Source organism: Gossypium hirsutum, chromosome D02, assembly GCF_007990345.1.
Source record: "Gossypium hirsutum isolate 1008001.06 chromosome D02, Gossypium_hirsutum_v2.1, whole genome shotgun sequence".
In the NCBI taxonomy this organism is placed as follows: domain Eukaryota; kingdom Viridiplantae; phylum Streptophyta; class Magnoliopsida; order Malvales; family Malvaceae; genus Gossypium; species Gossypium hirsutum.
Genome location: NC_053438.1, coordinates 65,295,492 through 65,417,649, shown reverse-complemented (window position 1 = coordinate 65,417,649; position 122,158 = coordinate 65,295,492). Strand labels below are relative to the sequence as shown.

At 33.3% G+C, this 122,158-nt stretch overlaps 11 protein-coding genes, 1 long non-coding RNA gene and 1 pseudogene across 16 annotated transcripts; 6 read left to right on the top strand and 7 right to left on the bottom strand.

Annotated features, from left to right (window-relative positions):
- The first annotated feature begins 4,032 nt into the window (after positions 1–4,032).
- LOC107909290 (two pore calcium channel protein 1-like) lies at positions 4,033–27,927 on the top strand (annotated as a pseudogene).
- Positions 7,146–10,955, bottom strand: LOC121214788 (renalase). Its single transcript, XM_041089018.1, has 7 exons — positions 10,289–10,955; positions 9,438–9,707; positions 9,100–9,226; positions 8,409–8,470; positions 8,107–8,331; positions 7,832–7,953; positions 7,146–7,617 (listed from the first exon to the last, which is right to left on the bottom strand). The coding sequence occupies exons 1-7, from the start codon at positions 10,631–10,633 to the stop codon at positions 7,578–7,580; spliced, it is 1,191 nt and encodes a 396-aa protein (XP_040944952.1). The 5' UTR covers positions 10,634–10,955; the 3' UTR covers positions 7,146–7,577.
- A 50-nt stretch (positions 27,928–27,977) lies between the features above and the next one.
- LOC107909291 (putative ubiquitin-conjugating enzyme E2 38) lies at positions 27,978–32,679 on the bottom strand. Of its 2 annotated transcripts, none has more exons than XM_016836764.2 (7): positions 32,434–32,679; positions 30,758–30,895; positions 30,075–30,650; positions 29,930–29,993; positions 29,439–29,578; positions 29,001–29,312; positions 27,978–28,697 (listed from the first exon to the last, which is right to left on the bottom strand). In XM_016836764.2, exons 1-7 carry the CDS (start codon positions 32,485–32,487, stop codon positions 28,443–28,445), a joined length of 1,539 nt encoding a protein of 512 aa, XP_016692253.2. In that variant the 5' UTR covers positions 32,488–32,679; the 3' UTR covers positions 27,978–28,442. The 2 variants fall into 2 exon arrangements, with proteins under 2 accessions (XP_016692253.2, XP_016692254.2); XM_016836765.2 differs by lacking the exon at positions 32,434–32,679 and adding an exon at positions 32,229–32,378.
- A 16,231-nt stretch (positions 32,680–48,910) lies between these two features.
- On the top strand, positions 48,911–49,606 carry LOC107909289 (uncharacterized). Its single transcript, XM_016836763.2, has one exon. It carries the CDS (start codon positions 48,911–48,913, stop codon positions 49,604–49,606), a length of 696 nt encoding a protein of 231 aa, XP_016692252.1.
- A 389-nt stretch (positions 49,607–49,995) lies between these two features.
- Positions 49,996–54,359, bottom strand: LOC107909288 (mannan endo-1,4-beta-mannosidase 2). Of its 2 annotated transcripts, none has more exons than XM_016836761.2 (6): positions 53,796–54,359; positions 53,283–53,667; positions 52,578–52,775; positions 51,469–51,591; positions 50,780–50,991; positions 49,996–50,655 (listed from the first exon to the last, which is right to left on the bottom strand). In XM_016836761.2, exons 1-6 carry the CDS (start codon positions 53,828–53,830, stop codon positions 50,250–50,252), a joined length of 1,359 nt encoding a protein of 452 aa, XP_016692250.1. In that variant the 5' UTR covers positions 53,831–54,359; the 3' UTR covers positions 49,996–50,249. The 2 variants fall into 2 exon arrangements, with proteins under 2 accessions (XP_016692250.1, XP_016692251.1); XM_016836762.2 differs by having other exon boundaries at positions 53,283–53,649; positions 53,796–54,314.
- Positions 54,360–70,161: 15,802 nt separating this feature from the next.
- On the bottom strand, positions 70,162–71,264 carry LOC107909286 (uncharacterized). The gene has a single exon (XM_016836760.2). The coding sequence runs from the start codon at positions 70,920–70,922 to the stop codon at positions 70,407–70,409; it is 516 nt and encodes a 171-aa protein (XP_016692249.2). The 5' UTR covers positions 70,923–71,264; the 3' UTR covers positions 70,162–70,406.
- A 1,313-nt stretch (positions 71,265–72,577) lies between these two features.
- On the bottom strand, positions 72,578–73,730 carry LOC107909285 (uncharacterized). The gene has a single exon (XM_016836759.2). The coding sequence runs from the start codon at positions 73,171–73,173 to the stop codon at positions 72,739–72,741; it is 435 nt and encodes a 144-aa protein (XP_016692248.1). The 5' UTR covers positions 73,174–73,730; the 3' UTR covers positions 72,578–72,738.
- A 2,500-nt stretch (positions 73,731–76,230) lies between these two features.
- Positions 76,231–76,890, bottom strand: LOC121214787 (uncharacterized). The gene has a single exon (XM_041089016.1). It carries the CDS (start codon positions 76,888–76,890, stop codon positions 76,294–76,296), a length of 597 nt encoding a protein of 198 aa, XP_040944950.1. The 3' UTR covers positions 76,231–76,293.
- A 2,467-nt stretch (positions 76,891–79,357) lies between these two features.
- On the bottom strand, positions 79,358–80,278 carry LOC107907780 (uncharacterized). The gene has a single exon (XM_016835097.1). The coding sequence runs from the start codon at positions 80,276–80,278 to the stop codon at positions 79,358–79,360; it is 921 nt and encodes a 306-aa protein (XP_016690586.1).
- A 5,572-nt stretch (positions 80,279–85,850) lies between these two features.
- LOC121214785 (DNA-directed RNA polymerase subunit alpha-like) lies at positions 85,851–86,525 on the top strand. Its single transcript, XM_041089015.1, has one exon. The coding sequence runs from the start codon at positions 85,890–85,892 to the stop codon at positions 86,508–86,510; it is 621 nt and encodes a 206-aa protein (XP_040944949.1). The 5' UTR covers positions 85,851–85,889; the 3' UTR covers positions 86,511–86,525.
- A 3,563-nt stretch (positions 86,526–90,088) lies between these two features.
- Positions 90,089–90,584, top strand: LOC121214786 (uncharacterized). Its single transcript, XR_005910535.1, has 3 exons — positions 90,089–90,277; positions 90,360–90,413; positions 90,515–90,584. It is a non-coding gene; the product is annotated as an uncharacterized lncRNA (long non-coding RNA).
- A 6,279-nt stretch (positions 90,585–96,863) lies between these two features.
- On the top strand, positions 96,864–102,872 carry LOC107909284 (probable serine/threonine-protein kinase At1g54610). Its single transcript, XM_016836758.2, has 8 exons — positions 96,864–98,419; positions 99,000–99,284; positions 99,480–99,797; positions 100,489–100,716; positions 101,008–101,108; positions 101,395–101,509; positions 101,819–102,277; positions 102,469–102,872. The coding sequence occupies exons 1-8, from the start codon at positions 97,967–97,969 to the stop codon at positions 102,616–102,618; spliced, it is 2,109 nt and encodes a 702-aa protein (XP_016692247.2). The 5' UTR covers positions 96,864–97,966; the 3' UTR covers positions 102,619–102,872.
- A 12,795-nt stretch (positions 102,873–115,667) lies between these two features.
- On the top strand, positions 115,668–119,873 carry LOC107909283 (putative RNA polymerase II subunit B1 CTD phosphatase RPAP2 homolog). Of its 3 annotated transcripts, none has more exons than XM_016836757.2 (7): positions 115,668–116,368; positions 116,458–117,249; positions 117,359–117,564; positions 117,656–117,919; positions 118,168–118,326; positions 118,906–119,049; positions 119,464–119,873. In XM_016836757.2, the coding sequence occupies exons 1-6, from the start codon at positions 115,768–115,770 to the stop codon at positions 119,008–119,010; spliced, it is 2,127 nt and encodes a 708-aa protein (XP_016692246.2). In that variant the 5' UTR covers positions 115,668–115,767; the 3' UTR covers positions 119,011–119,049; positions 119,464–119,873. The 3 variants fall into 3 exon arrangements, 1 of the variants encoding a protein (XP_016692246.2); XR_001687208.2 differs by having other exon boundaries at positions 115,679–116,368; positions 118,906–119,268; XR_001687209.2 differs by having other exon boundaries at positions 115,687–116,368; positions 118,906–119,276.
- The last annotated feature ends 2,285 nt before the right edge of the window (positions 119,874–122,158 follow it).

The window sequence follows — 122,158 nt, the reverse complement described above, 5'->3', positions numbered from 1 at the left end:
AGATCAACACTGATGGTGCTCATGACCAAGATCACTACGGTTAATGATGCGGAATGGTGGGGGTGCTCATCATAGGCTCCATTTCGCTTGATCACTTGGTATACAACATGTTATTCTCGAAATGGATAGCTTCATGACTATTAGTATCTTATGCAATAAATAGGATGGTCTGTCGCCCAGTTCTATGGTCTGATCAATTTAGGAAATGCTCCAAAGAGGATGAAAAGTACGTATTTTGCTTACGCGTATCGAGAAGGGAATAGATATGCTGCTCTACTGGCGGCTAGTTTACCCAAATAACCTAAATTATGTAAATAATTTGGATTAAAAAATAATTAGCTAAACAACTTAAAATGAACAGTGGACTTATTGATTGTGTCAAGTGGTTAAAAAATAATTTTTTAGGTGCTGGGAGTAGATGACTGACACCCTTATATTTTTTTGACTCATTATCATACTTGTATAGGTTTATACCAGTATTTTAAAAAAAATTTTGGGGTGCTGACACAGCAATGGCTGACACCCTTGTATCAAATTAAAAAAAAATTCTTTTGGGTGTTGGGACATTGATGGCCGATACTTTTGCATTAGATTAAAAAAATTTTGGCGTGCTGGGACATTGATGACTAGCACCCAAGTACCAAATTTAAAAAAAAAATTGGGTGCCAGGACACTAATGGCCGGCACCCTTGTACTAGATTTAAAAAATTAATTTTTGGGTGCTAGTGTCACGGGCCGCAGTTCAAAGCCCGTGACCATCGCACCAAATGCATCTAATAGAGGTCTATTGATCAGATGGGGATCATTTGGCCCACGAGAACTGGCCCGATTCAAAGAGCTATTGGAGAAGCCTGGTTGGCCCGATAATGAAGAGATGGCAACTTAGGTTGATATGGTATCTAATCTTAGAAGATAGAGGGAATCATATCTTGTAAAGATTAGATTAGATTTGATATGGCATATCTTATAAATCCTTAAAATAAAGGGATATAACTAATCTCGTCCGTCAATGTAAATGTATCTTGATCGTCGGTTTTGGGAGAGCTCAACTATAAATAGAGAGCCTCCCCCTCATTTGTACTCATTCCATTCATTGTTTCATTATTCTTTGTGAATAAGAGAATAGAGAGCATTTACTCAAACACTTTGCAAGCGTTCTTTCTGTTGTTCTTTGTTGTTCTTCTTTTGGCATAAATCGCTTCCGCTCTTCAATTTGGTGCCTTAGACGAGTTCTTAAGGAATCGTCACTTGAGTTAAGGCTGACTTAGGCAAATTTGGATGAACAGATCGCCTAAGGCCGCACGGATCACAAGAGAAAACTCTAGCCTCGTGACACTAGGACACTGATGGCCGGCACCCCGGTACCATATTAAAAAAAATTGGATTTTGGAACAATGATGCCTGACACCCTTGTACCAGATTAAAAAAAACATTTTGGGTGCTGGGACACTAATGGCCGACACCCATTTATCAAATTTAAAAAAAAATTAGGGTGTTGGGACACTGATGGCCGGCACCCTAGTACCAGATTTTTTTAAAAAAATTGGGTGTTAAGACACTGATGACCAACACCCTTGTACCAAATTTTTTAAAAAAAATTGGGTGCTGGGACACTGATAGCCGACACCCCCTTAGTCTATATATATAGAAGCTCTTTGAGTTGTGGTATTATAATTGGATGAGAAAAAAAATGTTGAGATTACCATCAAATAAGAGTTGTACAAGCCCAATTTCGCACGGCCCAAATTAAACAAAGTCCACAGTCCATTAAAAAAATTTAAACACAAATCAGCAAGCCCAAAATCCCCATGGACCAACAACCCAATTACCCAAACCCATTTCTAGCAGCCCAAAACAAACAAAAAAGAAAGAAAGAAAAAACCTTAGCCTCTATCGCATCTAACCCTAGACTGCCGCCGCACCTAGCCTCTGCCGAAGTCGGCCACTTGCTCTGCCACTGTCGCCTGCTCTCTGCCAATTTGCACCGTCAATCGCCTGCAAAAAGCAAAGAAGAAGAGACAACAAATAAAATAGAAAAATTATAAAATGGCTTTATATATAAAGCCATTCAAACCGAAAAAGGGGGGCTTTTGGTTTTTTGATTTTCGGTATAAAAAACCGATTATAAACAGATTATAAATGGGGGATTTTTGGAGAAAATAATAAAAAACAAAAAAATTTTAAAGGTGATTTTCGTTTTATTTTGTTTAATCATTTTTTGTTTGTTTTGTTTGTTTCGAAATATCGCATAAAAAAAGAAGAAGCCTTTTTACCTTTTTGGTTGCCGCCTGAGTGTTTAAAGGCTGAAGGTTTGCATCAGAGAGAAAAGGGAGAAACTTTTGGTCTCCCTGCCGCCGTGCACGGCGTCGGCGGTCGGTACGGTGGCTCTTGGCCGGACCCTTGCCGATTTCTGGGGAGAAAGGGGGAGTTGAGTGAGTGTTTGAAGTTTTTTTTTTTATGAAAGAAAGGAAAATGAAATTTTTTGAAATTTTTTTGAAATTTATAGGGGTACAAAACAGCGCCGTTTTGGCCTAGCCCCAGAACGCCCAAAACGACGCCGTTAGGAGGCCGACCCGAGACCCAACCCGCTCTGCCAAGGATCCGAGTGTTTTGTGCGAAAGGGCAATTTGCGCTTTTAGCCCTTCCGCTTTTTAATGGTTTTATAATCAAGTCTTTTTATTGTTTTTAATTTTGCCTCGTATTTTTTTTTGCGTTTTCAATTTAGTCCTTACTCGAACTACGTCGTTTTAAAGGAGAAGGATAATTTGCTTTGTTAGTCTCTCCATGTTACATGCGTGTTCAAAGTAGTCCCTCCCCTTTTGTTTATTTCTTTTTGAGCCTCGATCTTGTTTTAATGTTTAATCTAATCCTTTTTTTATTTTGTTTATTTTCTTAATAAATTTCATATTATTATTGTTATTATTAATTATTGTTATTGTTTTTTTTTTGAAACTTTCCAGATTGGGCTTTATTAATAGAAAAAAGAAATACAGCAGTCCGTATAAAACCTAAGAACAAAGAAAGTGGCCCAAAAACTATAAATTCAGAATTAGAAATTAAACTAAGAAGTCGGCCCAAACAGATGGCCATGCTAAAGTAAAAAATATCTAGATATTTAAATGGAAAATTCTAGAACCAGCACTAAATGCGCCGCTTCATCGCCCAATCAGAATTGCTGAAATTTGTCATCGTTGCTTTCTGTCAATTCATTTCCTTCTGACGATTTCACTTTCAAAAAGCCTATCCTTGTGTATCTTTTCATTTTCTTAGTGGCTGAAAAACTCTCTCTCTTACCATTTCGTCTTCTGAGACTTCTAGTTTGGCTCCCTCATCCTATTTTGCCTTCTCAACTCATATTTACTGTTCATTTTAAGTTATTTAAATAATTATTTTTGAACAGAGGTTATTTCCGTAATTAAATTTTTTGGGTGATTTGGGTAAAATAACCTCTAATGACTATTGACTAATCCCACCGTTTCCAAAAGAATTGGGGTTTCATTCGTTCAATGTTCCACCGAGACAAGTGCAGCAGATAGTCCATGAAGATTTGTTCTGGTGTCACTAGTTTATTTTCTCCTCCACTACAGAAAAAATAAGTTAAAATCTATCATAAGTTATTATACTCTACAAATTTTGAATTTAATCCCTATACATTTATTTGCACAAATGTAGTAGTCTATTTTTCAGATTTAAAAATTTAGTTTTGATTGTTGAAAATGTTAAAATTTTTTTAAATAAAAAAATATTTACTTAATAGCCATGTAACTAAAAAAATAATGTTATAATAAATTTAAATTTAATAAAATAATCGTAACAATGCAACAATTAAATTTAAATTTTTAAATTTAAGAAATAAAATAACTAAATTTAAATATATTAATGATAAATTTTAAATTACAATATTGAGTACACGGATAGATGATGACATGTCGGCAAAATTTGGATCTCTTTTGTGCAAAAAAGTCAAAATATTAATTAAGATAAAATCAAAGAAATAAAAGAACGGACAGATCGGTCGGGCCACCTCCTGCCAACCTCCTCCTGTCAACATTGATGTGCAAATGGACTAATGCGCAGGCTACAGCTACATCTCATGATAATGCATCATCCATTTACACCTTTAAGGATAAAAGCCATAGGGAAAGTAGATATTGACAGTCTACTTGTCTGCATCTTCGAACCCTTGAGTTAAAAGAAAAAAGAAATCAAAGATACAAATGGTATCGACGTATATCCAAAGGCCACGTTCCTTCCACTATAACGAACGTTCTCCTTGCCGACAACATTGTTTTTTTTTTTTTAATTTCAACTCCTCAAAGTCCAAAAGAGAAGAGATCCAATCTCTCTCTGTTCATAATCAAAGCTTCTTCTCCATTCTCTGTGATTGAAGGAAAATAAAATGGATAAGCCTTTGCTGTTTGGAGAAACTAGCAATGGCGGTGGAAGGCGAGATCGTTTATATCGTCGCTCTGAAGCTATTACGTATGGCTCTCATTACCAAAGAGCAGCTGCCCTCGTCGATCTGGTCACCTTCTATTTTCCTTTTTTATTCTCAATTTAACTTTTCTATCTGCTGTTCCGAGATTTGTCTTTCTTTTTTCTTAAGCTTGTTTAAAAATGATTGATTATTCTTCCTTTTAACAAATTTTGTTTTCTTTTTCTAGTTATGTTTCTAGATTTAGTAGCTTCAGGATAATGTCTTTGAAAATTATTTATTTATCTATAGCATGCAGAGATCTCTTTAGTATATGTGAAATATGAATAGAAGTGCTCCGAAAAGAAAATTGAATAGTAATAGTTTAGTTTCAGATGTTACTTATTTGAGATTTTAAGATTTCTTTTTTTTCCCAGTTTGTAATCAAATGCAGCAATACTATAGGTATCGATTCATCACTTACTGAAAATTTGGCATTTTGATTTAGCATTCGAAATCATTGAATCTCAGTTCTTTTTTGGTAAAATAGTATGATAGGATTTTATTAATTTGCTCTTTTTATCTGTATTTATTTATCATTCCGCCGTTTCAACGTTATAGTTATCCTATCCTCTCTTTGACGAATATTTAAAAGTTAAACAGTACCTGAAATAGGTAACTCTTAACACAATACCACTACAATTAGTAACAAAATTCTAGATTTACCCTTTTATTCAAATAATTGACAAAAAAAAAAAGAAAAAAGAGAGAACTTATTTGGTTGACGTGATTTTTGCAGGCTGAGGATGGTGTTGGTCTGCCCGAACAAATTCTTGATAAATCAAGCTTTGGAAGTGCTGCAAAGTTCTACTTCATGTTCATTAAATTTGATATTATTTGGACCCTTAATTATTTTGCATTGGTTGTCCTAAACTTTCTTGAGGTTTGCTTAACTTTTTTTTTTTGCTATCATTTACATTAAATTTCAATGAGGTGGTGCAAGGTCTTTTGGTAAATCAGGATGGAAAGAAAAAAAACCATGGAAGGACAAAAAGAAATGCTCTAGAAATTTTATGAAGATGATTATCTAATTCTGAACTTGATTGACTCTTTGCAGAAGCCGCTGTGGTGTTTGAGTAGTTCATATTCTTGCAGTGATAGGGACTACTTTTTTCTTGGGCAGTTGCCTTATTTGAATGCTACAGGGTCTCTTATATATGAGGTAAGGTAATATAGGTAGATATAATTTCTGTGAAATTCTCCAGTTTATCACGCCACACAAAAAAAGTGGCTGTTATGCTTGTGCGATCTTATCCATCTGATCACTCTGAGTTGTGATATATAGCTCAATACAAACATCTTGTACCTAAAAGAAGGGAGTAAGACAAAGCAGTGAAAATTTGCTGAGTTTTGACTGTATGCATGGTTATAAGTTAATTGCAAGTTAGTTTGCTTTTGTGGGGATATATTTATATAATGCATATCTTTGGTGGCTTTGGTCTTGTGTAAGAGTACCCTGAGAGCATGTGCTTTCTATAGGGTTATACTCAAGTGACTGAACCGCTGTTTGCTATATGCTATTTGCTATCTGGTGTAAAAGAGTAGTGGCTTCCAGGAATTATCAATTTAATGCGTGTTCAATCATATTAAAATCCACTAATAACCCTTTGGTTTTCCATTGTTATGCAGGTCGTGACTCTCGTTCTCCTCGCTATACATACTATTTTCCCAATTTCCTATGAAGGGTCCAGTATCTATTGGAAGCGTCCTCTTAATCAGATAAAGGTACTTGCATTTTATTCTATTTTGGATAACTACATATCCCTAATCTCTCTCTCGTACTGTATTCAGATAGAATTCTCTTATGGATGGATTTCTTGAATGTAAGGAAAAAAAAAGTTAGGAGACAAAGAATGACAAGAATGCCATTCCAAAACTATACTCTTCAATGTACGTTTTATACCCATGTTAGACCTGTTTGGGACTTCTCAAATGCACTTGCATATTCTGGGATGATACTCTATATGGTGTTAGACATGTATACTGTCTGAAATTGCCCAAATCCAAAATGGTGTTTATGCTTTGTGCAACAGTCACCTATTTCCGTAGGCAATCATAGTATATACATTAGTAGCCTTTCAAGCTAAACTCGAGTTCGAGATTCAATTATATATGAGAAAAGTATTAACAACCTCACAATAACTTAATACATGTTTTAAAATTTTGAACCCAGTATTTAAATATGATCCCGTAAAATTTAAGAATGCATGAAATTTATTAATTAAGTGAATTTGATTTTGGAAATAAACAAAATACTCAATTTAATTTTATTATATTTTTTAAAATTTACTCACATTATAACATTAAGAACAACAAATGAGAGCGTATCCAGTAATTTTGGCAACAATCTCTTTAATTTTTGTAATGCTAAAATATTACCTTATTTTTTTTAAATTAAATCGATGAAAAGAAATTCATAGGTGCATTTTCATATAAATAATTGAATTATTCAAAATTACATGCATTTAGAGATAAATATTTTACCCAGCACTACGCTTGTTCGACTCGTAAAAGGCAAAAATTAGGATTCAAAATTAAATTATAATTTTTATGATAATAAAAATTACTTAGGACATCATGTTCTCAAAAACTCAAACCTTTATCAACATAGAATTGAATCGAATATCGTTTCATCTTCCCAAGTTTCTATACATAAACTATGAACACGGAATTAAACAATACAAAAATGGTATTCTTCTTCCATTGACATTTGATATCAGCTTCAGAAAAGGCAAAAGACAAGAATAAAGAGATAAAACAAAAGATTAAATCAATCCTATATCCTTGACTGACATAATTTACCTTAAAAACTCTATACTTTAACCAATCCCACTTATATGATTTTCTGTTTTCCTATACATAACTTAAAGCTTACTTGGAACCAAGTCATTGTATTGTATTTCATGTAATTTTTTGAAGCAGATCCTCATCTCCTCCATCTGCATTGAAGGAATAGATGTCGACCGGGGCCACCGTGCAACCCATGGCATTCTGCTTGGTTCTTTTATTACAAAAGGAGCCTCGGTGTTTGTCTAAATAGATTACAATCACGGTGATATCGTCGTGAAAATGGCGCCTTATCCCCTTTTTTATTTTCTTGATGTCACTGTATCTCATCTCCCTTTTCTTTGCAACTTCCTCGACTCCAACATTATGATCAGTTGACAACCAGTGGGAGAAATTAATTCAAAAAATTGCAAGGCAAATCTCTGTTTCAAATACTAACTAATATTTCAAGCATGTTAGCCCTTCTTTATTTGATCATTAACAACAGGCAATTCCGGAATCCAAGCAGGTTATATCGATCATAATTGAAAAAACAATAATTTATGCACAAGTTCAGACAAAGTATGTTACCATAGCTGAACTCTACTGTAAATAGGTCTCGGAAGTGATCCTTTTGGTAGTCCAAGTGCCGCTTCAACACCCTCAAGCATGCTTGTTTTCACCTTTTCCGCTGTTTGACTTGGTATATTTTCCTGGTAATGCAATTCGAAAAACTTATACATATCTGACAAAACCCCCAAACTACTATAGTTTCAAACACAATATAACAGTAATATCACCAAGGTTCAACATAGAGCGGGATAGTCCACGAGAATCACAAAGCTTTTCATCGGTCCAAAACTAACCTGAGGAACCTTGTTTTGTTTTCCATAGGCTGCGGTGCTGAAAAAAGTCCAACAGTGAGGACCATTACTCTGAGAACCCAAAAGCTTCAGTGAATTGTTTGCCATCCAAGATACGGAATCAACTCCCTTAACAAAAGCTCCTTGAAATGTCACTTTACCATCTCCCATAGGAAAGGGATGCTCGAATGCTGCAAGAAGTGCCCATATTGAACTCAAATCTAGCCTCTACAAAAAAAAAAAAAAGTTGAGAACATATGGCTGCAGCAAAAATGAGAATATATCCAATAACAAGAACAATATACCTTCATTTGTCTAGCAAGTAGAGGTAATCCTGATGAAGCAAGCAAGCGATTTGCACATTTTCCTGTGAAATGCAAGAAGCCATGTCACACGGACTTGGTTGTGATTGTTGGATATGGGTATGAGTCAAAAACAGGTATGTTCGAAAATGTATTTTGAGGGTCATATCCCTGTACCCATGTCCGAAAATGTCTAGCAATCATTGAATTGCATGTATGTTTAAAAAGATCATACAAATTATGCATCAAAAATATATGTTATGATAAAGAATCATACCCTTCATCCTTCGTACCCGAATATCAGTGGCAAGATCTCGAGTACTGTCCTATAACCTAAATGGTTGGCTTATTTAGCTTTTAAGCCATCCTTTGTATGCATACACTTTTTGTATTCCTACAAAAACAGCTTGTTTCTAACCTCCAAGCATACCTTGATTTGCCCCCAAACAAATACCGAAATATGTCATAACGTGAAATTGTTACCTATTATCTAGAACTTTATCTGCATGGTCAGCCCTATCTAGATCTTGACTGTAACAACAATAGTAAAATGACATTCACAGCTCATTCAGTGCATGCATAAAATTAAATCCTAACCCTATTACCATAAAATCATAAAATAACACTCCTAAGCAAATTTGAATTGAAAAAATGGGACAGAAGAAAAAACATAAGTATTGAGGCACAAAATTACCATTATGAGCAATAACAATTGCATCAAATTCCCCACGAGGTTTTCCATTCTCGCTCAAGTGCCACATCCCGTTAAATGGCTCGAGCTTACTTATCCAACAAGGTCTCACTACATTGACCATAGAAGTCTGCACCAAGCATCTAACTTACTCAGATATAACCACTGTTAAAATGTCAACCCAATTAAGCACTTGAGACAATAGGGTCCAATAATGAAAGGCACCACTCTAGACAATTAGTAATTTATTTGTTTCACAAAGTATAACCTTTCCATTCGACTAATAATAAAGCTTTAAAAAGATCAGAATAAGCAGCAAGAACGAAAATGAAGGTGATCACCTCAGAAAGCAAAGAGTCGGCTAAAGGGCGCATCCCATTGACACCTATAAACCTTGGTGGTGATGAAGGAAGAGGAACAAACCGGCCACCTAATTCAAGCTGACCAACTAAACCTTGCCATTCTCGAACCAAGCCTTTCTCCAACCAATAATCAACTAGCTTGGAAAACCGAGAATCACTGACAGTAAAAAACTGAGCAGCATGGTCAAATATAAGTTGTTGAGGATCAATGACTCTAGTTCCCATTCTTCCTCCCAAACCATGCATTCCCTTTTACGGCAAAAGACAACAAGAAACCACATCACTTGCAATTATCCAAACTACATTATGCAATGTTAATGCAAATGGTTGAACTTCTAAACTTGTCCTCCCATAACTAAACTATTGAGCATTAAAAAGAAGAACGGTACCGGAAAATCACATGAAAGGGTTGAATTATATAGCTTAGGCATGCCAAATTCACAATTTAATTTCATTGAAGACTGGAGTTTCTCTTAACAGAAGAAGAATATTTGAGTGCAATGAATACACAAACAAAAAGAGGCCTTCTCTTCTTCTGTCATATGACAAGAAATTTAGAGACAACTATTCATCACAGAGATTAATTGAGCAACTCCAAAGTTAAATTTATGCATGAGTTCTAAAACATACTAACAAAATGAATTTCTTTCTATAAATTAAATGCATTGTTTTTATTCAAAAAAAAAAAATCCAATTGTCATATACTCATGTAGGGAAAAGAAAAACATTATTACAAGAAAAGAAACATTTTTAATTCATTGATCAAAACACCCTAAAGAACAACAATAACCCAAATTAAAGCAGCACGAAAGGTAACCAAAGGAACCAACCGTGTCAAAAACAGTGGACTTAACACCTCTTTTCTCCAAGCTCAAAGCACAAAGAAGACCAGCCATTCCTCCACCAATAATCCCCACGTGAGGGTCAGCTGAAACACCAGCAGTGAACTTGACCTGCTCCTGAGTGAAGGTTTTCTTGAGAATTGACCTCCTAGAAGTCCCATATGGTGTTCTTTTCCTGTTCCTTGAAGTGGGTCTTTGTGGGTTTTTGGAGGGTTTTTTGGGTTCTTGTGAACTGCAAATTATAGTTAGAGGTTTTGGGGGTTTAAAGGATTTCTGGGTTTTGAGAGGAAACAGAAATGAAGAAGAAAAACTGGGCAGAGCCGAAGGTGCCATTGTTTCTTTTTCTTTTTGGAGGGAGCGACAACTAGCAACAATCTGGGCAAAGAAATAAGGAAGGAAATCGGATGAAGGAACAGAAGAGAAACAAGGGGATGGGGGGAGGGCAAATCAGGGAGGTGATGCTCAATCAGTAGCTAATCTGGGCAAAGAGGGGGAATAGAAATCGGTGGTTTTCACCGATTAAGAAGGTAATGGATTAGATGCGTATTACCAATACATCAAACCAAACGACGTGTTAGAGAGGTATTAGGTGGGGCCCACCGCCAATACACCCAACCAAACAAGCTGTTATTGTTTCAATAAAAGATGGACTTTGTGGTCTTCTATTTTTTTTACCTCCATAAACCACCAACGTGCAAGGAACAGTGGTTAAAAAAAAGGTGCAAGGAACTGCTTCTTGTAGATGATGTTTGTCATTGATCATTACTTATGATTTGATATTGGCTTTTGCATGTTGTATTTTGATTTTTTATTATTGTCTTTCAGAGGGGTTAAAATTGCATCTTTTGCTTATGGAATCCTATGAATAGAATTAACTATCTTGATTCCCCCCTGATGCTATCCACATGGTTCTCTTCAGAATTTAGTTTTGCTTTGCCCTTCTGTAATTTTTATGATGTAGCCTAACAACGCATGTTTTGGTTCTACTTCCAGGTCATCTGCCTCTTAATTTTGGTTGCAGATTTACTGGTTTATACTCTCTATTTGTCTCCAGTGGCAGTGAATTCTCTTCCGTTCAGGGTTGCACCTTATGTCAGAGTTATTCTTTTCATCCTAAGCATTAGGTAGTGACTGACAAAATCTTCACTTTCTGTTTCTGTAGAAAATTTTTGTGTGTATATGTTTGTATTTTATATGTTCGACAGGAATCTATCTGTTGATGTGCATGTCCAGAATTAAGCTTTAAGTCTGCCGAAAATGTATGCTTGTGGTTTGTAGATGTACGTGTGAAATTATGCATCACAAAAGATAACTTGGAACTACTGAGCATATTTTTCCATTCATTACTTGACCTGATCTGAGTATCATATAGATCTATAAGATTATCATAGAGAGAGCTCAGGGATAATTAAGCTAAGGTTCACAACAAATAAAAATGTAACTAGTTTTAGACGAGTAGTTGATCTCCTTTTACCTAACCTCATTGGTTTTTGGGCTAAGGCTAATTTGGTCTGCTTTGGGGTGCACAAATTGACCGTTTATAGATTGTTATGCCCGTAATTTAACTTGATTCTTCAATATTTTCAGAGTTTTTTAGCTTTTTGACAACCTATTTAACTTTGGTCTCTAAATCTTGATTGCAAATCACGTTTTCGTTGTAAAGGTTGCATATTCTACCGACCATTTTTTAATATCCATGTTTGAAGGAAGTTGTACTCTTTTATTCTCCATGATTTCAGTTGATGTTCATTTAATCTTTTCCCCTGCTTTGTTTGCTTAGGGAACTACGAAATAGCATCGTCATTTTGGCTGGAATGATTGGAACGTACTTGAATGTCTTGGTTTGTATACTCTCTTAGCACCATACCAGCCTGCTGTATTTTAGTTTTAAACAATATGTATTTGCCTTCTGATCTGGCCCAAATTATTGGTCATAAGTAAATATTGCTTACGTTTTCTCTGAGAACATAATCACTGTCTCATCTGCTTCCATTGCAGGCTCTGTGGCTGTTATTTCTTCTGTTTGCTAGTTGGGTAGCATATGTTATGTTTGAAGATACACAACAGGGCAAATTGGTATTTACCTCATATGGTACCACGTTGTATCAGATGTTTGTTTTATTCACCACATCCAACAACCCAGATGTATGGATACCTGCCTATAAGTAAGTTTAGAGTTAAATGGTGATTTTTATTGAATGATTGTAATATATTTGGTTGGAGTTATTTTTCTTTAATGTAAACAAATTGGTTGGATGGTGTTTCTTCCCCCCATAGAGACAAATTTTTACATTTATAAACATTTCAAGAAACATTGCAATCTTATATATTTCTTAAGTGCCTGCTTGTTCCACTCGTTTGTTTTGCAGTGTATAAAATGTTAGTTGCTTTTTTTCCTCTGTAATGATCATTTTATGCCATGTCCTATCATTTTTCTTTCACTGGTGATTACAGTAAACTCATCCAGAGTTCAGCTTTATTTATACTCTTTTTTTTTGGATTTATAATAAGTAAAATCTGCATTTCTTAAGAAAGTCAGGGTTATCTTCTGTTGTATGCTTGGATCATGTTACAGCCTAAATTCTTTTTGATAATTCCTTTGATTTTTTTTCTATCTTTCAATCTTTTGGCTACAGGGCCTCACGTTGGTACTGCCTCTTTTTTGTTCTATTTGTCCTGATTGGGGTCTACTTTGTCACAAATTTGATCCTTGCTGTTGTATATGATAGCTTCAAAAGCGAGGTTGGTTGCAAATTCTCTTTACTTTTACTCTGATGAAGACTGGAGAAAGATGCCAATTTAATCTGCAATATTCCTTTTATTCTTTTGTTGTTGTATGATCAGTTATTATTTGAATATTGCCAATGATGACTGTCACTTAATAGAAAAAAAAGATTGAACAGATGTGCTTAAATCTTCTTTTCTTGTAGCTTGCAAAACAAGTCTCTGAGATGGACCGAAATAGGAGAAGTATATTGTGTAAAGCCTTCGACCTTATTGATGATTATGTAAGTACTTTATTCACTTATTGGCCAAATATCCCTTTTACATTCTAAATTGCTCTGTGTGAATACTGCTGTCTTTATTTACAATATATGGTTGCTAGAAACCTTTGTATGTCAAAGTCGTGCAGAACTTCATCTCTGCAGTCTTTTCACATTGTGATCTGGATGTGGAGATTTTGCAATGTCAAGTATATGATCTGGATGTGGAGATTTTGCAATGTCAAGTATATAGGATTCGTTCACTATATCTTTTTTCAAAAGTCCTTCTATAGTACCTAATTAGAAATGTATCAGAAAGATAAGATGAATAAAGAGACTTATGATATTGTCTATACGTCTAATTAGAAAGAGAATGGATGGATAAAGTAAGACCAGGAAAGATAGCTTGGGGACACTTCTGGTAATTGAGCATCTCAAAGATATAATTAGATTACTACCATCAATCTATCATGGTTTCAGATGTTTGAATTATTATGTAAAGTTGATAAAGAGAGAATTTTTATGTCCTCGAGTTTGGTGGTTGGATTATTTGTTTCATGTTTATATGTTTGACTTGATTTATTAATAATCTATTCAACTTCAAATATTTTATTTATGAATAGGTCGACTTATCCATGAATTGGAAGATCCCACCATTCGATTTATCCTATAAATTTTGCCACATTAGGTGGATAAAAAGTAGGGACAAAAAAGTTTGACAAGTAGCATTACTCCTTCACAATACAATTTTTTTTATTCGAGTTGTGAAAGGAGTATTATTATCCTTCCTTTTATGCAGCCGCAGTCAACTTATATTTAACTTGTTTGTCTGTCATCATGATTTTTGAAAAAAAAAATTATTGCTACTTTATCGATGTAGCCAACCCTACATTTCAGGAAAAGGCTAGTATGTGGTTATGTTTTTGTTTAAGTTTTCTGAATGTTATATCAGGGCTCCTATTCTAAATGCAGAATGTTGGGTTCCTAAACAAAGAGCAATGCATTCATCTGTTTGAAGAACTGAATAAGTACAGGTATTAATTACGTCACCATATTTAATGTGTTTGTTGAAGTCAAATTCCTTCTTATCTCTTGCATTGTGTTACGTGATGGAATTTCGAATAGAAAATGAAGAAGAAACTTGTAGAAGAGAAGAAAGGTTGAGAGAATTCAGAAATAAGAAAATTTCCTTGTATTTTTTGCATAACCGATTTGCATGCAATGCATGCATTATAAAGAAATAAACGACCCACATGACGTGGAGTTTTCTGTTATAACAAAAATGCAAAACGCCCCGTATGACTGAAAACCCCAAAACTCTCCGTTTTAATTAAAATTTCCCACGTGCTTCTTGCTCACTTTATCAGCTCATAACAATACTCCCTACCCGCACAACAGCCTTGTCCTCAAGGCTGGAAATGAGGAAATTTGGTTTGGATTGTAGACAAAGATTCCCACGTCGCATCCTCTGGAAAGGAATTAGCCCATTCGACCAGCACTTCGGTTACCGCTTGGTTCCCTTTCTTGACCATCCTTCTGTCGATAATGCGAGCAGGCTCTTTTGGTAAGGCACCATGAGCATCTACCACAGGCAACTGAGTTTGTGTTGGAGCAGAACCCACATGTTTCTTCAATTGTGAGACATGGAATGTAGGATGTATACGTGAATGTTGGGGAAGTTGCAAAGTATACGCTACTGCCCCTACTTTTCGGATTACTGGAAAAGGGCCAAAATACTTTGGGGATAACTTTTGGTTGGAGACCTTCCGAATCGACTGCTGCCTGTAGGGTTGCAACCTCAAATAGACCAAGTCACCCTCCTGAAAACATCTCTCCGAGCGACGTTTATCTGCCAATTGCTTCATACGGGCCTGAGCTCTCTTAAGACAGAACACAAGTAACTTCCTAGCAGCCTCCCGACTTTGCAAACTTCGGTCCACAACTGCCACAGGAGAGGCCCCCGCCAAATAGGGCATGTGAGTGGGAGGAGGCTGACCATACGGCGCCTCATATGGTGTAAGCTGGATAGAAGAGTGGTAAGAGGAATTATACCACCATTCTGCTAAGGACAACCATTGAGACCAATGTGCAGGTGTCTCCCCCGTCATGCAACGCAAATAATTCTCAAGACACCGGTTTAAAACCTCGATCTAGTCATCCGTCTGAGGGTGGTAAGCTGTCGAAAGTAAGAGCTTAGTGCCTGACTTCTGAAAAAGCTCTTGCCAAAAATTGCTAACAAATATTCGATCCCTATCCGATATGATAGAATCGGGCATACCATGAAGTTTATAGACCTGATTAAGATACTCCCAAGCCACATGCTTAGCCGTATACGGGTGCGTCAATGCCAAGAAGTGGCCATACTTAGTAAGATGGTCCACCACGACAAGAATGGAATTTTTCTTATTTGAATTGGGCAGCCCTTCAATGAAGTCCATGCTGATCACCGACCAAGCTCTATTAGATGCGGGTAAGGGCTGAAGAAGGCCAGGAGAAGCCACTGACTCACTTTTGCATCGCTGACACGTGATACACTCCCGAATCCACCTTTTGACATCCGTAGTAAGGCCCTTCCAGTATAGCTGGCTCGAAAGTCGTTTCCTTGTAACAGTCACCCTTGAGAGGCCCCCCGATTGCACTAGCATGAAAGTGAAGGAATAAGTCGTGTCTTAGTTGTGGAACTCGCCCCACCACTATCTTCCCTTTCCTGAACAAGAACCTCCCATCCCATGAATATTTTTGGTCCGAATTCTGATGCTGCTGAGTGTGTCTAATAATCTTTTGTAGTCGATCATCTTGAGTGTAAGACTGTTGGACCTGTACCAAAAGACCCGAAATAACAGAACTCGTAGTAAGTTGATAATACTGACCCTGTGCAAGCTGCGGTTGACGAGAAAGAGCATCCGCAACCTTGTTGTTGATTTCTTTCCTGTATGAAACTTCGAAATCGTATCCTAGCATCTTAGCTACCCAACGTTGCTGGAAGGGAGTAACGGCTACCTGATCAGACAAAAACCGCAGACTCTGGTGGTCTGTACGGATTTTAAAATGGCGACCCACCAAATACGCGTGCCACTTGCGCACTGCCAATAAAACCGCCAACATTTCTTTTTCATATATTGATAGTGCTTGATGGCGCACCCCAAGAGCCTTGCTAAAGAAAGCTATAGGACTCCCTTGTTGCTGCAAAACCGCACCGACTCCAAACCCACTTGCGTCCGTATCTACAGTAAATTCCAACTGGAGATTGGGAAGTACCAATACGGGGGCTGAACTCACAGCTTGCTTGAGAGCTTGGAAAGCTTCAATGGCTTGGTCATTCCATCCCCAACAATCTTTCTTTAATAAACCAGTCAATGGCCGAGCAATTACTCCATAATTCCTTATAAAGCGTCTGTAGCATCCCATAAGTCCCAGGAAGCTACGCAACTCTTTCACTGAACTAGGGGTAGGCCAGGACGTTATACAATCAACTTTAGCATTGTCCATATAAACGGTCCCCTTAAACAACACGTGTCCCAAGTATTGCACTTGGAGGGAACCAAAACAGCACTTTGACCGATTAGCATACAATTGCTGTTCCCTTAGAATAAGGACTAATCGCAAATGTTGCATGTGCTCAGACCACGATGTAGAGTAGACGAGTATGTCATCAAAAAATACTAACACAGACTTCCACAATAGTGGCTTAAAAATAGAATTCATGAGGGCTTGAAAACTGGAAGGAGCGTTGGTGAGGCCAAATGGCATCACGAGGAATTCATAATGTCCTTCGTGTGTTCGAAACGCGGTTTTATGCACATCCGGTTCCCACATGCGAATCTGATGATAGCCGGACCTTAAATCCAATTTAGAAAATACTCTGGCTTCCCTCAACTCATCCAATAACTCTTCAATTACAGGGATGGGAAATTTATCCTTAACTGTATGCTGGTTGAGTTGCCTGTAGTCCACACACAATCGCCAACTACCATCCTTCTTCTTGACCATGACAATAGGAGAGGCGAATGAACTGGTGCTGTCACGAATGATTCCAGCTTGGAGCATTTCCTGAATGAGTTTCTCAATCTCCGTTTTCTGGCAAGCTGGATATCTATAGGGCCTCATTTTAATTACTGTGCCTTCATCAACTAGAGGAATTTTATGGTCGTGTCTTCTACTTGGAGGCAACTTTTTCGGTATTTGAAATATATCATCAAACTCCATCAGTAGCTTCTGAAGTTGATTTCCCTGATTCGTGTCCTCCGTGGTGCAAAGTGTCACTTGTGCAGGTGAGCTTAATATGGCAGTATATGGTCCCAATGATTTCCCCATAACAACAAAACATCTCGGACTGGATTCTTTACTTCCTGTTGCTAACGAACCAGGAACTATGCCTTGAAGAACACAAGGTTTCCCCCCTATGTTAAACTGCATAGTCAAAGAACTAAATTTCCAAACAATGTCGCCCAATGACAACAGCCACTCAACCCCAAGTACCATATCGCAGCCTTTCAAAGATAAAACCATGAAGTCAGTTTGGAAGCAGTGGTTCTGCACCTCCTACTTAACCCCTTGGCATAAACCCCTAGTTAACAAACAGCTTCCTTGGCCACCAAGACCTTCAATTGTTCCTGGCACACCACCGATAAGGACACTCTATTGACCAACTTACTGTCAATAAAGTTGTGTGTACTCCCCGAATCCACTAAGATAATAGCCCGAGCTGATCCCACTTGAGCCGCCACCCTCATGGTATCATGCCCTTGTAAGCCAGTGAGAGCATGTAATGAAATCGTGGGAGACTTAGAACCCCCCTCCTCACTCCCCATTTCCTCCAAGTTGTCAGAACACTCCTGGAATTCCTCAACTTCACCCTCGGCCATGGGTTCCAATAAGAATTGATACAATTGCGATTTCACACATTTGTGCCCTGCATGGTACTTAGCTCCACACCAAAAACACAGTCCCTTCTGTTTCCTTTCCGCCATCAATGCAGGAGATATGGTTTTGGATCCCGAGTTATTTGTCGATCCCCTAGTAGCTGACTGTGAGTTAGCAAATTTCATGGGAGAAGAAGGGTACCTTACCGTAGGTGAAGAGCTGGTTACCATTCTTTGTGAGCCGACTCCCAGCGTCGGAGATCCCTTTCCTGTAACAGAGATGAGTACCTCGATCTTTCTAGCTAACTGGAAAGCGTCCACCAATGTCGAAGGTGCGAATAAGTCCAAATAGTGGCCTATTTCAGCCTTCAAATTCCCCAGGAATATACTAAGAGCATATGACTCTGGTAGATGTAGTTGATTAAGCAGTTCTACGAATAAATCCTGAAATTGCTCAACGATACCTTGTTGTTTCAGGTTGACGAGCTCCCTCATCGGATCCCCAAATGATCCGCAACCAAAACGATCTCGAAGGCTCCTAATGTACGCCGGCCATGACAATATTTGCAACCCCCCATTTCTCTGCGAGTAGAAGTGATGCCATTCCAGTGCTCTGCCTTCTAAGTTGAGCATCACCATACGAACCTTACTCCCTTCAGGTATGCCCTCAGCTTCAAAAAACTGTTCCAATTTGGTCCACCAACCCCGAAAATCATTCCCATCGAACTTAGGACACTCCAATTGGCTGGTTTTCGTCGAGTCTCCTACCACAAAAGAAGAGTCCCTCACACGTACACTACCAACCTCCCGAACCAGGGGTTCCGACTGTCCTGGAGGTAAATCGGCAGTTTTGGGAAAAACCCAGGAGGAGCTCCCAGCACCCCCTTCCCTTTGTCAGCTGCAGCATGTAACCCAGTTGGTGGGGGCCTGAAATACTGCCCCAACAACGACTGTAGATCAGCTCGAATCTCCGTTTTGAACTCCTGACAGCGAGAGTCCAACTTAGCCTCCAAATGCGCAAACTCCTCTTGGATTTTGGAAAATTCCTGCTGCAAATTGCTCACCTCTTTCTGCAACCTTGTCGACACACCATCACCTGCCATTAGGAGGATCGTGATAGCTCTGATACCTTTGTTACGTGATGGAATTTCGAATAGAAAATGAAGAAGAAACTTGTAGAAGAGAAGAAAGGTTGAGAGAATTCAGAAATAAGAAAATTTCCTTGTATTTTCTGCATAACCGATTTGCATGCAATGCATGCATTATACAGAAATAAACGACCCACATGACGTGGAGTTTTCTGTTATAACAAAAATGCAAAATGCCCTGTATGACTTAAAACCCCAAAACTCTCCGTTTTAATTAAAATTTCCCACGTGCTTCTTGCTCACTTTATCAGCTCATAACACATTGATACATATTTCTCCAGTTTCTAGTAGGATTTATGGAAATTGTGCAGGTTCTGTTGAGTTTAAGTCATTTAAGGTTCGCATTTTTGGGGTAAAAGAAAGTGAATTATGTTAAAAAAGAATGAAGAAAAGATGCAGGGAGGATTTTCTTTTTTAAAATTTTAAGATGCAGGAATGATTTACTGTCTCAAATAAGGGGATATATGTGTAAGCATTATTAACAAGTTGTCTCTCTTGTTAAGTCTGTTTAGTGCATTGTTAAATCTTAATTAGGATCAAAGCATTTTGAACCAGAAGGAATTCAATCTCTTGTTTGACTGTCAAAGATTAGCTAGTTTTCTCTTTGTATCTTTTATCTTAAATCTTAAAAGATTTTATTTAATTAGTGAAAGCAAATTTATGTAGATGCATTTAATTCATCAGGTTGTAGTTCATATTTCTTGAGTTTGTTGTAAGTCGCTTAATGTATGAAGGTTCCTGATTTTATTGGCTTCTCAACCTCTTTTCTTTTTTTAGTTCTTCTGATATTGTGCATGCTAAAGTATGCTGTGAAAAATCCTATTCAGGTCTTTGCCAAAAATATCAAGGGAAGAATTTGAGTTAATATTTGATGAGCTGGATGATAGTCATGACTTCAAGGTATACTTATTACTTCACCATTTTGGTTTTATTTAAATTGGGCATTTTTTTCCTTTTTGTATATCAGTCAGTATATGCTGAGTTTTAACTTCAACGATACACGAGAAGAGATTGTAGTTGTTGAGATCAAATACCAGCATAACCAAAATTTTCTAATCTCTAATGAGAAAAGTGGGGGCAAAAAAGTTTGATGTTTTCTAATTTGAGAAAATAGATCGGTTTGGTTACTGTTTCTTTTATTGAAAAAATAGAATTTATTTTCCATCTTTGGCAGGATAACCTTACGGAGAAATCTGGAAGTTTGTGTCGTACTGTCGTTAACCAGTTGTAAAATTTCTACATGTTAATAAGGAATGAATAGTTTTCTTTAGAAGGGTATAAAAAGAGCCTTGTGTAAGTCATACATAAGAGGTCACTAGAATGGGAGAGAATGAGCTAATATTCTCTCTAGGTTTGGTGCTCTCTTTTTTTTGTTGGTCAGAAGCCAACTTCAGTTTTACTCGGTGTAGGAGTTCTATCAGGATGCGCATCAAATTGCCTGAGTTTGTGGGACTGAATCTGTACAGGGCAATAAACTATATGCTGGGGTTCATCTATAAATAAATGTGAAACCTTCTGCACAGATGGAAAGAGAAATGTCTTAGGATGTGAACATGGGTACTGCTGTTTATGTTAAGTGAAGGTGGTTCTTTTGGAAGGAAAAGAGCCTGACATATGGTTGATGGCTAACAAAGATAATATCTGGATAGGTTCATCATTACCATCTCACACTTTCCAGAGCCCTTTCAAATATTCGTAAGAATCTAGTTCTAATCTGGATTTGTAAACTAAAGCTGCATCTTGAAGCCTAGGAAAATGCAAGTTAGTTGCGGCATCGAAGGATCCTGAAGGACCAGCTGTAATATTCAATTGTTGTTTATTACAAGGCTTTGATTCCTTTCAGATGAATGAAACCGATTGTATGGGAAACTTTGGAGGAGCTTTCAATATATTTCTTCAGATCATTAAGCAACGGAGACTATAATGCTATTTTATTGTTTTAAACATTACTTGTTCTTTTCCATATCTTCTTGTATGCGAGCTCTGTCTTATATATCTTTTCTGCTCAGTGGATTGCCTGTTTGTACAATATCATTACTCTTTATTCTTCATTTAATGTAATTGTTTCTGAGTTTGATCTTTTTTCCACCTGTAGATCAACTTGGATGAATTTACTGATCTTTGCAATGCCATTGGTCTAAGATTTCAAAAGGAGGATGTTGTAAGTCCAATTTTCTATTAACCTTCTCAAAAACATGTTCATACGGATAAGATATTTATGACAGCAGAATCTTTTTATGATGTGCAGCCATCTTTGTTTGAAAGATTTCAAATCTATCGTTCACCTTTCTCTGAAAATTTGAAAGCCTTTGTTCGGGGTCCCTAATTTGGATACATAATATCCTTCATTCTCATACTGAATCTGTTTGCAGTTATCATTGAGACAACGGTATGCCTCTTAATGCATTTCATCTAATGAATATATTATATGTAATTTTCTTTAGCAATTAAGGTGCTTTTATTTCCTTGTTTCGTGCAACTAGTTTTACAATTTGATAGAACAAACAACTTGCATTTATCTGATGGTGATGTTGTCAGTTGTCCACTTTCATAAAAGGGACTCACACATTGGAGTAAAACTCTTTTTTGTCTCAATTTTAAGAGTTTGGAAACTACTTAGAACTCTGCCTCTGGCGTGTGCTGATTTCCATCTTGCCTTATATCATGTCCACAGTTGGGGGCTCTGATGAATTGTTTTGAAGCACATAATAAGATAGGGTTATAAATCAAAAAATATCTCAATCAGTACCCCATGAGTAATTGCTTAAAGTTTTCTGTTTTCTTTCTATATGATTAAATCTTGTCCCTTAAGTATTCCATTTTTCAAGAGGCACGCCATCCATTTGATACAAACTTCTTGGTTTTCTAGACATGCATCTAAATTACATGTAATTTCCCTTATATGTATATTCTAATTTGCTGACTGAATTAATTCAAAAAAAATAATTTGCTGACCGAAGAAAAATATGGCAATTTAATTCCGAGAATGTTGTGAATGCATCAAATTCACAGACTAACAAAGTGAAATATGAATGACCTGCAGAAGCTTTCTATTGCTTTACTACTACCATAGCTAGAGTCCAGCAATGTGATTCCCAACTTTAACACAGTTTCTTGCTCTTTTCAACATGGGATCATGTTTGCCACCTAAACCTGATTTGGAACTAAAATTATAAGATAGCTTAAAATTAAACAAGAAGCTTTTCAAGCTTATGCAATGGTCTGAAGATCTGACGCCTATGGAGGGGGGTACGGAAGTGGCACTACTGACACTGAGGAACAGGAGAGAAAAATGCTTATGCATTATTGACTAATAAATCAACAGAAGACCTTCCTGATCTGCTTTTACCATTATTTTTTCATTGTTGGATTGATTGCTGAACGAAGTGAACCCATTTTCCTTATTTTTGCTTCAGATCATTTGATTTCTAGGATACATATCGCCAAATTTAATTTCTGGGTTACAGACTAATTTCCCTGATATAAATCGGCCCGCAGCTTGATATTGCAAACAACTCTGGTCAGAAGGTGTGGCAGGAGGTTGAGTTTGTCTTTGGTACGTACCTTTCTAGTGCATGTCAAGATTTTTGAGCTTGTTGATTAACTCCCTGATTTTACTTAATTTTAAATTCATAAATTTGCATGATTCATTTAATGCTTGTTGTATGTTATTACTTACTATCTCATGGTGCTTAATGCATTGCTTATTATTTGACAGGCTGGATATATGTACTGGAAATGGCACTGAAAGTATATTCATTTGGCTTTGAAAATTATTGGAGGGATGGTCAGAATCGCTTTGATTTTCTTATCACATGGATAATAGGTAATTAATCAAGTTAAATCTTTGGTATTTTACTTAGATCTACTAAAGCAATCAATTTTATTTTCAATTTTTTTTGAAATTCTAATAATAATACTAATAATACAAATCAAATAGCACAATGAGCTTTCAAAAGGAAAATTTCAGAAATTATTTTGTTTCATGATCTAATATTGGATGACACCTTAATTTAGTTACTGATTAAACCAAATGTGAAAACTTGGTTGTCATTTGTGTCAACTGCCAATACTTGTAGAAATTAAACAGAATGCATTAATTAAATCCTTTAATTTTTCCTATTCTAGAGTTTCCTAGGTGACTGATAATAGAGGAGGGCATGGTTGGGAAATGACTTTTGTTGATGTTATTCCAATTTTTAAATGTCGACTGTTATAAAATTTTTAGGTAACCTGTAAAAATTGGAGATATGAAATGATTTTATTATGATCAAAATATTATTGAACATGCTGCTGCGTTATGTGGTTTTCCTCTGAAGTGAACTGCTGTATACATTTACAAACAGATAGGTACAAGTTGGGGAATAACCATGCTGTTAGGAGACTATCAAGCAATAATGCGCAAAGCTTATTATTATTATTTTGGAAATGTTTGCACATTAGGATAGAGCAAATGGCATGTGCACTTCTGCATGTTTTACATAAGCAATATTTGTCCATTCAATTTTGAAACATAAGCTTTTATTTTCTCTTTGGGTTAATACGTCTCTTTTATGTGTAAAAGAAAATGCTTCATTTGTCAATAAGCTGCTGAATTTCATTTTATTTAATTTGTGCTTGCAGTTATAGGAGAAACTGTAACTTTTGCATCTCCTGATGAATTTTACTTTTTCTCAAATGGAGAATGGTAAGGACAAAATATTCAAAGTTTGCGTATTAGATGCATCATTTTCTTTTCCTCTTATCATTCATCATTTATCCTTAAACATATGCTTTCTGCTTGTTATAAATAAATTCTAGTTAATATTGTTAGTTTTGGATGTCCCCTTTTCCTCCTTTAGTAGCTTTTACATATCCCATTTGCTCCCATTCTTGTCTACAGGATTCGCTACCTTCTTCTTGCCAGACTGCTAAGATTGATAAGGCTTCTCATGCATGTCCGAAGTTACAGAGCTTTCGTTGCCACATTCTTAACCCTAATACCAAGTTTAATGCCATATCTTGGAACCATATTTTGTGTCCTATGCATCTATTGCTCAATTGGTGTACAGGTACTATGGATATTTTACTTCCATCTTCATCTGCCTGCCTACCTGGATTTTCAGATGCAACATTCTATTGAAGTTACCTCAATATATCAAAATCTGGAGTAGTCATGAATTTTTTATCCTAAAAGAAAATGGTTTCGGATTCCTAGATATCTAGATTTCATAGTGGATTACTATTCAGTCTAATCAATGTTCTGATTATGTTACTAATGGAAATTATCACCATTTTTCTAGATCTTTGGTGGGATCGTCAATGCTGGGAATCCTGCTCTAGAAGCAACAGAACTCACTGATGATGAGTATCCTTTTTTATCATTTCTGTATACCCTTCTTATCTTCCCTTAGTATATTTTTTAAACAAACATAATGCATTGACAATCATGGCAATTTACAGAATTCGTAAATTTTGCATTTGGTTTTAGAGGTATATTAAGTTTTAACAGCAATTGAATTGTTAAACTGTATTAACATTCAGCGACTTTCCTTGACTATATCAGCTATTTGCTCTTCAATTTTAATGATTATCCAAATGGAATGGTAACACTTTTTAACTTGCTGGTGATGGGAAATTGGCAAGTGTGGATGCAGGTATTGCTTTTTTGCAAGAATTTCTTCATTTTGTTGTTTCTTTCAACGTGTTTTACAGTGTAGGACATTTAGAGGGACATCCTTGTTATATATGATCTTGATGTATGCTTCATTGGTCAATTACAATAGAATTATGCTATTTCACTTCTGGATATATTTCTCACTTCTTCTTACTGCCTCTACTCACTCGCAGAATAAAAGAATATTTTCTAAATTAGAGATGGCAATGGGTTAGTTTAAAAGTTATGGGAACCTATTCAAATTATAGCAAATTTATTTCTTTGAACTTCTAAGCATCTAAGTAAATTTGAAAGCAGGTGTACCACCTTTTATTATTCAGGATATTGTTTGATTGATAAGCTATGTTCACATTAACATAAAATGAGGCACAGATTCAATATGCATGGTCCATGCTGATGTGGGCAGTTCTAAAAATAGATGCATACAAAGCTAGGTCACAGAGACTTATTTTGTATTTTATTTTTTTGTTCTCTTTGTAACAGTAAACAAAAACCTTTTGCACCAATTCTTACACCAAAAAATTGTATATGCAGTTTTACACTTACAAAAGAAAGTGTAATTCTAACAAAAGGAGATAACTGTATAGAGGATCGCATAATAAATGCTTTTCACTTTTTGTTTGCTCTTAAAATGCTCTACTTATATTGAGTAAATAAATATACTTGAGGGAAATTACAAATCAGCACATTTTTTTTTCTCCAGAGAAGAGACTGAGGGATAAATTGTCTGGACTTTGTGTGGATTGGTTTGTTGCGTCTGACTTGAATACTCTTTCTCAGCAAATATCGCTTAAACTCTATGTAGTATATTTCAAGTTTTTGCTTCCCTCTATTACATTGAGGAATGATGTACTTTCTGGTCAAAAGTAAAAATGACCTTTAGCTTGGTCATTTGTAGCCATTCTTTTATGCAGGTTCTATAGAATTTTGCTTGCTCATGCATGTTCTTTTCTTTTTTTCTCCTCTTGCTCTACTCAAATGGTGTAACCATTCCCGGAGGCATTGATTTTTCATTCTCCTTCTGAATTGCTGTTACAGAGCTACAAAGAATTAACTGGAACTTCTTGGAGCCTTGTATATTTTATCAGCTTCTACCTAGTTACTGTTCTGTTACTTCTGAATTTGGTAAGTTACGAAATATTTGATCTTCTCACTGCCTTTTAACATTGTAGACATATTACTTCTGTATACTTCAATGCATTCGGGACTATTTTTAATTGTCATGCTGTCATCCAAGATGCATTGCATGTATGTTTATATGATGTTTATTTGTTTGTATTGACATGTACAAAAGCAATTGGATGCTTCTCACTCACATATGGTCTCTATATATTTGCAGTTTAATCTTTTTTCTTGCATTTTGTGACTTGGCAGTTTTAAAACTGATTCGACATAAAGGACTAATAGGAAAGAGAAAAGAGTGAAGAAGGGAGTAAGAAGAGCAAGTTGATTGGCCCTGAGTAGTTTAATAGTTCCACAAGTTAAATATAGCATCCCTAAATATAGTTCTTATTTAGATTAATTTATTTGAACATACCCAACAAGGAATATTAATTTAGTAATAAGATTAATTTAAGAGTCTGTTCATTAATCATCAATCTTTAGTTTTCTCCCTTAATAATAGATACTATATATTAAGTTTCAGTGTGACTACCCTGAATATGTCTATTTGCTTGATCACCATTCATCTAAATTTGAGTTAGATTTACTGATATATGATTGTTTCCTTGTTCTCTAGATCATGCCTTTATAATTCATGTTTTCAAGGTACGTTCAAGACGTTTATAAAAAGAACAAGAAAAAACTTATTTTTCTTCCTTTTGTAAATTCAGGTCGTAGCTTTTGTCTTGGAGGCATTCTTTGCTGAAATGGATCTTGAGGCATCAGGGAATAGTGAAGAAGATGACAAGGTTGGTACATTTTATAAACTCGTCATTAAATCTATACAAATTTATTGCAGAAGTTGGGAGTCTTCCAGGGGAGTTTTCAGGTTGGGATTGTAGCAACTTTTGCATTTTTGTTATTCATGAGTCTTCTTCAGCGTCATAAAGTTTTGAGGTTAGCATTAGTGTCCGCTTAACCATGGTTTATTAAGTCAAGTTAATCTATTTAGAAGAGTAAAAGGTCACTTCTAAGTAACAATGTATGCCTATGGGCAAATTGTCATTCCCATTTTCATGGCCGTTATCCAACAAATTAGTGTTAACATATCCATCTAAATGATGTAAATCTGATTGCTGATTTCATATTCCCAGGATGCCGGATCAGGAAAAGGTCGAAAAAGACTTGCTGGGTTTGTATTTTCTGTCCCGATATTTCTATAATTTTTTTTTCACTTTCACTCCATTTGTTTGATGTTGAAGTTGCTTTATCCTGGTATGATGCACAGCACAAAGACTCGTAGTCAAAGAGTTGATATCCTTCTACATCACATGTTGAGTGCGGAGCTGGATAGAAGCCACTCCTCAGCCTCCTCCGATGCCTAACTTGATTCCATTTCTTCTTCTGGTAAGCAAATTCCTTCTAAACAATAAGCTCTTGATTGAAGTTCATGAAGCCATATTCATTTGGGCTTGTTGAACTTTTAGGTGCATCACTTGTTTCAAGTGTTCAACTTCGTCGATGTACACCCAAGTCTGCTTGCAAAGATTTATCTTTTAGATCGAAACCAAGGTTGTGTACTAAGCTCCGAGATTGTGATAGTGATATAAATATTATTATATGATTGATAAATAAACTTGTTCCTTCTTCCCTAGCTTTAGAGATTATTCTCCCCATAAGAATTAAAGAGGTCATTTTGAAAGAGTATTTATTTATTTGTGCGCGCGCTAGCAAGCTAATGGAGGGGTAGTAGACTAGTGCAAAAGCCAAAAGCAACGCAATGATGTCAAGATGATTCGTCCATGTCTGTATGTAAGGTGGTGTTTAATGGTTGTATCTAACATCTATATATGATAGTGGTATTCAAGTTTTAACATCCCTGATGGTAATGATATTCAAATTGTAACATCCATAATAAAACAGAGATAAAACAAACAGTGACAAAACATACCAATAGTCACGTGATGATAGATTTAACAATATCTGCTTCTGCTACGCTTCATTACAGTTTGACCCTTAAAATCTATCAAATGCCATCCTTTAAAAGTACACATATGAACAGAATAAATTAAGTACAATAGATCCAACCGAAGTATGCTAGAGTTTAGCAGCACGTGTTGACTGAAATGATAAAATAATTACAGTAAAGGCTAAAATTGAACCACTGTGGGCGTTCTTTCAGTCAACCAGAGCCGTTCCACTATATATATATGATTAAATCTACCGGGGAATCCCGAGATTATATATACCGTAAGTAGTAATAATGTAATCAAGTTCACCAAAATTGCGTTCACCAAATCATTCATACTAAACGGCACTACATTAGCTTCTATAATGGCTTAACACATCCCATCCTACACTTTAGATCTAACCAACTCTTCTTAACCGTAATCAGCTTCTGCAACTCTGAAACTGCTCACAGTTCGTTGACCCGTTTTTCACAAATTCTTTAGCCACCGCATTGATCATCTTTGGAATCGTTCCTTTAAATTCCTCAGAGCTACCCTTTACAATTTTGTTAGCATCTGGAACACCTTCTTTAACCGCAACAGAGCCTACTATAGCACCCTCTTTATATGCTTGACATGCCACAAGGATGTCTTGTGCACGGTTGCGAAAATGACCAGTAACAAAGTCCTCAAAATGCTGTATACAGAAAACATGACTGATTCGTAAAATTTACAGAATACTGAGCATAGACGACAAGAACTAAAAGAACAGTAAAATGATCCTATTTAACAAGCATGCCTGACCAAACGCCGAGGCCGTATACAACAGGTCAACTATTTAGTAATGAAAGATTATAGGAAAAGGGAGGGTATTCAGACTTGTCAATGCATGTATAAAAACTCCAGGAAAAAGAATTACATAATAACAGATGGACACAAAAAGCTTCATAAAAAGGAAGACAGAAGAAAATTCACGGATATACTAGATAAGTAAGGATACCTTTGGCGGTCTTCTTAGTGTGTAAATCATTGTCTTTAATGATAGAATAAATACTTCCTCATTGTACTTCCTGGACCTCCTGTCACCTTCAGCCCCAACATACGAAGTTTCATACCCAGGTTCATTAAAGAAAGGTCTAGCATTCAGAATAAGAGCTTGTATGGAAACCAATACTTGTAGCATGGTCGATTGCCCCGGAACCCACATCTCATTCTGATGCCCATGCCAGGTGCCCAAAAGGCTTAGACACACTTTACCGCAGTTGTATAAATTTGGATTTAACCGGAGGCCACCAGAATAATAATAAACCATCTGCCAAGAAATTATCATATATCCATTAAGCTCCATAAAAATAAGTTCTAATACAACATACAGTCCAATATGAGAATTTTTTGGGGAAGCACGCAGATATGCATACCCACTGAAGACTGAACATACCGGTGGCTCTTTGGGATATTTTGGAGGGAAGAAACAATCAAAAACAAAAAGGCCATCATGGTATGGAGTACCAGTAGGTCCTATAATAACAGCCCTTAAAAGATCCATCCTTGCTTCATAAACTCTCACATATATAGTTTCTGTGCAAGAACAGAGAGAGAGAGAGAGAGAGAGAACATGAGTCATTCAAACAAAATCATGCCAGGGGATGAGAAGGAAAAAAAACGTAGTGATATTCATATTTTAGAAGTCATGGGATGCATTTAGAAGGGAACCGGAAAAAAAGAAGCTATAAAATTTAGAAAAAACTGCACCTGTCCTTTAAAGTTTGAAATGCATGACTCTAAAGATGTTATTCAGCTTGCGAAAGTTGCAGAATTCAGTCAGGGGAGTTAACGCTTGGTAAAAGTAATTTAATATGTCATAATTCCTTACGGTTAGCATGACAATGACACCATACTTCAGAAAACATATTCATAAATCAAACTCACCTGGTAAGTCCTTTTCCAGAATCTTCCACTCCTCTTGTATTTGCTTTGCCCACTCCTTTGGTTGCTATTAATAGAAAGTGCAAATTTCATATTTATATAAATACTTACAAATTTACCACGACAGGCAAACAAGATGTATACTCACCTCTCCTGATGAATTCAAATTGCTGTAATGATGATCTGAGAAATCATCCACAATATCAAAATGTTTGAAACTGAGAGAATTTTGCACGACTCCATTTTCTTCATTTCCTTCTTTCCGATCAGACCCTGACTCTCTTAAGACCATTGAAGTATTGGTAGAAACCGACTTCAGTTCGCTATCAGCCAAATTTGATGTTGTCGCTTTCTTGCTTTCAGCCAGACATGGGGTTGTTGAGAGTGAGACACCCACGGCAGGAGGTAGATTTCCAAGTGGAGCAGAGCCTTTCAGCCAAGGAATTGAAGCCTCTACCCCAGGAGGAAGATCCACATTATCAAAATGGGATTGCATAATTGCATAATCATCTTCATATAAAAAATCATCATTGTCACCATAATCAGAAACATCATCAGCATAGTCATCACAATCCTCATCATCATCAGGATATGACAAATCAGAGTTAGAACTATTGATATTATTCGAATTGATTGATGCAGAAGTAGAACTCTTGAAGGGATTGTCACTATCCTCAGACCCTGCTATACTGACAGAAATACCCTGATCACTGGCTGAAGCATCCTGGAAAAAAAAAGGAAAGTTAATTAAAAGCCATTGGTGATAAAATAAAAAAAAAAAGATGTGCCACGGAAACATGCAGTTTCGATTTAAAAATATAATGAATATACCTTCACATGGTCTTCCCACTTCTTGTCACAGCATATTTTAGTCTTCCCCTTGGTGCCCATACCAGCTTTCTCAGAATCAATCAAAACGGTTGTTGGATCTTCAACTTGTTCAATATCCATTGCATCAGAAAGAAGAATCTAAACAACAAGATTGCTTCTTCAACATATAGTTCAAGCAAAATAATTAAGTGAAAACTTAAAAAAGTTGCATATCAGAAAGCTCCAAAGACAATGATAAAAAATTGGGAAAATTGACAGTGACAGGAATATGCTATTCATACATGCATTGAAGTTTCAAGATGCTCTAGTTTTTTATGTTTGTAGCTGCAAATTGAATATTAGGGCGAAGTGTATTATGTTAACAGGTTACGGATCAAGTCACCAGGCAATTCACGAGAAAACCTGATTTGATAGATAAGGCCTTACCTTGTTGCGATTCCTGTCTCGTGGAAAACCAATGATTAATAATAGGTATGGAACTCGTTTAGGGGAGCTCCCAACCTCGGGACTTGTGGAAGGGAGCTACTAATCTTAGACTGATTAGGAGAGAGAGTCTTAACCCTCTAATTTGAATGAAATTCTGTCTTATTTTATTACCAAGAATCGTCCCCTAGAATAGAAGTTACATAGGGAATTAAGAAAATATAATTAAGGACTTTTATTGTAATAAACTAGTTGCTAAATGCAATTATTATGATTAGGAATATTTCTAAAATAAAGTTGTTTGCCTGTCTTCTTTCCATCACGCCTTTGATTTCTTGTCTTGCCCACAAAGGCATCCATAGCAGGGTTCCAAACAGACTAATACTTGAGAGTAATATTAAGATTCAATTGACAGATAGGTACTCATAACAGTGAACCAAACATTCACTCAAAGTATTCAACTGATCAATGAGGCAAAGGTTAAACAGGAAAAAAAAGCTATGCTACTTAAAGCATAATCTACAAAACTGTTTTTAAGTCAAATTACTTAAATTTGTACCAAGAAGGCAAGAAAACGTTAATATTCCAAGAAACCAAATTAGGGTATCCGACTAATTCTTCAAAAAGGTTCACTTCAAACTATTATGGGCTAATTTTTTTTCTAAGTCAGAAGTCCTAAACTTCCATTAAAAAGGGAAAATCCTCCAATCCCATCATTAAAAAATAATAATAGCATAAATAATACTTGCATGCAAGCCAAAAATATTACATGGATGCTTTGGACCAAAGACAACACGCTAAACAAATTGGCGAATCGAAACAAACCAAAATTAACCTAAGGCTGTGCTTGGCCACAGAGAAACATAGGGGGAAAGCCAAAGAACAATATAAACCCTTTTGGTGATACTTATAGTTTGTTTTAACTTCTCTCTCTGAAACAGGCAGTAAGACCTCGACTTTCTCCGTGGACAGAATTTTCCAAGCAACCAAACATAGAACTTAAGAAGAAAATTTATATTATAAAAAAAATAGTCAAAGAATTACATACAAAGCTCATTTAGTAAACGAGATCGAGAGAGAGGGGGGAGGGAACAGAATTCCGATCAAATACCGTAAATCAAATCAAAAGATCATTCGTCAAGAAACAACAAAAACCAAATTCCATCCACTTCTACAGTTAATCAAAGGATAAAGCACGCACATAATTCGGTTTAATGGAAAAGACATATATATATTGAAGAAAAAAGAAAAACCTGGGTTGGTTTGAGTCGCTTGGAGATCGAAGCGTCGTCTACACGAAGATCCATAAAAAAGACGGATTTTTCCACCAACTCATAAAAAGGAAGCCTAATTTTCTACAGAGAGAAAAACCTAATTAAAAGGTAGAGTGAGAACCGTGCGTGATTCCATTTAGAATGATACCATTTCTTCCCTTTTAAATATTAGTAAACATAACCAAAAAATAAAATAAAATAAAATATTTTCCTTTAAGAGTAGGTGACGTGCGTGGAAAGAAGGAAGTGTGGTTTTATTTTATTTAACATTTTTATAATTAATAAAAATAATAATGGCCAGGTAGGCATTAGTATTAGATATGGGAAAATAACAGTTTAATATTGGATAAGACAAAGAGAGAGCACCTACTTAGTAATTAGGTAAAGCACCCAAACTTGCATGAAGTGATCACACATTGCTCTTCTTAATGTTTGAGATAATATCACTTTTTTTTATTTCATATTCTACAATATTTATCAACTGCTCTAGATAAATAAAGAAACGATTTTAAAAGTTAATTTATAAAAATAAAAATATCATAAACTTATATTACCTCACCATCTATTAACATAACCTTCTATCACAACTTTTTTTTACATCAATTTTTTAAACTAATAATTATTAATTTAATTTAATTACAATTATCACAATTTTTTCTATATTTTATGCTTAGAATTTTATCCAAGTGATAACTTTATTTTAAAAATAGCACTACTTTTTTTAAATAATAATTCTAAATTAAATTATAATCATTTTTAAAGTTAATTTAGTAATATGATAGAAAATGAAGGATATTCTCCTTAAATCAAAAGTTTTTCCAAACTCATACTTTTATATATATTATAGAAATATAATTTTACGTGTTTAATATTTTAATTTTTTTAAAAATATTGTATTTTTATTTCATTAATAATCAATAAGTAGAACATAATAATTTATAATTTATATGTAGCAAACAAAATTTTAAAAAACTTTTTTTCCTTAACTTTTACTTCAATTATAATTATTTCAACTAAACCTTTTAAGTAATAATTGTAAATTAAATTATAATTATTTTTAATGTAATTATTGCAATTTTTATTAAATTCTAATAATTTTTAATTGAATAGTTATCACATTAAATATTATAATTATTTTTAAATGTTAATTATTGCAATTTAAGTTTTTTTTAATGCAGTATAAGTTTTTTTCCTTATGAAAAACATCTTTGAATTTTGTCACTTGAATTTTAATTTCCTAAAATAATTTAAATCAATAAAAATTTATCAAACATAAAATCAAAATTTGAGCTTTCTCGTGGTGAGAACCATATTTATCTTGAAATGTTGAAAAAAAACCTTGGGATGTTTGCAATATTAAAATTAAGAAAAAATAAAATATTAAATAGAAATCATAAAAGAAAACTTATATTACCTCATCATCCGGTGTTATTGTTATTTGTCGATATTGTATTTTCGAAAAACTATTGCTTAAAAACTTAATTCTAGCTTATTAAATGTGATTGGATTAATTATGCCTAAGTACTATTTGATACTATCTATAGAGCTAATTTTAAATTTTAATTAAATTTTAATTTTAATATTTGTCTATATTAAGTTTAAAATTCTATTCAAATTAAAACTCAAAGAGCTAACATATTGCTTTATAATTATTAAATTTAAAATGAATTATAAAACAAATATGAATTACGTAAAAAAAACCTCAAGTTTTGTTTTTACTAATTTATTTTATGTTAATGTGGTTATTTATAATTAAAAAATGATGTGATTAAATTGCGGCAAAATAAGGCCTATAGGTTATTTTTTTTAATTAATTAGGCTTGTAGACTGATTTTAAAATTAATTAAGGAAATAAATCGATTTAAATAGAAAACACGTCTAGCTGGGTGAGCTTTCTGCACAGGTGTCAGGAAAGCGCCCTGAAGATCGAAGGTGGTCGGATATCGATGAACTGGTTGAAGAATAATTTCAATGAGCTCCATGAAGACCTTGAAGATCGAACAGAGGAGGTCATAAAACAATACGTTCAAGCATACATCATGAGGTTAACCAATGGCATTTTAATGTCAGAAAAATCTCGAAATAATGCGCATGTAAGGTGGCTACTACATCTAATGGACTTTAATGAATGCGGGAAACTAAGTTAGCAATCTGTCATATTTTCCACATTATATCGAGAGATGTGTCGGGCCACGATACCGAGTGCAGCGTCGATCGGTGGTTGTCTGCTCTAGCTGCAATCGTGGGCCTGGTGGCGTGTAACACCGTATACCCCGCTTGGTCGCCAAGCCCGAATATTAGGATGCCACACCACCGTCTCATGTCATACTCATAGTAAATTGTCACATTGTTAAGAAACCGTCCTCTTTATCAGTGATCTTATAAATTTTTAGTCAGTATATCAATCATCATTAGAACATGCCAAACATACTTTAAATAAACTTATAGTAATAATTGAACATGCATTAGGATTGCTTAGCAAAATTTCCAAGACAATCACATAGGTATCAATACTAGAACAAGGGTATCGATATTTTCCTGGTATGGTATCGATACTATTTGTAAAATCGATACTAAATCAATATTTTGTTTCTCATCTAAAATCAAAGTCTAAAAAAATATCGGTACCTTTGCAAAAATATCGATAAAATTACCCCAAATATTGATACTCGTGATATGGTATCGATACCAATTTACGATTCTGACTTCCTGCACATTTCAAATCATAGATGTACCGTTTTTACAACACAAATACCGATACATCTGCTTTAGACCAGAAAAATACAACATACATAAGCATATAAGTCATTCCAACATGTATCGACTTATCATGCTATCATATCATCATCAAATAAACGTTAAAACGGCTATAGTAATAGTCTCAAGCATTGAAAGTAAATCCGAGCAATAATCAATGTAATACGAAATAAATCTCATAGACTTAGGAACAAATAGTCTATAGAAGCATCTAAAATGTCATGGTACATATCAATAAAAGTCTACCACATTTCCTTATTCCCAAAACATAAACAAATAACAATAACACCTACAAAAGCACAGAAAGGGACTTGTTTGGTACAACCTCCTGGAACTACATTGCTTACACCGGCACTTAACTACTCTACAAGGGTTTAAAATGAGTGGGTAAGCTTAACAAGCTCAGTGAATGCCTAGAACAACTACCACGCAAACAATACACCAAGCTATAACGAATTAACCATATAACACAATCTCAACAGTTCCAACTCTAACGTCATATTATACTTACTTGTGCATTATTTAGTAGTTCATTTACATGGTAATCATATTCACTTTTAAACGTATATCACATTACACATATAATCACATAACATTTAAGCATATATCACAGTACACATATAATCATGTAACATTTAAGCATATATCACAATACACATACAATCACATAACATTTAAGCATATATCACAATACATATTTAATCACATAACATTCAAGAATATATCACAATACTCAAAACATGTTTATAGATAAATTGGCACTTGAGTTATGAAACATAAAAATGAGCTCTACCATCACTCATTGGATACACAGATCTTCAATACACCAGATAGACTCATAGAGTCAAACATGTCCCAAAAGTGAAGTATAAAGCTAACACTCTCATTATTTCTCCTCACATGTTCCATTGAATGGAGCTTAGCTCACATTCCCTTATCCCTTCAACATGTCCCAATGCCTATATCCAACGGTTTCAAGATAACAAAGCCAAAATATCTTAAATCAAACAAATATCACTTACCGATTATCCGTACACTATCACTGCATATTTGCATTTTTAGCAAAACATTGTCACTAGGATTTAACATATATATAACATGTACACACTTGCACTATCACAACAATTATCATAACCACATATCACATGTTATAGCATCTCATCCCAATTCACATATTCACAAACACTTAAGCACATAGTGTTCACAAGATAACATAGGTATGAGAAAGCTTACACTCGAAATTTAGAGTAGGGGTTTAAGCTGCTACTAAATTCCCAAATAACACATTGAATTATGTCCATAAGCAATTATTCCAAACATTCATCAATTACGCTTTCTCTGTAATACCCCGAAAATTACTACGGTAAGAAAGTAAGATAGTATCCTTGATATAGTAAAATAAGGAAATAAAGTGACAAAAAGGGAAATTTTGAGTTATATCAACATTGGGAAGTATATTATGGCATATTAATTCAAGAAAGGATTAAATCGAAAAAGAGAGAGAAGTTTTGCTGCCCAAGAGTAAATACTTAAAATTTAAAGGGTTAAAGTGTAAATATGAAAAAAATTGAAGGACCAATAGTGCAAATATTTTAAGGGCGGAATGATCTAGAAACTAAGAAAAATGGATGAATTAGGACCAATTTGAATAGGTGAAGAATTATAAGGGACTAAATCGTAATTTTACCAAATTAAGTGATGACTCAAGGATGGAATTTTAAAAGATCATAAAGGGCAAAATGGTCAATTAGAAAGAGAGATAACTCTAGAAGGCAATGATGATATTAGAGATATTTTGATGATATTTTATAATTATTTAATCAAATAAATATTATTTTATTAATATTTTAATGAGATATTTTATTTTTTTATTTAGTATAAAAGGAAAGAAAAATGAAGAATTTTCATTATCTTTCCATGCACCCATGTGAGAAGAGAAGAGAAGAGAAGAAAGAAATTTTCCTTTCTTCACAATTTGGTCCTTTTACTAAAAATTCATCATTTTCACTTAGAAATCAAAAGAATTTCCATAGCTACCAAGAGAGAAAAATAATAAGGAGACAATGGGGAGCTAGAATATCAAGTTAGATTCAAGAAATAGAAGCTGGAGGAGAGAGAAAATCAAGTTAAAGATTGAAATCAATAAGGCAAGGTAAGAACACCAAGATTTTAATATATTTTTTAGTTTGATATTATTGAAAAAGTACGAAAATGATGTTAAAGTAGAGTTTTATTATATAAGGTTCTATGTTATTGATATTCTAGTGAATGGAAATAAGAGGAAGTGATGGGAAATATTGTAGAGAAAGGAAAGGAGGGTGTCATAAATTTGGTTATCAACATTTTACACTAAAATAGTTTTGGACAGCAGCAGTAGTCTGACTTTGAAAATTCACAAAAAATTGTAGAAATTGAATTAGAGGTTAATTAAAGTATTAAGTTAAAGCATATTGAGTCTAGTTTTACATAGAAAAAATAGTGTAAGCAAAATAATTTCATATTATGAGATATATTAATTTTTGTGAGACGGGGTTAGATTGATTTTGGGTTCCCCTTTTCTAACTTTGGAAAATCATGAAAATTGTAAAAAAAAAATAATTAGGGGTTTAAATTTATATGTTTAAATTCTTGATGATTCTACTTTCAAGAGAAACAAATAGAAACATCATCCAAACCCCGTACTAAGAGATAATTAATTTTAAGTAAGTAAAGGTCAAAGCTATCAAAAAGCAAAACAGAGATAAATTTGAAGATTTTACTGTACTTATTGGCTAAACTATAAATTCTGAAAATTTTATGGTGGAAAGATATTTGAGTCTAGTTTCAAAAACATCAAGCGAATCTTAATTTAGAATTCTGTAGCTCAAGATATAAATAATTTATTGACTATGACTCAAGTGGACAGCTTTGATATGAACATAAGTAAATAGTAGAATTATAGATAATATTACATATAAGCATGTTATGTACATTAAGGGTGTGGAATGGAGATGAGAAGGAGGAAAATATATGAATATTCAACTAGAATGGGTTTTCATTAAAATGGCTAATTTGCATATTTTAGGCTCAAAGGCTAAATTGAATAAAAGTAAAATTTTAAGGGTAATTTTATAAAAATGTCAAAAATAACCAAATTGCATGAAATGAATTGTTTTATTGTCTAAATTAATATATTGAAAGAAATTATTAATATCAAGTGGGTTTAGAGCTTTAGTTTTGTTGTATGATGATATTATAAAGTGATTTTGTTAAATATTGATGTTAAGATCAAATTGTGAAAATGGTTAAAATATTAGGGTTTGGTATTAAATTTCTATTTTATTAAGATTCTTTTATAGCCTAGGATATTTGGATAAATTATTAATTGAGGAAAATTAGTTGATTTGATAGATTAATTAGTTAAGGGACTAAATTGTAAAAGTTGTAAAAGTTGGGGTAATCATGTAAATTTGAAAAAAATTGAACGGTATAAATCGTGAATGAATTGGAACTGAAATATATGCTAATGAGTGAGTAATTTTATATATTAAATCAAGATTTCGTAGATACTCATTAAAAAAATATAGCGAAATAGTCCTTGAACTCCTGCAATTGTTACAATTCAATTCAGACAAGTTTGTATGGTTAAAATTTAATGTTTAATTATTAAATTTATGAATGGCATTATGTATTTATTCATATCTATTACTGAAAACAAAATTATTGTTAAATTATGAAATTGAATTAAATGTTCAAAACAAGTGGAACGTGGGATTGAGTACAATCGTTCTGTGGCAAAGGATGAATTGACGAATAAGACCATAACTGGGTTATGGCACTATGAACATAAGACCATGGTTAGACCAGGGCAGTGTTTATATGTAAGACCATAGCTGGGCTATGACATTCTGATGATAAGACCATAATTGGGTTATGGCACTATGAATGTAAGACCATGGTAGTGTTTATATGTAAAACCATAGCTGGGCTATGGCATTTTGATGATAATACCATGACTAAGTTATGGCACTACGAATGTAAAGGATGAATTGACGGTAAATTACTAAAGTAAACCGAGATTTAGCATTTGTTGCGAACTTTCATGTTTAGTTTCTGTTTAGCTCTTATGAGCTTCTGTTAAACCTTCGGGCTTCTGAAAACGATGTACTCATATCCGTAAGTCGTTTTTCGAATGGTAAAATAACAAGAGTTGTTTTTGGATGATATATGAATATGAAGAAACAGTAAGAGAATGATATGTGTCATGATATGTATATATATCTATATCTTGATATGTTGATACATGGAAATTATGTAAGTTGTGATGAGTAATAAACTCAAGTGTGATAAGTTGATAAAATAAGTTTATCAATGTTGAATTTATATGAAATATTTTCAAGTATGCTAACAAGTATTGTTGTTGACGCTTAGACAAGTGCCAAGTTACTAGTTAAATGGTAATATGTTTATTATATGATGTGTTGAAAGGGTAAGTGCTCAAATGAAAATATACTTGTGCTCATGAAAGAGTGGTAAGTTTTAAGTTATGCAATTTCTTATAAAATGAGTTATCCTGTGATTAATTTGAAAAAGGTCTATGTTTAAATGCACTAGCTTGTATCTATGGTTGAATGATATGCTTATAACTGGTGTGTTATGCATATGGAATGAGTGTGGAAAGTAAAGAAACGCAAATGAAAATAAAGAAATTTTGGAAGAGTTAAAGTTGTTTAAAATCCTACTATGCTAGGAATATTATGTATAAGTGATACTGTAGATTTATTCACTTAGTGAGTTGTTAAATATAACTTCATGAGTATTGTGGTAGCAATATTAGATTATTCTTGATAAGTATAAATTTCATATTTGAAAAGGAAGTATTATGATTAAAGTTTATACGAGCTTACTAAGCATTCATTGCTTATGTATTTGTTTTCTTCTACTTTTCAGATTATCAGAAGCTCGATTGGATTGGAAGCTTGTCGGAGATATATCACACTATTCATTGGTTCTATTGGTATTTTCGAATGTTTTGATTTTGGTTATAATGGCATGTATAGGTATTTTGTTTACTGATGGCTTATACGTAGTGTGTTGAGTTTAGCCATTTATTTTGGCTTGTTTTGAATGTCTAATTATGGCTTGTTGATATGTGTAATGTTGATTGTATATAGTGTAACACCCCAAACCCGGTGTAAACGTTATGACCGAATCTGGCGATGTCACATTGTAACACCCCTTACCCGTATTCGACGCCGGAATATGGTACGAGGCATTACTAGAAGACATACATTTGCATACGTATTAAACCGAGTTACAAAATTTCATTCGAATTAAAAATTTTAAATTATTAACGTGCTTTTATAATTCTTTACAACATATCCTCGAAATATTATATTCATAACAAATAGGGCCTACGAGACCTGATATTTACTCATGTAATTCAAAGCTTTATTTCCATTTCATTCATTTCACAATTTCTCATGTTCACAATTCAAATCAATTTCTCAATCCAATATATATATTTCAATCATCTAAGAATATAATTCAAGTTACACTAACTTACCAGGCTAAATTGCAGAAATACCAAAATTCAGGGACATTTTGGTAATTTTCTATTTTCCTCGAATTTCCACCCAATCTTGATATAAATTAATATTTCATTCAATTTATTAATTTAAATAATAAAACAATTAATTTCATGCAATTTGGTCACTTTTTGACATTTTTACAAATTTACCCTTAAAATATTACTTTTATTCAATTTAGTCCCTGAACCTAAAACATGCAAATTAGTCATTTTTAATGAAAACTCATGCTAGTTGAATAATCATATATTTTACTCCTCCTCCTCTCCATTCCACATCCTTAATGTATATAACATGCTTATATGTAACATTATCTATAATTTCATTATTTATTTATTTGTTCATTTAAAACTGTCCACTTGAGTCATTATCACAAAATTATTTATATCTTGAGCTATGTAACTCCGAATTGAGATCCGTTAATTTTCCTGAAACAAGACTCACATATATTCCTACTATAAAATTTTCATAATTTTTGGTTTAGCCAATAAGTACAGTTTATTCTTTAAAGTCATCCCTGTTCTGCTGTCTGACAGTTCCAACCTTTCTTCACTAAAAATTAATTATCTCCTCGTACAGGATTCAGATGATGTTCTTGTTTGTTTATCTTGAAAATAGACTCATTCAAGATTTTAAATATATAAATTTAAGCTTCTAATTATTTTTATTAAATTTTTGATGATTTTCCAAAGTCAAAATAGGGGAACCCGAATTCATTCTGACCTTGTCTCACAAAATTTATTATAACTCATGATTTACAATTCCATTACTTACAAAGTTTCTTCTATGAGAAACTATACTTAATAATATTTAATTCCATATTTATTTCATCCTCTAATTAGATTCCCATAATTTATGGTGATTTTTCAAAGTTAACCTACTATTGCTGTCCAAAACTGTTTTAGTGCAAGATGTTTATTACCATGTTTATAACACCCTTATTTTCTTTCTTTACATTATTTCTCATCACTTTCTCTTATTTTCTCTTCACTAACATATCAAGAACATGGGACCATATATACGAAAACTTTACATTAACATCATTTCCATACTTTTTTGATAATAGCAAATTTAAAAATATATTAAAATCTTGATGTTCTTACCTTGTCATATTGATTTCAATCTTTAACTTGATTTTCTCTCTCCTCCAGCTTCTATTTCTTGAATCTAACTTGATATTCTAGCTCCCCATAGTCTCCTTGTTATCTTTCTCTCTTGATGGATATGAAAATTCTTTTGATTTCTAGATGAAAATGGTAAATTTTTTGTCAAAGGACCAAATTGTAAAGAAAATAAAGTTTCTTTCTTTCTCTCTTCTTCTCACATTGGTGCATGGGAAAAAATGGTGGGATGGTGGCTTTTCATCTTTCTTTCCACATATATATACTAAATAATAAAATAATAAAATGATAAAATATTATTTAAAAATCAAATTAAAATATTAATAAACTAATATTTAATTAATTAATTAATCTAAAATATCTCCAACATAATCATTACCTTCTAGATTTCTCTCCCTTCTAATTGACCATTTTGCCCTTCAAATCTTTAAAAAATTCATCATTGAGTCATCACTTAATTTGGTAAAATTGCAATTTAGTCCCTCAAAATTCTTCACCTTTTCAATTTGGTCCTAATTCATCCATTTTCCTTAGTTTCTAGATTATTTCACCCTTAAAATATTTGCATCATTGGTCCTTCAAAATTTTCATATTTACACTTTTGCCCCTCAAAATTTGATTATTTACTCTTAATCAACAAAACTTTTCTCACTTTTGTGATTTAATCCTTTCTTGAATGATTATATCATAATATACTTCCCAATGTTGCCATAACTCAAAATTTCCCTTTTTGTCACTTTATTTCCTTATTTTACTATCAAGTATACCTACTTTCTTACTGTAGTAATTTTCGGGGTATTACAATAGTAATTTCCGGGATATTACAGATAGACACAAAATTGGGTGAGAAATATGGCTTGTAAAATGACTTATTTTCATCCGCACGAGTAGAGACACAGGTGTGTGTCTCAATCGTGTGTGACACATGGCCAGGTGACACAACCGTGTGTCCCTTGTATATTAAATTTGCTCAAAACAGAATGCTCACATGGCCTAGCACACGGGCGTGTGACTTGACCGTGTGACCTAAGTCAGTATACTCATACGGGCACGGACACGGGTTAAAAGACTGCCGTGTGTCCCTATTTCGAATACCCACACGGCTTGAGACACGGGCGTGCCTCTAAACCGTGTGAGTCACGCGGCATGGCCACACGGCCATGTGACCTCTACAGTGTTGGAAACTTTAAATATTTTCGAAATTTTTTTTGAGTTTTCAACTTAGTCCTTATGTGTTTCTAATGCATAAATTTGGGCATCAAGGGCTCGTTTAAGGGACAATATGTATGATTTTGATTGGTTTCAAATATGAATGCTAGATGAAATGAAATGTCTGATAATTAATTTGTAAACTCCGGTAATACTCCGTAATCCTATTCTGGCGACGAATTCAGGTTAGGGGCGTTACATTCTCCAAAAAGTCGAAAGCTTAAACTAGCTTTTCTTAACTCGTAGATGGCCCTAGCGAATCCGGAGCTTCAACACAACAATCACACAACAATACAATTCAACCATCAGCTAGGAACTCACTTCAAGCAACCAAAAACATAAGCCTAAGCTATGTTCTCATGTAATCGAAACATTTAACATTGCAAACTTTAAATTCGAATATCTCGGTCTATACTTAATCTTTTCACCTAAAATTAACTTCGTTCATCTTATAATTCACCTACGACTAATTCCCAACCTTTAAACTATACTAAACTACTAAGTTCATAGTATCAACTTTTTCGACATGTTTTATGGTTATTTTCTGAAATTTCATTAAAACTCAAAAAATATTTATCGAAACTTCAAAGTAAGTTTAGAAACCTCTTAATCATGTCAAAACTAATTGAAAACACTTTGAAACCACGTTTTTATGCAAAATCTCGAAATCCACTATTAACGATCAAATTTGTGACTTTTATTTAAAACATACGATTTAATGGCTAAAAATTCCGTTTAAAAGACTAGATAATATTTAAAACTAATTATGAATTGAATCGTTACCTTAGTTGACAAAAATCTGAACATTTGATCGAAAACCCGAAAAACTCACAATCTTGAAAATGGAGGAATCTATGGTATTTTGGGCGTTTTTCTTGGATTTTATGGAGGTTTAATGTTGGGAAAGTGAAAGAAATCAAGAGTATGGAGTTCGGGAATCAAAATCGATTGTAAAGTGCTTAGAGAAGAAAGGGATGGAAACAACAATAAAAGGGGAAGAAGACTAACGTGGAACTTACATGTGGGGGATGATACTAGGGTGATTTTTAAAATTTGGTTTAATTGACTCTTAAAAACTCACAATTTTGACTCTTTTACAAATCAATCCAATTTTCAAAATTGAAGGTCTTTAAAACTCATTTTCAGAAATTGATTTAATTTTCTAAAAATCATAGTTAAAAACATTATCGATAAACCATGTCGCAAAATTTCGAACACTCTAAGAATAAAATCCCTAAAATACTCCTAAAACTCCTAGGTCATATTTTAGGGTGTTACATGGTAACTATCGTTTCTACGTCCTAATGTGATCGACCTATATATGTTCCTGTTGGTGACGAAGTAAACATAATTTATTAACAAATACATAATTTGTACAATAATTATTTTTATACGTTTCGACTAACATATCGCTTGTATAGGTGGAACTATGCGCCGAGTTACATAGGACTACCAGATGAGTTAGAAGATATTAGGTTGTTAAGATAAACACTCAAAAGCTGAGGTTAGTTACTTATTCTTTCGAACCTATATTAATTACGTAATGATTTGTAAAAAAAAATCATACATAACGATATTTACAATTTTGCTTTTCAATTTGAATGGATGTCGTACGCTGACATCGATGTCATATCTTACATCCGCCGAAAGTGTTGGAAAATCGGCAAATATGGGACGCTAAGGTGCTGTTGATAGTTTACGCAATAGTGGAAATGCACAAATCAGACCAATTGTTGTGGCAATTCGGGTGGAGGCAACGAATTTTGCTGTCACCGGGAGACCTAAAAGAGCTGCACAAAGTGGACATGCGGGGGAAAGACAACAACAACTGGGCGGTGCGGCACAGGGAGCACATCGAAGCGTGGGATCGTAGGATACAATCCTTGCCCGTTTACCTGTCATTTTTCTCCGTGGACATGGCGGTAGCTGATGATTACTTGACATGGCTCAGAGCCATCGGCAAGCTGTATCTGCTACCACTAGATGCGAGGAGTCAAAAAATTAGGCCAAAAAGGCAACATCGACTGCCACAGCAGCGTAGGAGGGGACGTGGTCACACAACGAGTTCATCATCCGCTCTGACAGAAGATGCACCACTTGTGACTATGCAATATTTGTTGGAAAATATGAGTTTCGAAAAAGTTGCGAAAAATAAATTTAGAAAAAAATAGAGTTTTTAAAAAATTTTCCAAAACAAGATCTTAGTTATGATATCTAAAGTGATAGACACTTAATCAAAATTGTACATTTTTTATTCATCTAGGATGAGCGCTTCAACCGAGTAGTTTTTTCTACTATCCTCAAGCTCACATTTGCCGAGTGTGGGCTCGCTTCGAATAAAAAAAATTTCACAAAAATTATCAGTTGGGTAATTTTGTAATTTTTCTAAAATTTTGGGTCAAGTTATAAATAAAAAAATATCTCTAGAAGTTTTCTAAAATAATTTCTTCAGAAAATTTTCTCTCTACACTTTTCTCTTAAATTCAAGTGTGTGTCAAATACTGACTCAAGACTCTTTTTATACAAGGAGAATTTAGAGAGTTCAATTATGATTGAACTTAATCACTTTAATATTAAATTAATATAATATTTATCTTGATATTAGATTAAAATTAATATTAAATCTTATTAAAATAATAGACTGTAACATTAAATTAAATTTAACATTAAGATAATCAATTTAATATTAAATTAATAAAATACTATTAAGATAAGTATCAAATTTAATTTAATATTAAACTATTAAAATAATATTATTTTTAGAATAGTTAATCTGAAATCAAATTCTCCGGTAGAGTCTCAGTAGAAATGTAACTCTTCCATTACTCAACCATCAAAGACCAACTACCGTAGGCCATCGGAATGCCACCGTCAACACCACCATGTTCGGTGATGCAGGTGCGACACCCTTACAACACCTCAAGCCGGTTCGATCCAGGTCAGTGACAACCTGATCGGTCCGGTCTAGCCACCGGTTGGACCGTCAGTTCGATTTCACATATCGAGCCCGGTTCGACCAATTTTTGGAACTTGGTCTCAATTTTAGGTTCTCGGACCCAATTTACGATCTCAGGTCCAATTTTCAAGTTCAGTTACCCATTGGGCGAATTGTTTGACTTGAAAATTAGTTTCCAAAAATATCATAGTAATTTTAATTTATTTGATTAATTTAATTTTACTTGATCAAAATTAATTTTTCCAAAAACCACTTAGATTTTTCAAATTAAATTTTCAAGAAAATTCTTTAATCAAATTCTCTAGTTAAACAATTTTCACGATTTCCACATCAAATAAATCAACTCAATCAAATTATTTCCAAAGTCGTAGAATTTTCTTCGGATTCAAATGCAGTCCAATCGAGCTTTTATTGAGCTAGCGGAGGGACTAATAGGACATATACAATTAAGCTTTAGTGATTGCAATTATGTCCAGAAGCATCGTTCCGATAATTTGTAATTTCTTAATTATGGATTCAATCCACAAGAACTATCATGATTAAAAACTCATTGTATATTGTTTACGAAAACAATTCATCCAACTTTTTTGTCCAGTAACCTCGTCATGTGTGTGTTACCCTCATATGATATCATTGATTCTTTTGAGTTAAATTCGTTCACTTAATACAATCTTATTTTATCTCATTGTCACCATTATGTCTTCTTAATGATTAATATGATAATTGTCAACAAATGACTGTGATAAATTGTTTGTTCGAGAACGAGCTACTCGTGGGCATGTTTCATATTTATCAATCCACACAATGCTAATGAAAGGATACCATTAACTCTTTAATTGAGCTATGAATTTCACTGTTGCTGGTAAAGTCATACCATACACAAGTCATGTACCCAACATACCGACTATGGGCTTGATCATCTTTAGAGCATAAGCCTCCACTTATATCAAAGCACATGAGTTACATACGCATGTCAGTGACTAACTCAGGATTTAGGTAAATCACACCATGAATGTCACAAGTGAATTAATTCACTAATAGATTTAGAATTAATTCATCTTGGGTCCAGTCCAACGTATCATTCTACCAATAAATACATCTATATCTCTATCCGTGGAGTCAATTGCTTCGATAGCCAAGACTAGCCATCTCCCCAATTGGAATTGTAGATGACATAATAATCATTCTTAGTATTTGAATCAAATGCTCACTTCGATTTTTTTACGGGATTATGGGCTTATTTAGATTATCTATTGAAGTAAGTTGTCTTTCTCGCAATGTAAACGTTCTTACAATGCCACTTATCTTCAGTTTGAACTTAGACAATCAATGAACTAATATTTGTTTGTCACAATTTCGCCATGTATGCAAAATATGAAAGACAAAAAAATACAAACGACATAATAGTGAAATGTGAAATTAACTTTATTTATTTATTAATCATTCAAATAGATAGAAGGCAATTACATGTTTACTATAATATGGACACATTTCCCAACAACATATTTAGGCGATGATGACGAGGAGGAGGAAGTCTACAGGCTCGCATCTCCAAATGCACCTCCGGTTGAACCTCCATTTGTACTGCCGGTTGTACTAAAAAATCCTCCATACAATCGTCGTCTACCGCCTTGTGGCACACATTCTCCCCGACAACACGATTGAGTTTGTTTTTTTTTTACAATTATTGTGATGTAAATATTGATATATCATAAATAAATAAAAAACCGAGGTTATTCATTCAAACAAACCATTTGTTTTTATTACTATCTATTATGAGTTATACATTAGTTAACAATAAATAAAAAAAATGTCATATTTTGTTATCGACATTATTTTGAATATGAAATTTGATTTAGATTTAGCCATTTGAATAAGAAAAAAAAAGATAAACATGAAAAATGTAGAATAAAAAGAAGTAGGTAGACCGTACATCCGAAAGCCATGACATTTCACAACTAAATAAATTGTATATCCTTATAACCAATCAATATGCAATGAATACATAGTTGGAGCTACAAACCCATGTTGATGACTAGATCTCACTTAGTCGCCAAAGGATATTTTTGGTAGTAATTGGATCCCACATGTTGTATGTAGTACCGATGATGAGTGCAGTCCCAGAAGGATCCTTGATGATCAATTGCCGAAAGTATTTCAGGTCCCCTATCTGATATGACACATATGTCGGGTTGTGGACAAAGGAGGTGTCACAACTGGCTCAGGAAGAAATCCCAATCATCTGTCGTTTCTCCGAGAGTTATTGCGAACGCTATAGGCAGAATTTTTCGATATGACACTTGTCTTACCACTATATCCAAAACTTGCTAGTTAATTTTGTAATTTTTGTTTATATAATTTTCAATTATATTAGAATAAAAATTATTTAAGGTTAGTATTTGAAAAATTAACAATACACTTTTTTTTAACTCAAAAAATTAAAATTAAAAATGTCACAAGCCTCATTTATTTTATATATTTAATTTTCACCATATTCTACATCTATTTGTCATTAAATAAACTCTGCTTGTGGATAATGTATCAAGTATTTTTCCAATGATTTATTTTTAATAATAATAATATCCATAACTAAACGTAAAAATCATGTTAGACCCGGATGAAACCAAATCCTAGTCATTTATGGGCTCGTATTTACTGAAAACACTCCATGCCAGCTCAGTATGGCGCTAAGTTTGGGCGCCAAACCAGACGTCTCCCGCTTAATTCCCCCGCCACCCTTCGACACCATTTAATAAAACCCCCACCCAAACCTTCTCTATTCATTCCCAGTTCTACATTTTCTTCCAATAATTTCACAAATCTTCCAAATTAAGTCTACTTCTAATATGGTGGTTCCTCTCGGCCCCGGCAAGTTCTACGGCAGCAGTCTTCCTCGGCCCCGTATCTACAACGAAACCAGGTTCAACTCCGAACGCGTAAATCCTCCGGTTCCAGTTCTTGATCCGCTGCTCTCTTGGGCCAATGAAGCGCACTGGTCCATGGGTGGTCTCAGTTTCAAGCGCCTCCGTCTCCAAGGCCGCATCGAAGGCAACGTCCAGAGACTGAAGGCCCAGCGCGACAAGTTCATTAATAACAAGGATCCTATCCCTAAGAAAAACAATAGCGATGCTTCTTTATCCCCTCCTCCTGCTCCTGTGGCCGTCAAGAGGAAGAGATTCTTGGACCTTAATGATGAGGACGAGGAGGACGTAGAGAGTGAAAATGAAGACAATGAGATTGTGATGAACAGAGAAGAGAAGAGGATACTGAGGAAAGGCGCAGTGAGGAAGCTGGGAGATGATTTCGAGAGAGTGGCTAAGGATAAGGATAGCGGCGTTGCGAGTGGAGGAAAGAGGGGTTTTAGTGATGGGATCGGCATTGACGTGATGAAGATTGTGGAAGAGGTTAATGTTGAGTCAGAGGAGATAAAGAAGAAGAAAAAGAGGATTGTAAAGGGTTTGAAGAAGGGTACAGATGAGGTGCAGAGTGGAACAGGGACAACGACAAGGGCCTCCCCTAGACTGGCAAAACGAGGTTGCTAGTTCTCTGTAGGATGGATGTAGGATTTTTAATGTTGTGTATTGTTCGAAATTTACAGTGAATACAGCTTAATGATGCTTTTGTTCGTACATCAAAGGATGTCCTGTCAATAATGAAGAAGAGGCTTGAAATCCTACATTTTGACTGATTCAAGTAATCGAGATTAGTTGAAAACCATACAAATATATGTTGGATCAATTACAATAAAGAATTGACCAAAAACCAAACCAATCTGAAAAAATTCAGGTAACATTCGCACACAAGGTAAGAGAAAAACCTATGCATAGATAGGGACTCGAACAAGAGCATTCAAAATCTGGAGTCTCAACATTTTACCAACATGCAAATTAACTAAAAAAAGTTACTCCTTTAGTTTGACTTGAAAACCGCATTTGAAGCGCAATGCTTAATGGGATCCATTCAAATTTCTACAATGAATTGAAAATATGTTAATCATTGTCGATGATTCACCCAAGTTTTTGCAGCGAACTTGCAATCTTGTGCTATATATATATATGGCTCTCTACTTAATACATAGTAATTTGTATGGATATTAGAAGAAAAAAATTGATACAATACCAATATATATCTCGCACAAATTACCTCACCAGAAAGAATTGAATTTTCTGATAGCAAGCCCTAGCTTTACTTTCTCTTGGAACACAGTTGTTTGAGGTTTCCGTTTTCTTGAATAAGTCCTTGGATTCTAGCCAATTTGCACGAGTGTTCTATGGTGAGTTTGTAAATTGGCGGGGACTGCCATGGTACCATCCCGAAATCATCACTATATTCCTGCATTCCTTCTACAAAGAACTGCCAGACTAAAGCACCTGCCCCCGACCCTTTCTTCTTTGCAGATTTATAAATGATGTCCTGAATGGTTCTATAAAGCTGCTCTCTTTGGGATAGCTGGAAGTCTTTGTTCTGGTCTGACAGACCGTATTCGGTGAACATAACTGGCTTCTTCAGTTCCTTGTCACAATCTTCAATGTGCGAGTGCATCCACTTGGAAACATAGTTCCGTTTTTCTTCGAACCCAAGACCATGAAACCTACCAAAGGGGGAATGAACAGACATCAGAGAACATGCTTATCGAAGAAACAACAGAGTGCCTCCGAGACAATGATAAGGCTTCATTCGAAACAATTTCATAAATAGAGGTCAATATGGCTTACCACTGGTCGGGGTATATATGAACAGAGGCAAAATCAACATTTGTAATGTTCGAGTTGCGCATAAAATCAGCTCCAAGGGCCGAGGCCCACTGTTCTGGATTCACAGTTGCCTTTTTGGGGCTTGAAGGACCGTAAAATCCTTCTAAGCCAATGGTCAAGAGATGGTTTTTGTCGATTGATTTTATGAAAGCCGACATCTCTTCTACCCAATCCTGCAATGGGAATGCCGTAAAATTAAACTCAACTCAAATTAAAAGACAAATCAATAAAGTAAAACACCACTCTTTGTGATGAATGCATATGAAATATAAAGCCCATTTTCTAAAATCTGAAGTATTTCTAGTTAATAAATCTTAAGAAAGTCCTTCACATTCAGGTTTAGTGGAAGAAAAACATTTCATCCAAATATAAGTGAGCATGAAAAGGCAACCTTATTCACAATAAGAGACTTGAAATTACTGGTAAGCCCATCATTCAATTATACGAAAATTTTGCAATACACCACCACATTCATCTAAGTTAAGCATAATTGGTCTACATTATAGAGAAAATTTAGAAACCAATATAGGGTCAATTATTATTATTATTATTATTATTATTATTATTATTATTAGTGCTTAAAATAACTATTCTACGATCCCTTTTTTTTTTTTGGTCTGTCTAAATAGTTCAAAAATCTTATAACTCACTTGAAGAGTATCCCCAGAAGGATCAGTCATGCAACGGGGTTCATTTATCAACTCCCAAGCAAAGATGGTGGGATCATTCCGATATTGAATTCCAGTGATAGTGTTCTTCCTGGTAAGGACAGTCTGAGAAAAAGAAACACATCAGGATAAGGCAATATTGCAGACCAGAAATACTACAGAATTTATGATATAGCAAATAGAGAAAAAGAACATATACGGAAGAAACTATATTTTCCCTCAAGTTTGAGATCATAGTGTCGGTTGCCCTTGTTCTCAACCTTTTTCACATAAAATCATGTTTATTGAAAGTCTGTAATGAGGTTCATACATATTATTGGCTGGCACTTAACAAGGAGACTTTTCTGAATAATATACAAATAATCTACCAAACTGTACCATACATACTCCATTCATATGAAGGCTGATAGCCACCACATCTTGGTTTTATATTTGTTTTTGCTTCAAATGGATGGATAAGTAAAGATTTAGAAGGATTTCTATTCTGTACTGCATCAAGACATAAAGAATCATAATTATGCCATACTGTCTATAATAATCTCAATCTCCTGACTTTGCTTCGATGGTGAATAACATTTTTGCATTCTTGAAAGGCAAAAATCAGGCTAATGAAACCCCATGTTTTTAAGAAACGAAAGATTAATAGAATTATCATATATCCTTTCCCCCTGTCCTAAAATAAGAAATAAAAAGGAAAGTTTATTTCATGGAGCTTAACAACACGTTGTAAACAATTTCCTTTCACTTATACATTGTTTCAGTTCTCTTTCACAATCAAATTGTTGTTCTAACTTTCTTGTTTCTTGTCTACATTGGTCCTTATTGTTTATAAGGCCCAATCAAGAATAAATTAATAAGCAAGTGACTGCAACGTTTGCAGCATCAAATTCCCCTTTGAGCATTAAGATTTATCTATTTCAACAGTGTAATGTCAGCACTCCATGAGCAGTTCACTGAATAGCATATTATATATACAGTGACATGCATGCATCATGATGCGGGGGAAGAAAATTCCCATTATTCAAATATAAGGAAAAGAAGAAAAAGATAAGTGAAATGAAACCTAGATTACTAGATAGATGATGAGATACCAGGACATAATTCTTGAAATATTTGCGGATAGATGGATCAAAGAAGAAGGAATCATTAGAAGAGCTCAAACCAACGCCTTCTTGCCATGCCCAGTTGACATACTGCGTCTTTCCGCCATATGGTTGCAAGTTATTTACCAAGCTGAGAAGCAGCCTAATTCCTTGTTGCCTTGCTTCTGCAATGACATAATCCAAGGCCTGCCAAAAACTTAAGGTTGCCATCATAAATAAGAATAACTGGGAAAATGTACTCTACAGTCACATGAAACGAAATTGGAGAACATGACAGAGTCAAGGATTAAGGGATTTTTGACAGGTTCCTAATCAAGCAGCTGAGAAATCAAAGCAATTAACTTATTATGGGGTTATTCTCTTTCATTTCTAGCTTTCTAGATTACATTCTTAGTGAGCTCCATCATCTTCATATTCAAGACAAACCAAGATTAGACTAGCAACAACTGTGCAGCAATCTAAACCATCTTCAATATGCAGATTGGAAATCTCTTGAAAGCTTGAAACCGAAAATGTTGAGGTGAACTTAGAACATCATGTAAAACCAAACAACTGGGGACCAAAAACACCTACATCATCTAGTAGGATTGAATCATACAGCTGATAATCATGTTATAAAATGAATTGCAGAATCTTTTCTGTGCAAAAACATAAAAATTTACAAAACAAAAGCCCGAAATCTCAAATTAATACCTTGAAAACTCGCTCATCAAATTGGCCAGGGGAAATCTGGAGAGCATTATAACCTCCATCATTAAAGGCCCAAGTTCTACAAACAGTAAGACCCATCTTTGCACCAGCTTGCAACATTGCACTGACCTTAGGTCTACTGCTTTCGTCCACAGAATGGGCCATTAACCAGTAAGAATTCCATCCATTAATGTATAATGGTTTACCATTCAAAAAGAATTGAGTCCCATTCCTTTCCACAAAACTAAACCTCGGTCCCTTGGTGAAATTAGCACTAAGCTTCAAGTCACCAAAAGACATGTAAAGAAAAGCCACACATGATGCAAATCCAAGAATTGGGTATAACATCCCATTTCTAGTCACCATCTTCCTATATATAATAAGGAACCTGAAAAAATCAATCAACAAGCGAAAAATTCCAGAAAGAAAAACAAAAGACAGATTATTTGGGTACCCTTTTGGCTCTATTTCAACACAGTCTAAAAATTGAGGATACCCAAATGGAGATTAAAGTACCTTAAACTCCAATGTGAACGCAGATCCTTCTTCATAAGGGTACACACTCCCCCTCCCAAAAAAAAAAGGTATAAAAATGACTCCTTTTGGGATTATAACGAGTTCAATGACAGACAGATTTGAAAGTAGTGATCTTTCTGTTTAGGATTTGGGGGTTTTTAATAGCAGAAAATGATGCAAGAAATAAGGAAGGTAAAGACCACATGAAGGGAGAGATATTCAGAAAAATACTGGAAAAGGGAAGGCAAAGAAAGCACACCCACTGCTAACTTGTGTGCTTGAGAGAGTGACAGTCAAAAACAGAGAAGGGATGGATGGGATGGTGGAATGTTGGTATCAACAATCTGGTTAAAAATCAGATATATGCACCACACCTGATTTCCCCACAGTTTCCTTGAATTTTAATATAGCTACTGAAACAAGTCTCTTTATTGATTCAACACCCATGGATTGGATGGGCCATGTGTACCTGTAATCCTCAATAATCTCCTTCCCTTCCCCTCTCTAAACTATACCTAGTCATTAACTGGAAAAAGAAAAATATGACATTTTATATATGGGTTATTTTTTAGAAATATTTATTTTTAATATTTTATTATATTTTTATACGATACTTCTCACCCCTTAATTTTTTATAGAGTCTAAAATCCTTTATCAAATATTATTTATATATATTATATATAAAATTATTCAAAAAAAAAAAGAGAAAAAAAAATCCCAATCCTCATGTGCAAAGGGAACTTAGATTCTCGGCCTTTGTGAGCCTTAAGCTTTTCTCTTTCTTTAGTAATTTAAAACAGTGGTCAAATTCTATATAAATCCTCTATATTATGTGTTTATTGTGGATTTAGTCTCTCTATTATAATATTTATTCAATCGTACAAAAAAAAAATATTAAGGTGTTACTACATGTAAGGATGGACAGTCACGAGGGCAAAGGGGTCTTGGCCTTCAAACTTTTTTGAAAATATTTATTTAGTATATATTTATATGTTAAATAAATTAAATTGAAATCTTTCAAAATGAATTTTATTATTTATTTTTTAACTTAATTTTTATGCTTAAAAAAATTAAAATTAGATTTTTAGTTATCATTCATTGTCATAAATTTCAAACCACAATTGAACTTAAACCAACTTTCTAAATTGTCTACAATAATTCCATCATAATGTTTATTTTCACCTTTTCCACATTTCTACTTGTCTTTTTTTATTGAAAATAATATCGATCTGATAGAGGAGTCAAACAAGTTTTCACCACTAATTTTTTAAATAGTTAAATAAAAATATATGGTTAGACTAAAATCTATAAATTCGAAAAGAAATCTAACATTTTTTTTATTTTTTTAATTTAGAACCTTAAATTCACAACTTATCAAGTTGGCCTCAAGGAAAAAAATTGGCCTTAACATTAAAAATGCACATTTCAAAAAATAGAGGGACTAAAATTAAAAATATCACATTATAGTATAAAAGTAAGTCTACAAGGAAAAAAATGCATAATATAGGGACCTTACATCAAATATTACCTAAAATAATTGTGTGGGATTATATATGTTGAGATCCACAGTCTCATTCGATTAGGTTAAGACAAGCTGTTAATTATAACCGACAAAAGTAATCCCATGTGAAAACTCCGACAAATTCAAGTGGGTCCCACATTCCTCTGTATACACCATCTATACATACATTTCTTCCTTGCAGGCAATATTTTCCCCCCTTGATTGTTGCTTTTATTGATAATTTAATCAACTCTTGACTCTTTGAGTCGTGTGTGTACTTTGAACTATTTGGCTGTGACACCACCATTTATTTTTATTAAAAAATAAATAAATTAATTTTTATAAATATTATATTAAAGAGTAAATCGAGTTACTTTACGAAGAAATTTATTAATTTTTATTATTACAAATTAATTTTTATATATCGATCCAAGTACAATTTGTCTAACAATGGGAGAAAACACACAAAGGGGGGGGGGGATTTATGAACGTACATGAAGTAAAAGGATGGGTAGAAATTAAGACAGACAACATGATGGAACTGATGTAAATGTCAGGAAATTTTTAATAAGAGCAGAGCTTAATGATACACTTTAATGTGATTAGTATTATTGGGTTTTATATATTTATATAATTTTTATTTATTAATTTTAAAATAGTATGTTTAAATAATTTTATTTTTAATAAGATGCTATTATTTATTTTATTGATAGTTTATAAATTTATATGCATCGAATATAAATATAAAATTATAAAGATGAAATAATTGGAAATGAGAATGAAAATTTGATGTTTGGTTGGGTGGTTACACCCAAATGTTTGGTGTCGGCAAACTTTATGCATGTGGTAGTACTCCCTAAGTTATTAATAACTTAGTCCATCTTCCTTCAAAAGGCAAAAATGTATTGCTTGAGACCTCAGCTGCAATGAGGGAGTATAATCATACTTCTTCTATCAAGACATACACAACATAAATGGCATCCGTTGTTTAGTTAAATTTAGAGATGATCAATGAATGTGGATTTGGTTTCGTTGGTGGTTTTAATTTGTTGGGTGTGGAGTTTCGAGATTTATAATGTTTAATTAAAATTTGTGAATTTCTAATTTCACTATTAAATGTTGTTATGTGTAAGCTTTAGTTTAATTAGTTGATTTGCAATCTGGATTGATCCGGTTCTTAATTTATGTTGTGATAGTTTGATTCTTTGTTTTTTGTTTTTAGTTCGTTTGGGTTGTAACTATTTGATCTACACCAAATAGTTCTTGTGTTTGTTTCACAGAAAATGATTAACATGTCACAAAAAATAAGTTCTTTTTCTTGTAAAATAATTTATCCTTTTAAAAAGAGTAAATCATTTTTTTGGAAAATAGCTTTTTAATGGGTAATTTTATTTTTATTAAAAATTATCTTAAATAAAGTTGAATCTTATTATACTGATAATAAATTTATTTTTATTTTTAAAATATTTAAAATTATTAATATAAAATATTATAATTTTTTTATCTGGTTCAGGATGAAATTTGTCAAAGAATTTGGGCCATAAGTTTTGAATTTTTTCTGGTAGTATCTCAAAGGATGATGGTCCATACCAATTCCACCACTCTTGGAACCAGTTTGGGAATTTGAATTGGGTGCCATATTTGAAATATATGAGCCACGAATGTCTCATGTGTTGGTTGTTCATTAAAAAGGCATTGTACAATGCCATTTGGTAATCCCAATATGTAAAATATGGGTAATGGTCTATTTTGGTGGTAAATTTGGCTGGGAATTTCTTTGAAGCATTTGGGTTTTCACTCCAATCTCTTGGTCGGAGAATTTTTAATATTTGGGCTGTTGAATGGGTAATAAAATTTGGATCTTTTGGATCTGTGTAATGTTTGAACAAAACAGATCCAGTTTGGACCAGTATATTTTCATAATACTGTTGGGGTTTTTGAGAATCCAATGGTTTGAAATGTCATCCATTGAAAAGTTCTTTTGCCAGTATATGTGGAGGTTTTTCTGAAAATTCTTCCTCCATAACAAGAATTTTTTCAAAATATTTGTTTGGAAAATATTGTGAAGATTTTTGTGTAGCAGTTTGTGAAGATACCGCTATCTCTTTTGGAAAAACCTCTTGGAGAGAAGTCTCTTTTAAAACATTTTAAAGAGATTTTGTTTGTGTAAAACAATCTCTTTATTTTTGAAACATTTGCTGCTTCAGCAGCAATTTGTTTGAGAGGAGTTTCCTCTTTCATTTGCGAAAAGGCCAATGCTACTTCTGGAGATTGAGATAGGGACTCAATCCATTTTTTGATTTGAGAACCAATCTCATTTGGATCTTGTGCATCTTGAATTATTGTATTTTTGGAGGATTTTGATGATGATGATGATTTCTCATCTTCTTCTTGGCAAATTTCATACCATGTTTTAATTGGTTTTGATGTGATTTGGGTTTTGGATGATTCTTCTATTTTCCCTTTTCCTTTGTCTCGGAGTTTGGGGGGCATTTTTGAAGAAACTCTCTGGTGAGAAAATCAGGCAAAGAATTAGTTTCTCCTTTGATGTATTCAATATCAAAATCAAATATGCTCAAAATTGCCTGCAATATTGCAAAAATCTGTTTTGAGGCAATGTTTTGAACATCTTTTTGTAAAACTTCTTTTGCTGATTTGCAATCGATTCGCAAAAGGAATTTTTGATTTAATAAATCACTTTGGAATTTTGTAATGCATAAAACAATTGATAAAATTTCTTTTTTAATAGTACTATAATTTTGCTGAGTAGGATTCCAGTGTTTGGAAGTAAACTGGACTACTTGCTCTTTTCCTCCTTTAACTTGTTTTAGGATCCCACCATACCCTATTTCAGAAGCATCTGTTTCAACTATCTTGGAGGCATTTGGATCAGCTAAATATAAACAAGGAAGCTTAGTGATTTGTTTTTTGATTTGGGTGATAATATTGGTATGGTTTTTTATCCAAGGTTGTGGATTCTTTTTGAGTCTATCATATAATGGTTTACATAATTTGCTAAGACCTGGATAAAAGTCTATAACATAATTGAGGCTTCCTAAGAACCTTTGTAATTGGACTTTATCAAGAATTTGGTCTGGGAATTTGCTAGCAAATTCTATAGATCGTTCTATTGGGGTAATGGTTCCTTGGGTAATGTAATGACCTAAAAACCTTACTTTGGTTTGGAATAAACTTATTTTGGATTTAGAAACTACTAAACCATTATTTCTTATGACTTTTATAAAGATTGATATATGTTTAAAGTGTTTTTCTAAATTTTCTGAAAATACTAATACATCATCGATGTATACTATTGTGAATTGAGAATATTGGTAAAAAATATCATTCATTATTCTTTGGAACTCAGATGGAGCATTTTTTAACCCAAAAGGCATTACATTCCATTCATATTGTCCAAATGGTACAGTAAATGCTGTTTTATATCTTTCTTCTTCTTTTATTTGGATTTGCCAAAATCCGGATTTCATATCAAATTTTGAGAAAATATTTGCATTACAAAGTTTTTGTAGCAAATCTTTCTTATTTGGTATTGGGTATCTAATCCATTTTAAGGCTTGATTGAGAGGTTTGTAATTAATTACTAATCTTGGCGTTCCTCTTTCAAGTTCTGCATTTTTTATTACATAAAATGCTGAACAACTCCAAGGGGAACTGCTCTTTCTAATTAATTTTTTATTAAGAAGGTCTTGTATTTCTTTTCTACAAAATTCTTCCATTTCTTTGTTCATTTGTATTGGTCTTGCTTTTGTGGGTATTTTTCTTTCATCAAAATCGTTTTCGTATGGTAATGTTACTTCATGTTTCTTTCTATTCCAAAAGGCATTAGGAATGTCAGAGCAAATTGTTGATTCTATTTCCTTTTTGATTTGATCTATTCTTTTTGTATTTCTTTTTTTCTTAATTGTTCATTTAATTTTTTAAAACATATTTCTTCTTTTAGGAAAGAGATTTGCTTCTGTTTGTAATTAATTAAATTATTAATTTGTCCATTATGAATGGATAAAGATTTTAATAGGTTGAGGTTTCTTATTTTCGGTTTTTCTACAAAAGGAAATTCTACCTTAGTGTTTAAAACTTTAGTGGAGATAGAATTATTTGTTACTTTATAAGGTTTGAGTAAGGATATGAATGGGGTTCCTAATATGACATCTTGGGTAATATCTTTTACCATTAAAAAACATGTTTGATATTTTATACCTTTGTTGGATATTTCTGCATTGGGAATTTTGTAAGTAATTTTTAATTTTTTACCATTTGCAGCCTTAAGAGATTTTGATGTTTTATTATAATATTTTGTTGGAATTATTCATTCTCTAATGCAGTTTTGGTCTGCTCCTGTATCAAAAAGGGCTATTGTTTCTAATTGAAATTCATTATTTATGACAATATTTATTTTTATTAAATATCTTTGAATAAATACTTCAGTTAGAACCATCATATATTCTTGTGTATTTTCTTCAGGTTCAGGTTCAGTTTCTGATGAACTTTTTTCTGAGGTTTCGTCTTTTAAGGATCTAATTTGTTCCTTCATTTCTTGTTGTTCTATTTTAAGCTGAGAAAGTTCTGATTTAATCTGTTTTATTTCCAACTGTAATTCAGAGTTTGTAATTTGTCTTGGTTTTATTTTTTCATATTTATTAAATATTATATCTTGTATATTATACATTTGTGATTGACTAGAAATGATTTCTTTTTCTTTTTCTGGTTTATCTTTTAATGAGGATTTTAATTTCAAAAGGTATTCTCTTTTAAGCTCTAGGTCTTGAATTTTATCAATAACTTCTATCATAAATTCTTGATCTTTAGTTAGCATATTAATTGAAGGTTCATTCTCATCTCCAGAAGACTGGGATGTTGTATGTAATTCGTCTATTTGTAATTCATCTGTTTCAGTAGATGTATCATTTTCAGAAGAAGTTGTTTCTAATAGGATTTCATTTAATTTTTGTTCTATCTCTTCTTCTAAATTTAAGTTATTGATTTTTCTTTTGATTTTACAATATTTTGAGATATGTCCTGGTTTTCCACATCTATAACATTTTATTGTTTTGTCAATTTTGTTTTCTGTTTTTTGTTGTTTCTTCCCTTTTCTGTATTTTTATATTTAGGTTTTTTATAATATTCTGAAATATTCTTTTTCCTATTTTTTGGCTTTTCAGGGCAACATGTTTTTGAAGAAGAAGGCTCATTCCTGATGTCAAATTGGTGGCATAATGATCCTAATTCCTTTCTACATTGATATATTTCTTTCTTGAGTTGTTTTTGTAATTTTAAATCTTGGCAAATTTTTAATCCTTCTTTTTGGGTGAAACTAATTAGTTCACCATATGTAAGCTTTTCATATGGAATAATACCTTTGTAATTTTCTCTTATTTGATTTCTAACTTTTTCTCCTAATAATGTGGGAAGTCCTGCTAGAAATTTTTCTTTCCAAAATGGTTGCTGGTTATCAGATCTTTGCATGACTCTAGTCATAAAGACATCTTTATACCATTTAAAATCGGTTAATTTTTTACATTTTAAATTTGATAATAATTCTGAATTTCTATCTTTAAGATGAGAAGGATCTCCAATGAAGTGTTTAGAGATTGAGAAAATTAAAGTTGCTACTGCATCTTGGATTTCTCTTCCTTGTTCGTCTAAAATAATTCTATCTTGGTCATCTTTTTTATTGCTTTTAAAATTTCTTCCTGTTGGGTTTTAGTCAGTGCATGATCCCACCATCCTTTTAATTGACCAGTAAATCCAGCAACTAAAAGATTAGCTATAGCATGGTCATTGATTAATCCATTTTAATTTTGGGTTTTATAAACATTTGAAACCATTGTCATTTGTTGTAATAAACTAAGAATATTATATTCGGACATTCCATCTATATTCCATTCATAGATTGTATTAGCATTGTATTTATTTTGGAAAACATGTTTTTCTTCTATGTTAAGATCAGGTGCAGTGATTTTTGGATAATATAATCTTTTTGGTTCTTTCCAAGCCATCTTGTTAATTTGTTGTTCATCTGACTGATCCGAGTTAGATTGGGAGGATTGGTGTAATGTATTTACTGAATATTGGGTTTGTATTGGGGTATCAGGGGCGATTAATTCAGACTTATGGTTTTCTAAAGCATTAAGTCTATTTTGGATTTCTGTTAGGAAATCATTTTGGGATTTTTGGAAAGCTTTTGGAATCTCATAAGGTGTGAATATTGGTTCTTTGGAACTTTTTTCGGTTATCTCTTTTACTAGTTCTCTCTTGATTGGTTGACTTTCTACCAAATTTTCAATATAATCTAATTGTTTTCCTATTGTATGAAGATTAATATTTGTATAATTGTTTTGTTCTACTATCATTTTGATATCCTTTGATGAGATTTGTTCTCCTGCATCGGGAGCTCTCATTCTTAAAGGGTTTGCTTTTATTCCAGTATTCTTATGAAGATATTGAACCTCCATTAAAGGGGGATGTCGAGATTCAACTTCTCCTTTATTAGTTTGCCATCTAGTATTATATCTTATTTTATTAACAGATCCTAAATAATATTCTTCAAACCATTCAAAGAATTTTATATGGACTTTATGAGTATTCATAAATCTATAATATTCTTGAAGAATATTTTCTTTTTTATCATTATAATTTTGAAGTAATCTTCTCTTTTTTGCTTATTTTTGTTGGAATAGAAGTGCTTTCTACACCATTCTTTATTTATTTCAAACAATTTTTCTAAAACAAATATTTCTAAATTTTCTCTTTGTCTTGCATTATTAGTCATTGATGAATAAGTTGGTGACATGTTAGGTGAATTTTGGGGACTCTCTTCTTGTCTGGCATAGATAGGTTGAGCTATATTTGAGGAATTATCTATTCATTGTAAATTGGTCCTAAATGTTGTTGGGATAGAAGAGACAGAGGCTCTGGCTGTCCTAAAATCTACTGTTTGTGTTTCTGGATTTGACTCTTCTTCTATATTTAACCTCCTAAAAGCTGTGCTGGTACTTCCTATTTCGAAGGAGTGTCTTGGAGGCATTCTTTGTGGCCTATTGAATTTTAATTCAACTGTGCCATCTTGGTGCTGAGAAATTTCACTTAATGAAGTGTTTCTTATGGGGGTTGGTGCCACAGGGTCTGTAGCACCTTCAAGTTTCCACTTATTAGGAAGGTTTATCTCATGCCATTGTATTGTTCTGGGGATTGTAGTATGAGATCTTGTGGTGTCTGTCTCTATTAAGAGGGTTTCTCCTTTTGGGCTTTGGAGTAAAGCCTTGGTATTAACTACAGAATACATGGCTTTGAAATGGAGTCTATAAACCAAAGTTAACACTTCTGTACCTGGAAGCATTTTGTAGTTATGGGTATGTATTTGAAGTGTTAAAGATTGTAAAATGTTTTTATCAGTCAAAGAAACCATAAAATTTGGATAACAATTAAAATGTATTGGGCCAGTACATAGGCTTGTTTCTATAGTTCCTAATAATGAGTCATTAAACATGATGTGTTTTTGGTCTCTTAAGACTACTAATATTGAGGTATTTTTAGTGGCTTCAACACTAAGAGGTTTGACTCCAACCTGGACTAATTCAAAATGGATGTATTTGTATCTTTGTTCTTTGAGTTTATTAATGACGACTTTACCTAATAATTGGATTGTTTCATATTCTTTTTGAATAGGTAAACTCCTTTCTTTTATTTTTATAACATAACTGCAAAAAGCATTTAAATTTTCAAAAGTTGTTTTTTTGTAAACTTGGTTTGTTGGAACTCTTGGAAGGTCCAATTATCAAATCTTTGGGGAATATTTTCATAATGTTCTTCTTGTTCATTAACAGTATTGTTTGAGGTTTGGTCAGATTCTTGGGATTGATTAGAAACAAAGCTAGCAGAAGAATTGGTTCTTCTAAGGAAAGGAAACATTATTTGTTTTCGTATTTCCTACAGGGGGTTCTACTATCTGAATCTCTGAATTAATTAAGTTGCCTACGGGGATACTTAGTCCTTGACACGCCTAACCCATGGCTAACTGGACACTGTATCAATTCTCAGCAAAATAATAATACGATAATAAAGATAGTTAAACCAGAACTCAGAAATAACGAAAACAAATTGAATATTTTCTTAAACTTAAGAATAGTTAAACCCAATACAAAGAATGCCTCCAATACACTCCTTCGAAATAGGAAGTACCAGCACAGCTTTTAGGAGGTTAAATATAGAAGAAGAGTCAAATCCAGAAACACAAACAGTAGATTTTAGGACAGCCAGAGCCTCTGTCTCTTCTATCCCAACAACATTTAGGACCAATTTACAAGGAATAGATAATTCCTCAAATATAGCTCAACCTATCTATGCCAGACAAGAAGAGAGTCCCCAAAATTCACCTAACATGTCACCAACTTATTCATCAATGACTAATAATGCAAGACAAAGAGAAAATTCAGAAATATTTGTTTTAGAAAAATTGTTTGAAATAAATAAAGAATGGTGTAGAAAGCACTTCTATTCCAACAAAAATAAGCAAAAAAGAGAAGATTACTTTAAAAATTATAATGATAAAAAAGAAAATATTCTTCAAGAATATTATAGATTTATGAATACTCATAAAGTCCATATAAAATTCTTTGAATGGTTTGAAGAATATTATTTATTTAAAATTATTAATATAAAATATTATAATTTTAAATATTATTAAAAATACATATTTAATTATTTATATTTAATCATATAATAAATTATTAATATAATTAATATATTTTTCAAATTTATTTTAATAATAAATTTTAAAAATAATAATTTTAAATAATATACTTCAGATATTATTGAAAATATTCAATATTAATATTTTAATAATATTTATTTATTACAATTATAGATATATTAATAATAAATCTTTTACAGTATAAAGGTTAAAATATATGATAAGTCCATGTACTCTTTACAAATTTAAAATTTAGTCCTTATACTTTTATTTTCAAGAATTTAGTCCCTCTACTTTTCAAATTTGAAAATCAAGTCCAATTGTTAATATTGTTAATTTTTTTATTAATTTTGTTAATGTCACATTTTTAAATAAAAAACACTCACTTAGTAGTCATATAACTAAAAAATGACGTTGTAATGGACCTGAATTTAACAAAATAATTTTACTCTATGCAAAAACACTGCAAAATATAAATTTATAGATATAAAATAAACTCAATTAAATAATAAAAAGATAAGAAAATCTCAATTGTTTGTTTGTTTGTTTCATTGGAAAAAGATTTTATGAAATATTTTCAGAAATATGCCAAAAAACAAAAAAAAAATATTTTACACGGGTTCATACAAACACCAGAAAATATTAGTTTTCTAGAAAAGTAAGTCATTTTTAAAAAATTATTTTCCATAAGTAATTTTCAGTAAAACAAGCAGAACCTTAAAAGAAAAATTGAGATGATATGGTTGAAAGGCAGTAACAGATAACAATGTACACGTTGAATTTTGACTTCATGTTTCAACAATTTAAAAAAAAAGTTCAAATTAACCTCGCTTGCTTACGATTTACTAAAAAAGAAAAACATTTGTCAATTGGGTCTTAGTTTAGTTGGCATTATTACCAATGTAGGAGGACATGGGTTCGAATACGTTGAAACGCATTATAAAAAAATAAATACTAGGAATCATGATGTTACTCTAATAAAAAACCTTTTATGATAAAATATAATTAAGACATAGGTCAAAAGATAAAATTTCTTTTTTAATATTTTATAATAACTCTCAATTTTTAAAACATAAAATATTACACACATAAAACATCCGATTTCATATTTTTTAAATGATTGCCACAATAATGATACCTACTTTGATCATTGATTTTATATATTATCATCTAAGTCAAATCCTCACTAAAAAAATGCAGGGTTGTAATTAGCTTTCTCATTTATATACCATTTAAGAAAATTATCATGCACCAATCATGAATCATGATATAGGCTAGTGAGTTTTCTGACATATATGGCACTCTATATAAAAATTACAGTTCATTTAATATTTTTAAGTAGCATTTAGTAATTTAAGGTATGTTTAATAAATTAAAATTTTAAATTTTATAAGTGTTAAATTTATATTAAAAAAATATTTAGTAATTTAGTAAATATAAGTACTGAGTAAAATTATGTGTCTCATAAAAGTAATGATTGATTTTAATTTTTTTAATTTTAATATTATTAATATAAATTTTTATATTATTTGGATAGTTTTGGATAAAATATAATTTATTTTAATTTTTAACAAAATAAAATCAATTTAACATTTTCCAGTCTTAAGTGATAAGTAACTGCTCTATACCTACTTATCTTAATCAAATATTTTTTTTGTTGAAAGTTTTATATCAATTAAAAGATTAAAATGATTATCAATTACAATTAAAACATTAAATGTTAAAAACTTTCGTTTTCAATAAAATAGAAATTTTTAATGGTTTATCAAATACACCCTTAAATTAAATATTTGTGATTTTTTTGAATTAAGTATATTTTGTGTTGATTTTATAATTTATGGAGATTAATTTTTTAATGGTTGGTAGCTATACTTTCCAATAATTTTATCTCTAAAGTTAAAAACTAAATTCTCTTCTAAAACTATAATATATTATCAATACGTTCAACACTTAGCGGAGATATTTGAAAATTTTCATCTCACAATACGTGCATAAATCAAAAGGAAATTCACAATATTATTTCATTAAAAACACTTTAAGGGACGTTTCGTTTGCCAAATCTTAGATTGAAATTATCTTGTTTGGTTTATTTGGTTAGGATGTAAGGTTACCTAGAAATACATTTTACTCAATTATCGTTATTATAAATTTTTTTCTTTTCAAAACAAGTTTAGTTCCTTTAATATTATTTTAGTCTTAATTTCCATAAAATTATGATAAATGATTACAATTCTTACTTTTTATTACGATTTATATAAGTAAATATATTGTTTTGAAATAAATTTATAAAACAAAATTATAATAATTTATGAAAAGTGATTGCAACATCAATCATAATTATAGTTATAATCATACTAATAAATAAATTATTTAATAAAATATAATGATTATAATTGTAATGTATGATGTCTACTAGTTCACCATTAAGAAAAAAAATAATTTTTTGTTTTTAATTACTCTTAAACTTTATTTAAGAAAAAAATCTAAATTAATTAAAATAATAAAAACAAAAGGTAAATTTGTCCAAAAATTAAGACTATGTCTATAATCTAATACTACTTAAGGAATGGGTTATAACAAGAGATTACACCCTATATTACAGGATAGCCGTAATGTGAGATTACGAGATGGTCGAAATTTTAAAATCTAAACACTGCCATCTCATTTTAAAATATAATATTACGAATCGTAATGTTGCATTCGAAAAATAAAATGCACTTAATTATTCCATATCAAATAATAAGCATCTTGTATAAATAATTAATCCTACTTGTTTTCCTACATTAGGAATAATAATAATGTAATAATGTAATAATGTTTGGCTTTTGGCAGTGACATAAACATTCATTTCTTCTTTATTTACTAACTTTTATTTGTTAACTATATAGTAGATCCTGGAATTGAGGAAATAATAAAGCAGATGAAAAAAAAATACTTATTTTAACTTTTAATTTAATTTTTCATATTTTAACTTTTAAATTTATATTTTTTGTCAAATCACCCCAAAATAGATAGAAAAATTAATTTTTTAAATTTTACTGATATGGCATATACATCAACATTTAATTATTTTTAAAATTTTAAAATTTAATTAAAAGCTAACATGTCATCCACGTGACAATCCGCGTGTATGTCAAGTCAAAAAAAATTAAAAAAATATGTTCATCCATTTTAGGGTGGTTTGACAAAAAAATACAAGTTTAAGAAGGCAAAAAATTAAATAGGAGGCTAAAATAATTTTTTTTGTAAAATTGAAAGGCCAAAAAGTCATTATGCGAAAAAGAGGAAAATGATTAAAAGTTTTTGCATTAAAAAAGAAGAAGAAAAAGTTAAGGTGGTAAGTTAGTAATTTTCTTTTATTATTATTATTATTATTATTAATTTAGTGCAGATTGATGTTATTGACAATAACATTTTTCGCCTTAAACAATTTACAGTTGTAGTTTGTTTGCTTTAGTTATTTTATAAATAAAATAACAACTTTATTTTTTTTATATTGTATCATTAATCATTATTTAATTAAATTAAATTTAATCTCACTGACTCATGTTGGTAAAAGAAGTAATAATTGAATAGTGGGTAAATTAGACATGGATTTGGACCTTGCAACCCACGTCCTGATTTTTAGTGGCATTGTTTCCAAGTAATCAAAATTCAAAGTCAAAAACTACAAATGATCCATTCCATCACCATCATCATCACGCTTGAAGTTTCACCTTAACACTCATTTACTACTCAAAACAAGATGACCCCTGATTTTAGTAGGTATTCATAGCTTTTTTTAATGAGTACCATCAATTTGTTCGAGGAATTAAAAAATAAAGCTAATTTTTTTTCCTTATTTTATTTTATTATTAAAGGTTTCATTAACAGATGTTTTAAGAATTCTTTTAATGCATTAAAATTTATGAAATTTAGGGTTTCGAGGATATGAATTGTTTAAAAATTGTATAAAGAATATGAAATTAATTATCACATTTAAATGTATATTTCTATTATAAACAATAATTTAATTTGCCCAAAAAGTATCTCAAAATCACTCATTAACCAAGTCTTATTATTAAACAAGGACCTCCATAAGATTACAACGAACGAGAGCAATTAATTAATTTTTCAGTAAATTAAATAATTGCTAAAATTCTCTACGGATAAAAAATATTTTTTATACTATATTTATATATTTGTAAAATTAAATAAATAAAAATAGTTTTTTATCTAATAAAGACTAATTATCTTAGTTGAAAGGAACATCTTAATCAAAGCTTAATTATGTCTTTGACCATGTCTAATTGAAGCCATATGGAAGAAGGATGCTTACTAAGTTTTAGAAAAAGACACTTGACTGAAAGAATGAATGGTTGAGAAGAAACAGTGGGTATATATATATAATATTATTATAAAGGTAGAGGGAGATAGAATCAGTCGACCCTTTTAAAATTTAAATCAGTCACATTAATTTAATTTAATAATGTAGTAATTAAGGACAGAGTATAGTTGACTCTTGGCTTAATTTGTCAGTGGATTATGAATACATAAGTCAATGTCATCAGATGTTAAATGAAAATTAAAGAATTTGCTTTAAGTATCTGCTTCCGTTTGAAGTGGAAGTGTGAAGTGGGTAACCAAACTCCTTCATGTTATGTCAGCAACCACATCAGACCAAAATTTATTATTTGGGCCAAGAAAAACTTGGGGTTCTCCTTATTAACACCCCCCCAAAAAAAAAATTCATTTTACGACACATACATATTAAGCCCATTCTTAATGTCTGTTTTGCTTGTTTTAAAGTATGAACAAGAGAATTATCATTTTCAGTTTCACTTCAGAACGAAATTATGGTTCCATAAGATAAATGTGTATAATGAAAAAGCTAATGAAAAAAAAAAGTCTTAATTGAGAGGTTAATTACATAATTAGTCCTTTTTCAACAGAATTACTGCCTCATCAGACCTTTTGACAGCAATTTCTTGGAAGATGGTCAGAATGAGACCACTTCCAATAAATACGGTAGCAGACAAGGACTAGAATCCTAGGAAGATGTCGAGTATCTAATGGTAACCTTGCCAAAATTATGAACCCTGTTACCAGAAAAAGCTGATGGCTTATTTGTGTTCATATAACAATCTTGATCATGTACTGTGGGGCGATTAACATGGATAGTCCTTAGGCCTTGGACCAACCTGCGGCCACAACTCTCTCGACACAAGACCAATTTCATTTGGAGGGTGTTCCAAATACGACAGTTCAAGTCTCAACATAGTGACATTAATGTTGATGCAAGTGCAGCAATCATACTAAGTATGTGCCATATGTTTGTCAACTGCAACACCATAGCAATGTATAGCTCCCATGATGATGCTGTCACCTGTACTTGGCTTGCCTGTGTTGTCCATGCTTGCAGCGATCTTTGCTCCACCGTGTTGCTCATCTAACTGCTACATCTCGTGTTGCATTTCTTACTATCCCTTCCATTCAATGTAGTACACGTTGGGAAACCACATGGACCATGAGTCAGAGGGTATAGCTTTCAGCCATCTTTAACAACATCAATGTTGATGAGCAGAAAGAAACAATCTATTTTACTAGACGGATATATACTCGTCACAAGTATGCTGAACTGTTTCTATGTTTTTCCATATATTCAAAGGATCGTACCCTATACTTGTATTCTAATATTTATCAGGCTAATTCGGTTTCAATCGAGAAGGCAATAAAAGCATTGTCTGTTCTACAAGTGGCTTAGGGTTGGGGTAGCTATCTGTCACACGAAATATACAGAATCACTAAGATAGTTTTCTCCAAGAACTTGATAAATGGCAAAATGATGCAGTTGAAGGGGGACCAAACTCACATTTCCACACCCTGACACGGCTTTAATAAAGCATGGGTATTGGGAAACGCAAGGGACCCTGGCCAATTCCAAATACTCGCAATCATTCCAAAGATTGCAGTTAACTTCACTAATGTTTCCAAAAACTCAAGTATGTTGATAAATTAATGAAAGTGGTAAGATTTAACATAGATACGATTTTTAGCAATTCAAGAACCAATGCATGTTGTAGGATTTGAATTGAAAATAATCGCATGCCATACCACCAATATGTATTGCATAATGCAAACACTGGAAAAATATCTACCCTGTAAACAAAAAAAAATTGAAAGGGAGAAGACAACAGGTCGTCATTCTTTTTATACAGAGAACAAACAAAAACAGGAATAAATGTTTTCATAGGCTTGTCTTTGCTTTGGTAACTTCTAATCTAAGTCAAATTAACAGAAAAACAAACAATGTCTCAAGATGGAAAAAAGAGAGGAAAAGTTCCCAAAATCTACATTTTCTTCAAATATCCACAAAACCAAAACCTGATCTCCAGCTAAATAAGGATTCAATTCAGCTTAATCACTCACCAGAATTCTTCCTGATAAGTGCAAAGTAACCCAAAACGGCACAAACAGCAGCTACAAGGTTCCCTTCCTTTAACAAAATCTTGAACACAAACCCAACGATCTCTCTAGTAATTTTCCTTCCTTCCAGCACCAAGGTCCTCTTTGGTTTCCCAAAGAAAGCAAGCAAAACCAGAACGGTGATCCAGGTGACCAAAGTGGCTGGCACAGCCACAGCCAGAGCTGCAACCATGGAGAGCAGCCCAAAAACTGCACCGAGAAGAACAGATGCATAGAGGGCAGGCCAACCAGAAGAAGAGGGTTGGGCTTGGTGTTTGTACCAAGAAAGTATCGATTTGAGGGAATTCCACAAAGAAGCTAAAAGGATGGCGTAAACTAGCACAAACAGAAATACCCATGTTCTCCTTTTGCTCATAATCGTTATAAATAACGTGTACGATGATGATGACGATGACGGAGGAGGAAGAAGAGGTGGTGGCGATGTTGGAGAAGTGGACGGTGGCGCTTCCATGTCTTTTCTTTCTATTCGAAGTGGCTTTGCTTAGGCTTTGATCTTTTTCTATGACTGTTCTATTTTGGTTTTAAGTTATTTTGGGGGTTTGGGATTGTTTTGTTGGAGAGTTTTGGTAGCTCTCTGTGTCCGAGACTCTGAGATGAGATGATGAAAAAGTGGATACTACCAGATTTGAGCGACCCAGTTAACGGGAAATACCAAGCGCCATTGGCGTCGAGGGTACTTAACTTTAGCACCTTGGCAGCGTATCATTGGGTCGTGTAGGATACGTGCTTAGCAGATGGTGTCATGGTTTGTAATGCTTTGAGTAAACCTATGTACCCTGTAAGAGACTAAAGGGCTACCTTTACAAACATATGGAAAATGTATTTATAACTGATGTTTTAATATTATTCAAAAGAAAATTGTTACCACAAAATATCTTATTCAAAACATATATAGAAATATATACTGATTCAAAAATATAGAGATTCAACGGCAATCTCAAAACAATCCAGCGTCCATTCAAAATTTCCATAATCGGACGATGCCTATTGTTTCAACTTGAAATTTCATCATTGACTTTATTTTGTTTTTAGAAACATATATATAAAATTGTTTATATAAGGATGAGTAGATGATGAAGATAGGTGGTTTACTCTGCTTAAAATATAGAGTAGTTAGTTAGAGTAATAGAAAGGAGGAAAGGAGATGTGGGTAGTTAGATCATATGTCTAGGCCTTGAGACTTATATACTTGTCGTCTTTTACCTTAAGGTATCACGAGTTAAATTATTATTCATAAGTCAAAGGGAAATAACTTGGTGTCATAATTTATCCTGAATCATCCGTGATGATTGAGATTTAATGTAGTAGTTAATAAATAGAACTGTTTGACATGCAAATTGTGACCTAAAAGCTTTCACGACAGATTCCCTCAGAAGATCTATTCGTATCACTTTGAGGTTTGACTGATCTAATGATTGTAACAAGGTGTAGCAAAAGTTAAAGCGGCTGAAAAATCACCCATTTTAGAGTTTAGGCTTTTAGTGTTCTAAAAACCTAGAATTTTCACTTTATTTTTTTAAGATTTGTTGTTTTCAATTAAAAGAGAATGATTTAATCTAATAGGTGAGAGAAATTTAATAATTATATTAAATTTTGATTAAATTTAAATCTAAATCCACACTATTTTTTGCATTTACAAAAGTTAATACTAAAACTTTATTTAAAAAAGATCTAAATTTTTAAACATTGGATCACTTGTGCATAACCTCTTTCATTCTTTTATTAGGCTAAGCTTGCAAAAGTCAGTTCCTTGATGGGGTTGCACTTTTGGCCTCTTTATTTTAAGTTTCTTTTCTTAAAATTATTATTTTTTGTAAGAAAAACGTTGAAAAGCAATAAAGTGGGATCCAACAAGACACTTAGGCCCTACTCCATACACCATTTATAGCCGATGTCGGTGAGAGTTTAGTAGGATGAATAATTTAGAGATGCTTTGCTTTGGTCCCCTCATTAATGGATGAACCAGCGCCACCACATTCTTGAATAATGCCTGCTTTTTTTTGTTTATCGCAGTTGCTAAAAATAAAAGAAAGAAAAAAAGGATTTAGCTCACAATTAGTTCAACCACTACAATTCACGTATATGTACATATAAATAAATGCTCGGTTTGACATTTCAAATGGCAGTACTTTCTACAATTCATTTCCATACCCATGATTCTACATTACACACTGCTCATGTCAGAGCAGAGTGAGAGTGCAAAATGGCTATAATTGGGATGCTAAAAGGGGAAGGGATTGGCATGGCAGCAAAGCAATCCTTTGATGCTAATCATACTTCTCCCTCCATGTGTAGAGTAAAAAAAAGACCCAAGAAAGAGCTAGCAAAATATCACCAACCACTTGTCTTGGCCAATCCCAAGCCAAATCCTCTAACCTTCTCTCAAAATTAACCCTCCAAAGAGCCATTGATAAATGAATGAGTATACACCCTTTGGCGAAGAAGCTCTGGAACTCTTTATCCTTCACAAAGGCTACCATGAAAACCAAGAACCCAATCACGAAAAGAAGCAAACCAACAAAAGAATTGGATGTCTGAATCAAGAGTTGATCATGTGGGGTTGACCCTAAAAGCTTTTCAGCCGTTTGAACACCGTGAGCAAAGATGTTGATCTCGTTGAGACAGAACATGATCAAGGACCCACTCGTTATTGCGATCGCGGAGTGAAGAATGCAGATCACGAAGAACATTGACAAGCCCATTGTATTGTACCGATTTAAAACAACATCACTTACTTCGGCTGTTATGTTACTTGCCTAGATCTTCTTCCCATCTGTCTTTACAACTCTAAATCACAATGCGGATTAAAGGGAAAAATAGTGGTGGCATTGGTGGGAGTTTCAGTGTAGTATAGCATATGGGAAGGGAATGTGAGAAGAAAATGAGATTGAGAAATTGAATGAAGAGAATCTGATCTGGTATTGGGATTAAACGACTAAAGACTGAGCTGTGATGTTGGTTGGGAAGTGTGCTTTTTTTTTTCTTCACTTTTCAGGCTGTTTTGTGTTCGACGGGTTTTCTGAATTTTCTTTTGTCGGTAAGACTTTGGGTTCTTTATAATCTATGAACCCCGTTGCTGGTTTTTTTCTCCAACCATTTTTGTTATTCTACTATTAATTTATTTGAAAATAATTTAAACTCTTTAATTTTGGGGAATTCTCTATTGATTAGAAGTTGTTAGGCGGAAAAAGTGTACTAAAATTATTATTGAAAGTGATTGCAGAATGGGTATTGAAATGTTAAAAGAGAACTTGTCAGACTCTTCATCGACGAAAATGTTGTTGGAAAGGATAAAATGATGTGTAGTTATTTCCAAGTACATCCCCACAGAAGTTAACATTGTAGCTGATTGGTTGGCGCAAATTTGTGAACTTCAAATAATTGATTTTTCTATGTTTTCTTTTAGGGAGTTGCTTAGAATTTCCACATTTAATATGTTATGTTGATTTAAGGTTATTTGTGCTTTTTCGTTTCTATTAAAAAATAAAAAATAAAAAATAAAAAGATTTAAGTGGAATTCTTGAACCATTATGATTATAATCGAAATTAATTATCGAATAAATAATTAAAAATTTATTGATAATAAAAAAACATTATGATAATTTTTAAATATAGTTAATAAGTGTGTTTATAGACCATAAAGTAATTGTTAAAAATGTAATTATTAATATAGTGATTACACTTCAGCGTAATAATATATTAAAAATAAAATAAGGGTCATAATGCTTAATTACCTATGTAAAATTTCAATTTTCATTTTTTTTTGGATAAATAAGATTTTATTCATAAAAAATGAAGAAGCAAAGTTTGCTACAAAGAAAAACAAAATGCAACAAAAGCAACCACCACCTTCTACACACTAAATCAGTATTATTTATAGCAACCTTTGTTCTCAGTAATCTATCTCGAACAATGTTCTTTAGTTGTGAAAATAAAACTTGTATTGATCTTGATGGGCCACCATGAAGTCTGTAGTTTCTTTCTTGCCAAATGAAATAAAGGAAAGCATTCCATGCAAGTTTGATAATGGTGGAATGCAAAGTTTTATGTGTTCCCACTTGCTGAATCCATTCAAGCTCTCCATGCCAAGAGCCTAACACCCTATGCATCTCACGTGCCTGCAATTTTTTCCCTACAACTCTTTTGAAAAGGAGCAGCACATAAAGATATGCTCTCTAGTTCCCATTTCCTCATCATTACACAGCACACAAAAAGAGTTAACTAGCAAACCCCAAGAAACCATTCTACTTTTGGTTGTTAATCTATCCAGGCAATGAAGGAATGCGTAGGAATAGTAAGGTTACCCCAAACAATCTTATGCCAAGGGATTTTGCATTGTTTATGCCTTAAAAGTTCCCAGCACTTCTCTGCTTTATAAACATCATCAAATCCCCCAATCAAAGGAACAAGACTTCGAAGCTTGAGTAATTTTTTCCATGCCCAACTATGACTTGGTTGAGCTTGGACTTGCAACACACTATGACCCTTGAGAGTGTAAAGATGAACCCAAGCAACCCAAAGAGACCCTCCTTTCACCCACACTGACCACAGATTTTGCATCATACAAACTTTGTTCTAAAGAACCGAATTTTTAACTCCAAGCCCTCCTTCAGCCTTGAGATGACATATCTATTCCCAACTCATTTTTGCTCCCCTTGCTGAACCTTCAGAACCTTTCCAAAGAACTGCACAACTGTGTAACTCTTTTAATAAACCTGGTAGGAAGAAACATAACCCTGCGCTAGAAATTTTGAATACTCTTTTAATATCATTCCCAACTCACTTTTCAACCTGCCAAATGTTTCAATTCACTTAATTTAATGAGATCCACTATTATATCACATATTGATATGCATAGTTATAATTAATTACACTAAAATCTAATCATTAAGTGGTGTTTTAAATATACTCTGAATATTAATTTACTATTTTCTCAAGAATTAAATGTCTAATATTATCAAATGAATCAATTAGATAAAAGTACAGGCTAAAAACTTAAAAAAAAAGGGAACAATAGTGAACATTAATTATTACAATTACATGAATTTTCATATCATATATATTTTTATAATTTCTAGATTATGCCATTCTTGACTTGAGGGTGGGGGTGGGGGTGGGGATGGAAAGATGAGAAAGAAAGAGAAAAAAGAAAATTTCTTATAAAATTTTGAATTTATATAACTTTTTGATACATTTGTGTACTCCTATCATGTTAGAAATTATTTATATCATGTTTTAATAAGTTTTTCAAATTTTTATTCTATCTTAAGTCATTTTGTATTTTGTACAAATTTTCACAATATTTTAAAATTTTTTATACAAGGTTTAGAATTACATATAATCTTTCCTCAATCTTAAAATAAGGAGGATAAACATGTTTGAGCGCATCCAAACTCATATCTTCCTACATCAAGGACAATATTAATGTTAATCGGGTTAAGACTCAATTGATATCACTATATTTCAATTTTAATGAAAATTGGTTAAGGTTTAATATTAAAATATGAATAATTTGTGATCACAATTCAATTTAGAGAAAAAAATTATTACGTAATTATTTATATATATTTAAAATTATGTATTTAAATAGATTGGTTTATGTGTTTACTCAAATGCTCATTTAAGATTTGCTTATGATTAATTAGAGAAACTTTTAAAAGGAAAATTATTTAAATAATTATAATTTTAAGTTTTTTTTTTGAAACAAAAACGACCACAAGGGTCAACACAATTTATTAAGAAGCATCATGAATTACAGTGTTGTGGATTTCCGGCGGATAATCCATTCCGAACAAACAGTTTTTAGCCTCACTATGCATTTTTTAACAAATTAAATGAGCTACAGTATTACAAGACCGTTCGGTCCAAATTAAACTGGCAGATTTAAAGGAATTGAAGGCAGCAGTGCAATCCTTGATCCGTGCGCCTATCGTGGTGACGTCATTGGCTGAATTACTTAATCTGTTGACCAGTCCCACGTGATCTGTCTCAAAAAGAACGTGGTCTTTTATATTTAACCTACAAGCCATTTTAATGCTTTCTTCAAAAGCCATGCATTCGGCCTCTTCCACCGACCGCCTTCCTTCTTTGATGCCTCCCCCGCCACCTAAAACAAATCCTTCCTCATCTCTTATAACCATCCCATATCCGGTTTTGTTTTCACCGACTGTAGCATCAAAATTTATTTTAAGGACATCCTTTGGAGGTTTTTTCCACCTTTTCTCCACGATATTCTGTGATAGTAATGGTACATTCGACATGTTGCATATTCGAAATTCTTTATTCAGACTGCTGGCTCTTTCCCATATCTGCTTAGCCTCCTCTACTTTTCCCCTGAAAATGTAGTTGTTTCTGTTGTTCCAGTAGTTCCATAAAGTTGTCATCAAATCGGCCATAGCTCTCTTATCAAGGACGCGCATCAAGTCTTCCAACCAATCGATACACCGATCGTAAATCTTGGAAATAAAACTCCTGGACCATCCCCCTATCGCAAGAATAGCTCTCGAGGTCGGGCAATCTTTTAACGCATGTAACAGTGTTTCGATTTCTGCTCCACATCTCGGACATCCTTTGTCAAACCCTTACCTGATGGTGGCGATCTTGCAATTCGTAGGGAAGATTTCATGTCTTACCCTCCACGTAAAAACCCGGATCTTTGGTAAGGTGTTAAGCTTCCATATGGCTTTCCAGAAGAATCTGTGAGGGCCGTATCCCATCTCTTTCAGCAGCAGCCAGGAATAGGCAGACTTTGAAATAAAACTTCTATGAGGGTTGTGAAACCAAATTATTTTATCAACTTGTCCCACATCTCCAATGGGAATGTTACAAATCTTTTCGCCCCAGTCTTGACCTTACACTTGCTTGACTTTGTTTGCATTCCAGCTTCTACTGTCCGCTTGCCATAGATCTTTAACACTCTTTTCATTTTGGTTTAAAAAGTTGCTTCTAATAACGCCCCCATTGAATCTTTCCATACCCCAATTATCGGCCCGAATGTTTATCTTCTCACCATTTCCAACCTGCCATCCAAAACCTTCTTTCAGAGCTTTCGCTGCTGTCGCAATACTTGTCTAGGTGAAGGAGGCCTTGTCAACCTTTTTTGCGTTAAAGATGTTGCCGTCAGGAAAGTATTTTGAAGACAAAACCTTGAAGCAGAGGGAATCCGTGTTGTTTATTAATCTCCACACTTGACGCCCTAAGAGAGCCAAGTTGAATAGTCGAACGTCCCAAATTCCAAGACCCCCCATAGCCTTCGGTTTGCACAAGGTCTGCCATGGGAGCATAGTCCAAAATCTACCTTTCTCATTTCTCGCCCACCAGGTTCTGCTTAGCTTTGCCTGGATATCATCAATAACACATTTGGGAGCCAAAAAAAATCGACATAGCATATGTTGGAATAGATTGGAGCACCACCTTAATGAATACTTCTTTTCTGCCAAAGGAGAGCAGTCTCTTTGTCTAATTGTTTATCCTGCAAGACAGTCTATTAGTAATCTCATTAAAAGCTGTTGACTTCTTTTTACCTATTGGAATAGGAAGGCCTAGGTAATTATTTAGATTTTCCACCACCGTCATGCCGAGTAAGCCACTAAGGGTTGTTCTCTGGTCGCTTGATGTGTTTGGGCTAAAGAGGACCATTGACTTTTCAAAATTGATCTCTTGGCTTGAAATATTAGAGAAGATATTGAGCATGTTAACAAGGCTCTCCACTTCACTCTTTTTATTTTTGACAAATAAAAGCGCATCATCAGCAAAAAATAGATGATTTATTCTAGGGCCGTCTCTGTTTGCACGAATACCCCTTAACAAATTATTTTCCTGTGCATGGATAAGTATTCTCGAAAAAGCTTCCATGCAAAATAAAAACAAATATGGAGATAGGGGATTCCCTTGACGGAGACCCCTATCGGGGATGAAAATATCAGATAAAACATTATTGCATTTAACCATATATTTAACCGAGCGAACGCATTCCATAATTTTTGCAATCCACTTTCCATCAAATCCCATTTCTTCATAATTGCTTCAATGAAGTTCCACTCCACGTGGTCATAAGCTTTGCTCATGTCAAGCTTGACCACGAGTCCTTTAATCGAAACATTTTTAGAGCTTTTAAAGTAATGGAGAAGCTCATACGCTATTAGGATATTATCATGTATCATCCCACCCGGCACAAATGCGCTTTGATTTTAGCTAATGCAACTAGGTAAGACAGCTTTTAACCGATTGGCATACACCTTAGAGATGATCTTGTAGACAAATCTGCACAAACTAATAGGGCGAAAGTTAGTAAGCTCACAAGGATATCTATTTTTAGGAATTAAAATGATCATAGTATCATTAAGGGTAGCGATGTCCTTTTTCCCTTTTAGAATATCCAAGCAGAATCTAATAGTGTCCTTTCCCACTATCTCCCAATGATGTTTGAAGAAATTTCCCGATAGACCATCGATGCCAGGGGCTTTATTAGGATCCATCTGCTTGATTGCCTGAAAAATCTCTTCCTCTGTATAGATAATATTGAGCTTTTCATTTGTTTCCCTCGTTATGCACTCCTTTATATACCCCATCACTTGGATATTAGCAGTTTGACTGTTTGACCGGAACAAACTCACAAAATACTCTTTGGCCACCTTACATATATCTTTACTATTTGTCGCCCAATTTTCTGCCGCATCTTTGAGCCTCTCAATGTTATTCTTCTTTAGGCGACCGATGGCTTTAGCATGGAAAAACCTTGTATTTCGATCACCTTCCCTAAGCCATCTTGATCGAGACCTCTGTGCCCAGTAACTTTCTTCCCTAGTATAGAGGAAGTCCAGCCTTTTGCGAGTTTCCTTTAACATTTTCCCACTATCCTCTCTGCTGGCTGAGTCAATAACCGATTCAATCTGTTTCCAATTTCCTTATTTCATTCTTTATTTTTCCATATTTCTTGTCCTGCCATGGGCCAAGGGCCACCCTAACCCTTTCGATCTTATCCCCATAATCAGTACCCTCCATGTTCCAAGCTCTTCCAACAATATTTTTTGCTTTCTCATCACCACTCCAACACACATCGAACTTGAAACTCAGTCTATTGTCTATCAAGTAAGCTTTCAGTTTTCGACCCCATAAATCTAAGATAATAGCATCATGATCAGACTGGGTTTGTCTCACCACTTTGGTAGCTATAAAAGGGAAGCTTTCAACCACAGAAACCGAGGTGAGGAATCTGTCAAGTCTCTCCTTTATCAAGCTTCCCTTATCTCTATTATTGACCCACGTAAACCATCCGCTATCAGGTTTAATATCCACCAGAGCCATATCGTCCATAACATCTTTAAACTCATTCATTTGGCCCCTCACTCTCTTGCGTCCACCTTCTTTCTCAGCATCATTCAGTATGGCATTAAAATCTCCCCCAACCACCCACTCCTCCCTAACCGATTCCCCAACCCTCCGCAAAATATCCCATGAGCTGCTTCTATGATTCGGATTCGCATGCCCATAAAAACCCGTAACACGTATGGTTTTATTATTGTCCAGCTTGACCATGGAATCAATATGATGCTTAGAGTAGTTTTGGATAGACACGTTCATCCCATCCCTCCACATCAGTGCAAGACCCCCACTCCGTCCTTCTGAATTAACAGTTAATCCATTTTGCCACCTACACTTGTTTTGAACCCTTTGAAATTCATTAGCAGACATTTTCGTTTCGCTAAGAAAGATGAGATCAGGGTTGTTGGCAACAAGAAGTTGCTTTAACTCCCTTATTTTTGCTAGGTTCCCCAAACCGCGACAATTCCAGCACATGAACTTCATTGATTGACTAGCTCCCAGCTAGGCTTCTTCTAGAAGTTGGGATAAACACAACCTCGCCACCTAAAACAGAGAAAAGACCGTCCAGCGAACTGCGAAAAACGAACAGCAAGAAAAAGAATGACACCAAAAGCAAAACACAGCGACCAAGAACTCACCGGGACAAAACAATCAAAACAACGACCACAAACGAAACACACCCACCTCGACAAACAAGAAAGAAAGAACCAACAAAGAAAACCGAAACACAACCAAAAGCATCAACCCTACAAAACCCAGGAAACTAAACAAACGAACAAGACACCCAAAAACGAACAGATAGAGAAGACCAATAAGCAAGATATACTAAACAAACATAAACTTTAAATTCAAGGAAAAGAGACTGCCAATAATATCGTGCATGAGAGGAACACAAAAATGCAAAAAACGATCAGAGAAAACGAAACAGAGAAAAACTTTAAACCTCTACCTAGCAAACAGGGACAAAAAACGAGCAAAAATCATGCAAGCAAGAAACCATGCAGAGAAAGTAAGACTATTTAAAACCCCTCAGAACATGCAAAGACGACAAAAATGGGACGAAGAAAAGTCAAACAGATACTAAGTTTTCTGGCCAACGTGGGACCCGTAAGATTTTCCAGCGATAAGACCCGGATAACCATGCAAAGCATACATAGCCATTAAATTGTTTTGCGTGCAAACACCAAGAAAACAAAAGAAAAGTAAAATCAGATAGAATTTACCGTGAAACACCATGCGAAAAACCAGTAAGAAACGTCTTGACCGTCGAAAGTCAAAAGCAGAGCCAATCGCATCAATTCAGAATCACCGCCTAACACCCAAAAATCAAAAATAGCAGGCAAAAACCTCATTAATGCCTATCAAGAACCACCTCTTGATTTTTGAACAAGACAAAACCTTTCGCATCAGACCACCAACGACAAAACACCAGCGAGATCGAAACAAAAAACCAAAAAGCACCACCACACAACACCAAAACTCTTAATTCACCGCTACTGCCATTGAATAACCAAGGCAAACACACACGAACACACAAGTAAGAAACAGAATCGTCAAAATCTTGGAGAAAAGAAAAAAAAACACGCTCCTTTGCTACCAGGCGACATACACGTGTCTGAAACAGGGACAATTATAATTTTAAGTTTAAATGATATATTAAAGGACTCTGATTTGTAAATCTACTCACAGGTTAAGTTAGGATTTGTAGTTGATTCCCTCAATGACATACATTTATTTACAGATGAATTTAGTATTTATATTTGATTCACTTAAACAGGATAGAGGTTTTTTTTATTATTTAAAATTTAGGGTTAATATATTATTTAAGATCTAAGTATGGCTGACTATGTATTTTTGGCACTCGAATTTTTTTATCCAATTAAATACTTATATTTGACAAATTTTATAAATTTTGAGGGGCTAATTTTTTTTTAAAATTCTTAGAATTTAAACTAAAATGAAAAAAATTATAAATATTGAGGACTGAAGTTTTTGAATATCTAAAATCCTTATTAGATAAAAAAAAAAGAGAAGAAGCTCACATCAACTTTGTCACTCATCTAATAAGAGAATAACTGAAATGTTAAGTTTAGTGACTAAATAAAAAATAATAATAGTTCCATGAATAAAAAAGAGAAGAAGCTCACATCAACTTTGTCACTCATCTTCCCTCTTTGCCTTCAATTACATCTGAAAACGACTTGTAAACCTTATTATGACCATCCCTCATTGGTTTTCCGCAGATTCCATTATTAAGAAGTGTATCCACGGCTTCTTATACCAATTTTGACAGATAACTCTTCTATAGAGTTCATTAATATCCGAACTCATTAGTTTACCCCCATCTATCTGAATGATTGGTCTCAACTCAGGAGGAAGAACCGGTAATAGACATAAAACCATCCATTATGGTTCTATATTTGTTCAAATAAAATACTAAGCCAATTCCATGCGTCTAACCAAAAAATCCTTTCATTTTCCAATTTAATGACTATTTTTGTAGTTTACCCTAAATAATTAGGGTTTCATCATAAACTAAAGGCTTAGTAAAAAAAGCCTTCAATAAAAAAAGTCAATTGGGCCCTTACGAAGATAGTACCCCCAATTGAGCACTTAGTGACAAAAAAATCAATAGACTTTTTCCATTAAAACTATCAATTGACCGGTTTACCTCGCTAACATGGCTGACCAGATTATTACCACATGACAACATGCTGACATGACATGCCACTCCAGCAAAAAATAAAATATTTTAAATATTTTTTTTTCAAAAAATATTTTTTTAAAATAAATAAAATGTACATATAGAATAAATGTGAACATATGAGTGCAAAACTATAAAAACTTAGAAAAACATATAAGAAATTAAAAAATTCTAAAAAATATATAGATATTGAATATAGGTATTCTCAATCAAACTAATAGTGCAATAATAAACAACTTTTCTTAAAATGAAGTATAGACTGAAACAACTTAAGCTAATTCACATTAAACAACTTCGGTTGCATTATTTGAACAAAAGTTGTTTTAACCTAAGTTAATAAATTAAGAGTGCAAAATAATGCAAGATGCCTGCCTCTCTGGACTTCTTGTCCGACAAACTCCCTTGAGAATATGAACATATAAGCAGTTAAAATGGAACTTTGATTTAAATTGGAAAATTAAATTTGCACATACTGATGAAAGCAGATATTCCACTCCAATTGCTGAATAAAGTCGTACTGTAAATCAGAAGAGGCAGGGTTGTTAACAAGTATAAGATTTAAGGTTGTTTTAAGTGCTTATTGTGTGTACGTTGTGGACTATTTGATTGGCGAAGGACTGATGAGAGGATCCATAATCGTTCAGCGCACCGCTGAGTATGTACGTGTTAATTGGGGACATCAGTTCATCTCCAATGCTACCCATGTTAAGAACAAGGAAGAGTAATTAAAAAGAAAAAAAAAGAAAAAAAAAAGGAGAATGATTTTCTGCATTGAGTAAAACTGGAAATATTGGGCTATTATATAGCCTTACATAGCAACTAAAAAAAATAGAAAATAAAGGAGCCATTATAAACTTAAACGACTAAAATATCCCATGAAAATAGGGATTTATTGAACAAACTTTGACCAACAAACTCTATCATTTCCTCCCTTCAACTGAAATGTCTAGAACATTCGGTTTATATTAGTAAAAACACAAACTCCCAAAAGCTTTCATAACTTTAATAATTGATTCAGCTTGAGAGGTTTAGTCATCACATTTGCCAATTGATCTTGCGAACCACAATGAACCAACTCCACGCTTCCATCCTTTGTCAACTCTAAAAGAAAATGAAAACGCACATCTATATGTTTAGTACGACCATGCATTACTGGATTCTTTGAGAGTTTAATTGTTGAGCTACTGTCACATAAAACAGTGCTTGCTTCTTGATTCTGACCCAACTTTTGTAATACTCTTCTCAACCATATTGTCTGACATGCGCATGATGCAGCATCAATGAATTCAGCCTTTGTAGAAGATAAACTCACAACTGGTTGCTTCTTAGAAGCCCATGATACTGCCCCTAAACATAGAAGAAATACATATCCTGAAGTGCTCTTCGTATCTTCTATGTCGCCAGCATAGTCACTATCTATGTAAGCAACACGTTTTTCATCTCCTCCCTTCTTGTAAAAGATCCCAAACTCAGTTGTACCTTTCAAATATCTCAATGCTCACAACAAATATCATGTCATGTCGTGTCGCCGTAAGATACATGAGATTACCCACAACTTATCCATCTTTTGCAAGCTTGAACCCAGGGACAATTGGATTTTGAACTGGGTTACTTTTATCCATTCCAAATCGCTTCACCACCTCTAATGCATACTTAAATTGATTGATAAATATGCCATTAATTTTCTGAAGAACTCTAAGACCAAGGAAATACCGCACCCTCCCAAGATCTATCATGTCAAACTCATGCTTCATTGAATCTTTGAACTCATTAATCATGAACTCATCATTACTAGAAACAAGAAGATCATCAACATATACACTAACAATTACCACTTTGCCATCTCGCCTTTTAATGAACAAAGTATGCTCATAAGTACATTTTTCGAAACCCTCCTTGATGAAGTAAGCTTCCACTCGGCTGTACCATGCATGTGGTGCTTGCTTAAGCCCATAAAACGCCTTCTTTAGCTTATATACCTTCTGCTCATTTCATCTTCTAGATGTGACCATTTGATTGCTTCACAAAGATAGTCTTATTTAATTCACCATGTAAAAATGCAGACTTCATATATAGCTGATGGATAGTCCATCCTCTTTGAGCCGCAAATGCTACAACTAACCGAACCGTTTCCATACGTGCAACAGGTGAAAAAACTTCAGTGTAATCTATTCCATGTTGTTCCGCATACCCCTTTACAACAAGCCTTTCATTGTATTTTTCAACCTCACCATTCTCATCATATTTAGGGCTAGTTTGGATGGGCGGTGTGTTTACCTCCGGTGAGGTTAAAAACAGCGGTAGCGGTGAGATTAGTTACTGTAGCGGTGAGATTGGGTACTGTAGCGGTGAGATTAAAAACAATGGTGGAGTGTGTGTTTGGATTCAAACGCAGCTGTAGCGGTGAGGTGAGAATGAAAAATGACTATTAAGGACATCATATTAGAATTGATATATAATAGAAGTTATTTAAATTATTTTACTTTTTTAAAATTATTAAAATATGCAAATTCATTTAATAAAATATTAAAATGTATCTTCCAATATTTTAATGAATTATATAATTAATTTAAATTATTTATTAGATAAAATGATAATTTTTTTAATTTTTTTATAGTTATAATTAAATATTTTTTTATAACAATGATAAATATTATTTTCACAAATAATAACATTATACTTGGATCTAATTTTGAAGTATCTAAACGGATGATTTTTAATAAAAAAAATATAGTAACATAAGACATAACAAGTTTCATTATTACTAGAAATTAGGTTATGATACAAAATGTGTTTACAAATATTGATTCATTAAACTAGTTGCAATGGTTTCCCTTAACATTGTGATTTCAAGGTCACTTTTTCTGTTAGAAGAACTCGATTCACCTCTGTCAAACTGGCTTGAAGAGACTGGCATGTCCGGTATATTCTCAAATTCTCGAAAATCCTCATCATTTGACCAAGCATGTCTTCGAATGTAATTATGCAAAACCATTGTTGCAATAACTATTAAAACTTGCTTGTTGAATGAATAACTTGGAATATCTCTTAATATTGGCCATTTTTTTTCCACACTCCAAATGTTCGTTCAATCACAGAGCGTAACGAAGAATGGGCATGATTAAAGATTTCTTTTTTTCCAAATACTTAATGATTACCTCGACGAAAATCAGGTAAATGATATCGTTCCCCCTATATGGACCTAGAAAACCTGCCATTTGTGGATATCCGGAATCCACAAGATAATATTTTCCTGCAAAAAAAGTAAAACATAATATCAAGTTTAAAAATAAATTAAAAATTTTAATATTTTTTTATGTAAAAAGTAATTAAAAAATTAAAGTTCGACCTAAATGATTCAATGATCTGATCAAATAAAATAATATTACTATGGTTCGAGAGAAAGTAAAAGTCTCTACTTCGACTCGGACACGACAGTGGAAGTGTGTTGAATCAAGAACAGATAGTAAGCGCCTTTATTATGGACGCTTTATTCTGTCTCCACTTATGAAAGGCCAAGCCGACACAATAGGCATTGCGATGCGAAGAGCTTTGCTTGGAGAACTAGAAGGAACATGCATTACACGTGCAAAATCTGAGAAAATACCCCACGAATATTCTACCATAGTAGGTATTCAAGAATCAGTCCATGAAATTTTAATGAATTTGAAAGAAATTGTATTGAGAGGGAATTTGTATGGAACTCGTAACGCCTTTATTTGTGCCAAGGGTCCCGGATATGTAACTGCTCAAGACATCATCTTACCACCTTCTGTGGAAATCGTTGATAATACACAGCATGTAGCCAGCCTAACCGAACCAATTGATTTGTGTATTGGATTACAAATCGAGAGAAATAGAGGATACGGTATAAAAACGCCAAAGAACTTTCACGACGGAAGTTATCCTATAGATGCTGTATTCATGCCTGTTCGAAATGCGAATCATAGTATTCATTGTTATGGGAATGATAATGAAAAACAGGAGATACCTTCAACTCTTGCTTTCTAAGTGCTTGCAAAAAAATTCTACTATCATGTGCTGTTCCTTCCCAACCAGGAAATGCAAAAATAAAGCACATGTTGAAGTCACAAGCTGCCATAATATTTTGAGTTGGTTCACCTTTCCGTCCTATATAAGGTATTTGAGAAGAAGGCGAAATGCATGCTTTTATGTGTGTTCCATCTATGGCCCCAATACAATCCTTTAAAATAAATACAAGTAATGAGATAAAAGTTAGAAATAATTTATGTTTTAAAAATATAAAGATTGTGTAAATTTTACCTTAAAGTGAGGCCAATATCTTGTATCATGTCGAATATGGTTCGGTACTTCCTCGAATTGACTTTCAATGGGTTTAATCGTGTCTATTCCCATTCGAGCAAATATATGCAACATATCGGTAAAAATTCGACTAACAGTTTCCCCAGATCGTTGAAATCGCTCTGTTGCATTTGAATTTGATTCTCTATTTCCAAGAATGTACAATGATAATGCTAACTTCTCCATCGCCGATACTTTCCCATTCTTTAAGCCATAATTTGTTTGCAAATCATGCAACAATCTGTGAAATATATTTTTTGGCATCCTAAAACTAATCATGCAACGATCATCGTGCCCATTTAATACTTCGTCCACCCACATTTGACCAGTATAATTTGAATCCATACGCGGTTGCATAGTGAAATAAGTTTCATGGTGTACCAATACACTGCTTAACACATATTCTTCCTCATTATGATAATTGTTGTGCTCAACTTGGGTAGCAATTGTGGCTATTCTTCGTTGAGCTTCTTCACTTAATTCAGAGGTATCATAATTCATATCAAAACTATTATACATATTGTTAAATTCATCCATAACCTGAAAAAGTAATCAAATGTAAGTAAATTAATATTTCGTGACATTCTATACAACACAGAAACTTGATTAAAAGCATAACATAAAAATACCAAACATAAAAAGTAGCATACATTAGTTTTACATATAAAAAAGTAGTATAGTTATATTACAATAATATTTCTAAGGAGCTGATGGTGGAGGTGGTTGATGGTATGGTTGGAAGGGAAATGAGGATGTTGCTACCAAGGATGAAAATGATGCAATTGGATTTTGTTCAGCATACTCACGTCGAAGCCACCAAACCCTATCATCTAGATCTAAGTTCAAAAACATTTCTCGTTTCACCGGTATTTGGAACATTTTGGTGGCAAAATAGTACAGTTCATCTCTTTTTGGAATTTCATCTCCCAAAGCAATCAAAGCATCCTTTGCATTTGAAATAGTATATTGAGAGTGAGGAAAAATAATTTCATTCACTGACTTCCTTGGACTAGCCATACTCTCACACAATTTCTCAATCTGAGTAGTTAATGTATTTCTTGATGATTTTCTACTTGAACTTGATTTTTTTCCTTTACCGTTTACAGCCCCAAGTGTTTTCTTTCTTCGATTAGGAATTTCATGAGAAGGGTTTGATGGTACCTCATCAAGAGGAATACATTCATTCTCGTTACTATGTTCATCTGAATCACCAAATCCCTCATTAAGTGCATCATCTCCCATAGGAACCCCACTTGGAAGAACACCAGACGAAGGTGCCCATGCGTTCTCTCCGGTGGCTACAATGCCACCAAACATTTTCCACATTAACTCATTCAATCGTGGTTCAATTCTTTTCTTCTTAAATCCTTTAAAATAAGGATTTTCCTACATAACATGTTAAATGTTAAATGTTATACTAAGATTTTTATAATTGTAAATTATTAATATCAATAAACTTTATGCATTAAAATAATGATAAAGTGAACACTAACCTGTATTTTTGTAGCCCACCATTCTTCGGTAGCATCGACCATCTTTTTAGATGGACACCATCCAATACCTGTAGATTCCTTAAGCAACTCCCTCCATAACCTCAATTCCTTTTTTAATGTATCCCACTTATTTTTCAATTGAGGTTTTCCATAATTTTTTTTTTGTGTTTTTGCTTGAAAAAGAGCAATGACATTTTCCCATCCTTTTGAGTTTAGATGAGTTGTCGGTCTATTACCGGCATTGACTTCATTCACGCAAAGTTCACAAAATATCAATGTCAGCTCATCATCCCAAACAGCTTTTGTTGCTAAGCTACTATCTCCTCCACAAAATTTCGTGTCTTTACCATCTATTGTCATTGATATAATTCAGTCAATGTGCTAGTATTCACCAAGAAGCATAGAGCAAATATATAGTCTATAAGTTATATTAGACGTCTCCCAATGCTAATCTTTATCTAGCCACACCAAAAAAAAACTGGCACCTTAATTGGAAAAAAAAACTGTTGTAGTTTCTTTCTGGATTTCTCTTTTTTGATTGTTTATAAATAGATACATGTGTTATTATGGCTTTTATAGCCGAATATATTACATACTATTCATTTTTATTTTCCCTGTATTTTTGGGCTTGTAAGATGGACTTATTTATTTTTTAATTTATCTTTTTTGTTTTGTTTTGTTTATTTTTTAATCAAATGTTCTTGGACAAAAACTCAAGTCAAAATAAATGTGTTAGTAAATGAGTCAAAATTTTATAAATATAGAAAGGAAACTATGACAAATTATGACCATTGTTCAGAATTGGTCTCTAAACTATTGTTGTTATATCAATTAAGTCATGTCATATTAAAACATGCCAAATATTACGTGGCATTGTAACAACTTGTTTTTCACCTGTGTAGAAAAATTCGACTTTGAGATCGAATTGTTTAAACTGAAAATTTCTGAAAAATTAAACCAAGAAGTTTCCGGGGCGAGAATGAGAATTGAGATGAAAATGATTAAAGAAATTAGTAAGTATAGTATAAAGACTAAATTGAAGAAGTAGTAAACATTAGGAGGATTAGGTGAGTTATTAATCAAAGCTATGAGTCGGAGGCAGTAGTTAGTGGATGATATTGATTTTAGCCATTGAAGTCCACTAACATATTTATGAATCAATAATGGCCATTAGATTTATGATTAGAAAAGGATTTATATTATTATTATTATTATTATGAGAACATAAAAGGAAAGATGAAAGAACAGATTTGGTCATTCTCATCTCTCCCAGACGGCAAAGAAAGGAAGAAAGAACAAAGAAATTTTCTCTCCATGCCGTGAGTTCAATCCGAGAGGTTAGTGTTTCCTCCTTCAAATTTTGATTGAATTATAGCTTTAGCTGTTACTTAAGAGTTAAGAACAAAACCTATTCAAGTGAATGTAGAAATTGAAAAGAAAATGCTTAGAAAACCTAGAAATACCATAAATGCTCAAATTCTGTATCCTTCGATATGGTGGTAGGATTTGTTTTGGCAAGTTCTTTTATTTGGTTTCTAGTAGAAAGATGTAACAGAGTAGCAGACTTTGATTGAAAGTTTTGTCCTGAAAATTGAAAATTTCTATAAGGGAAGCTCCTCTGACATCTTTGTCTAAAAGGGGGAGAAGTAGCAGCAAATGTTCAAAATGAGGATGGTGATTGTTAATAATTGTTGCTTTATGCTTTGCCAGAGTCGATCTGGTGTAGCAAACGGTAGATACGATAGATGTTGATTTATATCAATTCTACAACCTACTGAAAGAAAATGAGACTGATAGCATCAATGGGGTTCATAATCATAATCATGGCCTTGCTTTAGTTATGGTGGTTATGCTTTTGTACCCTCTTCTTTAGTGACTGGTACGTGGATTGGGATCTTGCAGGAGCTTCAAATAGAATTTTCCCAGTATGAACATCCCGTTGTTTTGACAGTTGAAGCTCAGGTAAAAGAAGACTGCTAACTTGGCTCATGAATCCCTAAGCATATTCATGGATTATATAACTAAAATATTTCTTCTCAATCAGGCAAAATATGTTGGGAATTTGGGAGGTGCATTGAGCAAAAATTTGTTCTTGAAGGTATAGAAAAAAATGCTTTACCGTTATTCGGACGTGAAGGCTGAATGAATCTCAGATTTGTTTCTAATTTCCTGTGTGATTGCAAATGGTTATCCATGCAGGACAAGAAACATAGGTACTATGTTGTCTCTGCTCTTGCAGATACAAAAGTAGATTTGAAAGGTACGTTATTTTCTTTTTAAGAAAATTAATTTTTGTAATCTGTGTTCAAGTTTTTCTTTTTAAATATTTGAAATAGTTTGTAATAAGGCTTCGCGTTATCTTAACTGTTTCATTAGTTATGTATAAAATTATATATTGTGAATATATCATATATTAACTCATATATATAATAACTTTTAATTTAACATACATGACACCTAATTTTATAAGTTTAATTTTTAATTCATTTGTTGCTTATCTCGTGTTCTCTTTATGCTACTTTTTGTGGTTTTTGTTGATACTAGATAGGACTTGTGTGGATTATTTGTCATGCTCTATATTTCTTGAAATTACTTTGGAAAGAGTGTGTATGCTTGGTGGACAATGTGATGACCAATCATATTGACAAGGGAAGTGTATGGTCGAGCATGGTTCTATTTCTTAGGGGGAGATATATTCTAGTTTTCGTTGATTTGTTCAGATTGTGTGTTAATTGTTTGTTGTTGATCTTGTCAAAATGTCAAAGAGGGAGATTATTAGAACTTTGATTGCTTCTCTTGTTTTATTTCATGTTCGAACAACATATAGAATAACAATTTTGTATAGTCAAAGTTTTTAGTGTTGGCATATTTGACTTTTTAATTACATGGCTTTTGCTTTAATTTTATTTAGCAGCAAATGAGGAGGTATGGAAGTTGAAGATGGGATTAATGAGATTATCTTTTAGTCTATTGACTTGGCAGTGGTTTTTGGCCAACACTGGTAGTGTTTTTGCAGAGGATACCTATTGTTGGTTGGTTGTTCCAGCAACCATATATTAGATCGGTATGTTTTGTTTCTAAGTTAAGTACTTTTGTTTTTAGCTTGTAAACTTCTGCTATACATGCATGCTTGTGAAGTATTATTTTGTTAGTTCTTGGTTGGTTGTTTACTTGATTGAATCAATTTGAACTTTTAACAGCTTCCTAGAATAGCCCTAAATTTTGAAATATGAGCAATGGTCTTTAGTGATCTCAGATTATGAAGGAAAGCCAAAAAGTAATCTAAAACTAAGTTCTTATTGAATATTTTTGACTAGCTGAAAAAAGTTGGTCTGAAGCCATTTTATTTTGCATTCAACATGTCAGCAACTGAATTAGCATCCATTCTTCTTGCTGCAAGTAGTGGGCAAATAGCTATCCATGTGTCCAATGCATGTGAGAGGCAAGACACGTTGTAACCTGTACTGCCACCTTGCCCTACATGTTTACCTTACAACTCAAATAGAATAAAATTCAGCCTATACAACTGCATGGGAGCACTTATGACTAAAAAGAAATGCATGACTCGGCCTATAACTTAAGTTTAGGCTAAGCCTTTCTCTAGAATCTTGGGAACCTTAGAACCTTTCTATACAAGCTTTTGTTGTTTCGTTTGTTTAGTTGTGCTTTGTTTTGTTTTTGACAGTTTTTAGTTTTTGAGGGTTTGAGACATGAATACAGCATTGCAGGAGATGTTTTCTTATTTTATCAGGTCTCTTTCATTAGATAATAATGTTTTAATTATGTTGATTTTTATAGGTTAGAAGGGAGAAAATCAGTGAAAGAATGAAGTATCTGTAAGATTCATACCTGGATGTAACAAAATCACAGACAAAGCTGGTATGCATGATGAAATCGTCAATTATGTTCAATCTCTTCAACGGCAAGTAGAGGTAAAAAAATAATGGAGAAAAAACATATGGATTTGTGTATGAACACAAAAATTCTTTTTCATTTCTAGTAATTACTTAACTGCTTTAAGATTTTGTCCTCCATGTGAGGACATATTTATTTCTTGTTATTTTCTTAGCTAAGAACAAGATGAGAACAAGATGAGAAGGAAAAACAGAAACTACTTTGATACAATTCAAACACATATATAGAGTAGAAAAAGAAGGGTTTTGACTTACCAGATCAAAGTTGAGAACAAGATTGATAGGATGAGTCGAGAATATGAGCTTCTTTGAGTCTGCTGTGAGTGTCAATTGAAGGAGTTGAAGAGCAGGATTTTCTGCAGGAAAAGAAATTAATTTAATTTTCAAGGCTAAAATGGTAAAATGATAAGTAAAAGTAAGGGTGTTTTTGTCTGTTACAGTGCCAACAGCTCAGTAAATTCATCCACTGCTGCTGATTTCTCCAGCTGAAAATCAGCTGACCAGTGTGGTTGAAAGGAAAACTCACTGCACTGACTGTGCAAACCAAACAACTGCTGCAGTGAGTTTGGCACTGTAAACGCACCTCATTGGTAGTAACTGGGCATCCAAAGGAGCCCTAGTCTTGTAAACCCATTTTACTCCTTCCTTCTTTGGTCATTGAGGTAATTCAGTCAATTCCCAAGTGTCATTTCTCTCTATTGCTTCCATTTCCACACTCTATTTCTCACTTTTAATAGCATCTTCAAAATGCATAAGAACATTCGTTGCAGAAATGACCAAATAAGCTTCATTATCTTCTTCAAAGAGCCCTTCTCCAGTCACATAATCCTTCACCCAACTTGGTGGTCGCCTATTTCGTCCTCCATCTAAATTGCTATCCGCAATCAAAGAATCTGAGGAAGAATTCTCTTCTTCTACATCATCAGCATCAAATTCAGATCCACTTCTCTATTCTTGTGGCTCAGTTTCAGTCGTTCTGCTTACATCTTCATCGCATTCTAATTCACACTCAATTGCTTTCTCATATTTTTTATCCCAATCCCAAAATCTACTTTCTTCAAATACAACATCTCTGCTTATTATAATTTTTTATGAATTAGGATCATAAAGCCTATAAGCCTTTGACTCATCACTGACACCTAACAATACTCATCGCAAGCTCGTATCATCTAACGTAGTTGCCTTTTTATCAGACACATGAGCATGAGAAATGCAACCAAAAACACGAAAATACTCAACTGAAGGTTTGACTCCACTCCAAGCTTCTTCTGGGGTTCTGTATTTAACTACAAGAGTCGGGCTTCGATTTAGCACATGGACAGTCCAATTTACTACTTCAGGCCAAAAGGTTTTAGGAACTTTCTTTCCTGAGAGCATGCTACGAATCATATTCATAATTGTCCTGTTCTTATACTCCATGACTCCATTTTGTTGCGGTGTATATGCAACTGTCAATTGTCTCTAAATACCATGATCATCATAAAATTTTTTGAATTCTTGTGATGTAAACTCTCTACCTCGATCAATGCGTAAACATTTGATAGCCGAATTTGTTTCTTTCTCAACACGAATTTTAAAAATTTTAAAGACAACAAAGTCTTTCGCCTTCTCTGTGAGAAAATAAACCCAATTTTTCCTACTAAAATCATTAATGAAAGTGATTAGGCACCTCTTTCCACTGTTAAAATTGGGTTTGATTGGTCCACAAATGTCACCATGAATTAACACAGCTTTGAAGAAAACTCCAATTCTAGTAACCTGCTCACCATCTTCTTTTCTTGAAGTGTCTTTAGTCCTTTGTAGCTCAAGTGTCCATATCTACGATGCCAGAGCTGAACCTTTTCTTCTGTAGTTGTGTTGAAACGGGTGGACAATGTGGACTGAGAGACTGTATGTAATCTGAACATCCGGTTCCCAGACATCTTCGTATACATGATTAAACCTTTCTCTGAATGATACACTTTGCATTTGTTATGTTGAAACAGAATGACCAACTCTTTTTTCCTATAACTATCCGATGCTTAATAAATTATTCTTTAGTTCTGGCACATAGACACCCCTGTGATTACCTGCACCATTCCATCCACTTGCAGCCTTACATTACCCCTTTCGATTACAACCATGCTTGTGTTGTTGCTAAGCTTCACCGTATCTTTAAAATTTTCATCAAAATCTGAGGAGTAATCTTTCTTTCCACACATATGATTGCTACATCCTGAATCAAGAAACCAAGTATCTTATTTATTAGTGATTTCTGTATTTACAAAAGCCACCAATAACATCTCCTCTTGAATCTTTGCATAATTTGCGTCTTTACTGGAACATTCCCATTGAAAATATCCCAGCTTGTGACATCTATAACATTCTATCGTGGCTCTATCGAAACTCTGCTTACCTCGTCCTCTTCCTTTACCTTTGAAGCCACCACAACCTCTAGTCCAGCCACCAGAACAATCTCTATGAGTGATCTTCAAAGCATGTTCTTCATCATCATGAGATCTCATACGCTGTTCATGCACTAGCAAGCTGCTTTGCAATTCAACAATGGTTAGGATACTTGTATCCCGAGACTCCTTAATACTACAAACAACGTGATTAAACTTGCTAGTCACGGATCTCAAAATCTTTTGAACAATAGTACCATCTTCCAGAACCTTACCATTAGCCTTCATCTTATTGACTATGATGAGAGTTCGAACAAAAAACTCATTAACAAATTCCCCTACTTTCATATGAAGAATTTCAAATTCAGTGCGAAGAGCTTGCAGGTGTGCACACTGGACTTGTTTTGTGCCTTGATATTTTTGCTTCATGGAATCCCATATGCTCTTTGATGTATCCTTGTTAAGAAATATCTCCAGAATTGTATGATCCAAAACTTGAAACAAATAATTCTTGGCTTTCAAATCTTATAGTTTTTTTTTATCTTCAATGCTCCTTTTCTGTGCATTAGTTGCATCTTTCGCTGCAACAGGAATGCCATTCTCCATCAATCCCCAATACTTCTTGGAACATAAAAAATTCTCCATAAGCATCGCCCAATGATCATAATGCACGTCAAACTTCGGAATTGCTGGCTACACAAAAGATCCCTCTGTTGCCATAGTTTAAGAAGACTGCAGTTTCTAAATGAACTAGGCTCTTTAATGGCATTGGAAGGAAGAATAATTAAAGAACAAAAGAAATGGAGGAGAATGATATTCTGCGATGAGTAAAATTGAAATATTAGACTATTATATAACCTTACATAGCAACTAAAAGAATAGAAAATAAAGGAGCCATTTCTAACAGCCAAATAAACTTAAAGAATAAAATATCCCATGAAAATAGGGATTTATTGAACAAACTTTGACTAACAAACTCTATCAACCCAAAGTTCCCAAAGACAACGGCGCTTTGTTTATCCCATCAGCATAGTGAAACAACCCATCACCTTTGTTCGGCATAACACTTGATTTTTTATCTTTGTAAATATGTGAACACAACTTTTTTTTGGTTAAACATCAAAAGCAATAAAAGGTAAATATGATGGACGCAAAAACCATCCCTTGGATGATTGAGAGAGTATTGCGCGGCAGGCAACATGGTGGAGTCTCTGGTGTAGTGTATGCCGCCCCGTTGACCACGTGAAGTATATACCATGCTGAAGTATTTGTAGATCCTGTCGTAAGGGCTCTTGTCTCCAGGGAACCAGTAATTGTCTGTCAGATCCGGAGGTGTTTCACCTTTAGCAAAATCGTCCTAGCTAGAAGGAGTTAGCTATGAAATTTCGAGTGACCGTTGTAATGTGTGGACATGTATATAGGAAAAGGAGCATATCCGGTAATTCCCACTGCAGCGCCAAATAAACTTGTATTTTTGTGATGAATGAAGGCGAGTATGACTGAAAAGGGCGAGAGACTTGGATCGGGCGTGTATTCCGATACATGTCGCCAGCTATCTCCAATATCGGTGTGAGTAGGAATGTTGCGCGAGTGAAGTAAAACCTGGTACTGTTGATGGTAAATTTGTACATTTCATAGCACTACCGTAAGATTTGGTGGGTGGTTGGAGAAACAGACCTGGTTCCTGTGTTTCCGAAGTTGCCAACGAATTAGGATCTATTCGTTGTACATGACTTTGTGTCTGATTTCTGTCTTGGAATATTGTTGAATCCACTGACTAATCCATTCTCTAATGTCTGTTACACCAAGTTACCTCGAACGAATAGAGTACTGAGATCCAAATCATGTGGCTTTAGCGAAGGGGCATTGGTTGACGTGATAATTTATACTGATCAATTAACGTTTACGAAAAGAGAAATTGAGTTTTTTTTATCACTAACCATGAATTAGATGTAAATTTTTTTATAAAGGCTCAGTTTTTAAATGCGCCTTTTTTAGTAAATAAATAATGGGAAAGAATTTGAATCCCCCGCGAAGCGGGGTTGTTGATACAGTTCATAATAAAATGTCATCAAAGGTTGAACTGAAGAGAAAGAAGCAATGCAGCTTTATAATGTGGAGGTTTCTTCAACCAGCCATGCTTCCATACATTAACCTCCACCCTATCCCTCCACGCCTTCATCAATTACCTTCCTTCTAATAAGCAATCAAGGGCAGTGTAACTATCTGCTGCCATAGGGGGCATATATTGGGGATGTAAATGGGGAATCATCTCGCCTCCAGCACTCTAAAACTCGATCAGTCTTCGTTTTGATTCACCTACCACCATTGTTTAGGTAAGAACCCTTAGTTCAAAGCTTCAGAAACCTTGAATCCTCAACTCCCATCAAGTTTTAGAGCAACATTGAAGCTCTCCAAGCTCACCAACCAAAAGCCAACTACGAACATATTCAATTCTTGAAGAAAACTTATACGGAGAATCATTGGTAATAGTTCGAAACTCCATGCATTTTGCTCTGCCTCTTCATCATTGGGTAGGCCAAAACAACGGTCTCTATAGTCAGTTTTGGAATTGTAAACAATTTTGTGGTAAGCCCTAACTAGACAGAAGAATGTAGCAGTCAAAATCATAAGGCGTTCAATGCAACATTCAAACACCCCAAACAGAGGAAAAGTCTGCTTACGTCTTTTTTCAATCTAAAATTCGCTTTTTAACTGCTTCCAGTCTCTGTATTTATCTTTTTAAATAAATAGAGAAAAACAAAAGATAAAGATAAAGAGAGAATGGTTTTTTGTTGACTTGATTGAGCCAGAGCCGGCAAAAGCCGTCTCTGTTTTATATTTTTATAGATAGTAGTACAGTATCAAGTATTAGAACAAGTCATTATTATATGACTATTATTTTTTATATTATATAAATAAATGTTTATGCATTTCTCAAAAATCAAAGACGGCCCTAGTTTCCTTGGCGGTTAATTAAAGCTTCCTCTTTCTATTTGTTTCTCATTTCTTAACACCTTTCAAGGTACTATGTTGTTCCCCACTGTTGTAGTCTTCTGAAATATTTCTGGGTTTTGATTGTTTCTTGGATTGAAGTTATTTTCATCAGCTTCTGAGGTCCAATATTCATGTTACTTGTAGCATATTCTAATTTGTAAACTTGGTCATGGGGGTGGTAAACTTTGAAATGGTCAAACGAGTTTAGGATGAAGCTTGGATTTCAATCCGTCGTGTAGTTTTAATTCTTCAACTTTAATATAGAGTTAGCTAGTATTAGTGTAGATGGCGAATTACTGTTGTTGAAGGAGGTTGTTTATTATTGTTGATTGTAATTGTGTATATAACATTGAAACATGGGTTGCATGAGTTCCAAGTCTGCGGCTGTTCAAGATAGCCGTGCGAACCAAAAAAAGTGGCTGACGCGAAAAGGGTCATTAGATAAGCTTGTTCAACGAGCTAATTCATCGGGAAGAGAGGAGGTTGTTCGATCAAAGGATAAAAAAGGTGGTGGTGATGTGAAAGTCTTGTTGGTCAATAAGAAATCCAATGGTTCCAGTCGTTTTTCTTATAATGATCAAGTTGAGAATAAGAGGATCCTTGATAAGTTTGAGGTGGTAGTGAAAAATGAGGTAGAAAAGTATGGGGTTACGATTGCTGGTCATCACCATCCTGGTTCAGAAAGGGTGCTGAATAGCATAGGAGAGCTGGTTGCAGCAGGATGGCCTTCTTGGCTTGTTGCTGTGGCAGGTGAAGCTATCAATGGATGGATACCACGACGGGCCAGTACCTTTGAGAAGTTGAATAAAGTAAGTTCTCTTACTTGGCTTGGTCTTGTATTACATTTATTTTGAAGCATGGTCAATGCTCATTATACACAGCTATGCTAATGAACTGAGTACAACTCTGGAAGATGATCATGTTCAGAAATTAGGCTTTAGAATTGATCATTAATTTAACTAATTGAATATTTAAGCTGACATCACTTCACTTTGCCAGTTGGACACTTTATAACTGGACTATGTTTATTTGTTCCATAATTTCACTAGTATAGTAACTAATTTGGGATGTCAATTGGATAGGGAACCTTTATATGATCAGAGTAATTAGTTCTAACAAGCAGATCTCTCTCTCTTTTTCTATACACACATACACATATACATCTTATTAGTTGAAATACTTTTCTAACATCAAGTCTATGGTTTGCCCCTTTTTTGGTAATGTAAGCACACATCTTTGAAGATCCTGTATTCTTGTAGTAGGGTTCATAGTGGTTTAGTTTGACACTGAAACTCAGCCAATTATGCATCTATATCAAGTCTATTTTCCATGATGAAATTCTCATTTTCCTTCATTTGGTTTTTGCATGATGGTATTTCATTCTTGCAGATTGGCCAAGGAACCTATAGTAGTGTGTATAAGGCTCGTGACCTCATTCATAATAAACTTGTGGCTCTGAAAAGAGTGCAGTTTGATAATCATGATCCTGAAAGCGCAAAGTTTATGGCGAGGGAGATTATTCTCTTGCGAAGACTTGATCATCCAAATGTTATGAAACTGGAAGGCTTGATCACATCCCCAACGGGGTGCAGCTTATACCTTGTTTTTGAATATATGGAACATGATCTTGTGGGACTTGCATCACTTCCCAGGATCAAGTTTTCAGAACCTCAGGTAACCTTATAATGGCTTTCATTGTTATCTCTGGCTGCTGTTCAACATTGTCTCTTAATAAACCGGTGTTTAGATGCAATGTGGGTGTAGCAGTCACCAACCTACCTTCAATTTACAATTTATTCAGATGTTAATGGATGTTTCTTTTAATTTCAGTATTTGTTTGTTAACGACTTTCTTTCGGTTTTGGGTCAGATTAAATGCTACATGCAGCAACTTCTAAGTGGACTTGATCATTGTCACAGTCATGGTGTCCTTCATCGTGACATAAAGGGTTCAAATCTTCTCATTGACAGTAATGGAATCTTGAAGATTGCAGATTTTGGATTAGCGTGTCCTTTTGATCCTCACGATAGTGTTCCAATGACCAATCGTGTAGTGACTCTTTGGTATCGACCACCAGAACTTTTGTTAGGAGCTTCTCACTACGGGGTTGCTGTAGATTTATGGAGTGCTGGTTGCATACTTGGGGAACTGTATTCAGGCAAACCTATTTTGCCTGGGAAAACAGAGGTACCACATTCAAGAGCCTAATTCTAATGAGTAGCCGTTTTGTTCTTCACTGTTAATATAACTACGGTCATTATAATTCCAAGAGAGTATTTGAGAGAAAAGTATTGACTAGAAGTTCCTGGACTTAACTCAGGGTTGTGATGGTAAAGAGAAATAATATGGAACTTGGTACGGTCATTATAACAGTTCATGCTTGCTTATACTGTTATTCAAGTTTTCTTGGAGTTTGGATCTCGTGTGAATAAAAGAATATGCAAATGTATGCCTTAGATTTTGATTGTAAGTGGTTTTGTGTTATTAGGTTGTCTTTACTTTGAACTTGATTAAACTTGCCTGTTGATCTTTGTGTTTAGACCATGCAAACGTGCAAAAGCTGATGTTTGCAAACAAAAATGGCAGTTCAGATATATTCTAATAAATGGTTTTGGTGTATGATATGATGCATGTTTTTGTAGTGTGCTTTCCCCCCATTCTTCCATGAAGAAGCAATATGATTTATAAATCCAAATTTCTCTTTAGGTGATTTCATCTCCTATCCATGTGCGAATGTGCACATATGTATAAACTTCCTTGCTAGTTTTAAATTTTAATATTCTCAAAAAAAAAAAAAATTACTAGGGTAGGCTTTTTTGTTTTCTCCTTTGTATTTAAAGTAAATGCAGGTATGAATTAAGTTCTTTGGACCTTGTAGGTTGAGCAATTACATAAGATCTTTAAGCTTTGTGGCTCGCCAACTGATGAATACTGGAGAAAAGCAAAACTACCTCATTCAACTGTGTTCAAGCCTCTACACCCATATAGACGATGTGTTGCTGAAACATTTAAAGACTTTCCTTCTCCTACTGTAACTCTCATGGAGACCTTGCTTTCATTTGACCCTGTTAGTCGAAGAACTGCAGCTTTTGCTTTGAAGAGTGAGGTATTCACAATATGATCAATCATCTCCAATGAATTTATTTAATAGAGGAATGTTGTGTGCTCCTTTTTGGCATGGATTTATTATTGCAAATTAAATTAAGGATCATATACTGACCTCTTTCTAAATAGTGGAGTTAAAAACATTTTTCTTTGTAGTCTTTGAATCAGAACTAAGATGAGTGTGTTGCAACCATGAAAATACATGTTTTAGCTTGTTGAATTATTAAATTCTTTATGGTCTTAGTTGTTACGAATTTTCACAGGTTATTTTCTTCTCTTCCTCTTTTGTCAGTTCTTCACAACACAACCTCTTGCGTGTGATCCTTCAAGTTTACCGAGGTATCCTCCTAGCAAGGAGATTGACGCTAAGTTGAGGGATGAAGAAGCTAGAAGGTACATGTTAAATTTGATTCATATCAACTTAAAAGATCAGCATGGTTATATTCTATTTCTGGTATAAATTACTTGTCTGCCTTATCGTCTACTTTCTTACCTTTGTCTGATAACGGCAAACATTAATAACTGCTCTTCTTCAATAGAATAAGTGTTTCTTTGATATATATGTATACACACACTCATACACTCTCACACACACACATTTTCTGTGGAGTTGTAAGAAGAGGCTTACTTACTACTAAGAAGTGTCCTTCAGATTAATCTATTCTTATATTTCCCTTAGGCAAAGAGCAGTTGAGAGTAGGGGTTCAAGGGTTGACATGGAAAGGAGGGGACAAAAGGAACCACTTGCGGTACCAGCATCCAAGTCTAATACTGAGTTCGCCACATCAACGCAGGTAATTGTTTTTAAAAGAAAATAGATCTGATTGTTGTTCATTCAAGTACTAGTCATACGAAACAAGATCATATTGTGTTCTGAAATTTCTTTTGTAGTAAAGGATATAAATTTGAGTTGTTGTTCAACAAAACATTTCTCAAGAATGTAAACATTGTGTGCAGTCACTTAAGTGGGTTTTGGTGAGAACAGGAGGAACTATTTTTATATTCAAAAATTTCTCAATCATTTTCCTTATTTTCTTCCTCAGTGCCCTCGGCTCATGCTTCTGTATAGCTAACCATATTCGATTCTCCCCCATTAATTACAGAGAAGACAACCCCATCCTAATTTGAAGAGCAAGAGTCAGATGTTCAACACTGGTATTTTGATGGAGCCCCCACCCCCTAAACAGACACCTGCTGCAAAAGAAGAAAGCAGAGATTTCCTGGAGCACAATAGAAAGAAAATTTCATATTCGGGTCCATTGGTTGGTGGCTCCGTGTTTAGAAAGTCTGGCAAGGAACATGATGATCTTCCTATGGTCTCATCCAAAGCTAACTTATCGAAATTATCCGGCTTAGTAGCGACTAGAACTTTGGCTTCTGACGATCACAGACAGAAACCTGGACCCTTGACTCTACAAGCAGTAATCCATGGAGCCAAGCCTCGAAGATCTTTTAATGATTTTGAGTCTGCCAGAAGACATGATGTCAAGCAACATATGCCGAAGACTGCTGCATCCCCGGTAACAGGAGGTGGAGGAGCCTGCAGTACGGAAACAAGCCCGGTTAGTTAAAAAATTGATCAAGCATACGTAACTAACATTTATCATTGACCACATTCTTTATCTTGCAATCATCTTTAATCAATGTTACTGATGTAGTTAACCCATTTTCCCGATAGTAGTAGTATTTGGTTTTATCTTCTTCTTTAGGCTTTTGTTCGACCGGTATGGTTTCTTATGAAATACTGGTGCAGCATGGTGGAGGTCCCAGGGGAAACAAAATATACGTATCGGGTCCATTACTTGCTCCATCCGACAATGTCAATCAAATGCTTAAAGAGCATGACCGTAAGATCCAAGAGTTTGCTCGAAGAAGAGCACGGCTTCACAAGACAAAACTCTAAAGTTGGGAAACTACAGTTGAGTTGACAGCAAATTCATATTGCTTCTCTGCTGGTGTTGAAGCTGGACAGTATCAGCTAACATCTGATGCCCCATACAGATCATAATTAGTTAGCTTACACTTTACAGCTACTATTTTGTATAGCAAGCCCATCTTTTAATATCATTGTGTCACACAAAGTTCATATGGAATGTACAAAAAGAAAAAAATCGTATAAATTCGAGATGAATATAACCTGGTGATTTATAAAATTTAGTAACTTTATTGAAGATGAGTGAAATAATTTTTATTTAAATTACATAATCATATTAAGATTAAACAATCATGGACATAAGAGTAGAGTAAAATTAGTTATTGAGCTCGCTTTGCATATTTTGAGAAACAAAAAAAAATGGTCAACTTTTTTATCATAAATATATAGTTTTTTAATTATTATTTTTAAAAAATATAATTTTTATTTATGTTTCATTATTTGATATAAAAATAACTTTGATTATTTATTGTATTATAATCAAATTGTAAATTAATGTTCATAATGGTCATTTTCTATTTTAATCACAAATTATCTTAGAGTTTGAATCCAAATATGTATTTTATCATTAATTTTAATCTTATTGTTGCAATACCTACACTCACCGTTATGGTAACCAATCTCATTACTACTGTTATTTTCAATCTTTCTAAAGCTATACCCACCGCCCATCCAAATAGACCATAACAATGGTTTCACCTTCTCTTTTGTTAGGCTTAAATACTCACTTGACTTGTGAAATTGACATCTCCTTTCAATTTTGTGTCTATGTTTTTTTTTTGTCTAATTAGTTATTTAAAGTTTTTTCCATCCATTATTTTAGTACTTTTTTGTAAAGTCATTAAGTTTGGAACACGTGAACTTTAAGATTGTGCCACATGATAATAATGCTCTCTTAATGAGATAATCATCTAAATTTTGTTAAAAGTGTATAAAAAATCTTTAAAATAAAAAAAAATCAAATTTTACTTTTAAAAATTATTCTCAAATATGAACTTACTAAAAGGATACAACCTTGTGGTGCAACCTTTATCTACAACATTAGGTTTGAGGATGTTGATATCTTTATCATTAAATTCACAATTAGCTAAAGCAATTTGGTTTGATTTGGGATTGAGTATAGACGATCTTAATAGAAGTATGAAATATTTCATTCTTCGCGATCCTTTTTGTAGGGATGAGAACTCAGAAATGCTAATCACAATCAAATTTGTTGCTATCTTATGGAATATTTGGTTGAAGAGAAAAAAGGTTCATTTTGAAGATAGGTTGGTTAATCCAATTCAAACACTCTATATTGAAAAGAATATGATAATGTTATGGGTTAATAATTTTGCTAAGGATCATAATCCATGGCGGAGCCAAGTAGAGGCCCAGGGGGCCATTGCCCTCCAAAGTTTATTTTTTTTTACAATTTAGTCCTTTGTAAATATATTGTAGTCTTCCCAAAAATATAAGTAGGCCCCCCCAAGGTTTAAGATTTTTGCAATTTTACCCTTTGTATATGTATTATAGCTCTCCTAAAAATATAAGTAGGCCTCTCCAATATTCCTATAGTATTCAAAATAATATTAAAAATTTATTCTTGATAAAAACAAAGGGAAAATCTTATTGAAAAGCTAAATTACTCGTGATGGCTTTTGAATGATATTTTTGTTAAATAATAATTTAATATTTATTTAATATTTTACTTAAAATAATATTATTTTATAAGTAATACAATAATATATATAAAAAGAAAAGAAAAGATGAACAAACTTTTATCATCTTTCTTCTTCATATTGATGCTTAGCATGATATTGATGGAAGCTTATAAAATTAAGTGAAATGTGTATGTTTTTAGATGGAAAATGATTAGGAGATATTTTCTAACTTGTTAAAAGTGTAAAAACGAAACAAAAATAGCTAGATAATGTTATAGTAAGTTTTGGCCAAAGTGAAGGGGAGGAAGAAAACCTTGGTCACTTTGTCTAAAATTAGGTCAAATGATAGCTTGCGAAGCAGTGACTATTCTGGTGAAAACGAAATAAAAAAATGGTTAACCGAGTTAAAAGTTATGTGAATTTCGGATCGGAAAACTTAGGTTGTCAACTTGATAAACCATGTATATTCTAGCTTGTCATTAGTAGTTGATTTACTATATCTAGTTATATTAATTTTATTTTTATGAATTTTGAATGATTTAATTAATATTTAAAAGATTATATTTCGGATTGAAAACTAAAGATTTCATTTACGAAACATAAAAATTTCAAAAATATTAAGTTTGTTAAATAGTAAATAATATTTTTTTTAAACAGTAAATGTTAATTCTATTCCAATTAGCATTATTTGATTATTTTTAATAATATAATTATTAAATCGGTCTATTTAATAATAGAGAGACTAACTTAATCAGGTCCTAATAACAAAGGGACCTCTATTATACATATTAACCTATAAAAAATAATATTTAAAATTTTATTTTTTTACAAAAATGGTGAAAATACGGTTTGGACCATCACTTACTAATGTGCGAATAAGGTTATTATGTTAGCTGCTAAGTCTAGTCATACTAGAGCTCCAATATGAGTGACCATAAAAATTCTATGAATAGTAAATAGCAGTAGTGATATAATTAAAATGAGTGGCCAATAATATGAAATACCAAGTAGTTAAAATTTTTATGTTAACACTTTACAGTTCCATGCTTAGATATTACATCTCTTCGACCCCTCCTTCAAGTAATCAAAGTTTTTAGAATTAGATTAATAGTCGAACTAGTTAGTTTATTGATTTATTGGCTCGATCGAATAAATCATTAAAAAATTTATGAAAAATTTAAAAATATTAAAAACTCAATTTAATCGGTTTTTTGTCCAACCCATACCAATTCCTAAGTTGACTGATTCAATACCCTTCTCCAAATTAATATCCTAATCGATTTCTGGTCCAATCAGCTGGTCCAATTCAAACGACCTTACTTGTAATGTGCCAAAAGAAAAAGAATAATGAGTGAAGAGGGGTTTAGATTTTGGGAGCAAAGGTTTTGTTTTGTTCTGTAATTTTTCATCTTCAAATCTAGACTGTTAAACAACAATTTAATGGAGTTGAAATACTATTGAGAGTTAAGAAATAAATAAACTCTTTCTAAAAATACAATACAATTATGGGGATAGCTCAATTGGAAGAGCATTAGATTGAATATTTGAAGGTTACATGTTTGATCAATGTTTATAGTAAGACTTTTTAGATGATATTCTTGGAATAGACAATCATGGATAGAGGTGATAAATGGGTGGGCACGGATTAGATTGTTTTTAAATTTTGATTATTTTGAGTTCAGATTAGCTCGAACTTGAATAAGCTCAAGATTTCTCGAACTCGAATTTTTCTTGGGCTCATAATTTTTTGTGCTAAGATTATCTAAGACTTAAGCCTTTTTGGATTTGTTTGTGCTCAAATATTCTTAAATTTGGATCAGGTCGAGTTAAGTAGGCTTAAACATATTCAAATAAATTTGATGTTCTATAAAATATATTTTGAACGTAATAATTAATTTTATTTTTGCATGATGGTAGCACAATACAAGTTTACTTCATATAAAATATAAATGTTTTATTTTAATAGAAAAATCATATACAGAATTTTATAAACATAATTAATATTATTATATGAATTTGTATGTAATATTTTTCTTTTATTTGTATGTAATATTTATGGTTATATATATGCATATAAATTTTATATATTTGAATTATTATCTAGAATATATAGAAGGCATGAGTTTGGAAAGACTTTTAAATTTTATAAAAAAATTATTATTTATTATATTATTATTTTGATATTTAAATAATTTTTATTTTATTATTAAATTTTAAATATTGAAAAATATTTATCTATTATATTTAGGCTTAGGTAAATTTTTTTTATTAAAAATAATTCAATTAAGCTCTTAAAAAATGCATTCAATTGAACCCTTAATGAGAAAAAAAATTCATTAGGCCCTTTCGATAATAAAAACCGTCATCAACTGATTTGACTGTTAACAAATGCTTAAGCAATTGACAAAATAATTGAAAAGCTAACACGTGACATGCCACCTAGACAAGTATGTGGACATGGGATGCCAAATACCATATATGAAAAAAAATTAAAATCCTAAAAAGTATAACAAAAAATACTAAAAGTGCACATCTAGAATGAAATTGGACAAATGAACGCCCAAGCTTATTTGAATTTGGACACTTATTTAATCATTTCATTCTAGATGTGTGTTCAGAATATTATAAAAAATATTAAATAATTGTAAAAAATTATAAAATAATAAAAATGATCGATAATTAATAAAAATTCTAACAAACTTCAAAATTATAAAATTTTAAAATATACACAAATTTATAAGGATTATTATCGAGCATGGATCAAACACGTGACTTTAGATCTTCAGTCTAATGCTCTCCCAACTGAGCTATCCCCACAATTTTGACACATTTTCAAAAACAAAGGAATTATTCTAAAATCCAAATAGTGTTTGGTTTCACAAGGCAGCCATTATTGATTAGCAGTCAAGATTGGGAGAAGAGAAATTACAGTAACAAAATATTTCGTATATTTTAAGACTTTTATGTTACCATACCAAATAATAATCTTTATAAATTTGTGTATATTTTAAAATTTTATAGTTTTGAAGTTTGTAAGAATTTTTATTAATTATCGATAATTTTTATTATTTTATAATTTTTTACAATTATTTAATATTTTTTTATAATATTATGAACTACATCTAGAATGAAATGGACAAATAGGTATCCAAATTCAAATAAGTTTGGACGTTCATTTGTCCAATTATTTCATTCTAGATGTGCATTTTTAGTATTTTTTGTTATACATTTTAGGATTTTTTTTAATATATGGTATGTCTCATGCCATGTTAGCATATTTGTCTAGGTGGCATTCACGTGTTAGCTTCTAATTGATTTTGTCAACTGCATAAGCGTTTATTAACAGTCAAATCAATTGATGACAGTATCTATTATAGGAAGGGCCTAGTGATTTTTTTCTCATTGAGAGTTCAATTGAATGCATTTTTTAAGGGCTTAATTGAATTTTTTTCACTAAAGACTTTTTTTCACCAAAGACTTTTTTTCACCTTAAGCTTAAATATAATAAATATTTTTCAATATTCAAAATTTAATAATAAAATAAAATTATTCAAATTTCAAATTAATAATATAATAAATAATAATTTTTTTTATCAAATTTAAAATTCTTCCCAAACTCATGTCTTATATATATATTCTAGAAAATAATTCAAATAAATAAAATTTATATGCATATCATATAACCAAAAATATTACATACAAATAAAGAAAAAATATTATTATAAAATTCTTATATATTATATAACCTTAACTTTATATATAATAAACACTTCTTAGTTATGTTATACACACTTTTTCTAATAAAAAATATTTATATAAAATTTATGCTTTATATGAAGCAAACTTGAATTGTACCCTCCCCAATTCGGTCTAGGCATTAGGCTCGAATTTGTGAGATTACATCAGCCATCAAGATAGTCTAGTATGATCGGAGTTTATAAAATAGTCAAATTAAAACATTAATTTACTTTAGAAGATAATTTAGTCCATTTAAAAAAAAACCTGGCGAGTTATAAAAAACATTTTAGTTTAACTTTTCTGTGTAAGTGTGACTTCTTTAAGAAAAACTTAGTTAATTTTATATTTATTTATTACTAACAATTTTTAATTTTAATCTAGCAACAGAAAAGTGATTTTTACTTGTTTTTAATAAATCTATATGTCATCCTTAATTAAATAAAAACCATATTTTATAATTAAGTTAAATGTTATGCATGCTAAATAAACCTTAAATATGAGTTTCATGCCACAAAATAAATAATAATATAGTTTTGAAATAACCAAAATTATAAAAAAAAACCTAATGATACTCTCATTAAAATAAAACATTTTCGAGCCCTTTGTATGTCGTGCTGTATACTAACCTTGTGGGTTATCTGTAAAGATGGAAATAAAAGGGGAGTAAGCTATGAAGCTCAGTGTGAGTTCAATCACAAGAAAACCGGTGCAAGCAGTAGACAAAATATACAAAATATTAATTCGTAGAATAAATCACAATTAATTAACAATACAAAATATCGCTAAATCAAAACAATCATCAACATATTATCTCAATGTTCAAAGCCATGTATGTCTTATGAATGCAATTTTAATTAATCAGAATAGGTCCTACCTAATTACGTTACACACCATAGTAGGAGTTCCCCAAAACTCCTCTACCTTTACACTACGGTGTGGATGAACCACTAACGTTGCAGATGAGCTGTTAGTACGGTGTGGATAAAACACTAATAATAAAATAGGTGGATGAACCACCATGTTTTTTTTTAATAAAAAGTTTTTGCAGACAAGCTGTTAGTAGGTTGTGGATGCTCAACAAATTTGCAAATTAAAGCTCCCAATACAGTGTGGATAAACCACTAAACAGTGTAGACAAGCTGCTAACACTTCCTCCGTGCATATAGTTCCACTCCATGCAATGCAATTAGGCAAGCTCAAATAGATTAATACGATAGTATTTAATTATGCTTTTAATAGAACAATACAGTAGCAATCAATATGCTTATAACAGTTCAATACAGTAGCAATTAATACGTTTATAATAGTTCAACTCAGTGGCAAAAGTCATGCTTATTAAGTGTTCGATTTAACGGTGTTATAAAGCATGCTATACGTACAATCACAAACACCAAAGCAATAACAATATGTATTGTTCACAATTCATGTAATTATATAATCATCATATTAATACGATCAATCAATTCATGGATTTTAACATAATTCATAGTATCAGGGACTTAATTGAATAATATTATATACTAAACCAGTTCAGAAATCAATTAGAGACTAAATTGAATAGATCATAAAGTTCTGGGCAAAATTGTAAAATTTGTAAAGCAGGGGAAAAAATTGTAAAATCTAAAAAATATAGGACACATGGTCGTATGACCGGATCGTGGAGGGGATACACGACCGTGTGGTTGGGCAGCGTAACAAATTGAAGCCGTATGAAAATTGTAAAATCAACCTACAAGGGAGACACGATCGTGTAGCAAGTTGTGTGGAGGGTCGTAGGCAGTGTGAGAATCGCAAAACCTAGGGTCTTAGCGGGAACATGTCCCTGTGAGGGCTCGTGTGGCAGATTGTGTGGCCCTAACCTAGACTCGGTTTTATCTTGATTCACCTGTAAAAGAACACATACCTTTCATTGGGATTCCAAGCGACGTCTCTTACGTTCAAATCTAGTCCGTTGCACCTGTAACGGGTCCTTCAAACAATATTTGTACACGATTTAGGGTTTGTTTTCTAAAATTTATCAAGATTCAACGATATTCACGAATGATTCGTCAAGAACTGTGAAGGATTGAATAATTGATTTGAAATATTAATATCGAATATAGGAATTCTACGAAATTTTAAACATTTTTATACATTAAATGTTAATTTTGTTATAATTTTGATTTATTTGATTCTTTTAATTTTGCCATTTATTTATGGTTGGAATTAAATTTTAACTTTGACCATTTATTTTTTTAAAAAATTTTTTATACCTTATGATTGAGGCACATGAGATTAACATAGTTAGTTAAAGGTATCACATTGATAAACAACATAAAAGTATAGGTATCAAAATAGACATTGTGAAAGTGTATAAGTACCACATTAGATGATTTGATAAAGCTCAGGTGCCAAATATGCCATTATCCCCAAAAAAATTATTGAAGTTGGAGAGAAAAGAGAGATTGAAAGAATTGCGGTGAACGATAGAGGGTAGTCATGTATGCTTTGATCAATTTTGGTGGTACCGTCTGGAAAACCCATCAAAAGAGAACCTAGAATGAAACAACACAAAAAGCCTATCAACAGAGAGCCTAGAATGAAGTAGTACAAAAATTTTAAAACATTTATGGTGAGTGTGGGTTAAACACGCAACCTTTAAATCTTCAATCTGACGCTTTCCCAACTAAGCTATCCCCACAACTATGATACATTTTCAAAAGCAAAGTAATTATTCTAAAATCGAATTAGTGTTTGGTTTCAAAATGCAGCCATTGTTGTTTAATATCCAATTAGTGTTTGGTTTCAAACGCAGCCATTGTTTGGTTTCTAAAATCCATCGTACTTTTTGTAATCGCGTTGCCGATTAGGTAGCACAAAAAACAAAATGTGTACGTTTCTTTTTCCTGTGTAGTTGGTTTATTCAACCTCTTAGGGAATTGTTACCATTGCTACAATTTTGTTTTTATGATAATGAATGAATGTTCCAATTGCCCACCCCCCAAAAAAAGCATACTCTGTTCACTAAATTTTCTTTATATCACCATTCGCTATTAGTATTCACTATTCAATGAATTTTTATGGTGATTTTCACTAGAGCTCTAGTAGGATTAGAGTTCGCAGTTAACACTATAGTTAAGGTGCACATTTAGGGTTGAAGTGAGAAATTTTATTTAATGGAGTTGAGATAAAATTCTAAAATTTTGTGGGGGTCAAAGCTAAAAATTTATTTTAAAAGTACTTAGATTATGTAATTAATTTTTAGTAGAGGTAAAAATTACAAAATTTTTGTTACTTTTATGATTAAATGACTTAAAATGAAATATTAACACTTTGTGAGGGACTACTAATGATATTTTCTCATTTGGCCCAGGCCCGTACATTTATTTTATTTTATAATTCTTGAACTACATATAACCTCCTCATCTATGGCTTGTATCTCCAATACCAATATTTTGTTTCTTTCTGGACCAACTCTAGAAGTTTTCTATCTTGTCACATGCATAAATTAACATGAACATAAGGCTTCCTTGAGGATATAATGTTTAGAGTTGATTATATCCATAACCTATGATGTATTGCAATATTGCGTAGTACATCTACCCATGCCAATCGACCAAGAGAAAAGCAACGTCAAATCCTACCATTCCTTTTCTCCAACCACGGTAACTAAGCTATAGACCACAACTTTGAGGTAAATATGACAAACTTCCTTTTTAGATCTTTGGTGAAGTTGTTAACCCATAAAAAGATCATATTCTTTGCACTATAAAGTGTCTAATTTGGGTCAACCAACCTATCTTCAAAATGGACCTTATTTCTTTACAACTAAATATTTATAAGATAGCAACAATTTTGGCAGCTCGTTGCATTTTTGAGTTCTCATCGTTACAAATAAAGAATAAAGTGTTTCATACTTCTACTTTTAATATAATTTATGTTCAATCCCAGATCACCACCAAACCAAGTTGCTTTAGCTAATGATCAATCTAATGATATGTGATCAACATCCTCAATCCTAATGTTGCATGTCATACAGGTTGCCTCACAAGGTTGTATCATTTTATTAAGCTCGTATATTTGCAAGGTAATCACCTTGCTTCTGAAATTGTTTATTGTAATCCTTTTGATCTGTCGACTTGGCTTGTGCACGCTTTCTAAACTTAACTCTCCCTTTACTTTTGATCCTTTTCGCGATGTTGGGACGACGATAGTGATGTTGGATGATTCGTTTCTTGTCCCAGCTAAATCCTCAACTTTGACGACATTGGATTTCGACAACATTAATTGGAACTATAAAAAAACTGGTCAACAAATCTTTGAGGAAGCTTCTTGCTCCAATTGCGATCTATGAGTTGAGTTTCGTCCTTTGTATGATGTGTGTCACATCCCAAAATTAGGCCTAGAAGAAATAGGAATTAAATTTAGATTTTTATTTTTTTTAAAACATAGGGTAAGCGAATTTAAAATGCCTTAAAAATAATTTTGATAAGAAAATTGATAAGAATGAGCTTGTTGGTTTAGTGGTAAAGTCTTACCTTACCCATAGGTCTTAAGTTTAAAACCCTTTGTGCAGCTTTCAATCAAAATATTTTATTTTCTCATTTTTACCCCCCAAAAGTACCGAATTTTCACACTAGCCCAGTCCAAAAAAACTATTTTTTAATGTAGTCTTTAATTTATATCAACCTTAATTTTAAAATAATTCCTAAGCCTATTTCAATTAGGGAAAGAAATTTTTATAAATAACTCATCTTTTCAAACCCTAGAATTTTTAATTAGAATTTTTCAAGAGAAAAAAACTCACAAAACTCTTCCTTTTCTCTTTCATTGCCAAACCAATTTTCAATCGAGGATTTTAAAAATTTTCAAAATCATCCCTCTCCTCGCGGTAGATCGTCGATATCCTCTTCCAAATAAGGTTTTTGGGTTTTCAAAACTGGTGTGGGATCTAAACTTAAATCATTGTGTATGACTAACTGAAGTTTTAGAATGAAAGTAATCTGTATAGGCAAACCCCCATAAGCGAACCCCATATGCAGAACCTTATAAGGTTCAGTATGTGATCTATTGATATATTTATGCGAACCTTAGAAGGAATATACATGCAAACCCTAACTGTTAAATATGCAAACCAAAAATGTTTATGATGCGAACCCTATATATGTGTATATGCGAACCCTGCATGTTTATCTATGCAAACTCTTTATATATACGTGTGTATATGCAAACCTTATACATGTTATTATGCAAACCCTATATATGTGTACATGCAAAACCTTCATATTGTAGTAGCGAACCCTAACTGTTCCATTATAGGAACCTTACATGTTTATTATGCTAACCACATATTTGTGTATATGTAAACCCTATCTGTGTATATGCAAACCATATGTGTGAAGCCCTAGGTGCGAACTCATATGTACGGACCTTGTAGGTGCGAACCCTACTTGTGAACCTGAATGTATGTGTTAGTCAAACTAGGCCTCTTAAATTCACATGAATATATTGTATATGTGAAACTGTTTTTAGTGCGCATAAATTAACTATATATGTGAAATTGGTGTGAATGAATGCATGAATACATGTCATTAAATAATAGTATGAAATTTTGAATGTAGCGTCGATTGATGATAATTAGCATAATATGATAAAGTACATGAAATTGGGTATGGAGGACAGAGGAGTTCCACAGGAGAAAGTGGAAAATTAAGTCCACACCGAAAGTCAGTATTGCACAAAGTAGGCGGCAATGTCATCAAGATCGAATAAACCGGGATGATATTTTAAAAAGTCATCAAAACCGGACAATCGAAATGGTAAGTTATTATAGTAAAAGTCATCGTTACAGATAACAAGCGAACGATCATCTTCACCAGGAAATTCAGGATGGTTAGTTATTTATATGTGTTTTGGAGTGTCGAGTAATGCTCAAGGGCGAATAGGATGGAGAGGTGGGAAATTTAAAAGTATAATTGCATTGCATCATGAGTATAATCTGTACGTGCATGGATTTACCAAACGGTTCTTGTGTCATGCTTAAATTGCTATGTCCAATACTTTATTGTTTGCACGATTATTTATGATGATTTATAAATTAGACTCACATTGAGTTGTTATAAGCTCACTCCCCCTTTTTTCTTACCTTTTAGGTAAAGTTGAAAACTAGAACACGAAATGGTATTGGAGAAACCTCGAACTAGCATCTCATTTTACTTATTATTATTCCCATTAAAGTTCCCTTATTCGTTTATTTTTGGGTTGTAATTATTAATTGTTTCTTACTTTTATATCTTAGGTTTGAGATTGTTTAGCTTATTTATGATTAAAACATGATACTTATTAATACTCTGATAATTGCATGCTATTTGGTTTAGAAAACTAATATTTTTATTAAATGTTTTTCCGATGTTTCTCAAGAGACTCAAAGTTTTGATAAATCTTTTCTTAAAAACCTAAATTCAATTTCAAATCTTCACATCAATATTACTGCAATTGAATTACTAAGTAAACCCAATTTAATGAATGAATGTTTTTCCTAAAAAAAAAGTGATTTCCATACAAATTAACACCAACAAAAGAATAGCTTTACAGGATCACATCAATGATCAAATGTAACACATTTGACTTAACCGAAACTCCTAGGTCGAGTTGGGGGTGTTACAAGCTGGGTTTCCAGAGTAGCAAACCGAAATCGAAATGGGTATATCCATTTCTTCTCTTATTATTCTTTTTATTCTTTTTCTTCTCTTCTGCTTCTTCTTCTTCTAGAAGCTAGGGTTTTAAATCTACCGTAGCTAGTTAACGTCCAACGTGGCTAGTTAATGGGCCACCTTAGCTCTCCATTACGTTTGTAACAGAAAATGCCTGTTAGTGACTGTTTTGTTATTTTAGTCAAAGTTGAGTGATTGAGTTGTAACATTTCAATACTTTTCAAAGTTTAGTGATTGAAATGTTATTTTAATCTTAAGTGACTTCCGGTGTACTTACCCATAAACAAAAACTATTATTGGTAAAACTTTGAAAGACTAAGTCAATGTCCTTCACCGCTGGATCCCAAATGTAGGAACTCAGAAAGTTGAAGAGAGGAAGGTGAACCTGAAGCAGTAACAAGGTGATTATAATGTTGTTGTGTAGGTTTGGCTCGACCTTTGAGCAGTGTAACAAGTCAACTTCCAACTGATTTAAAAGGGTTAGTGAAGCCATTTTTAATCTGGAAAAGGAGTGATGTCTTTATTGCTTTAAGCTCTTTCACCAACTCTTCAACACCAATTCCCCCACATCTACTGCCATTTTCACTTTTTGCCTCTGCTCCATCACCATCATCATCATCATCCCTTCGAAAGTTTAACTCCTCAACTTCAGATTGCCAAATAATGACGGGGATGTGAGGCTGAAGATGACTGAAAACGGGATGTCTTGGGTTTAAAAATAGTTTTTTAACTTCAATTATAAAATAACATGGAAATTATTTGGAAAATTTTAATCGTTAAAAAATTCATGTCATTACTATTAGTATTTTAACGGTTTTGGATTAAAAAAACCTACAAGTTGAGTGACCATTTTGTATGTTTTTAAAATTGAGTGAGCTAACAAGAAATTTTCTAATAGTCAAGCTACCATTTATGTAATTTATTTATTTATTTTAAATCGAAAAGCGAAAACCGACTGCAGCTCTAGAACCTCGCTCCAAATATAGTTACTGGTGAGGCGAGAAGTGAGAACTTTGCAAGAGAAAAGAAATTAAAATTTTCCAAAAATGAATAAAGGTTCATCATCAATGGCGAAAGATCAGTCAATCTCAGTTTCAGAAGCAGTACACAAGATTCAACTCCATCTCCTTGACGGAATACGAGTCGAGAAACAACTAATCTCCTCTGGTTCCTTAATTTCTCGAAGCGACTATGAGGATGTCGTAACCGAGAGGTCGATTTCCAGCACTTGCGGTTACCCTCTCTGCCAAAACCCTTTACCTTCCGAACCCCGTCGAAGAGGCCGTTATCGAATCTCTTTGAAAGAGCACCGAGTTTACGATTTACAAGAAACCAGCCGCTTTTGCTCCGCCGATTGCCTGATTAATAGCCGAGCTTTCGCTGGGAGTTTACAAGAAGAGAGGTGTTCCGTTTTGAATCATGCGAAACTTAATGCGATTTTGAGTTTGTTTGATGACGTGGATTTGAACGATGAGGATTTGGGGAAGAATGGGGATTTAGGGTTTTCGAATTTGAAGATTAAAGAAAATGAGGAAATAAAAGCTGGGGAAGTTTCTTCGGTGGGTCCTTCCAATGCCATTGAAGGCTATGTTCCACAAAGAGAATTGGTTTCTAAGCCTTCATCTTCTAAGAACAGCAAAAATGGAGGTTAGATTTCCCCCAATTATTCAAGTTTTATTTGGAGAGAAACTTGGTTTTTTTTAGTTTAACTAATGCTTTTTTTTATTTATTTGCAGTGTTTGATTCTAGCAGTTCCAAGCTGGGTGATATCAAAGGAGATTATTTTGTCAATAATGAGATAGATTTTACTAGTGCCGTAATTATGAACAATGAATATTTAGATTTTACTAGTGCCGTAATTATGAACAATGAATATACCACTTCTAAGAATCCCGGTAGTCTTAGACAGAGTCAAAGAACGAAGCCGTGTAGTATGAAAGATGTGATTAATGAGATGGACTTTACTAGTGAAATAATCATGAATGATGAATATACTGTTTCCAAGACACCCCCGGGGTCAAGACAGGGTTCTTCTGGTTCGAAATTGAAAAAAACAGAAGGGAAAGGAGTTTGTAAAGACTTCGAAGAAAAATGTATGAGATCAGAATCCTCCTCTGCTTTGACGAAAGAGGATTCTGGCATTGTAGAAATGCCTTCAACTAAATGTGTCGATCAGAGTGGTTTGGATACAATTAATGCTGAAGCAGAGAAGGAAACCCATTCTGACAAGGCCGTGGCATCAAGTGAGGTTGTGCTTAAATCCTCTCTTAAATCTGCTGGAGCAAAGAAACTTAATCGCTCAGTTACTTGGGCTGATAAAAAAAATGTTGATGGTGCTCGGAAAGGGAGTCTTTGTGAAGTCAAAGAAATGGATGCACAGAAAGGAGATTCTGAAAATCTTGGCAGAGCAGAAGATGGTGATGATGATGATAATAGGTTACGATTTGCATCCGCAGAAGCTTGTGCTATGGCTTTGAGCGAGGCAGCAGCAGCTGTGGCATCTGGAGATTCTGATGTCAATGATGCTGGTATGTTTTTTTTTGTGTGTGTGCTCATTCATTGAATTATATGTGGATTCAAAGTTGTAATGATGTATGCAGAAGCCTAAGTTTGTTCATGACCCTATTTTATGTACAGTTTCTGAAGCTGGGCTGATCATATTGCCACATCCACTTGAGGCGGATGAGGAGGAGAAAGTGGAGAATATTGATACACTTGAAGCAGAACCTGAACCAGAAGAAGGCCCTGTAAAGTGGCCAACAAAACCTGGGATTCCACGCTCTGATTTTTTTGACCCAGAGGACTCATGGTTTGATGCTCCCCCTGAGGGTTTCAGTTTAACTGTAAGTCTTATAGATGGACAAGAGTGCCATATGATTTCTGCATTTTCTACTTTTGTTGATTGCTTCTCCTATTCTTTTTTATGTCCATCAGCTGTCAACTTTTGCAACAATGTGGAATGCGCTTTTTGAATGGATAACATCATCTTCTTTGGCTTATATATATGGGAGAGATGAAACTTTCCATGAAGAGTACCTCTCAGTTAATGGGAGGGAGTATCCGCAGAAGATTGTCTTACGAGATGGTCGTTCTTCTGAAATTAAAGAAACTCTTGCTGGTTGTATTTCTCGTGCTTTACCTGCTATTGTTACTGCTCTCAGACTGCCTATACCGATATCTACTTTGGAGCAGGGAATGGTACTAATTCTGAACCAATAATTGTGAACTGGTTAATCATATTGAGAAGTTTTATGATAATTCTGTTTAGGACCTTGAGGATGCTGAACTGTTTTATTTCCGAGTTTCATTGTAGTTGTAAAACCAATTTTCTGGCTATAACTTATTGCTTATGCTTATTCATAAAAGCTCTTGTTACCAAAAGATTCTTTGCATTCTCATAGTCTTGAGTTTGCTTGTGAATGTTCTTTAAATGTACTTCTATACAGGGCCGCCTGCTAGATACAATGTCTTTTGTGGAAGCACTTCCAGCATTCAGAATGAAACAGTGGCAAGTAATTGTTCTTCTATTAATTGACGCCCTTTCAGTTTGTAGAATACCAGCCCTCACTCCACACATGACTAATGGGAGGATGCTTCTTCACAAGGTGAGGTGTTGGGATTGTAAATGCAGCCTATTGATATTTTTCGGTGTAAAATTATGTGTAATTCTTGAAAAATTCAGTCTTCTGTTTGCTAAAGCTTAATTTTGTGCTATCTGGTGACACATGAGAAGCAGATTCCAATTACCAATAGACTTAAAAAGATGGAATCCTTCTTTTGATTTATAATCTTTGTTTACTGTGGTAATCTGTTTTTGGGCTGTTTAGCATCTTCAGCCAGTTGTTTTGCATTTGTATCTGGCATGGTTCACTTTGCTAATTGCTTGCGAATTTATCAACTAGAAATATTTGTGACTTCCCTTTTTTTACTCTTTATATATATTGCTGGAAAATGGTCGTCTCTTGTATTGTGTCTCCTTCGATGCTTTGTTCAATAGATTTAACTAACTGCTGTTGCTGAACATGTTCAAGAGATCACCGAGTCAATACTTTGTAAAGCATAAAAAATGAGTTGATTGGTTCTTTTCCCTAGCTAGATACAGTTTTTAGATTTAATTCCATAAATTTGGTGGTAAAAGCTTCATTGTTGTGATTCTCACTCGGCTATCTTTGCTGGTTGCATAGGTGCTGGATGGTGCCCAGATAAGTATGGAAGAATATGAGGTTATGAAGGATCTAATAATACCACTTGGCCGAGCACCTCACTTCTCTGCACAGAGTGGAGCTTGACGTAGGGTCAAAGTCATTCCTCCTCAATTCTTGCTGATGGTATTTTGGATAACAGACATAGTCATTATTTTCTTTTCCTGGTAGTTATCTGAAATTATTTCAGCAAACACCCAATTTTTGGGCACAAGAATTTATATTCTCAAATGATACTGGTGCGGTGGTGTGATTTGTAGTCATTGTGGAAATTCTGTTTCCTTATGATTAGTATCTACTGAGAAGTTGCAAAATCTGATGATCGCCAATGGAATCATGTCAAAGGTGCACATGTACATCCCAAAACAGTAATCAGTTTCATTTGCCAATGTGGAGTGGAATAATACATAATGCTTGCTTGTTTAAGGACTGAATTATATAGTATTTTATTTTAATTTGAATGGGTTTGGTTATGAGTTTTTAAAATATATTTAGATGATTTAGTTATTTGTTATTAATTATTATAACTTATTTTTCTAGGTTTTGCTTGGAGTGAAGGAACTATATGTGCTAGCAAATTCGGCTGCGTTGTTGATTACGGAGTTGATTGTTCAAATTTAATCGAATCTCGATGCTTGTAAAGTGAAAGGTACTTCTTGTTCAAAAACAAAAACTGAATTGCAAATGCAGATACAGTTAAAACCGCAGTTTATATATGTCTGTTGAGGATGTTGCGTATAGTTTAGATGTATCAAATTACCCAGGGTTTTTGGAGATAAATGGACGGCCTTGGGTGATATTATGACTTTACTTTTGCTGAAATAAACTATTTTGGACTTAAAGAGACTATTAAACTACTGCTGAAGTATTTTTTCATATTTTCAGAAACATCAATGTCAAATAATTGTAATTTGAGAATAAGGTTTGAAATATCATTTATTATTTTCTTATATTTCATTTATATTGATCAAATGGTACTGTGAATGGAGTCTTATATTTTTCATTTTTTAGGATCCCTATTTGCTAAAATCTTGATTTTATATCAAATTTTGGAAAGAAAAAAAATATATTAACATCACAAAGTTACGAAATCTCTTTTCTTTGGGATTAGGTATTCTATACATTTTAAAAGTTTTGTTTAATTACTAATTTTGGTGTCCCTCTATCAAATTCTACATTTTTTATTATATAAATTGCTGAAATTGTCCAAAATGAACTCTCTTTTTTCTATATATTTAATATATTTTCACATGATCTTTAAAATTCTGATATCCTTTCATTAAGTCTTAAAATATAAATAAATTTCTCGTTTTATTTTACGTTTACAATATATTTTATATGATATAAATTAGAGTTAAATTATTACAAAATTTATAATTTTTTCAAAGGCTATGTGAATTTTTTATTTCCATAAGTGCACCTCGATGTATGAAGAAGTACATTTAGATCTTGATACCTATAGGTAAGGTCTTGCTTGGCATCAATTAGGCTCTCCAATTACTCGAATCATTTTTTTTTTCACATAACTTTGAATTACATGAATGTCAAAGTCATGTTAAAGATATTGATTCAGACGTTTTATTAACAGTGGGCTTAACAAATCTAATTTAATTTAAAGGTATCTCGAGATTTATGAATATTACCCTATAAATACTTATTTTCTCTTTCTTTTAGTTTTTACATAAAAACTTATACACTAAATATGCATTTAGTTCAAGGAATGGAATTTTTTTTTGTGATAATGTGAGATTTCTATTGGAAATTGCAAATAAAATCGTTAGCACTGACAGGAAGTCAAACTAAGTGTAAATAAATAAAGTAATCACTGTGTCGTAGAAAAATCATTGTCTTAGAAGCGCTTTCACCCTGATCGGTGTAATCGGAAATAGACATCGCCTCCCAAGGTTAATACAGTACTTCCAAATTTGTACAACTGAATGAGGAAGATGGAACTCAAAAGGATTACTTTCTCGTAAAAGGCGAGAAATAAACTGGAAGAAACTTGGGTAAACCATATTAGGTTTAATTCTCAGGAAAGATTGGAGGGGTCATAAACGATCCCACTTAAACCTAACCTCCTAGATAGAATATCGCACTGATGTAATTCAGTAAAACACCAGAATTTTTAGAGAGCAAGAACATAATAGAAAAGAGAAAACTAAGTTTTCTTGTTTTTCTGTGTTGTGAAAAATGAATAGAATAGCCTATTATTTTTATTATTTTTAGAATAGGTAAAATGGTAAAATAGCAATTTCAGTTTCCATAAATAGTAGAAGATTTTCCTCAACAGAAAATATTCTGCAATAGCCAGAGGATTTTTCTTAACCAAAAAATATTCTACAACAGAAAATATTTTGAAAAAAATATTTCTGATCTTTTATTACCAATATTCCCCCACTAATGCAAAAGAATTGGAAAATTTTGTAAACATGAGAAAAGGTAAAACATGAGAACAGCAATAGCGAAATCAGTCACTTAAGCATTAGTATCTTGTGGATTTGAACTAGTACGCAGTGACATGAGTGATTCTTATCTTTAAAAAGTGAACGAATCTTAAACTTATTAAGATAAAGGTAACTAATGACACATAACTAATCTCAGGTCCAATTGAGTTATGCGATAGACCAACAATTTAGCCAATATACCTCAAGATGTTAGTAAGTGCTCTAAAAAAATGGGTCAACGTCTTTCATAGAAGGTGACTAATCCTTCATGTAACACCCTATAACCTTAAACCGTCGCCGAAATCGGGTTACAAGGCATTATCGTATATCTTGGATAATTTACAAAAAAAATTCTTAAATAAATAACAAACATATATAATCATAAATTCATATAAATTCTTACTAATTGACTTCATTCGTTTTTTTTTTAAATTTGAATATAACCCCTTTATAACTATTGAATCTTCCCTGCAAATTTCAAATTGCAACCAATGCATTTATATACTCAATTATACCAAAATACCCTTTATCAAAGTGCACCCAAAATGAACATAACACATAATGTTTCCATTCTAAACTAAACATTACCAACTCAAGCCATATCACATAGCTTGATCAAACCCAAAAATTCATACCAAAAACTAACTATACATTTTTTTTGACAATTACAGTTATTTAATAATTCAATTCTAGCTATACGAACTTACCTCTTATTTGCTCGAATACTTTCGTCTACCCGTCTAACTTTTGTTTCCCCCGATCAAGTTCCGGTATTTGTTTATCTTGATCTA

Coding starts and splice junctions, on each gene's coding strand:
- LOC121214788 (XM_041089018.1), bottom strand. CDS start 10,633: ATGGCACCTTCGGCTCTGCCCAGTTTTTCTTCTTCATTTCTGTTTCCT. Junction 8,471..9,099: donor AATTGTTATTGCTCATAATG/GTAATTTTGTGC, acceptor TGCATTTCACAG/GAAAATGTGCAAATCGCTTG. Junction 7,954..8,106: donor AACAAAACAAGGTTCCTCAG/GTTAGTTTTGGA, acceptor TTGCATTACCAG/GAAAATATACCAAGTCAAAC.
- LOC107909291 (XM_016836764.2), bottom strand. CDS start 32,487: ATGGATCTTCGTGTAGACGACGCTTCGATCTCCAAGCGACTCAAACCA. Junction 30,896..32,433: donor AGCGACTCAAACCAACCCAG/GTTTTTCTTTTT, acceptor CTTGTTGTTTAG/ATTCTTCTTTCTGATGCAAT. Junction 28,698..29,000: donor CACTAAGAAGACCGCCAAAG/GTATCCTTACTT, acceptor TTCTGTATACAG/CATTTTGAGGACTTTGTTAC.
- LOC107909289 (XM_016836763.2), top strand. CDS start 48,911: ATGGTGGTTCCTCTCGGCCCCGGCAAGTTCTACGGCAGCAGTCTTCCT.
- LOC107909288 (XM_016836761.2), bottom strand. CDS start 53,830: ATGAAGAAGGATCTGCGTTCACATTGGAGTTTAAG. Junction 53,668..53,795: donor CGTTCACATTGGAGTTTAAG/GTACTTTAATCT, acceptor TGATTTTTTCAG/GTTCCTTATTATATATAGGA. Junction 51,592..52,577: donor ATTTCAAGAATTATGTCCTG/GTATCTCATCAT, acceptor TCTTTTTCTCAG/ACTGTCCTTACCAGGAAGAA.
- LOC107909286 (XM_016836760.2), bottom strand. CDS start 70,922: ATGGAAGCGCCACCGTCCACTTCTCCAACATCGCCACCACCTCTTCTT.
- LOC107909285 (XM_016836759.2), bottom strand. CDS start 73,173: ATGGGCTTGTCAATGTTCTTCGTGATCTGCATTCTTCACTCCGCGATC.
- LOC121214787 (XM_041089016.1), bottom strand. CDS start 76,890: ATGCGCGTCCTTGATAAGAGAGCTATGGCCGATTTGATGACAACTTTA.
- LOC107907780 (XM_016835097.1), bottom strand. CDS start 80,278: ATGAAGTTCATGTGCTGGAATTGTCGCGGTTTGGGGAACCTAGCAAAA.
- LOC121214785 (XM_041089015.1), top strand. CDS start 85,890: ATGGTTCGAGAGAAAGTAAAAGTCTCTACTTCGACTCGGACACGACAG.
- LOC107909284 (XM_016836758.2), top strand. CDS start 97,967: ATGGGTTGCATGAGTTCCAAGTCTGCGGCTGTTCAAGATAGCCGTGCG. Junction 101,109..101,394: donor AGGGATGAAGAAGCTAGAAG/GTACATGTTAAA, acceptor TATTTCCCTTAG/GCAAAGAGCAGTTGAGAGTA. Junction 101,510..101,818: donor AGTTCGCCACATCAACGCAG/GTAATTGTTTTT, acceptor CATTAATTACAG/AGAAGACAACCCCATCCTAA.
- LOC107909283 (XM_016836757.2), top strand. CDS start 115,768: ATGAATAAAGGTTCATCATCAATGGCGAAAGATCAGTCAATCTCAGTT. Junction 116,369..116,457: donor TAAGAACAGCAAAAATGGAG/GTTAGATTTCCC, acceptor ATTTATTTGCAG/TGTTTGATTCTAGCAGTTCC. Junction 117,565..117,655: donor CTGAGGGTTTCAGTTTAACT/GTAAGTCTTATA, acceptor TATGTCCATCAG/CTGTCAACTTTTGCAACAAT.